This window comes from Chroicocephalus ridibundus, chromosome 1, assembly GCF_963924245.1.
Source record: "Chroicocephalus ridibundus chromosome 1, bChrRid1.1, whole genome shotgun sequence".
In the NCBI taxonomy this organism is placed as follows: Eukaryota; Metazoa; Chordata; class Aves; order Charadriiformes; family Laridae; genus Chroicocephalus; species Chroicocephalus ridibundus.
This window is the reverse complement of record NC_086284.1, coordinates 77,603,096-77,724,991: the sequence shown is the minus strand read 5'-3', so window position 1 is coordinate 77,724,991 and position 121,896 is coordinate 77,603,096. Positions and strand designations below refer to the sequence as shown.

The 121,896-nt window shown below is 41.5% G+C and overlaps 5 protein-coding genes across 18 annotated transcripts; 2 read left to right on the top strand and 3 right to left on the bottom strand.

Moving 5' to 3' along the window:
- The first annotated feature begins 536 nt into the window (after positions 1-536).
- On the top strand, positions 537-28,471 carry ASMTL (acetylserotonin O-methyltransferase like). 2 transcript variants are annotated; one of them, XM_063340703.1, is made up of 13 exons: positions 537-943; positions 2,505-2,636; positions 4,039-4,086; positions 4,241-4,305; positions 6,355-6,416; positions 8,533-8,641; positions 11,145-11,571; positions 14,827-14,989; positions 16,394-16,578; positions 18,542-18,671; positions 19,777-19,920; positions 20,421-20,543; positions 25,639-28,471. In XM_063340703.1, exons 1-13 carry the CDS (start codon positions 851-853, stop codon positions 25,851-25,853), a joined length of 1,896 nt encoding a protein of 631 aa, XP_063196773.1. In that variant the 5' UTR covers positions 537-850; the 3' UTR covers positions 25,854-28,471. The 2 variants fall into 2 exon arrangements, with proteins under 2 accessions (XP_063196773.1, XP_063196763.1); XM_063340693.1 differs by lacking the exon at positions 25,639-28,471 and adding an exon at positions 21,528-22,119.
- A 1,894-nt stretch (positions 28,472-30,365) lies between these two features.
- On the top strand, positions 30,366-34,242 carry SLC25A6 (solute carrier family 25 member 6). The gene is made up of 4 exons (XM_063340682.1): positions 30,366-30,544; positions 31,687-32,173; positions 32,946-33,086; positions 33,586-34,242. Exons 1-4 carry the CDS (start codon positions 30,434-30,436, stop codon positions 33,741-33,743), a joined length of 897 nt encoding a protein of 298 aa, XP_063196752.1. The 5' UTR covers positions 30,366-30,433; the 3' UTR covers positions 33,744-34,242.
- A 1,588-nt stretch (positions 34,243-35,830) lies between these two features.
- On the bottom strand, positions 35,831-63,581 carry LOC134518199 (granulocyte-macrophage colony-stimulating factor receptor subunit alpha-like). Of its 8 annotated transcripts, none has more exons than XR_010071896.1 (13): positions 62,535-62,718; positions 52,653-52,770; positions 52,346-52,482; positions 51,193-51,313; positions 49,493-49,622; positions 49,222-49,400; positions 47,910-48,049; positions 45,176-45,214; positions 44,247-44,376; positions 43,539-43,632; positions 41,727-41,808; positions 38,276-38,371; positions 35,831-37,050 (listed from the first exon to the last, which is right to left on the bottom strand). XR_010071896.1 is itself a non-coding variant. In XM_063340605.1 (13 exons), exons 3-13 carry the CDS (start codon positions 52,738-52,740, stop codon positions 36,982-36,984), a joined length of 1,209 nt encoding a protein of 402 aa, XP_063196675.1. In that variant the 5' UTR covers positions 52,741-52,770; positions 62,535-62,691; positions 63,496-63,581; the 3' UTR covers positions 35,831-36,981. The 8 variants fall into 8 exon arrangements, 7 of the variants coding, with proteins under 7 accessions (XP_063196675.1, XP_063196690.1, XP_063196699.1 ...); XM_063340605.1 differs by lacking the exon at positions 38,276-38,371 and adding an exon at positions 63,496-63,581 and having other exon boundaries at positions 62,535-62,691; XM_063340620.1 differs by lacking the exon at positions 38,276-38,371 and having other exon boundaries at positions 35,831-37,046.
- An 8,161-nt stretch (positions 63,582-71,742) lies between these two features.
- LOC134518192 (granulocyte-macrophage colony-stimulating factor receptor subunit alpha-like) lies at positions 71,743-87,442 on the bottom strand. Its single transcript, XM_063340592.1, is given in 14 exon segments — positions 71,743-72,130; positions 73,321-73,402; positions 74,264-74,360; positions 74,773-74,902; positions 75,926-75,964; positions 79,405-79,544; positions 80,916-81,094; positions 81,187-81,316; positions 82,623-82,723; positions 82,725-82,744; positions 86,180-86,313; positions 86,488-86,578; positions 86,914-86,965; positions 87,376-87,442. Coding segments are annotated over 12 exon segments (1,209 nt in total). The 5' UTR covers positions 86,573-86,578; positions 86,914-86,965; positions 87,376-87,442; the 3' UTR covers positions 71,743-72,058.
- Positions 87,443-94,461: 7,019 nt separating this feature from the next.
- On the bottom strand, positions 94,462-106,709 carry LOC134518169 (granulocyte-macrophage colony-stimulating factor receptor subunit alpha-like). Of its 6 annotated transcripts, none has more exons than XM_063340538.1 (11): positions 106,572-106,709; positions 105,328-105,371; positions 103,903-104,156; positions 101,366-101,495; positions 101,098-101,273; positions 100,269-100,408; positions 98,559-98,597; positions 97,517-97,655; positions 96,861-96,948; positions 96,212-96,293; positions 94,463-94,890 (listed from the first exon to the last, which is right to left on the bottom strand). In XM_063340538.1, exons 4-11 carry the CDS (start codon positions 101,491-101,493, stop codon positions 94,822-94,824), a joined length of 861 nt encoding a protein of 286 aa, XP_063196608.1. In that variant the 5' UTR covers positions 101,494-101,495; positions 103,903-104,156; positions 105,328-105,371; positions 106,572-106,709; the 3' UTR covers positions 94,463-94,821. The 6 variants fall into 6 exon arrangements, with proteins under 6 accessions (XP_063196642.1, XP_063196649.1, XP_063196608.1 ...); XM_063340543.1 differs by having other exon boundaries at positions 103,937-104,156; XM_063340552.1 differs by having other exon boundaries at positions 101,366-101,496; positions 104,059-104,156.
- Positions 106,710-121,896: the final 15,187 nt, after the last annotated feature.

Sequence of the window (121,896 nt, the reverse complement as noted above, 5' to 3'; positions counted from 1 at the left end):
AATCACAGAATGGTTTGGGTTGGAAGGGACCTTAAAGATCATCTAGTTCCAACCCCCCTGCCTTGGGCAGGGACACCTCCCACTAGACCAGGCTGCTCAAAGCCCCATCCAGCCTGGCCTTGAACACCTCCAGGGATGGGGCATCCACAGCTTCTCTGGGCAACATCATTGGATGTATCTTTTTAATGCTAGAGTACATATTTCACTTTCCTACTAACCAGCTGAGAAAACACACAGCACCACGCCATTTGCAAGTTACTGGGAATAAATCCAAGCTTTGGTGCGTTAAACTTTTTCCTACTTGCTTAAAAGGCCAAATAGGGGATATCCCATCCGGTAAGACTCGCATCAAATCAGGTGATGCCAATGATTCCTCCTCACCGAAAACAGGAATGATATCACTTCTTTGCCAAATACTCAAATCATTCAAGTATTACGACAGTGGGAGGGGGAAAGACGATGGGGTGGGTCGTTAAAAGTGGCTCCTACGAGGCGACACCTGCCTCCAATGGCCACTCCTCGCCATTTCAGCCCGCCCTTAGGCGGTGCACAGCTAATGGCCGCTAAACCCACTACGTCCCACGGAGTCACCCTGCCCTGCGGCTCCCCAGCCGCCTTCCTCACACGGCGCCGCCATTACCGGCGCACACCCCCTCCCTGCGAGCCGCGGCCGGCTTAACGCCCACCCTCCTCCCCCGCCCTGGAGGGAGACCCGCGGGGCCCTGGCGGCCTCGCTGGGACGGTCCCGGCCCGGCTCCGCCCCGCCGCCGTATAAGGCCGCGGCACCGCCACCCCCTGCTCCAGGCCCGATCTGCGCGCAGCCGGAGGTCGAGGCGCGGTGGCCGCTGCCATGGTCTTGAACCCGGTGCTGGGAAAGCTGGTCAGCAAGAGGGTGGTGCTGGCGAGCGCCTCGCCGCGCCGGCAGGAGATCCTCACCAACGTGGTGAGTGAGGGGCTGATGGCGGGCGGGCCGCTCGCCTCCCGCGGCCAGGGGAGTAGGCCGGAGCCCCTCCAGGCGCTGCGGGGGGCGCGGGCAGCGGCCGCTTGGCGCCGGGTCGGAACTGCGGGGCCGCCGCCGCCCGTCAGCTCCCGGGGGCTGGTGCCACAGGGCGGGCACAAGCCCGAGCTCGGCCTCCCCCCGCAGCTGGGGGTATTAGTGTGTCTGGGGGGCGATGGCGGCGGCACAGGTGCCGGGCTTCCCCGCCACCGGGACAGCGGCCTGCGGGGCCCGGCGTGGCGGAGCTGCCGAGGCGGCTGCCGTCGCCGTGCTGCTCCCCGGGCTGCACGCCGGCTTATAGATGAGTATTGTTATTATTTTCGATCCTAATTTTTCCTGGTCACGTTTTCTCTGTCAGCAAGTACGCGTGCCTCAGTTTTGTGTACCATCAAATCAATAGCAGAGCGAGGGGATTAAAGTGTTCTGCTGGCAGGGAGGTGGGGTCATCAGGCAAATAAAAGACTTGCTCAGGCTGAAAAATGCCAGCGCTATTACTTCTGCCGTGTCATACAAAAGTTTGAAAGGTCTTAAAGTGGATTGAAGTAATTAAAAATGTACTTTCATTGCCCTAACTTTAGATGCTCAATACCGAAACTTCTGAAAATTTGACTTAGGCTTCTGAAACACACGAAAACTTCATGGGATTATAAAGTAGTGCTCTCTTCTTCTTTCTGCATAGCACATTTGGGGCACAAGGGAAGCCCTAACCCGTCATTAATACCGTCCAGCCCCTGTGGAGGAACACATCAGCCTCACAGGGCGGCTTTTGAATGGCACTTGAGTATTACAACGCATCTAACTTAGTTTGCTTAGTGCAATCATTCCTCATGGGAGAAGTTGAACTTAAATGGGAAAAAGTATATTTGCAAAAGATGGAGGTGTGGAGAAGCACCAAGGTTCAAGCATGCATTAAGTTATTAGAAACATAATGTGCCTGCTGGGTGTAGTAAATTTACAGGTACAACCTGGCGGCAAGAAGTAGGAAGAATAGGGGTTTTTGACAAAACACTACAGAAACTGGCTGTTCTTCTTTTCTGTTTATCACATGTATAATGACACATAAAGTATGGGTGGTAAAGCTCCTGTAAGAATGTGTACTGCTGGTGCACAAGTAAAGCGCTATGGGTGAATGCAATAAAACAAAAAAAAGTAGTAAAATGGTCTGTTCTATGAAGTGTGTAAGTTTTATACTGCTAGATTTTTATAGGAGAAGAATGGTGAAATTTCTAATGTGATTAGATTCTAATAAATAATAAGGGTAAAACTGAGTAAGCACACCAGTTTAAAAGTTCTTTCTGATGGCGTTTTTTGTTTTGGACTGCTTGCAAAAGATATATATACACCCAAACACTGTAAAAGAAGTACTTTTTTTCCCCCCTGTGTGTTTGGGAGGGAAGGGTGTTAAAATGGAAAGTGCAAAAATCACGTTTGTCACTTGCTTAATATGTCTTGGGAGCAGCCTTTAATAACAAGATGCGATTGACTGCATTGCTTTCCTTTGTTACAGGGCCTGCGGTTCGAGGTGGTTCCATCCTGGTTTAAGGAGACACTTGAAAAGTCGTCTTTTGCAGCCCCTTACGAGTATGCTGTGGAAACAGCAAAACAGAAAGCTCTTGAAGTAGCAAACAGAATGCATGTAGTAAGTTACCAGGTGTTTTCAGCAATGAGAATTTTGTCTTTAAGTGGTGCATGTTACTGTGACTTAATTTGCACATACTTCTTAGGTGGTCTCCGAGTGCATTTTCCCCACTAAAGCGAAATGGCAGTTTTCTCTCACTTGTGAAAGAGAGCTTCCTGAAATTAACTCACCTAATCAAAAGAAGGTCTCATGCCTGCAGTTTGGGCTTTCCACAAACAGAAGTTGGCCAGCATCTCTTGTCAGCAGCACACCGACTCTCGCTTGGGATACGTACTTGGTAGTTCCTTCCAGCTGCCAGGTGTGTGGCTGAATCTTATCCTGACACAGGATCATGCCTCTTCACTCCAGGTGTTTGTTGACTGTGGAGGCAGACGCTACGAAAAAAACACACTGATGTGCATCCAGGGCTCTGCTGTAGCTTTCATTGAACAGTAGTTCACCTGAACAGTTGACAAGAAATACTCAGAATTTGCGAGTGTAAAGGTGCTGGAGGAAAGCAGAAAAAGAAGACAAATTCTGCTTTAAAGCATTCTGGACAAAGAAAGTCTAGCTGTAAGTCTAGCTGATTAGATCCCACAAAATGTACCATAATAATTTCTTAATAATGCAGCTCTGAAAGAGAGGAGTATGTTTGTTGAACCTATACTGATGGCAGAAAAGGAATGTTGAACGCTTTAAACCAACAGCGCTGCCAGATGTCACCATTCTTCAAAGCAAATATTGCATGATCTCCAATGTAAATCGTTATCCAGGTTTCTGTCAACTTCTTTTCAGAGAATGGTATGGCATTAGGAGAGTGGATTTTAAACTCCGCCTCAATAATGGACTTGCATTCGGCTTTCATTGCAAAACACTATGCTGGCGATAATGCTAGTTCAGTGGATTTCAAAATGGTTCTTCATAAAGATTCCTTGTAGCCTCTGCTTGGCTTTAAACTGTAATCTGTCCTGACCGCTGAGTTTTGATTTACTTGCATGTTATGAGGTACATAGTTATTATTTAACACAGCAAGACAGGAAACTTGTCTGTAACTGTGATAATTATATTTAAAAGTTTGTAGGGAGGTGATTCTTCTGTGGAAAGGCTGTTGATGTGCTTTAAAAATTATGTGCTTTAAATAGTAGAACTAATTCCAGACATCATTAAGAAAATTCCTGTATGAAGGCCAAACTTGTGACCTGAGAATGGTCTGCTCAAGCCTCCTGTTTTCCTTGCTTTTGTGGTGATATAAATGATTACTATTTTGTAAACAGTGCAAAAGGAGAAACAGTGTCTTGTTTTCAGGTCAGCGTAGAGCCCTACCTCTAAACCAGCAAACTTAAGTTTTCTTACCTGAAGTTTTAAAAAGTTTTATTCTTTCTACCTCTTTTGAGAAATACCTTCTTTCTTTATGCCTCTGCAGAAACACCTGAGAACACCTGATGTTGTCATAGGAGCAGACACTATTGTGGTAAGAAATCTTCTGTGGTTTATCATTGTTTTAATTTATGACAGGTATATGAGATACTTGTATCTTTAGGTTTAAAGTTTGAAAGCTGTCTTTAAACAACATCTGACCTCAGTTTCTGACAAGTAAGAAAAATCACTCTGTCTTTCTGTTTTAGACTGTGGATGAGGAGATCCTGGAGAAACCCGTTGATAAGCAAGATGCGTATAGGATGCTGTCAAGGTCTGTAATTTTAAGTAAGAGTCCAAATACATACATGAAGCTGTTTTAAAAAGAGCTGTACAGATGTCTTAGATCTGTATGAAGAAGTCAGTGGACACGAATTTTTCAATCATTTTTAGATAGTGTAAGCCTGTTCTGCCACTGAAAGAGTTAGACCTGCTTTTATGGTACCTGGAGCTGCTTGCTCTTGCCCCTTCACTTTAGGAAGCTGATCAGGAACATGATGAACCATTTTGTTTTCACTTGGATTAGTTTTCAGAATCGCTTATCAGGAAACTGTATGTATGCTTCAGCTGGTACAGGAAGGGGAGCTATGGAGAGAAATCATGATGGGAAAGAGGACAGAATCATCACAGAAGTGGTTTGAGGCTTGACATTTAATGGAAAAATACTGCATGTACAAGAAAGTACATGGTGATATGTACTCATGGACAATTGCTTTAAATTCTGTAGTTTAACTGAGGAAGGAAAATCTGTTTCCATCAGTTTTCTCCATGGATGTTGGGCTGGTGTTTTTTGAGGCTTCTGCTCTTTTCCTAAAGGATACTTTTCCCTGCAAGCTTAATGTTATGTTGTAGCACTCAGTATTTTTTTTAAAGAAACACCAACTAAATAACTGTAGTCACCTCCTTTCTGAGGTATGAGGTGCAATGAATCCACTAGTCGCGCTTCTGTTTTGTGGGGGGACTACAGAAAAGGTGCACTGCTTGTTTCACCACTTTGCATCTCCTGAAGAGAATACAAGTCGCTTGGTAGTTCATGGAGGTTTGTTCTGTAAGTCTATTTTAAATTTTTTTTTTTTTTTCATTGATGACTTATGCTGAATTTTTGATTCTTTGTGGCATGTTACTAACTTAACAGTAGCAAAAAAAAAAAAAAGTGACAGCAGCATATGTTATTAGTAGGAGATTCCCAAAGGAGTCTGTCTGGCAAGAGATTTCTCACAACTGTTTTTGCTTGAAATCAGGCCAAGTTTGTTTAGTTCAAAAATCATTTCTTTGTGGGTTTTGGCTTTTTTTTTTTTTTTACAGAGTTTAGTCTGATTCTAAGACATGCAAATGTTTTGGGTTTGGTTTTTTTTTTATAAGTTCAGTCTCTTAATCGTGGATATGAAATGCACTTAAAATGTAGGTTTTTATAGCTCCTCTTAATTTTGCTCTATATGAACAGCAGAAAATGCTGACAAGATATATATTTGCATATATCCAAAGTATCAGATTAAAATTTACACATAATTAATTTAAAAATGAATCAGTGAGTGAGATCTCGAGCGGGATAGTAAGAGTGCGAGATACTTCTGATCACGTTAAATTATAGCCTGGCTAATCCCTAGGAGACTATTGCTTAATTAGTCTTTTCAAAGATTCGAGTTCTCGTGCTATTTATTATGCTTCCATTGTGTACACATTAGACTAATAAAGGCCTCAAAATCAGTTGGCCACAGTGTGTCGCTCTGGAGCCACTAGAAGAGCGAGCCACCTGGGTCTGGGGCAGGAGTGCCTGTAGGCGCTCCTCCTCTGCACTCTGCATCTGTTACTCCGGCTTGCCGTGGCATCCCTGGGGACCGCTCTGCTGAGTACATCATCATGGGGACCACCATGAGTACATCAGCTCTAGTTGCCTATCACTTGTTTAGTCTCAGTTGCATCACCTAGCTGTTTATTTCCAGCTATATGCCTGTAATAGCAATCTTTATGCCGATTGGCTTTTTCTTATGCATTTGAAATAGTCACTTTTCCCTGATGTACAGTAAATAAGCTAATACCATGGACTACTTTTGCAAATTGTGGACATCAGTACAAGTGAGATGTTGGAGACTTGAAATGACTGAATCTCTTGATAGTGTGTTTTTGTTTTGCCAATGTCTTTTCACCTATATTGAAATAAAAAAATAAAATGTATTTATTTAGGATACATGTCAGAGCCGTCAAGTGATGTATTAATATAATGGTCTGTTTCTCAAGCTGTAGTAACATAACACGTAGAACATTTTTGCACATGACAGATTTCTTAAAACTGTTGCTTAATGCATATTTTTTCCCCTGACAGGCTGAGTGGCAAAGAGCACAGTGTGTTCACAGGAGTGGCTATTGTACATTGCCACAGTAAAGGTACATATGCCATTTTATTAAAACTCAGTATTTTTGTTAAAACTCAATATTTTCATTAAAAATTATTCTCATAAGGACTTGTACAAGTGAAAAAACAGGAAGGTAATTTTTCATGTACAGTCTGAATTGGCTTCATACTCAAGATGAGAATTACCTTATCAATATATAAATTAAATACTCCCCACAAAAGCCAGCTTTCTTACTGTATTCAGCTTTCACACAGGAAGGAGGATGACAATATACAATAGGCTTTAGAAATACTTTCTCTGAAAGCTATGAGACTAATTAAAAGACCAGTGTAAATTGTGGGAGTATTTCAATTTCATTTAGAGTTAAGGCAGTACAAACTGTAGGACTGAGCAGAATCTGATCCATATTAACTTTATTCCTGTATTCTGTTTACACTAGCTGATGAATACAAGCGGTTGCTGTATCTGTAGTTACTTCATTTTACAGTAAATAAGGGAAGTTTTAGAGCCCGTTTTTAGGGGATGAGTAAAGTAATGCCTTAATGCCTCAGACTGTTAATGAACTGTAGGAAGCAATATGTCAGTGTTCTTTATCAGATACTTTATATAGTAAGCACGTGGTTTTTATGAGAACTGTACCATTGTGAGGAGTGTGGGACTTCCTCTCATAACTGTGCCAAGATTCTTTTAGTGGAACTTTGGCAAGAATAATTTCTCTGAAACTTCACTGAACATAGTCCTTCTGTAGACAAATTATTTACAGCTTCTAATCTTTACTGGAATGATTGTTCTTAACTCTTGTAACAGAAATCAAGTCAGTACGCTTACTAATACGCTAGTACAGTCGAAAGAGAGCTGCAGCAAAAGAAATGTGTTATCAGGGGTTACGTGTGAGCAATCCAGCAAGAATAATAATGCCTTTCATTGTTTACTCTAGGAAGAAAGTAAAAATGTACACAACTGCAGTACTGATGCTATGACAGCACATCTCATTTGAAGTTTACAAATTTAAGCCGTGTTATATTCAGATGACTAAAAATACCATACGTCTGCATGTTCCCCAAGTGATGGAATCAATGAAAGAGTTTTCTAGAACACATTTTTAGCTTTAGATCTTAAGTGCAGTGCTGTTGTTAAGTACTGAATATATGTTACAAATGGAATTTTCATCTTGGACTGATTTGTTTCTTATCAGTACTGAGAGATGTGGTAATCTGTCTTTATATGCAACAACGTTTTTATTTCATCTGGGTCATTAGATGTTTTTTCAACATGAACACCATCAGTAGTTGGTTAGTATTCTTCTCTTGATCTGTACTGTGGATCTTTCTTACTCCTTCTCAAGAATCTCCACTGCTATCAAACCAGAGGTAACAGAAGACATTTACCTTGATATTTATTTTTTTTTTAATAGGAAAGATTAAAGAGAACTAATAATCTGTAATGTGCACATTCATTTGTGCAAGGCTGTTTCCTTTTGAACATGCTTTGGAAAAGCCTCCATCTGTAGTGATACCAGATTGACAGTGTACCACATGCAACAGGGTCTGCACCCAGGTGTGCAGTACTTGATTGCACTTCTGGCTTTCAACTACTTCTAGATACAGAAGTCTGAAATAATCTTGTTATTTCTTGAGAGATGATATGAAAATAATGCTGATGGTTACCAATGGGACTGCTGAATGCCTGAGTCTGCAGTACAGATGCAGCTGCACGTTTGCATTCAAGCATTTGTAATAGCTATGTGTTTAACTATGGGGTGGCATTAAGAGTTCTTTGACAACAGTCATAAAGTTAGAAGGGCGTTTGTAGCCCTTTTTGTACTCGGCACTGGATGTGTATGCTAGCAGTCCATAAATAGCTCTGCATAAGCATTGTTAATTTAACATTGCATGCCACACAGGCAGGGCAACCTGTTAGCCCCAGGACAGGACTGCAGAGGTTGAAAATGCAAGCTTTTACTTTTTTGGGGAAGTTATGAGTCCACTGTGCCTAAAGAGCATTATTAGTCATTTCATACATCTGTGTAGTATCTTTAATTCTTCCCAAGCAAAACCACCAAATGAATACAAACTGAAATAAAACTGAGATGTTATGTTCTCTAAACTACAGTTTCTGTTTCTAATAAGACTTCTTCCTTTCTGTAGATAATCAGCTAGAGACAGAAGTCACTGATTTCTATGAAGAGACTAAAGTAAAATTTTCTGACCTGTCTGAAGAGCTCTTATGGGAGTACATTCATAGTGGGGAGCCAATGTAAGTAACACCCTGAAGTTATCACACAGTACTTGAGAATAGGCCTTAAGGTATGTTATTAGCCATCAGCATAAAACATTTTGTCCTGTGTTCTGTGAAATTTTGCAATAAATGATAGCATGAGTGATGCAACGTGGGTATTCTGTTCCTGCTCAGAACTAACATTCCTCCAGGGAAAGTGAGCTACCTTTTTAGTACTTGTAACAAATTTGAAAAGTGAAGACTGTTGATTGAGTACTCTGGATTAAAACGAGCAGTCATGCAATATACAACTACCTCCCTGTTAACAGAGGCCTTCAGGGAGCTTTGGATACCTGAGACAGTGGCTTGTTCTCATTATAAAACAGGTGAATAGAGTGAGTACTGGATAATCAGGGTATTGGAGAACTTTACTGAAAGAAGCTAGAACTTTGTTTATTTAGTTTATCAAAATCACACTGTTCTGATGCAAGAAATGCCAACTCAGTTTTCACTTACTCTTGCGGCCAGTTTATATGTGTTCTTATGCCATAGTTGTCCCTTAGCTCATGTGTTTCCTTCACCCTTGCAATATACTACTTACAGACAACATCGATTCCACAGAACAAATAGGATGAGAACATAATGCCTAACTACTCCTAAGATGAAGTTGATTAAGTTGTTCAAAAACAAACCAAAACAAACAGTACTTATTTGGAGACAACAAGGGAATGTTTGTGACTTTATGGAACTTGCCTTTCCTTCATATTTGCTGAAGCTTAGTGAAGGCAAATCAGGCCATAGTTAGCACTGTGGACTGCCTAGCTGGTGATCTGAGGTGAACTTTTGTCTCTTGACTCCAGTTCTGACTGTGTAAGAATATCAGTCGTGGTGTTTTTTACGCTCGTTTGTGCTATAAAACAGTACAATCATGTTTTACTGGGAAAGAGGAACCAGCGTAGACTTTGGACTTATTTAAGTGCTTATGTGTAAATAAGGCATACTTTCTGAACATGTAAGGTTCCCAGCTTATTAAAGAGACTGAAGCTAAATTGGATTATGCAGAGAAGAATCTTCTAACAAGAATACCTTTTGTTAACAGAAATTCCTAGTTAGGTTTTTGGAACATGGTCTTTAGTATGCAGATGATCAGGAAGTTTTAGTTCCAAAGAGAAATGACCATGGATTTTTAGGAGGAGTGTCACATTGAAAAATATTTTGGGATATTCTGATTATTTCCTCTGGAATAAACGATCTGGCAGTGCTGTGCTGCAGCAACATGGCTCATGAGCAGCACTGGGAAATTCTGTTCATTCTGCTAAACAAGATGTGTGACAGCAAGGGTTTCTTGAGGACCAAAGGTTCAGAGATTGTATTTCATCAGTCTCTGGAGCAGAAGACAGTCAGTTCTCATTCACGTAGTCAAGATGATAGGAAGCATTTGCTCTGGCCTTGGGAAGGAACTACTAAATATAGCGTCCAATAAATTTTGCAAAACAGTAAGGAGAAGTCTCTCATAGGGGTCTTTTGGTTGGTTTTTTTGGTCCCCTCCTTCATGGACACCTGTACTGGTTACACATTTATGAGCATGTAGGTTTTTCTAAACACTATTGCAGTTCAAGTGACCATTTGTTTGATTTTTTTAATGGCTATTTAATTTTGTGAAATCATAAAAAGACTTAATGACTACATGAAAAATTAAAAGAAAATTTTACTCTTTTGTGCTGTTGAAGATTGGATTGAGTTCTTTTTATCCAAGGACAAAATTGGCGTATATGATTTTAAAAGTCAGTCACTGGTGACAACAGGGACTAATTCTGAAAGTATACAGCTGACTTAAAGTATGAATAAGGGAGGAGGGAAAAGCACTATCTCAAGGTAGACTGTGATGAGGCTATAAAAACCCCTCAAAAATTTTGGCTGCAGAAAGATGGCCTTTCACTTTCTGTTTTATTCCTGTTAAAATGCAATATTAAAGGAAAAGCCCCGTTCCCTAGTTTATAGCAATTCAAAAATCCCGTTTGCTGGGATACTGATTCCTTTGTTTTTCTTAGGAGACTAGCAGAAAGGGAATCCAGAAAAAAAGTTCTAAAAATGTAAAAGGCTGCTTCTGATCGAATCGAAGATGAAAAATCTGCAATCTTCTTTGTGTAGTAACCTTCTTTCACGAGTAGTTTGTGTAATTCCATACTATCTGAAGTTAATACATCTGAGACTGACTGACCTTTGGTTTCAAAGCTTGCTGACTTGGACTTTCAGATTTGGTGTTATCATGTAGTACGCATACTTCTAACTGCCTTGTTCCTTAAATGTGAACAGTAAAATGTCATGGTAATACTAGTAATTTGGCCCAGGAATGTACTTTCACAGAAAGTAACCTTGGAACTCTAAATTTGTCTTTAGGTGTAATTATGCAAATTTCACTGTGTGGAATGGAAATGCATACAGGCAGAAAAACTGCAGTAGACCAGCAGTGCTGGTGAATTATTTGTGTTCTGTGCTATCTTTACTCTTAATATGTTGGTTTTGCTTTCTCTCTTCCCAGGGACAAGGCTGGTGGATATGGAATCCAGGCCCTCGGTGGAATGTTAGTTGAGTACGTCCACGGAGACTTTTTGAATGTGGTGGGATTTCCTCTGAATCACTTCTGCAAAAAGCTAGCAGAATTGTACTATCCGCCCCCTAAACATAATGTACAACATAAAAAGTATGACTCTATCCCTTCAGTGGACACTTTTGAGAACCTAAGTGATGGAGAAAGTGAATCTTCAAATTTCACAGAGTGCAAAGGTGCTACTAAGTTGGACAGCAGTGGGATGTGTTCCTCAGGAGCCATGTACAAGTCTGAAAACAGTTCCAGGGTCAGAACTGGTTTTATAGTACCTTTGGAAAATCAGAATGGAGTGTCGAAAAGTGCAGCAAAAGTTCCATCTAAAATTCTAGACCTGATGGATGGTTTTAGAGCTTCAAAGGTAAGGGGAAAAAGTGAAATTACTCATTACATTGCTAACTGATATGATTGTTTCATTGGACTTCAATATATAGCAGGTAATGTGGAATACTTGAGATGGAGTAAGAACGTATTAATAATTAAAATAAAAGGACCACTGAAGTACCAGAGAATCTAACATAGCTGAAATTTCTGGTGCAGTGCAAACACTGGGGTTTTTGTTATTTGCTTTTATCTGTTCTACGAAATTTCAGTTACCCATTTGATAAACGTTTGTGTATCTTGAGAGGGAAAAAGGTCCTCAGAAATTTTTTGTCCCTGCATCATTGACCTTGGGTATGAATGGTGCAATTGTGCTTCCAGGATGTTTGGAAAGAGTACCTACCCTCTTGCCTCCCATATGTCCCTTTTGTCGTCTTGTCTGATTAAATGCAGTTTATACAAGATCATGATTTATCTTCCATTGGCTACATCAATGATTCAGGCTCTCTTGTAATTGGGAGGCTTCAGAATAACAGTAACTTCAGAAGTGGAACATTTACTCCACAAGTAAAGTGGAATGTTACAGGGAAATTTCAAAATGCTTTTAAGAAATTTCTCACTAATTATTGATAATTTTTTTAAATTTTTTTACTGATTAGAAGAGCACGATCAAGCAGGGAGTTACCTTTGTATGCTCTGCAAAGAAAGCATTTAATATGGTTAAATTATCTGACTTAAAACTGTGACAAGAATTGTATATACTATGTTTTCATTTCTAGCTGTTAATGCTTAGTGTTAGGATTCTGTGGAAGATCTTCATTTTTTTTATTCCCTTTTAAGGAGATTTTTTTTTTATATACCCTGTCTCATGTTCCAGGTATGTTTAGCTGATAATCTCCATGCAGTATCTGATGGAGACATAGCAGCTTACGAACAGAAGGTCACATGCTCTGTGTAGCAGCCAAGTGTGATGAAAACTGAGTAGCTGGACGTTTTAAGGGCTGCCAAGTATTCTACTCAAAACTACAGCATAGTGAAGAAGGTGAAGGAGAAACGAACACCAGTCATTCTAATAGATCACTGATCTCTATCAAGTCATTTATGTTTTAGGAAGAGGTGAAAAAACTGCTAAAGGGACAGTGAAATGACAAACCTGGAGCTAAAGATATAACAAATTTGAGGGGGGATGGAGAGAAACACGCAATACAATGGACAATGGTTTTGCTGAAAGAACAGAAAGTTGTACTCGGATCTGAAGGAAAACCATAGTGTGGTGACTGTAGATCTGTGGGCGTGCTGCTTGCAGGCATGCAAAGCAGTATCGAGAGATTTGGCATAAAGCAGCCTTGAGACTGCTGCGTTTGTGAACTTCCTTGTGTATCCAGAGGGAGCGAGTTTTGATGTATGTGAATGAGTGAGATGATGCTTAGCATTTCTTCAGTTTAAGTAAAAAAGGAGAATCATCAGCATTTTGTTGCATATTATGTACACTGTTTACAGTAACGGGATGCCAAATTTGTTTTTGTGGTGAGAAAGACAGTGGAGGCTGTAAATAGAAGCAGAAGCTTTCCTTTCCCAGTAAACTAGCGTAAAGTCATGGATGAAGTGCTGAATTTCATGTTGAACTAGTGGGGAAACTTTTTTCTCAGGGCTTGGATCTTTGTAAAATTAATTACCAGTTGCAATGAATGCTTCCTGTGATCTGACAAAACTCCTCTTCTCTCCACTTGTAGAATAGGGACAAAAGCACAAAAGCATTTAGTTTCACAAAAGCTCTCAAGTTCTATTTCATGGTGATCCCCGAGTGTTATTTCAAGGACTTCATAAAGCACAGTGAAATCTCCTGCAGGTGAAGATAGTGATGCGTAGCTTACTCTGAACAGCTGCTGTTGCAGAACAAGAGGGGTCAGGGTTAGTTAAATCATACTTTCTCAAACTTAATGTGTTCTTTAATTTGCATAGTTTGATCCATACTCGGCCTTTGAGGTTTTTTCTTCTTCGATATTTTTCTGGTTTGGTTTGGTTTTGTTCTCCCCCTCCTTGAACTGAGAATTACGGAATGCTAGAAAGAGTGACTTGGATCAGCCAAGCTTTTGACCCTGTCTTCTCACCTTCTTTTTCCTGTTCGTACAGTTTTCAGGTGTCCAAAGATTATGCAGGTCCTGGAAGCCAAACGGTTGTAGACTAGATGCAGTTGGTTCAGTATTGTGAAAGCCTGGATTATAATAAATTCCAGCTATACGTTCCTGTTAGAATAACAGAGGAAACTGTAAAAAGAGAATGAAGATGATAAAATATATAGACAGTAGCAGACCTTCCTCAAAGTTAATCTCTCTTTCTCCATTTGATTTCTATTAAACAGAATGTCAATGCATTTTTCTCCTTGACTGCCTTTGATTTTTAGACGAGAGTATTTCAGTTGAAAGGGATCTACAATGATCATCTAGTCCAAGTACCCGAGTTGCCTGCAGTTGCAAAGAAATGGATTATGTGATTGCTGTGTGTACTTCCGCTCTTATGCTCTACATAAATTCCTTGGGTTTAGGTGTCTTAACTGAAACTGGAGAATTGTAAATTAATTTCAAATGGAGAGTTATATATCATCCTATATCATTAACTTTCCTCTCTGATTTGGTTAACATATCTCTACAAGTTTAGTTAAGTTTTTCAAGTTATGCAGCTGTGTTGCCCATGGGTTTTTCTTCACCATCAGGCACTAGCTGTTCTCTCTTCCTCATTCCATGTGTACCTGTCCTGTTACGGTGTGTATGTAATATAGTTGTGTTCTGAAGTTTTATTCTTTTTTTTTTTTTCTTAAGTTTTATTAAACAAAGACCAATATTATAGCAACTGAAGCTGTTACACTGCCTTAGTGGAGCTTTCCAGTTCCTTATGTTTTGGGTAAATCAAATTTAATTTGATCTTTTGGCATAGGTTCAGATGCTCAAGAATGTGTCACCTTATGGAACAAGCTTATAGATGGAGATACGCTAAATATCTGAATAAAGAGGTGGTCTTCATAGAAAATCTGTAGCCTGCGTTCCAAAATACTTTGAGTTCCTATGTCTCCCAAACACCTCTGTTCAAAATTCTGTTACTTGGCTAAGATAATGAAACCCTCTGAGATGGAAGGAAATGTATCATAGCAAATTTTAGGAGTTTTGTTAAACTGTGTTGCACTTGTTAAAGAACAGCAGTTGTGTAGAATAATTCTAGACAAAAGGTATTGTTCTTTTGTTTCTTGATTGCTGTTTTTTAAAGCACAGTGTGCTAACAGTTTTTTTCCTACATGTAGGCTCTGTTTGTAGCCTCTAAGCTCAAGGTGTTTGATCATCTGAAAGATAAAGGTCCACTGAAGGCTGTGGATATTGCAAATGAGGTTGGAACCTCTGTGTGTGGAACAGAAAGACTCCTTGATGCATGTGCTGCTCTTGGATTACTGGAGAAAACACCACAAGGTGACTAATTTCTCCTCATTTCCAACTGCATATAGTACTGAAAGGCATGCAGGACTGGAAGAGATGCTTTGAAGGTCACAGGGTCTGACTTGATATCGTGGGTAACTTGGATTTGGGGAAAGGGGAATGGATTGTTCTTTCTTAGCTTTCATTATTAGTAGCTGGCATTGTTTCTTTTGGAGGCAGGCTTTACCTAATGAACATATTTGTGTCGTCTTTGAGGAATCCTTAGATTGTTTTTGCTCTTTGGACATAGTACTGAGCAAATTTCTATGAAAAAGTTACATGGGCAGTCCCAGGGAGCAGCATAATAGTTCAGAAGGGAGACCTTATCGCGCTCTACAAATACCTGAAAGGAACTTGTAGCGACGTGGGGGTTGGTCTCTTCCCCCAAGTAGCAAGGGATAGGATGGGAGGAAATGGCCTCAAGTTGTGCCAGGAGAGGTTTAGATTGGATATTAGGAAAAATTTCTTCACTGAAAGGGTTGTCAAACATTGGAACAGGCTGCCCAGGGAAGTGGTTGAGTCACCATCCCTGGAGGTATTTAAACAATGGGCTTAGGGACATGGTTTAGTGGTGGACTTGATAGTGTTAGGTTAATGGTTGAACTCAATGATATTAAAGGCCCTTTCCAACCTAAGTGATTCTATGAATCTATCTAAAATAAGGACCAAATTCCATTCCCTGCTGCAGCAATGCAGAGTCACAATCTTCATCAGAGAATTAGGGCTTTAACGAGGAGAGCTCTGGAATGCATCCCTCTTCATGGAGGACAGCTTAAATTTTAGTGCCCCTAACTGGAACAGTACTTGAAGTTGTATGTAGGTGAGAGAGTCAGTATTAGGATTAACTTTTTCAGTGTGCACTATGTAGTTAGAAGTTTCCATACACATCATTTAGATAGTAATACTTGAAGCGGTCAAGTGCCAAGAAAAGGAAATAAAGGAGGCTTTCAACTCTGTTAGAGGACAGGACCAAGGAGAAAGCCCTAAAGGCAAAACACACTTGAGAAAGCTTGAATTTAAGCGAAGGAGAAGCCATAATCTAAAGAAAAATGCAGTTAATAATGAAGAACTTCTAATACTCTCCCTTGAATATTGGGTGTATAACTGAGGTACATCTAATTAATAACTGAGGTTTACAGTAAAAAATAAAAAATTCTGTATACTATCTGTATCCTCCAGCATCTAAATTCTTTTTATAAACAAAGTACCTGCTCCTTTAAGAACGAGAAGACCTTTAGACTGATTTCACAGAAATCTTTGCACAAAAAATAATATGATCCTAAGATCAGGGTTTGCTAGTTATTTAATGGCTACACAAGAAAACATGACTTCAGATTTTAAATGACAGTTGTAAAGTACTGGAACAAAAGCTGGTTGCAATTGTTTTCTTCCCACAAGGTTACAGTAATACAGATTCAGCAAATACCTACCTGACCTCAGATGGCGAATACTCACTTCACGGCTACATTATCCACTCTAATGACCACCTTTGGCCTCTCTTCACAAACTTGGAGTCTGCTGTCAAAGAAGGCAACAGGCAGAACCATCGAGCCTTTGGAAAGAAAGCAGAGGATTTATTTAAGGTAATGTAAACTCTTACTAGTATCAAAACTCGCTGTGAGGAGTCCAGAACTGATCTAGAGGCAAATGGAGACTGATTTGTCTAAGAAAGTTGGTCAGTCTCAGCAATTGTCGAAATGCGCTGCAACTTGCTAGTCTTAGATTTCTGTTCCCTTCAACTTTAGTCTCTAAAGTGCTGGAGCAATCACCAAATAGACTGTGAAATCTGAGTGCTGACAAAAATTCTCTGGATAAAATGTTGTCCGTCTGGCTAACACACTCTTGTTTAATTTACACTTATGCGGCCTTTTTATAACACCAGGTAGTACCTTATCACAAATGCACTCCTTCCATATTGGGTGCCAGTCACTTGGTGCTGGTGTGCCTCCAGTTCAATCTGTGCCAACTGTACTCAAAGCTGCTTTCAAAGTTGCTTTGTGCTGATACAGTGGAGAAGGGATCCAGTCTCTTTTATGAAGGTTTGTAGTTTTGTGTATGCTTCAAGCTGGTATATATTGCTGATAAGAACTGTAATCCTTTCTTCCATCTGTTTCTATCTCTGTAGTATTCCTTTTCCAACACTAGCCCAGGTGGATGTGTTCAGACTGGAGAATCTCTTCGGGTTATAAGTAGCCTATCTCATCAATGATGGGGGCATAAGTATTTGTGCCTGCTTAAGGAGAGGGATAGTAGAGTGAGCAGGAGAGTATGTCAGGTTTTAACCTCTGACATCAGTGCTGGCTTTAAGAGTACTTCAAACTACATCCTGCGGTTCTTAATTTGTACTTAACTTCTAGATGCTGATGAAGCCAGTCTCCTAAAGGAAGTGTCTACATCCCTCAGGTACAGTTGATGCAAAGACGTAAGGGGTTTTGGAGACTTGAGAAGGTCCTGTTAGCCTTAATGTTAGTACCTACATTACTGGTGGAACAGAACCTCCTTTAGGAAGCCTCCAAAGGCTTCCTTTGTAAGTTTAGATACTTTGCTTTAGGATAGCTGCTGCAGTAGATGCTTAAACTTATGTGCGTAGTAAGTGTTTTAATGTAGGTGAACTGGATCTCATGCTTTGTTAAACATCTGGATTACCAACTTGAGTTTGCTCAGGTGATGTTTGTAGAAACAGTCACTACCAGTTCAGGCCTGGGCTCCATATGTGCACAGGATAGTATGTCCAGGCAGCATATATGGGCTGTCTATGGCACTATGCATACCCTGGCCTGGAGGTACTTCCACTTCATGGTAGCTGGAAAGCTAGATATAACTGATGAAATCTGTATGAAAGTGAGATATAAAGGGATTCATGCTTATGTCTCATTTCAAAGGTAAAGGCATGAGGGTTGTGGTACTGAGTGCTTGTTTCTCATCTAATTAAAAAACCTAGTATGAGCTTTAATTTTTCTGGTTTAAGTTATGGTCCAGTCTAGTTATTTTCCCATCATGGGAGAATAAATGTCAGAATTAAAAGAAAGCAATTTGTGAGTATATCAAGAAGAAGAAGAAGGAACGCTTTAGGAGACTGAAAGAAAAAACTCAGTCTGTCCTTTCAGACAGCTTAAAGTCTGGAGACATTTTGCTGTGAAGCAAATGTGTTAGTAAATGTATATCAAAGGCACAGTATTTCTTTTAAAAGCACTTTTCAGATTATCCCTTCTTCCTGCTATGCTGCCCCAGCTTCAGGGGGCAGAAGTATTGAATTTAACATCCCTTGGGACATCGCCAAGACCAGGTTCAAACCAGCCAAGTGTATGTCCTTTGAGACGCACTGCGTTGTCTGTATGATCGGAATTTTTGAGAGGATGCACAAATCTGCTTATCACTGCAACAAAACAGCAAAGGATTTGGAGCAACTAGGCAATGGCACTTTCAACTGATCTTTTAATTTTAGACTTCTAATGTTAATGGTGCGTACCTACTGCCTTGGTTGGACATAGTTTTAGTTAAGTAATGAAAATAAAGTTCACTTACTGTGCTTTTTTCACTTCTTAGGACTATTATCACAGCCAGGAGGTGAAGCAACGTTTTATGGCTGCCATGCACAGCATTGCCCACCTGACAGCAAGAGACGTGGCTACAGCATTCGATCTTTCGCAGTTTAAGTCTGCCTGTGATTTAGGAGGTATTGCCTGTAATTGAACTGGTTTACATATTAAAGTGAAAAGCTTGATTTCAGTTCCATATTTTATTACTTTAAAATCATGTTGTTTTGGGTTTTTTTTACTAGAACTGCAGTAATACTGTCTACTGGTGTTCTTCTGGTATTGTAATGTCAGAATAAAAAGACTGAGTGCAGTTAACTGACAGCAGTGTTACTTAAATGTTATTTGAGTAGTTTCAAGTAAGTGAATGTCACAATTAGTTACATACTGCCACATAGCTCAGCACAGAAAACAAGATGGTTTGTGGTTCATCTGATAGAATATTGGGCTGAGAGCTCCATTTTCAACTGTGCTGTTGCTGTCCTTTGGCATGTCCAAGATTTTTCAAAAGTAATGAAGGATTTCTTTCTGAATCCTTCTAAATGGGGGTGTCAAACTTTAAACACTGCACTGCTAGAACAAAAAGGTTGGATTCTTCTAGAATGGGTTTAAGTGTTTTGTGTGTTTTAATTATTGATATCTAAGATGAAAAGCAAAACTGTGAAGACCAATGGTACACTTGAAGAAACTCTTCTTGTTAGTGTCCTTTTTTACTCCATGCTAGGAGTTGCACAGAGGGAGTGTTATTACTTAGGGAAAGATCCACTGAAGGAATAATACTTAGTGCCTGGGGAGGCGGACAGCATGTCAGAGGAATTAACGCGGTACTGGTGCAACCTTTGCCATTTGCGCAGAGACTGTGCAAGACATTACCATCCCTGTCCTTCACCATGCTGGAGAGTGTTTGTGAAACTTCAGATATCAGTGCTTTGTGAATGGTAAATAGTTCCAGTGCTCTTCATCCACAAATTACAAGTCTTGCCCTTAATGTTCTTCTGACGCCCAAAAAAACTGAAGTACTGGTATCAAAGGTCATATTAGCAATTCTGTGATGGTAAGGAATAATGCCTGCGTTCCCCAAGCTTTAAAGCATTGCTGTATCCAACAGGAAGCGCCATTGCCCATGTTAATTGTGGAGCTGATTCGAGGTCTCTATCTTAATGTTATATACAGCCTTGTCTTTAAAAATGTCTGCAAATGCTGTGAGAAAAGACTTGATTTGACTTTTTTTAAAACTTTCAACAGGTTGCACTGGAGCTCTGGCTCATGAGTTAGTACAAATATACCCAAATCTCAAGGTCACAGTATTTGACCTTCCAGAAGTCATTGCAAACACCTCTTGCTTTCAGCCTTCAGGACAACACATGGCTCCAGTGACATTTGTATCAGGTAAATGTAACACATGATCTTTTGTCTTATTTCCTCTATCCTGGAGCACAGAGCAGGCTCTTCTGCTGCAGAAAATGGTGTGCTGTCCTGCTTCAGCCCCAAACGTGTGTCTTAGGACAAGGTAACGTAGGCTTACCCACGCTAAATGGGGACACTGCACTTCTCAAGCCCGCAGGGATAAAACCAAACTGGCTATTATTGGAGAATATGGATAAATAAGTATGAATTAGTCATTTTTGGGTACCACATGGGAGTAGAGGCTGCATGTCCTCTTCTCGGGCTTTTCTTATCTAGGCATTATATGTTACAGAACTCTTACCTGTGATCTGCTCTTCTCTTTAACTACACTTTCCTTATCTGTAAATCAGTGCATCCCTGTACCTGTTCATTCTTGTTTCTTTCTGCTGAAGCTCCTAGCTCCTCCACAATATTTTCATTTCATTTTGTAGGAATGTACCCTGTGGTTTCTGTAGGAATGTACTAACTCTGCTTTCCAACAGGTGACTTCTTCAAGGATAATCTTCCAGAAGCAGATCTTTATATCCTTTCACGTGTTCTTCATGACTGGCCTGATGAAAAGGTACATGTGCTGTTAAGCAAGATATCAGCTGTTAGCAAACCAGGTAAGCTTTTTCATCTTGTGGGTTTAAAGGTGCATGTTAATGCATAAACATAATGCGTAATCATAAGAAGCTCATATTTAAAAAAAGAGTATTTTTCTGCTAGAAGCCTTTGCTTGAATGTCTCTGCTTGCATTATGGTAATATGTACTAAGAAAAAAAGGAAACAAAGCTGCTAATAAAACTGTGTAAAATAAGCCCTTAGTATAGTTGCAGACTTCACATAAAACTATGTCATCTCCCCCATCTCTGCCATGCCCAGTCTTTCTTACTAAGCCCTGTATCATCAAATACCTAAGCATGTGCTTATTTCTGTACATACAAGTCATCTACCTAAAGTTCCTTCAACATTAATCAAGGAGCAGCAGTTTGTTTTGCTATCTCAGTACTGCCCAGAGTATGATAAACTGGAGTTCAGCACTACTTTATGCACAGATTTCTTGAGAAATATGTAGCCTCTTCTGCTTTCTCCTACGTTCGGACAGTATAAAAAAATCAAAGGGGAAGACAAAATGCTAAAATCAACTGATTCCTTAATCCAACAGGATTAACGGTTGCTATGGAGTTTGTTTCATAGGAGAGCATTCAAAAATGGGTCTAGGCCATAAAGCCTAATCCTGTTTATAAATTATGGAAGAAAATTGTGGGTGACTCTTAATCTTGTTATGTGAAGGTTGGGGTATGACAGATGCTTAGAAGAGTTGCTTGGTTCAAACGGAAACAAGACTGAGTTTAAGAGCATAGTCAGGAAGTGATCCGAACTTCGCTGAAGTGGAGACAGTGCTCTATAAACTCCCCCTTCCTTTTAGTGATTAATGGTTGCTTCCAGGAAGAGATTACTGAAGGTAAATTTCCACCTCTGATTTCCACTGAAGACCATTAAAACACTAGTCTGAGGCACCCCTATAACTGTCTCTGAACAAAACACTAAAAGCTTGAAGCTAGAAATACTTTACTGAACCACTTCTGGTTGTTTTGGAAATGCAGGAAGTGCCTTGCTAGTGGCAGAAATTGTGCTTGACGAACAGAAGACGCACCCTCCTAGAGCTGTACTACAGTCCCTCAGTATGACTGAAGGCAAGCAGAGAAGTGGCTCAGAATATAAACAGCTACTGGAGAAATACGGATTCACAAATGTACAAATTAAGATCACAGGAAACTTTCTAGATGCTGTTTTGGGCTTCAAGAAGAATCTGTCATCATAGTGTGCCCAGAAGCAAACTGGGATGCTGAGTTTTTACACTTATGCAATTTACCTATCATCAACCAGGATGTCAGTTTAGGGTCATTTTGACCCTTTATCTGAACATAGTTGTTAAAGGCCTTGTATAAAAGTTGGACTGCAGCTTCTGCAGGACTAAGTTGTATGCATTTAAAAAGCTTCTGGGGCAGGCTGAAACTCTGGTGTATTAAAAACCTTTATGTCCAGTTCTTCTGGCTAGTTTGCAGACTGTATTAAGCTTAGACTTGACATAGCTGTATAGCATGGCAAGATAAAACTACAAGCTTTTATGAACCACATTAATACCGTATTTTTCTTGGACCTTAAAATTAAAGAGAATTCTCTCCCTGCAGTGTATTCAGTGGTTACCGCTCATTTCTATCAGAAATGAAAAAATAAAAATGAATACTGCACCACCTGTATGAATTTGGGGATGGTAGATCTCTCTCTCACTTTTCTGTGGGGCTTTACTCAAAAACACCTCAAGAAAACCCTTTTTTAAGCACTTTTTCCGCAGGCAAAAGTGAAAATGGGACAAAGGTCAAACATGTTCCTACAGCAGCTATAATGTCACAGAGAAACTTCAGCAGCCTCTGACCTCCAGCCACAGTATGTGCCCACACAGGCTGCACCTGAGAGCTGTTCCTATCAGTACCGGGTCTTTCGGAATATGATTAAATGGCCATATATGCTTTCTGTCTCATTACTTGAGATGAGTTTTAGGATTTATGTATAAATTCTCTTATGAAAATTAAAAGTAGAAGTTTCTTCATGTTCCTGTCTTTAATTGGAGAAGTACATACTGTATCCCATCTCTTCAAGTAATTTGTGACTGATGTCACCTCTCCTAATGTTTCTTTTTCCCTGATACCTCCTTGATATTTATTTTTTCTATTTAAAGTGTACTTCGTAGGGGAAGTCTTCCTGGAGATTAAAGTTGCACTTTCAAACTGGCTTTCTTCTCTATCAGTTGTGAATTTCTTGCTTGTCACACTTCTACAGCAATAATCCCAATAAGGCAGTGCAAAGGAGGCTGTCCCTATGCAGAATCACTAACCTCAGCAAATTAAAGAGAGTTGATAAGCAAGGGTCAAGAGTTGCATCTGCCTGGTAGACTCTGTCTTATGTGACTTAATCAGAAGTTACTTTGCTCTTTGAGCACTGACTAAAGTAAAAGTGCCACATTGATTCAATTCACCATCAGAAACGTGCTTACTACAGAGCATTTCAGCTATACAGAACCCCACACTGGGGTTTTTAATTCTTAGCAGAAGCTTTTTATGAATTAAAATTTGACTGATCGCGTCTGTACAGACATTTAAAGAGACAAGGCAAAATATTAAAACAACTGAATAAAGTTAAAATAAGTTTCTTTTCTGTATTGACATGAAGCTTGCCATTATGCTTAACAGATTTGTATTTTGAGAGAGGCTCATTCCAGCAATTGGATGTTTCTCATCTCAGAGTTATTCATAAAGTCCATAATGCTGTTCTTTACGATGCTGTAAGCTGTTTGAGTCAGAAAATATTTTAATCCTAAAGTTGGCACACCTGTAACTGTCATAGACTTTAAAACTGTGCCTCTAAGTACTATGTATCTGACTGTAACATTTGAATACAATGTGCTTGGCTACCGCATAACCTCAGTGTACTCTGTGATTAAAGCACAACACTCCATACACACTAAGCATTAGTCCCTTGGGCATGGTGTCTGTGGTAATGCACCGCAGCTTTGCAGTCTTGGTATAATTAAGCATTAGAGCAGGTTGCCCAGAGAGATTGTGGAATCTCTGTCCTTGGAGGTTTCAAGACCTGAGAACAAAGCCCTGAAGGAGCTGAGCTGACCATAGAGCTGCCCTGCTTCGAGCGGGAGGTTGGACTAGAGATCTGTGGTCTGTTTCAGCCTAAGCTGTTGTATAATCATTTGACATCGCCCCGTCACCTGAGAAATTATGAAGTTGTTTTCTTTCATTAGTGTTCAAATTAAGTTTTTAAGTTGCTGTGGAGAAAGCTGGTATCTTTTGCTGGGTGGTAGAAGGGGTGGATTTAACAGTGTTACACTGAAAAAACTTCCTAAGCAACAGACGTAACTGAGGAAAATTTGGGCCTGTTCACTAATCAAGATGTGAAGAGTGAGGAGGCTAAGTTTTAAAATCCAAATGAACTTCTGCCAATAAAGCCTGTAGGTTTTGTGCTCCCTGGGAAGCAATATTCATCTATGCCTTCTTGAGGATGCTGTCTTTTAACCACATTCTGCCTTAACAACAGTTTAGAGGAAATGTGACGCACAAAAAACAATTTTTTGAGATGGAGAATTGTGGGGGTGTCTGGATGTCCCAAATAACTTATTGTGGCAAATTATAATGACTGTTCTATTTGTGTCCTCTTTTTAGAATGTGTGAAATTTGGACACTGTCTTCCAAAGCTGTAATCTAATGGTGACTTAGAAATTATAGTCCTGCATTACTCTAGCTAGCAACGATTGCTGTGTAACCAGGAACAGCGATTCCCCGGTCCCTCTGTTCAAGGCAAAGGACAATCACACGGGAAGGGCCGGGGGGGGGGCTTCATCCCCCTGACTTTTGACACCTAAATATTAGGGATTCAAATCATCTAGTCACCTTGAGCTCTATAATCAGAAAAACAGGCATTTTCAGAGGATGATTCGTCTCACCTATCTGTGAAAAGAAATTTACTGGTTTTCCTAATAACAGTGCTTATACATTTAATAGTGGATAGAGTGTATTTAGGAGGGCTAGCTGAAATACAGCTATCTCATCTATGGATGACTGAATTAGGGGAGCAGAATCCTGCTGGAGAGAGAATGTAGGTTGAGGCTCACCTCAGATCTGCTTGGCTAAACTTTTTTCTTTGTGAAGCAAATTTGTGTCATTGGTTCATCATGGGGCAAGTGGCTTGAACTTGCATTTAGTGAGGTAGCTGATCATACGAAGAAGAAACAGGGAATTTATTAGTAAATCAGAAGGACTTTCATGATTCTTGATGGTTAACACCAAGGTCTCAGCAATTTTATCCACAGATCTCAGTCTTTTCTCTAAGGAACTGCAATGTTACGTTTAATTTACTTTTTGTCAATAGTTAAATGTCTTAGGTGAATGGGTAGGAATGGCTCTGAGGAGATTGGCTTAAGGGTCAGAAAGATACAAATGTTATACAGCACTTAGTAATACTAAAATCACTGTAAAATGGTGCTATTTTGAGCTGAGTTGGTGGCCTCCTACCCCCGCTGTGCCAAGAGAAACCACCACATAAGATGCAAGGGCAAAAGACAATGAGTAAAACAATCCTCGTTTTGTCAGCAGCCCACTCGTGTCTTCCCTTTCCCTTCACGGGTCTGAAGACAGAGGAGTAAGCAGGATCATTGAAGTTCTGCTTGCATCCCTAAGTCAGTGCCACCACAAAGACCTCAGTTTCTACATAAATAATGTGCAACACTGACGACTTCTCTGCTTCTGTAATGCTCGCCATCCACCATTTAGTCTGCTTGGCACTTTTTGATACGAATGTGAAGCAGCAATATATCCCAAAGAGATGTAACTACTCTTCCTGTCTTACTGTTTCGCATAAACCTCATGCCAAGTCTACAGAAGTCATCCCTTCTTCCCCTGAAAACAGAGACGTGGCTTGACTTGCGAGTGTTTCATCCCTCCATAGCATGGAAGGGAATTTCCTGGGTTTTGTGAGAGGAGCGGGTTATGCATTTAATAGTGGATTAGTCACTTAATAGAAGAGCAAATCCATAAATCATAAATGGAATCACCTGTGTCTTGTAGTTTACACCCTTATATATGGTAGCAGAAATTCTCTTGCGTGATAATGGATTAGTACTGTTGCATGCATTTGTTTTTAAATTAGGCTGTGGGATTTTGCTGGCTGAAATGGTGCTGGATGATGAGAAGAAGATCAGGAGTACAGCTCTGCTGCAGTCTTTGAACATGCTTGTGCAGACAGAGGGAAAGGAGAGAAGTGGCTCTGAATATCGACGCTTACTGGAACAACATGGGTTCACAAATGTCAAAATCAGATTGACAGGAAATTTGCTGGATGTCGTTCTCTGTGTTAAGACCTAGAAAAAAATGGATTTAGTAGTAAAATCTGGATGTCTCTAGTCATGTTTGATGTTTTGTAATTATGCAAATACATTCTCAGTTTCCCATAAATACCATAAACAAGAATTGTTATATCAGCTTTCTGAAGTTACTTTCATAAAAAGGGGGAGAGATTGATTGCATTTATTTTGAACTTGAGTAAAATGATGCCAGTGTTACCGTGGCTGCACAACACCTGTAGTACCCTCAGAAACAAGTCTCCAACCACAAATGGTGTCAGCAGCCCTATGGCAGTATTCACCTGGCTGAGAAATCACAGTTTCTTTGTACTTGGTGCAAATAGAATAATCCCATTTCTAGACCAGCACACATTGCTTTGCCACTTTTCCAGGAGTATCATTTCAATACTCCGTCACCATCCATTTTAATATCATTTTATGTTACACTCTCTACTGTACATAAAGAAACATTGCCTAATGGAGTCTGGAAACTGCTACTGCAATGGTGCAGTCAAGATTGGAAACAGAACTGGAGCAGCAGCTTCTCAGGAGAGTGAAGACAGACTCCTCTGCCTTCTGCGAGGCTTCTGGAAAAAGGCAGTTGTATAAAAGCACAAGTTTTATCTGTGATTATAATTGGAGAGGAAATGTGGGGGCACAATATTTGGTTGAAGAACATCATCCTCCTCTTCCTTTTTATCCTTGTTTTATTTGTGAACTCTTACGAAAGTGAATAGCAGAATATGAGATTAGATAAAGAACAGAAAAGAAAAAAAGTGCAGAAACGGAAAGCATGGTGCTAAAGAGAAAAGGATTTCCCTCAGTCAGATGAATCTGAGATCCAAATGTGAACGGGACAGGACAACTATTGACTGAACAGTTTCCTGTCACAAAAGTTAACATACGATTTACCTTCCTTTTTCAAACTGACAATAATTCACGGTCACAGAGTATGAAGTTCTTTTTTAACTGATAGAAAATTTTATGGGGAAAAAAATCCCAGCCTTGCACACATTGTGTTGTGCTATGAGAGCATTAACATTCAGTTACAAGCTTTTTTTAAAGGAAACTACCACACCAAGCTGTGTGTGCCGTGTGCCTGCCTGAGAATATGCACTACAGCCTTTCATTAATTACATCCAAAATTGGTGCTGACACACTGTATGTGCCTAACCCTGTGTGGGGATTAGGGAAAGAGTCACTTCATGGAATCACAGAATAGTTTGGGTTGGAAGGGACCTTTAAAGGTCATCTGGTCCAACATCCCCGCAATGAGCAGGGACATCTGCAACTAGATCAGGTTGCTCAGAGCCCCATCCAACCTGACCTGGAATGTTTCCAGGGATGGGGCATCTACCACCTCTCTGGGCATCCTCTTCCGGTGTTTCACCACCCTCATTGTAAAAAAATGTCTTCCTTATATCTGGTCTAAATCTTCATTCTTTTAGTTTAAAGCCATTACCCCTTGTCCTATCACAACAGGCCCTGCTAAAAAATTTGTCCCCATCTTTCTTATAAGCCCCCCTTAAGTACTGAAAGGCCGCTATAAGGTCTCACCGGAGCCTTCTCTTCTCCAGGCTGAACAACCCCAACTCTCTCAGCCTGTCCTCATAGCAGAGGTGCTCCAACCCTTTGATCATCTTCATGGCCCTCCTCTGGACCTGCTCCAACTGGTCCATGTTGTTCTTACATTGGGGGCCCGAGAGCTGGGGTCTCACCAGAACAGAGGAGCAGAATCACCTCCCTCAACCTGCTGGACACACTTCTTTTGATGCAGCCCAGCATATGTTGGGCCTTACGGGCTGCAAGTGCACATTTTCAGTTCATGTCCAGCTTTTCATCCACCAGTACCCCCAAGTCCTTCTCAGCAGGGCTGCTCTCAGTCCCTTCATCCCGCAGCCTGTATTGATACCGGGGGTTGCCCCAACCCAGGTGCAGGACCCTGCACTTGGCCTTGTTGAAACTCATGAGGTTCACACAGCCCCACTTGTTGAGCTTGTCCAGGTCCCTCTGGATGGTATCCCGTCCTTCAGGCGCGTTGACCTCACCACTCAGCTTGGTGTCATCTACAAACTTGCTGAGAGTGCACTTGATCCCACTATGTCATTGATGAAGATATTAAACAGTACTGGTGCCAGTATGGACCCTTGAGGGACACCAGTTGTCACCGATCTTCATCTGGACATTGAATTAGTAACCACTACCCTCTGGATGTGACCATCCAACTTCACTATATCTATGTTATCATTTATAATATAAAATAGCACACAATTTACTTCATACCTTTTGATGTGCAAAAAAAGGCATAGTGACGTATAATACATAGTCTATTACACTACAGCAGAGACAAAGGCTATGCCTGACACATCCTGTTCTCACAACATCCTCTCTGAGACAAACACTCTCATTGTGAAATCCTGCGAAGTACACACGTGTAAGCAGTGGTTTCGGACAGCTCAGCTACTGCAACTTTGTGGTTCACCAGTCAGCTATTTAAAAAAAATGTTTGGCTTTATTTATTTTTGTAGGAAATATCCATTAAAAGTGAAAGCAATAACAAAAGGTGTGTGTGAACTAATGCCCTCCAGCTAGAACAATTTCAAGACTTACTTTTAGAATAGGTATAATTTCAGACAGAAGTTTGGCCATTAGGTGTAAAATTTCACTTTCAGCATAAAATAAAATTAGCAGAAATTACTGACAGAGACCAGACCTGTCTTTTTAGGGGCAGATAGGCCCTGCCCTGATAACCTGCTCAGGCAACCTGCAGAAGAGCTTTTCACAGCATCTAACATGGGTACCACACAAGAAGCTGGGACCACACTTCCCCATTGTTCCTCTAGGAAATCGCAGTTCTTTGGCACTTCATTGTCTCAGATCAGTTCAGTGACTGATGGAAAAGCCCGGTGATGTGATACTTGGCACTGCCATGGTGAGGAGGAGCAGGTGCGAACAGAACATGGAAACAAGGAGATGCCTTCGATCACCATTACCCTGAGGGTGGCAAGTATGGAGTAAAACCTACTGGCACCCAATGCCCCAAATCGGCTCCCCTCCACCTAATGGCTGCTGCTGCGGCCCAGGGCCCCATCCTACATGGGCTTCCAACAGTCACCACCAAATGATCATCCTAGTTTGCTTGGTTAGAATCATAGAATAGTTTGGGTTGGAAAAGACCTTTAAGATTGTCAAGTCCAGCTGTTAGCCTAGCACTGCCAAGTTACCACTGAACCATGTTCCTAAGCGCCACATCTACATGTCTTTTAAATACCTCCAGGGATTGTGACTCAACCACTTGCCTGGGCAGCCTGTTTCAGTACTTGATAACCCTTTTGATGTAGAAATTTTTCCTAATATCCAATCTAAACCTCCCCTGGCACAACTTGAGGCCATTTCCTCTCGTTTTATTGCTTGTTACTTGGGAGACTGACCCCAATCTCACTACAGCCTCCTTTCAGGTAGTTGTCGAGAGCGGTAAGGTCTCTCCTCAGCCTCCTTTTCTCCAGGGTAAAGGAGACCCCAGCTCCCTCAGCCGCTCCTCATAAGAGCGGTGGTCCAGACCCCTCACCAGCCTCGTTGCCCTTCTCTGGTCACGCTCCAGCGCCTCAATGTCTTGGAGTGAGGGGCCCAAAAATGAACACAGTATTCAAGGTGCAGCTTCACCAGTGCCAAGTACAGGGGGATGATCACTTCCCTAGTCCTGCAGGCCACACTATTCCTGATACAGGCCAGGATGCTGTTGGCCTTCTTGGCCACCTGGGCACACTGTCAACCAACACCCCCAGGTCCTTTTCCACCAAGCAGCTTTCCAGCCACCTTTCCACAAGCCTGTAGCGCTGCATGGGGTTGTTGTGAACCAAGTGCAGGACCTGGCACTTGGCCTTGTTGAATGTTATACTATTGGCCTCAGCCCCTCCATCCAGCCTGCCCAGATCGCTCTGTAGAGCCTTGAAGGAGATCAACACTCCCACCCAACTTGGCGCTGTCTGCAAACTTAACCAGGGTGCGCTCGATCCCCTCATCCAGATCATCGATGTTAAACAGAACCAAGCCCTAATACACGGCCCTGGGGAACACCACTTGTTACTGGCCATAAACCAGCTGCCCCACTCCCTGACCGGGCGGGCTCACAAACCTGTACCCCAAATCCGGTGCTCGGATTATAGCGACCGTTATTCTGTGAGCAACGGCCATCCGCAGGCCGTGCCGCGGCCCGGGACCGGGCCGCGGCACGGCCTGCGGATGGCCGTTGCTCACCCAGCGCCTTCGCACAGGCCGGGCGGGGGCGGAGGCGAGGCCTCTCGCCCTTCACCGAGGCCAGCCGGTGCCGGCGGCGGGCGGGCAGAGGTTACCGGCCGGCCCGAGCCGCCCTGGGCGACGCGGCGCTGCGCCACTGGCGCCGCAGGGGCGGTGAAGGGAGGGGGGGCGGGGGGAAGGGGCGGGACCATCCCTGAGGCGGTGGCCCGCCTCCTCAGGCGGCGCGACCAATGGGACGTCGGGAGGCGTGGCCGGCGGCGCCCGCCATTTAGCCGCTGCGCGGCGCCGGTCCCGCCCTTTCGGCCTGAGCGGCAGCGGCGTTTCTTCCCCCGGTGGCGGCTCAACATGGCGGACCAGGCCATCTCCTTCCTCAAGGACTTTCTGGCGGGCGGCGTCGCCGCCGCCATCAGCAAGACGGCGGTGGCGCCCATCGAGCGGGTCAAGCTTTTGCTACAGGTCAGCGGCGCGGCGGTGACCGGGCAGCCCGTCACCTTCCCCCCGCTTTCTCCACCCCCCCCCCCCTCCACCGCCGCCGGCGCCCACCGAGGCCCGGCTTGGGCGGGAGAGAAGGACGGAAGGAGTGCGGGCAGGCGCTGCCCCGCAGAACAAAGGGCGCGGGCGAGGCGGCGGCCCGCTGGGGGGAGGGGGGATGGTCACGTGGGCGGCGGCGGCGGGGAAGCCGGTTCCGCTATGCGGGGACGGGGTGGGGGGGAGGGGGGCGGCTCCCGGTGTCACTTCCTGCCGCCCCGCTCCGGGCGGGCCGTAGCGCGCCGCCATCTTGGTGACCTTCACGTGACGGCGCGGCCGCAGCAGCCCATTGGGCCGGCGGCGGGGCGGGGCCGGGTAGGGCGCCGGCGGCGGGCGCGCGGCGGCCTGGCGTGACCTGCCCCCCCTCCCGCCTCCCCACCGTGGGGCGGGGCGGGGCGTGGGGGGCGCCCCAAGGTGACTCGAGTGACCTTGGCCGGGGACGGCGGGCCCAGGCCTGGCGGCCGCCTCGCCGCTCCCCACCACCCGCCCCGGCTGGAAGTCCTCTGGGCGTGATGCGGATGGGTCAGGCCGCCCGCCCGCAGGCCCCGGCGCCGCTGTCAGCGAGAGCTGTCGGGAGGCCTGGCCTGCGCGTACTTGTGTTCGCCCTTCCTCCTCACGGGTGGCCCTTATGATTCTGGCAAGTCCTGAGCTGCGAAGAAGCTAGGAATCAGTGTTACCCCTTATTCCTGGTTCTTAGGATTGTAGAAGACCCACCTGTATCCATGGTTCTTCCTTCACATTCACTCTCTTCTTTTGTGTGCGTGTAAAACCTACGCCTTTAATTCTTGAGAATTTAGTCAATCCCTGAATTCTTGGGTCTTCACCAAAATACCAATAAATGCACGGCTCTTCTAGTCTTGAGAGTCAGACTGACCCGGGAGCTTTTGCTCGGAAGTTTGCTATTAGAGCTGCTTTATCATGACTCAGAGGGGCTTAACCTTCATGGACAACCGTCATGAAGCATTCAGGCCTAACAGCTCTTTGTTTTATAGTAGAAGCAGACTTCAGCCCAGCTGTACTGCAGGCCTGCCAAGGCATACAGTCAAAATACGTATTTTTTTTATTTGCAGGTACAACATGCAAGTAAACAAATTGCCGCTGATAAGCAGTACAAGGGTATCATCGATTGTGTAGTGCGTATTCCAAAGGAACAAGGGGTGCTGTCTTTCTGGCGAGGAAACTTGGCAAACGTCATCAGATACTTCCCAACTCAAGCTCTCAACTTCGCCTTCAAGGATAAGTATAAGCAGGTGTTCTTGGGAGGTGTAGACAAGCACACTCAATTCTGGAGGTATTTTGCTGGTAACCTGGCTTCTGGTGGTGCAGCTGGAGCCACTTCCCTCTGCTTTGTCTACCCCTTGGATTTTGCAAGAACCCGTTTGGCTGCTGATGTCGGAAAAGCTGGTGCAGACAGAGAATTCTCTGGTCTAGGGGACTGTCTAGTCAAAATTACCAAGTCTGATGGTCTGCGTGGCTTGTATCAAGGGTTCAATGTCTCTGTCCAAGGCATCATCATCTATAGAGCTGCCTACTTTGGGATCTATGATACAGCAAAAGGTAAAATTTCAGAAAGGATCTGATAAACTGATTTTCAGAATTGTATTGTCTCTTTATGTATGTTCTTGGATGTTACTTTGTCTGTAATAACTATAGCTTATGTGATGGTGGAGGTGGAAGCGGGTATTGGTGCCAACTGCAGTGGCACTGCAGTGTTCAAGGCAAAACTCAGGCATATATTGGTGGCAGCAGGCTACCGCAAATACTCCTGGTTTTGTACGTGTCTTTAATGGAGCTTTTCCTAACGCTGGCAAAGAATGTTGGTAACCATACACAATTAAAAGTTCTTTTGTTCAGTGCATTACTGTGGTTATATTAAACCAATTCAAGTGTGTTTAGCAGAATGGGTTTGAGCAGTGCTTTTACAAAGCACTTGTTTGTTAAGCTTGACATTTGGGCATAGAGGTTGTTGACACTAGTTTATAGTTTAATATAATGCACAGGGACAATGACTTATTTTAGTGACACTGTTTCTGAAAAGAGTAGACAATAGTTAGATATCTTCTCATTCCGGTCTGAAAAACATCCTCGTGCCTAAACGTTACCTGTTTTGATTACAACAGGTAATCAAAGAGAGGAAGAAAAAAATCCTGTGAATTCCCTTGACTTTTTTTAATACTGCTTCAGCATGTTTAAATTTTATCAATTGTATTGGTGTAACTTCAAAGTATGGCTTTGTAATGTTTCATCTAGTAAGGTAGCTGTTACGTAATGAGTGAACTGGAGGAGGATGTACAAGATAAAAAGCTAATTACTTTTTGTTTTATTGCAGGCATGCTCCCAGATCCCAGAAATACTCATATTGTTATCAGTTGGATGATTGCCCAGACGGTGACTGCTGTGGCTGGTGTGGTCTCCTATCCTTTTGATACAGTGCGGCGTAGAATGATGATGCAGTCAGGACGCAAAGGAGGTGGGCTGTTAATATGTGCAGTTCTTTAAATAGCATTAACAAGATGGGGTACTTTTTTCCTAATAGTCATCCCTCAGCACTTACAGTTCCTTGTTCCATAAATCTGATTTAAGTTTTATTACGTTTAAAATATATGAGGAAATGCAGTAGGGTCATAACTTGTGGTGTTTGTCAGGAATTATGCTGAGGACTTTTCTTTATAGAGTATGAAATGAGCAAATGGACTGCCTGTTTGCAATGACAAATTAAACGAAGGCAGTTAGGGGACAGTATAGTTGCCAAAAAGAACACGTAACATTTTTATTATCTGACTTAGCTTTTAATAACTAGACAAGCAGATAGGAAGCTTTTCTATTGCCTGAACTAGTATTTTGTTACAGTCTTAAAATGTAGTTGGGGACATTGCAAAGCAGCTAGAAGAGTGAAACAGGGTAGTTGTTAAAAACTCCTTGGATACAATTATAGGAGTTAAAAATGACTTTTTGCTCTTTTTCTACAGCTGATATCATGTACTCTGGAACAATTGACTGCTGGCGGAAGATTGCAAGGGATGAGGGAGGAAAGGCCTTCTTCAAGGGTGCATGGTCTAATGTTCTCAGAGGAATGGGGGGTGCTTTTGTGCTTGTGCTGTACGATGAATTCAAGAAAGTCATTTAAGCAGCCTAACTAGAGTTGGAAATCAAGTTGAGCAGATCATGTAGAATAACTACCATTATGGACCATTGACCTTCAAGAAATTCCTGTGAGTCTTATTTATCGGAGCCAGATGATACTTGTAGATGGGGCTAGAAACTGACATAGAGGACTGATCCATTTCTCAGTAACATGCATGAAGACACTGAATCTGGCAATTCAGTGTGGCAATTATTTTTTTTTTTTTTCCCCCCAGCAATGAGGAGTGAGTGGCGTTGGTTCTGGGTCCAAAGTGGCTGGGTCCAATTTAGGCAGAAAAAATTGTTTGCCTGTGGATCAGTCCCCAGTTTCAAGTCCTATCTTCTAGGACCATAAAATTGTATTTGAAAGTACTTGCTAACAAATCATGTTCTTTTCCACTTGTACTGAAGCACTATGTACCATTTTGCACAGCTGAACATCTAGCAATTTTGTTCTTAAATTGGGGCATTCTGCTGTAAAAACAATAAACATACTTACTCTGTCTGTGTTGAAATTATTACATAAAAGCTTTGGGAAAGCCTCTTTCGTTTGAAAACTTGTTTCAGATAATGGTTCCTCTGATACACTTACACTGCACTCTGTAACAGAAAAAGCTTGATTTTTTTTTTTTTTTAAGAAATAATTGAATGTGAGAACTTTGGGGGGGAAGCATGGGTTATATTAATAGAAACCACTCCCATTCTTTGTGCCTGATAGTGTATGATGGGCTGCTGCAAGTGGCTTTTTGCATGATTCTTAGAAATTGATTTGCAACTTTTTGTATAATTTAAAATGGGGGGGTTTCTGTTGTAGTGCTAGGAGAACCCAAAGTCCCAAGGACAGTCAAAAAGTAAAACTCTTGCCCTTGGTAAAACAGCTTAAAATGAAATTTTATTTTTTTTTTAAGTCAATATAGAAAGCGACATGGCATTCATGCAAAAACCCAGGAACCTAGTAAATGCCTTCAACTTCTGAGTAACCTATGTATTGTATTGTTGCTGCTGTTTGGAAATGCTGATTATGCCACTCGAGATACTGTTTGGCCTGCTCTGTAGCAGTGGTCAGTACCTCTGTGCAAGGCGAATTTAATCTGAAACGAGGCTCGTTCTACAAGGTGAAGTTGACGGGGGGTGTGGGAGGGAATATGTATGCTTCCGCGTAGCTGTAAAATATAGATGAAGGTAGCTCAGCCTTCAACATTAACTGATTGATGTCTAGTTCTGGGATCGCTGAAAGACCAAAATCGGGTTGAATAATTCCTCATACTGCTCTTTGAGATAATGTAATACCTATGTGCTGTTCTTCATGTGTATATAATCCTACTTTTGTACTTTGTAATCTGCAAAGGCATGGTAGGGGGACCAGTAAAGGAAGCCAGGATGTTCATCTTCCACTCGTGTTTTTAAGAACTCTCCCTATATCTTGAGAAAGAAACAGTGTGTCAGTGTTTGAGTCATTGAAGGCTGACTGAGCTGTCTTGATTTCTTTTGTGTGCCTTCTGAGGTTGCTGTTCAAGATGAAGTATTTAAATTAACTACGTGGCTTTGGCTGCTTATTACCTTCCTCTCAATTTACCTTTTCCCTTCACTGTGGCAGAAGCACTGCTTTCCACGTCCGTATGTGAATGTAAGTACATGACACAGCTGCTTTGTACACAGGCTAACAGCAAACTTTTATGTACCTACTGCAAGTGGTTTTATCCTGTTCGGTAATGGTCGCTCTCTTGTGGTGTGAGCAGGTCATTTGGTGTTGACCTTGCCAATCAGCCTGCTGTTTCAGTTGTAATTATATCGATTTTGCAGGGCAGGGGAAGAGTTTTTGTCTAGATAAATACATTGCTTAGGTTTATTTTCTGTATCAGTGGCTTGAAAGGTAGAGATAATGGTAGAACACCTCACATGACCTCACTGTGAGTGTATCGTGGCTCTAGCTTGGAGAGGAAGAACCAAACATGACAATTACTTGAGCAGCCCCTGAAAGGGGGGGATGTTTATCACCCCGTCTACCCCCTTCCCCTCCAGAACTAGATTTTAACCAGAAGAAATAGGAAAATAAATCAATGCAAGTGTAGGTGTTTTTTTAAGTGAAACTGCAGTTTACCTATGCTGTGTGTTCAGCATGTACTACTTGTTGTTCATTTTTATTTTTTTTTTTAATATGTGGCTTCCCTTAGTCATGCAGCAGCAATTTTCAATGTATGATTATGCAGCGTGGGAACATAAGAGGCGAACAATAAATGAGACTTTTAAAAAAAGCATTTGTTTTCTGCCTTATTGAAACAGTTACTCATTGAAACGCATTTATTTTAAAAAATATTTTTAACAGGATAAGATCTGGAATTTGTATAAGAAAATGCCGGCATCTAAAGCCTATATTATTTTTAAGAGGCATTGGAAATAGGGCTTGCACACTTCAAAAGGAATAAATAAAATACATTGGTGTGAGGAAATCTTTCCATTTAAAAACCAGTTATTAAATCAGGTTACATACAGGTTTAATTTCAATTCTCACAACTGTTACACTGCATTTTTTTAAGAGTTAAATAATACCTGTGTGAGTTAAGTCCATATTGCTATTGCAGGTGTTTGCATTTGCATTGGAAGTACCGAGCTCCTGAAACGGCTGACTGGCAGCCCAGCAATAAGGGTTACTTTTGGCGAGTGGCATTTTATTTCCCATTTTCTGTGTTGCATAAAGTTTATTGAATATGCAGTGACAGTTTGGTATTGCTGGTTGCAAGGCTGAAGGGCAATTTTAAACGCACTTCAAATAGCTAGTGTCTGCTTCAGAAAATACTTGGGGTATACAAAAATGGTTAGGGAAAGTTAACTACTGTGGCATTCCTGCGCAGTCCTATAGGAAATCATCACATTCAGCTGGAAGAAGCACCACAGCAACAACAACAGGAAATAGTAAGTTTCTTCCGTGTTGTGGATGAGAAGCCTTGCCTCACACTGCAAAGAAAATCTCAGCAAGGTTTAAGCCCGTCTTCGCAGCAGGTGTTTGCAGAAAAGCTTAGCTGCCAGGCGTTGTGGTTTTGAACAAAGGGAAAAGAACAGCTTTTTACCAGGTTTTCTCCACTTCTTTCGCCTGCTCCATTTTAGGTGGTTTTTCATGTGACAGATAGTTTTATAGGTGGTGGTATTCGATTCAAGTCTGTGCTTTGAAGTACTCCTTAGTTGTCAAGATCCGTGATTTTCTTTCATGTTGGGGAATCCAAGTGTGTTTTCTTCTGGGAAAGTTAGACCATCTCTTCAACTATAGTTATTTCCTCCGTATGGCTCTTTTTTGGTAGATTTACGTATTCTGTCTAAAGAGGAAAAAAAAATTCTGTAAGATGCAATGAGCCGCAGGATCACTTGCTCAGAGAACATTTCTAAATCTTTGATACACCAGTACCAAACGCACCTTGTTTTGCTATTTTAATACACAAGAAATGCTTGCAAAGCAGGAGAAAACAGTTTTAAGGACAGTTAAGCATTGTTTGACTTTTAACATGTACAGTCAGTGCTAGCTATTTATCAGCTGAAGGAAAAAGAAATAAAAGTTAGCTTAAATGCTGGACAACCTTGACTGCGATGATAGAATAAATTTATTCAGTGAGCATTGCCTGAGTTTTCCACATGCAGGAATTAACTAGACTTATAGAGAAAACGTTTTAGTTCCTATCGTATGGTTTTATGTGGACCTCGAGTTCTCTGAGACTGGCAGTTATTGGGTCAGGCCATAGAACGGATACAGGACTTGGGGCTTAAAATGTTGAGGGGAGATAAATTTAGTTGTCTTTTCTAAAAAAAAAAAATAAGTAGGAGGGACAGTACTGGAAAAAGAGAAAAAAAAATGAAGAAAAAAAAATAAAAGCAAGGAAAAAAAGAAGCAAGCTTGCTGTCATATAAAGGGTAGGGTATGTTACGGAACATCAAACCAGGATGTCTGGGTGGGGAATTTTGTGTAGGAAATCTGCAGGATGGGTAAGCGCTGCAGGGCTCCATGGCCATGGAGTTTTTATGCTACTTGGTCATTTTCTGAGGAAAGCAATGCATCTGCACACACAGTATGTCTTGCAAGTTCATGGAATGTATTTTAATTCAGGAAAAAGAGGGGAAAAAAAAAAAGTATTAAAAATGTAATCCAGGGTGAGGAAAGCATCTGGGGTGAGAATGACCAACAAGTAAAGGAGGATGAGTGAAATAAAATGGGTTAGAGGAATGCAAGGTGTCTGAGGAACTGAGTGAATTGATCGGTGGGATCTTACAGCAAATGGGAAAACTGGCAGCTCTTTAACACGAGTGTTAAGGATACAAGTGCAAACTCGGTGCAGAAAGGTTAAGGTTGCAAATCATGAAGTTTTTCAGTGATCTCAGGGAAAGCTGCATTGTGAAACAGGACAAATGATGAGAAAATGTGAAAGGTCGTTGAGTAAGTAGGGACCAAATAAGGAAATGCAAGCTTTAAAAAGTGTGATTAAAGGACGTTACAGGTTCAAAATACAGCTCCTAAATATATTGGCACTAAATGCTAGGAAGTGAGAGTACCGGTATCAATGGAGAAGGAGAGCTCTCCTGAGAACCTATTTGTTGTGCTTTATTTTCTGCTTTGAAGAATTACAGCACTCCACCAGCGTTAGATACCTGAGAGTGGGGGGAGAAGACATAAAATAAAACCAGGCTTTAAGACTAGATTAAATTAGGCAAAGAAGAGTCTAGAAACTGTTGTGACGCGTCGGAGACTTACGAATTACCTTCATGGTGCCTGTTGGCAGGTGTGAGGCAACCCCAGCCGAGGGCTTCATGTGAACTCTGATAATGGCTCCTGATAAGTTCCTGCCTGCGTGGAAGTGCCTGTACCACTGTTTACAAAACCACATCCCCAAAGGCTTCTGGGTCGCCGTGGAGACATTGGGAGTAATTCTGGCAGTGTGTGCACAGGAATTGGGAAGCTCCTCAACTTTAGTAAAAGCAAGCAATCCGGAGGGTCTGCGATTTTTTGAAGGACTGCTTCCTACTTTGCTAGCAATTACTATATAATAAGGTGATAGACTATGGACTGCTGCTCTGTAGCCTTAGCTCTGGCAGCCTGATATGAAGTGAGATAGCAGGTATTTATGACTTAATGCGTATCTGAGTTACATTGCTACCTGCCTTCTGTTAAAGCCAAAGATGGTAGGACCAAAGCCAAATAGATTAGGACCATGTTCTGGTATATAGATGCCAAAACTGGAGAGTTTTAGAAAGAATCCTCAAAGCTATTACTGTTAAAGGGTTGAAAGAAAATTTCTGAGGACTTTTGACAGCCTCTTTGAAAAGGGTGGTTGGTGTTGTCCACTGAAACATTGTAGGCACTAAACAACTAGCCTGATTTATTGATTTAAGTACGTCTTTGCTCTAGCCAGCTGATAGGAAACATTCACTGACCATTTTAATGGTAAGAAGATGACTAGGGAAGGTGTGGGCCCCCTCAGAAAGAAAACTGGAGAACTGGCGACAAATGATATGGAGAAGACTGAGGTTCTCAACGACTTCTTTTCCTCAGTCTTCACTGGCAAGGGCTCCAGCCACACTCCTAGAGTCACAGAAGATAATGGCAGGGGTTGGAAAGAACTGCCCGTTGTAAGTGAAGAAAAGGTTTGTGACCATCTGATGAACCTGAAAGTGCACAAGTCCACGGGACCCGATGGGATACACCCATGGGTACTGAAGGAACTGGCGGATGAGGTTGCTAAACCGCTCTCTATTATATCTCTCTATTATATTCCAAAAGTCATGGCAGTCTGGTGAGGTCCTCACTGATGGGAAAAGGGAAACATAATCCCCATTTTCAAAAAGGGAAAGAAGGAGGAACCAGGGAACTATAGGCCAGTCAGTCTCACCTCTGTGCCTGGTAAGATTATGGAGCAGATCCTCCTGCAGGCACTACTGAGGCAGAAGAATAATGAAGAGGTGATTAGGTACAATCAACATGGCTTCACCAAGGGCAAATCGTGCCTGACAAACCTGGTGGCCTTCTATGAGAAGGTCACAACATCAGTAGACAAGGGGAGAGCAACTGACGTCATTTACCTGGACCTGAGCGAAGCCTTTGACACTGTCCCTCATGACATCCTGGTCTCCAAGCTGATAAAATATGGGTTTGATGGACTGACAATTCAGTGGATAAAGAACTGGCTTGATGGCTGCACCCAAAGAGAGGCTGTCAATGGGTCCATGTCCAAGTGGAGGCCAGTGACGAGTGGAGTCCCTCAAGGATCAGTACCGGGACCGGTCTTGTTTAACATCTTTGTCGGCGACATGGACAGTGGCATTGAGTGCACCCTCAGCAAGTTTGCTGACGACACCAAGCTGTGTGGGGCGGCTGACACGCTGGAGGGAAGGAATGCCATTCAGAGGGACCTTGACAGGCTGGAGAGGTGGGCCCATGCCAACCTCATGAAGTTCAACAAGACCAAGTGCAAGATCCTCCCTCTGGGTCAGGGCAACCCCAAGCACCGATATAGGCTGGGCAGTGACTGGCTTGAGAGCAGCCCTGAAGAAAAGGACTTGGGGGTGCTGGTGGACGAGAGGCTCAACATGAGCCGTCAGTGTGCACTAGCGGCACAGAAAGCCAATCGTATCCTGGGCTGCATCAGGAGAAGCGCGGCCAGCAGGTCGAGGGAGGTGATTCTCCCCCTCTGCTCCACTCTCGTGAGACCCCACCTGGAGTACTGCGTCCAATTCTGGAGCCCCTACTACAAGAAAGATATGGACGTGCTGGAACGTGTCCAGAGGAGGGCTGCGAGGATGATCAGAGGGCTGGAGCACCTCTCCTATGAGGACAGACTGAGAGAGTTGGGGTTGTTCAGTCTGGAGAAAAGAAGGCTCCGAGGAGACCTTATAGTGGCCTACCAGTATCTTAAGGGGGCCTACAAGAAAGCTGGTGAGGGACTTTTTAGGATGTTGGGTAATGGTAGGACTAGAGGGAATGGATTCAAACTAGAGATGGGTCAATTCAGACTGGACGTTAGGAAGAAGTTCTTCACCATGAGGGTGGTGAGACACTGGAACAGGTTGCCCAGAGAGGTGGTGGAAGCCCCATCCCTGGAGGTGTTCAAGGCCAGGCTGGATGGGGCTCTGAGTAACCTGATCTAGTGGGAGCAGGGCTCATGGCAGGGGGGTTGGAACTAGATGATCTTTAAGGTCCCTTCCGACCCTAACAATTCTGTGATTCTATGATTCTATAAGAGAAACAAGAAAGGTTTGCAGCCTGGTTGTCGTGACATGTGAAGAAAGACGGGAAGAATTAGGTGCTGTTGACAGAGTGCAAATATGTAAGATGTAAACAGTAAAGGAATACGGATAAGATGTGATGGATTTTAAGTGCAGTAAAACAGGATCTTGAAAAAGCTTTCTAAAAGGAAGAATGATTGAACATTAGAATAAACTGCACAGGGATGCCGCAGAATATTGATCGAACACAATTTGCACAAAACATCAAAATTGTCATAACTAATGCTATGCTGAAGCAAAGAGGAAGGCTAGTTAAGCTGTTGAGATTTTCCAGCCCTGTTTCCCATGATTCAGTGCAACAGATTTGTTCATTTTGTTGTGGTTTGTTTTTTTTTTTAGTAGGGGTATAGCCAGACTTATAAAATATATACTCACATTGTCTTATGATCATTGATATTTGAGAGTGCTAATGGCAAATGCTTTCTTACCTAGGTTATTTTCAAAGTGTGAACAGCAAGCTATCAAAACTGGCACACACAGAAATTGCCGGTCTCAGTAAAACTGATAACTTGGGTCTTAAAATATGACGGCAAACATATACAGGAAAATCACTAGTCTCAGCATCGGCATGGAGCATTTCTAGTTTCGAAACAGCATACTTTGCATGGGAGCAAATTATTTTTTAAAGGATCAAATTTAATGCTCATCTTTAAATGCCAATTATTCTAGTCTTTGGCCTATCATGTCTTATAGTTATCAAATTTGAATTGAAAAGAAAGCATACCTGGGTATCTTCACCATTTGACGCATTGAACTTGTCTCTTGGTTGTGGAATGGGTGAAAATATGTTCTTGAAACTGCAATATCTTTGGATAGAAAATGGGATTGTGAAGAAATTAAAAATACTGGTAATATAACTTACACAAACTTTTTGTGTTATACCTTAAGGACATTTTTTACTTTCAAGATTGAATAGCTGTTGTTCTAAAAATCACTATGTGAGAAGTAAAGTATTTTGAGTGTACCCTGGTGGGTAACTATTGTTATACTTATCACTTGGGTAACTAAAATTTATTTTGTGACGAGAGTCACAGTAAATATTTTATTAAACGATGACTTTCAGTAAATCACATGACAGGTGGATTGAGAACTGGCTGAATGGCAGAGCTCAGAAGGTTGTGATCAGCGGCGCAGGGTCTAGTTGGAGGCCTGTAGCTAGAGATGTTCCCCAGGGATCAGTACTGCGTCCAGTCTTGTTCAACATATTCATCAATGACCTGAGGGGGCAGAGCGTACCCTCAGCAAGTTTGCTGATGACACAAAACTGGGAGGGGTGGCTGACACACCGGAAGGCTGTGCTGCCATTCATGGGGACCTGGACAGGCTCGAGAGTTGGGTGGAGAGGAATTTAATGAAGTTCAACAAGGGTAAGTGTAGGGTGCTGCACCTGGGAAGGAATAACCCCATGCACCAGTACAGGTTGGGGGCTGACCTCCTGGAGAACATCTCTGTGGAAAGAGACCTGGGAGTCCTGGTGGATGACAAGTTTACCATGAGTCAGCAGTGTGCCCTTGTGGCCAAGAAGGCCAATGGTCTCCTAGGGTGCATCAAGAAGAGTGTGGCCAGCAGATCGAGGGTGGTCATCCTCCCCCTCTACTCTGCCCTGGTGAGGTCACATCTGGAGTACTGTGTCCAATTCTGGGCTCCCCAGTTCAAGAAGGACAAGGAACTACTAGAGAGAGTCCAGCAGAGGGCTACGAAGACCATCACGGGACTGGAACCTCTCTCTTATGAGGAAAGACTGAGCCACCTGGGTCTGTTTAGCCTGGAGAAGAGAAGACTGAGAGGGGATCTCATCAATGCTTATAAATACCTAAAGAGTGGGTGTCAAGAGGATGGGGCCAGACTCTTCTCAGTGGTGCTCGGCAACAGGACCAGGGTTAATGGACACAGACGGCAACACAGGAAATTCCATCTCAACGTGAGGAAGAACTTTTTTACTTTGAGGGTGGCAGAGCACTGGAACAGGCTGCCCAGAGAGGTGGTGGAGTCTCCTTCTCTGGAGATGTTCAAAACCCGCCCGGATGCATTCCTGTCTAGCCTGCTCCAGGTGAACCTGCTTTGGCAGGGGGCTTGGGCTACATGATCTCTGAAGGTTCCTTCCAACACTTACCATTCTGTGATAACTTTCTTACACCACTAAGTGAGAAGTTTTATCAAAATAATGACACATTCATTTGTCCTCATTTCCTCTTGTCAGGTACTGTATGAAGCCAATGACTTCAGAGCGATGTGGATGTTAAATGCTTAAAGGTAAGAATAGAGGTTTCTGGCATTTTTTTTTATTTTGTTTTTGGGTTTTTTTCAGGATCTGGTGGAATCTATCACTTACTAACTTTAACATTCTTTCCCCCTCTTTCACTTGATGTGATCTTGCATGTCAAAGTGGCATCCACAACAATACTGGTAATCATACTTCATGGTACTGATAATCAGATTATTTAAGTTTGTAGGTAAGAAGGTAGAAGATAGGAGGAATGTGTTTCATAGAAATAATACTATACCAATAGTTTCTACATCAATAGGGTTAATTTACCTTTTGAAAAGACAATATGGGAGCAGCGTCACTGAGATTGTTCCAAGTGCTATCAGAAATAAAATCACGAAAATAAAGTAATCTTTCCCTTGACCTGAAACATCCAAGAGAGGGAAATATCTTAGCATGCCAAAAAGCTGCCTTTGTGTCTGTTGGTAATGAATGCAAATTTCACACCATTTTTCAAATAATCTGAAGGACTTCAACTTGACTTCTTACAGTACTTTGTCAAAACGTTCAGGAACGCTTGACACATTTTGAACCACTTTGAACATTTAAAACGTACAGAATTTAAAAAAAAAAGAAAAAAAATCCAGAAAAGGAGAAGGAGAGACAGTGTCTCAGAATGAAAAATAGAGCAAAAGTGGTGGAACTGTAAAAAGATGCGGAAGGAAGAGGATAATATTCATGGCAGAAGCTTAAAGAGCTGAAAGGCACTCTGCGCTGGGTCTGTGTCAACATGTTCCTGTAGCCCTGGCATCTGAGAAACTGCTGCCTCCACAATCCCAACTAGTCAAAGGCAGGTATCAGCCTCTGTTGCCATAGTACTCAAGCATCCCCTCCACAGTAATATTTTCTGCCCGGTTCCTTTCATGTCGTTGGGTAAGAATTAAGATTTTCTTCCCGTCTGTGAGTGTGAGGGAGAAAGGGAGGCAAACGTGGTAATACTAAAAAGAAAAAAATTAAAATAATATTTCACAGTCTTACCAAACTCGATGGGTTCACTCCATTCCCCCCAGTCTGAGCTCAAGAGACAGTTTCTTCCACGTGCTCTGATTTTCAGAATGTACTTCTTTTTCTTATTGTAATTTTCGAATTTGTATGTGTTGTTCCTTACCTAAAATCAAAGCAATCAGTGCATTTCACCCTATAGGCAAATATTAATAAAATTTGGTGTTTAATTTCCTGATACATTTTCTTTCTATAAAAACCTAATTTGTATGATTTTTAGGTATATACCAGTTAAAAGTTCTTCTCCCCAAATTTAAACCAGTGATAAATTAGTTCATCCTGCCACGAAATCTTTCTGTTTTTTGAACTTTAAAGTTAGATTTTGAAGTTTATTTGGTCTTTAATCTATTTTATTATGCTTTAAGGACACTTTTTTCCCTGTCCCTGTTTATGGATCCTGAAAAAACTAGGACAGAAAGCTGAAACTGGAGAAGTACCCTGTAAATTCACCTTGCAACCCTTACAGGGTTTAATCATGCAAATATTTTCTGGGTGGTGTCTGTCTTTGCTAAACAGATGTAACATTTTTGGGACAACCCAATAACAGATATGTGTCATCTGGCCTCATGATACTTTATACAAAGTCTGGAAACATTTAGAGAATGTTTCCAATTTTTATTAAGCAAAATGTCGCATTTGTCTTGAGCAAAATCTATTCGTATGATAAATGGAAAGTATGACATTTTGTGAAATGCACGGTAAATTCTGTCTTGTGTAAGCTAGCCCATCCAAAAGAGATGTATTAAGTTTAGACATAAAGATACCACAGGAACATATTTTCATGAATTCTCATTGCTATATTGATACAAAAAACTATAGTTCTAGAAGCAACTATATTTTATATAATGGTATTTATATGCTTAAGTGGGCAAAAGCACCAATTTGTATAGGACAAGAATACTTACTCTTACAGGAGGATCCTTATTCTCTTTTTTGGGGTCATCCTGAAAAACAAAGATGAATCTTCATTTTTATTTTCTTGTCAAATAGTCAAATATTTCTCCCTCTTTAGTTCTTATTTTCTTGCTTATAAAGATAACAAGTAATTTTAAACTGAAATATCAGTTGGATATTCTGCTCCAGTAATGTCCCAGAATACAGCACTTTATGCAGATTTTTGGCTTCCTCCATTTCATTTTAGAAAAGGAAGGAAACACAAATTACTTGTCAGTGGTGGTGAGAAGCTGTATTTGCCTCCAAGGACATATTTACACTGTGCATTTTATACATCTGAGTGATCCATACTCAGGGGGTTTCCCAAAAATACTGTGAAGAGTTACTTACTCATCCCATACCATCAAAATTTAATTAACTAGAATCAAGCATTGACCTGGAACAAAGAACCTGAAAATGGATAAGTTCAAAAATGAGTGATCAAAATCAATAGCAGTCATTTTAGCAAGGATCCCAGAAAACACTGAAAAGCTGAGGTCCTGGAAACATCTATCACATGTAATGTCAGAAGGATAGCTGGCATTATGGAAAAATCCGAAAGCAGTTATTGGAAGGAATGTCTCATTTCAGAAAATACACCCACTGTCTATGTTGCGTTATAAAATAGACTAGTATTTCCTCATCACTCATTGTCGGCTGAGCTCTTTCAACTTAGGACATGATGGAAGTCATCAGCCTGTGCTGTGAAAGGGGAGGGTGCAAATGAGTTGCTTAAACAGTGCCATTTAGCTGCTCTGGGGTACCCTGCCTTCCTCTGACAGCTCCTTCCGAAAGGTGTGAGTTATATCTGCCATCTCCATGTAGGTACCTCTGGTACCTCCAGTACCTTTAGCATCTTTAGGGGCATGAGGCAGCTACTGCTCAGCTGCATGGAGCCCCAGATGTGCATTCACTGTTACGGAACATCGGTGCTCCTTTGTGGACGCCTACAATAAGGTGTCTCAGTTTGTGAGATGAATTTCACACCCAAATGAGGGAATCTGCTGAACCCCACCCATTCTGACTGCAGCATCAGAAAGACAAGGTAACATATATTTCTTTAAAAGAAATGTTTTTGATAATGTTGCTGTAGTCATATGTTGTAAGCTATATCTTTATGTAAAAAAGTCTAAGTATTTCACGCAAGATCTTACTGTGAAATTATACCAGCCGGCTGGAAAGCTATGTGTACTGCAATTGCTCCTTGAAACAGCTACCAAGATAGACACCATTAATGCATGCAAGATACAAAATCCAGACAATCCAAACAGCAAGCAACCTACAGGCCTTGTTTTGAATGAACTAACAAGTGTTAATGATGTATTGCTTTATTGCAGTTGTATATTTATGTTTAGCCCTTAGTTGAGCTTTCCTGTAACGTTCTTGTGTTACAAATGCCTGAGGAACTGCCGCTACGATAAGCTTCTGAGTTGTGGCTGGGAAAGGGGATGGGTAGGGAGCCCTAATTTGTCACAGCGCAGATGTTATCCACATGTGGAAATCACATAATGGTGAAACAGGTATCCCAGGGATGGGGAGGAAGAGTGCTTTTTCTTGTCAAACTCACGGGCTCAAATAATTTTGCTGCCCTTTCTCCTTAGGGGTGTTAAAATCAGGTCCTTTCGGCACTGAGATTTCTGAAGGAGGATGTGATACCTCAGCCTCCCTGCTCCATCGTTCTTGGTGTAAACTAGACATACCTCAGCTATGGTAAAGTGACACACTCTCGTCCTGCACTTTTCCCTGTGATCACTATGGTAAATTGGTAGTGCTCTGCCTATAATGTAGGAGAAACCCTGGCTCACTTTTGGTACTTTCGTGTTTACATCTGAGGTAGCCATCTTAGGTTCCTCTCTTATAGCCAATGGAGAGAAAGAAGGACTCTAAAGACATGATTTTTTCTGTCCTCTACCTTGGAAGGAGATGGGTAACACCACATCTGACTGCAGAGAGAATAGAGGATAACTCACTGAAAAGCAGCAGCACCCATTGCGGACGAATACCCCGGGCCTGTGTGAACTTTCTGCTGAGTTGCTGGTATCTAATTTTTCAGAGGTGCGTTTTCTATTTCAGCACTGGTTCAAAACAGAGATTTTGGCAGATACTGTGTAGACAGGCGGGTTGGGTTGGCTCAACCAGGGGAAGAAGGACAGCATCTAAGGCCAGGCTGCCAAAGGGCAACAGACAGCAGGAGAGCTGATGGAGGAGAAGTTGTAGAGGCCAGAGCCAGGGGGGTGTGAAACAGTCCCATGTGCTGAAATTGAGGGGCAGCTGTGAGCTTTCCAGCATCTGCAAAATGCTTGAAGCTGAGGTGCCCAGTGAAGCGAGGTGAGCATGAGGGGCCCTGGCCTGGGCTGGAGGCTGCCAGCAAGGCAGCGCCCTCGGTGCAGATCGCAGGCTGCCTTCACCTGGTCATCTCCTGTGAGACGTGCTCATGCAGGAAAGCATCCCAGGTGCTCTCCCAGTCTTTGGCCCGAGAACCCTCATAACATTTCCCTGCTCTCCTCTGCTTTTCTGCTTTGCACCTCTGATCAGCTTAAAATCAGGTCATGAGCAGTGGGGATGTGAGACCAGCAGAACTGGAGCAGGAGGACACGACAGCTTATGAGAGAGAAGTCAATACATAAAGGAAACAGAAGTTTGCACATTATAGATATGCATGCACATAGGTACGACGCCAAATACAAACCAAGAAGTTGTTTTTACCTTATTTTGTATCCTAATTTCATACTCAAAACACTTCGTCTTTTTCCGATGACTTGTAAGAGGTTGTTGCCATGTAATTATGCAGCCTGATGAATCTCTAATACAATTGACAGTGACATTTAATGGAGGAGTGAGTATTTCTGGAAAGAAATTAAATAATCAATGGAGACATGGTCAGTAATCAACTACAAGTCATATGTTCATACCAAAATAAATGTGAAGTTGGGGCAACTGATGTACAGCTGTGTGCCACGGATGCTAACAAATGTTACCTGATAAACAGCAGTAAAATACAGTAGGGAATATCTCACTTCAGTTTTTGGACCCCTGAAGTAACTGAAAGTCATGCAAAAAAAAGTCAAGTAAAAGTCATGTAAAAAAAGTATTTTGTGTAATTCAGTAGTACAATCAGCAGAGTGCCATTTTATTCTATGTCTAAATTTCACACTGCCTGTGCAAGTCTCCACAGGAAAACAGATGGATCTTTTTGTGCGTGTGGTAGTATTCAGGTAGAAGATTAAGCCATCTGAATCTGAGTGCCTACAGTGTAGTTGACGAGGTGTGACCTAAGCGTCTCACCACTATGGCCAGCGGAGACCTCATCGGTAGTGCCCATGATGTCTGCAAGGCCGTTTGGCGCAGCGTGGAGCAGGTGTGCTCGGCTGAATGGCTCTGGGCTGTACAACCTGCATCTGCTGTAGGCAGGAGTCAGTCTCGCGCTGTGCATTGCGGACCACGCAGGACACCAGGAGGACCTTGGTCTCGCACAGGTCCTGGGACACATCTGCAAGCCTTGTGGAAGCCTCCGGTGTCTGAGGGTGTCTCAAATGGCACACTCATAATGCAAGTTTTTAGGCAACTGAATCCTGTCCCAGATCTCTATCGGATCTATTGTTACCTAGCTCTCACATAGGTAACGCATAAATAACGCGGTCTTAATTTGCAAGTTGAACCTTCCCTTTGTTTTTAGGATCTTTACCTTTTGTGGCTCTCAGGTGTGAAATTATGGGATGGAGAAATGAGCCCATCAGAAAAGGGGCCCTGAAAGTCTAACCGTTGCTTTTCATCATTTGGATTCCATAGATATGTTTACCCCACTTCTTCAAGCTGTTATTTCAAGCTGCTTCTGCCTTTGCTTTTTTTAGTTAATTTTTTAGAACTACATTCTGTCAGCTATCAGGAGCAAAGTCTGTCTTGCACTGCAGGATCCTGTGATGGCTAGAAACTTTGTTTTATTCTTCTTTTCAGAGAAAAATTCCCAAATTCCATATTTTATAAAACAGTGATAAAATAAAAATGTTCATTTACTTACCAATTTCATACAGTTTAATGTACTCATCGTAGAACTGAATCAGGGACTCATTGCTAGACCCGTTCACCAGGAAGTAAGCATCTACTGCAGTCTGTATTGTCACATTTTGGAATCTACATCCCGTGTTTCTGCCGTTTTCATCTTTAATGTAAAGCTTGCATTCCATTGCATCATCATATCTGTATATAGCAAGGTATGTAAGTTAAACGCGGGCAGTGTGATGTATCACATGAGAATGCAGACTTCCCTAGACTCAAGCAGACCTACTTACCTCGAGTACTGCCAGTAGAGAAAATATTGGGTATCTTCTGGAGCATTCCTGCCTGCCTGCCATGTGCAGTTCATGAGGGAAACGTTATAAATCACACAGGAGAAATTTTCAATGGCCGAGCCGTTCATGCCTGCAAACACAGGAATATCCGTGGTGAGGAAAAATTGTGTGGCTGCTCCAAGCTGGAGTACCATGGGATGTGCTTACATATGTTAGACATCTGAAACTCCAGCTGATCATTGCTTGGGTTATGCATGACAACTGAGAGAAAGCTGGACTCACCCTAATTTGACTGCCTCTGAACTGTGAAACCTGGGAGTGTAAAGGAAGGCACATTGCCTTTTAACACCATCCTTGGTGCTACACAGAGAAGTATTACTCCTTTTTAAATTAATGCTCAGGAATCCACTCCTGAACTGCTCACGCACACAGAGAGTGTTTAAAAAGCTGGGGCTTTTAAAAATAAGGTGGGACCCTCTGATCAAATAACCTCCTAGCTAGAGCTTTCCACCCTGATGTGGGCAACAGAGACTTGATCTCTTCCTCTTCTGGAGCACATTGAATCATAGAATGGTTTGGAAGGGACCTTAAAAATCCACTAGTTCCAACCCCCCTGCCAAGGGCAGGGACACCTCCCACTAGACCTGGTTACTCAAATCTTGAAGTGAGAACCTTGTTTCTTCGGAAGCTCCCTTGTGGTTGGGCTGTGCAGGCATGCAGCCTGCTTCCCTCTTCAGCCACTTTTCTACCTCTTCCTGTGGTGTACCCCAACTTCTGCGAAAGTGCGGAGGCTTCCTCTGCTACTTCTTCCAGCCCCTTCCAGCAGCCATTATTGAGGGCACCCTTGTGGAAGCAGGGGCCAACCCCTTGGGAACTGCACGCCACCAAAAGGAACAAGTGGTTTTAAGAGTCAGCGTGTCCTGGTTTCTATTTTGAGTGTCACCGTGAGAGTGTTTCCTCTGTCAAGTCCCCAGGAAGAGATGAGTGGGGAGTACTTTCTCTGCTCAGATATGAGAAAACTGCTAGTGTCGCCACCTCTGTCAAATCTGCAGGAGCACTGGTGACTGGGCAATTTTAGGAAGAACTCTGAGTTCAGAAGGCAGGGAAAAACGGGCCGTGACAACTTCTGGTTTGGGATTACGAACCCCTGCCTAAACCCCACTTGGATTAACTCCCACACAGGGCAGGTTCGGAACATTTTTGTAAACTGTTGCCTCAGATTAGGAGATTGCTACACTCAGTTTGCCCCTAGCTGCTTATCACCATCATTTCCTTCTCCTCCTCCCATTTGATGGGTTTCGCTGATCCCCAGACTGTGCCGTTAGCTAGCACTCTGTGGTCTGGCTCCTGACAAACTCACCAACAGCCCAGCAGAAAAGCATTTAATAAAGAAACGGGCACCAACATCTTAATTTGTAACAGCCAGAACACTTATTTGAATCCACCCTTAAATTTAGTGTCATCTTGGAGCCCTAGTATGAAAGAGAATAATGCAATTATTGATACATTTGTAGTAATACATCTCTTGCAGAATTGTGGAAACATTCATTTCAGAGCAAATAATTTTAGCGGATCTGCAAAAAATAATTTTTAATAGAAAATACAGCAGTTACCTATATGTAAGGAATTGTTTTCTAAGGCAATATTTACCTTGAAAAGATTGCAAATGTAGAAACCCTCACCCAGACCACAGACATTACCTCCAGGGATAAAGGTGCAGCTTTCTGAGATGTTTGTGTTTGGCACTTCAATGGTAAAGAATACCCCTTTGTGCAGAGCAATGTATTGTTCCACCGGAAACCTGCATGGTGAACTATTCACCTGAAAAAGAACATGTTGATGTTTTATTTCTCTGTTTTTCCTCTACTTGTGTTAGATGATGCCGGCTATGGAAGTGCAACTCAGAAACTCAATTTGTAGGGCCAAAATCTTGTGTGTGTATGTCTGTGGTTTAGGTTCAAGAGCTAACTCTCTCCTTTACCACTTGAGGGTGAAGTGGAGCGGAGCTGAGTGATCAAAAGCATAACTACACAAAACGCGTTGCAGCTCAGGAGTTGGATGGTGCAACAACAGTGCATAACTATTAGAGAAGGCTAATAATACCCCACTGGCGTAACAGAAGATGGTTAATAAACGAGGGAACCACTATGGAATTTAATCAAAGGATTCAGCAAAATAAAAGTCCTTGTCTGACCTCCCCAGGGGTCAGAAAGTTGTCTATGGCATTATACTTACAATCTTCAATAAAGATGTGATGTGTTTTTGTAATATGTATTTCTCATTAAGGTATCTGCTTTGCTAGGCTAAATAAGCCATCTCTATCTCTCTTTCTGTCAAAATTCCTACTTTTCTTTTGGATAATGTGGGCTTATAATGTAACCTGTGCTACAAGCATGATCCAATTAACTGGGAAACAAGTGAAGAACTTGAGATAATGAAAATCCATGGCAGTGTTTGGGGAATTCCCTTTGTACTTGAAGGGTCTCTCGCTCTGCCTCTCTAAATTCTCTACAAGTCCACTTAGACTCACAACCACTTTTTTTCAGCAGCTACATCCCTATTCATGATTGAACATAGCTACAGTTCAATCTATCACCTCCTTTCCACTTTGATGCCAGAACTTCATTTCTGTGGTATGCACAGGATGCTCCCCCTGTAGCAAATGCACCCTGGCATTGGTGACAATTTTGCACAGCCCTTGGCAGATCAAGCTGTAGACTGCAAACAATGACTAATCAGATTTTACCTGCAACTGATTAATTTTTTCAAAGTGAGAGAGACTGATAAAAGGTGATAAAAGGCAAAAAAAAAAAAAAAGGCACAATTATTTATCTCAATGAATAGCAAGATTACCTTTTTTGGTACAGAATTCCTGTTCTTGTCCATGATGGTACATTCGTATGTAGAGAAATTCTTGCTGCTCTCCCAGGATAGTTCCATTTTTCTCCAGTTCATTTTCACATTTGTAATAGGTGATTCTTGTGCTTCTGCTGAAAGTTTTACAGAATAAGTTCAGTAAGGATATGCTATTGTTTTGTTGAATGCAGAGGATAGCATCTGTCAGGCTTAAGATGACAATTGCCAAATTAGTTGCAAATATCTCCAATAAATGAAGAATTAAGCCCCGTTTTTCAGATTATATCTGCAAAAACATACTTACACCCCGTACACTGGAGGTCAGCATGCAAGGGATGAAATAGTGTCACATACCACCAAGTCACGCAAATGAGTACAAGAGTATTAAACATCTTTTCTTCTCTTCAATGAGACAATGAAACCTTCGGGGGGGGAGGGGGAAAGAAAAAAGAAAAGTGATGCCAAAGTGTACTTTTGTTTCTGCAAAGCTTCAGGTTTTTTTCATGGGAAGAGACAAAGATGCTGTCTAATTCACCCCTAGCAAATAGCCAAGCGCAGGATGAGCTTCAGGACATCTGGCAGGCACCTCTTTGAAAGAACTGAGTAGGCTCACTATTGCCCACTACAACAAAGCTGTTTGAGATAGAGAGGCCACAGACTCTCGTTACGATACATACACCCACCATATTCGATGCAGAGACCATGACCTGAGAACGTGATTCTCAAGTCTTCATGTACAGTCCACTGAAAAAAGATCTACATAATTACAAACAGTGTACACTTTCATTCTTGGTATTTCTGGTCCTCTGCACCTACAACTTTCTGTCTGTAAGTTGTTAGCATTTTCTAGAACTTACTTCTGTCTTTGTGTGTTTTTCAGTCCAATTTCCTGAAATGAGATAGTATATGCTAATGCTCCTTTTCAATGAGGAATTATAGAAAAGACAGGATATTTTTCAGTGTTTCTTTCCCCTTTTGACGTGCCTCCATTTTGTCTTGATAATGAAGCAGACCTATTAGCATACCTGCAGATGGCCTGTGTGGATGAATTTTGCTGTTAAGACGTCTAAAAGTATCTACAAGTAAGTATTTACATAAGCACAAATTGTTTAAGCACCTGTTATAGTCAATGGAGATTTGGTTGAATTCCATTCATGGCTTCTGGTATGCATAAATAATTTCTCCCTACTTGTTTTAAATCCTTTGGTTATTGCTATATAGTGTTCTTATTAACCATTTTAGTATCTTCCTATTTTTTTTATATTTGGTTTTCTGTTTCCCTCTGCTGAGTTTCTTTGATTTGGAAGTCTTTTTCCCAAAGGCATTTTTTAAGCAGCAACCAAATCTTACACCTGGTCAGATTTCTTTGCCTACTTTCTTCTTTTCTTGTCTCTCACGGAGTGTGTGGATATTGTTTCTGGTGAAGCAGCGTATAGACCACGTGAAGGAGGCTATGCTTTCCCCTTCCAGGCTGTGTGAGTGTCAGAGAGGGCTGGCACTGCTGCCTGGTTCAACAAGGTAGTTCTTGGCTGTGCTTTCACGTCTTGTCCTTCTTTAGCTTAAGAAACACTTGGTTCCGGCTGGGCTGGAGTTAACTTTCCCCAGAGCAGCCTGGATATAGTGCTGTGCTTTGTATTGTAGCTAGAGCAGTGTTGATAACACACCGACATTTTGGCTATTGCTGAACAGTGCTCGCACAGCATCGAGGCTGTCTCACCAATCTCTCACCCAAAGGTCGGTAGGCTGAGGATGAGCATACCCGGAGCAGCTGACCCAAACTGACCAAGGGGATGGGGCCAGGCTCTTTTCCGTGGTGCCCAGCGACAGGACAAGAGGTAAGGGGCACAAACTTGAGCATAGGAAGTTCCACCTAAACATGAGAAGGAACTTCTTTACCCTGAGGTTGGCAGAGCACTGGAACAGGCTGCCCAGAGAGGTGGTGGAGTCTCCAACTCTGGAGACATTCCAAACCCACCTGGACATGTTCCTGTGCAGCCTGCTCTAGATGACCCTGCTCTGGCAGGGGGGTTGGAGTAGACGATATCCAGAGGTCCCTTCCAACCCTATGGTTCTATGGTTCTATGGATGCTCCAGACCATATGAGGTCATGCTCAGCAATGAAAGCTGAATGTAATAAATGCTAGGACCTCAAGAGAACTTTGAGACATGCAGAAAGATTACAGCTGCCAGCCAGAGGAGTGTATTGCTGCTTGGCTGCCCCAGTGCTGGGATAGCAGGCCAACAGAACCCATCTGGATTTCTGGAGTGACAGAGGTATCCCAATAGTAGTCTGTACTTGAGCCTGAGGTGAGCTTAGCAGGGTCAAGTGGCAAAAGCACGCTACTCTTACCAGCCCCTGTGTATCCTTGGCATAGACTACCTCAGGAGAAGGTACTTCAAGGACCCAAAAGGGTACAGATGGGCTTTTGGTGTCACCACCATGAATACAGAGAAGATTAAACTGCTGTCTAACTCATATGGTTTCTTGGGCGATCCCTCTTTCGTGGGCTTCCTGCAGATTGAAGAAAAGCACGTGCCACTTGCTACCATGATGGTCCATCTGTGGCACTATCACACCAGCCAAGACTCCCTGGTTCTCATCTATGAGCTGATTCATCAATTGGAGAACCAAGGAGTGATCAACAAGACTCACTCACCCTTTAATAGACCCATACAGCCACTGCAAAAGTGATGGAGGGTAGAGGTTAACATTGGCCTATTATGGCCTGAACGAAGACATGCCACCACTGAGTGCTGTCATACCAGACATGTTGGAACTCCAATATGAACTGGAGTTAAAGGCAGCCAAATGGTATGCTACAATTGATATTGCCAATGCTTTTTCCTCTGTCCTTCTGGCAGCAGAGTGCAGGCCACAGTTTCCTTTCACATGGAGGAGTGTCCAATACACCTGAAATCAACTGCCCCAGGAGTGGAAGCACAGCCGTACCATTTGTCATGGACTGATCCAAACTGCACTGGAACAGGGCGATGCCCCATAGCATCTGTAATACACCAACAACATTGCTGCATGGAGCAACAAAGCAGAAGAAGTGTTTGAGAAGGGAAAAAGAATAATGCAGATCCTTCTGAAAGCTGGTTTTGCCATAAAAAGAAGCAAGGTCAAAGGACCTGCACAGGAGATCCAGTTCTTGGTAGCAAAATGACAGGGTGAACGTTGTCACATCCCTATGAATGTGATCGATAAGATAGCAGCTATGACCCCATCTAGTAACAAGAAAGAAACACAAGCTTTCCTAGGCCTTGTGGGATTCTGGAGAATGCATATTCCAGGTTATAGTCAGCTTGTGACACCTCTCTGTTGAGTGACCTGAAAGAAGAACTATTTTGAGTGGGGCTCTTTACAATAGTGAGCCTTTGAGCAGATCAATCAGGAGATAGCTTGTGTGGCAGTTATTGGGCCAGTCTGTATAGGACCTGCTGTGCAAAATGTGCTCTAGACTGCAGCCAGGAAGCATGCTGTCACCTGGAGCCTCTGGTAGAAAACACCAGGTGAAACTCAAGGTTGACCTTTAGGGTTTTGGAGCTAGGGGCATCAGGGATTGGAAGTCCAGTACACCCTGACTGAAAAAGAGGTACTAGCAGAATATGAGGGGGTTTGAGCTGCTTCAGAAGTTGTTGGTACAGAAGTGCAGCTCTTCTTTGTGCTGCAATTGCCTGTACTACACTGTACATTTAAAAGAAACATCCCCTCCACACATCACTCATCCGATGCAACATGGAGTAAGTGGCTAGTGTTGATCATGCAATGGGCTCAAACGGAGAACCCCAACCACCCAAGAATCCTGGAACCCCAACCACCCAAGAATCCTGGAAGAGATCATGGATTGTCCAGAAGGTAGAGATTTTGAAGCATTGCCTGAGGAGGTGACTCATGCCCAAGAGGCACCACCATATAATTTATCAGAAGATGAAAGGCATTATGCTCTGTTTACCAATGGATGTTATCATATTGTGGGAAACCATCGGAAGTGGAAAGCTGCTGTGGGGAGTCCTACACAAGAAGTCATTGAAGGAGAAGTTAAGTCAAGTCAGTTTGCAAAAGTGAAAGCCATCCAACTGGGCCTGGAGACTGCTAAACAAGAAAAGTGGCTAGTACTCTATCTCTATACTGACTCATGGATGGTGGCAAATGCCCTGTGGGGGTGGCTACAGGAGTGGAAGCAGACTAGTTGGCAATGCAGAGGTAAACCCATCTGGGCTGCTGCATTGTGGCAAGACTTTGCTGCCTGTGTACAAAATATCGTTCTAAAGGTATGTCATGTAGATGCTCATATGCCCAAGAATCAGGCCACTAAGAACATCAAAACAAGGAACAGGTAGACAAGGCTGCCAAAATTGAAGTGGCTCAGGCGGATGTGGACTGGGAGCATAACAGTGAGCTATTTGTAACTTGATGGCACAATGAAGCATTGGGACATCTAGGAAGAATTGCAACACACAGATGGGCTTGTGATCAAGGGGTAGACCTGACCATGGTGACCGCCATGCAGGTCACTCATGAATGTGAAAAATTTGCCACAATCAAGTGAGCCATGTGAGTAAAGTCTCCATGGGACAGAGGGTGGTGGCTGCGTTTTTGATATGGTGAGACCTGGCAAATTGGCTATGTTGGGTTACTGCCATGAACCTGCCAAGGCAAGTGTTACTTACTTCCACCATGGTGGAAGCAACTACCCAGGTGGCTAGAAACATACTGCTGCATGACATACTCGTGGCTCTAAACCATGCCACTGCCCAGAACACCATCTTGGGCCTCGAAAGACAAGTCTTATGGCAACATGGTACCCCAGAAAGAATCGACTCAGACAAAGGGCCTAATTTCCAAAATAATCTCATAGACTCCTTGGCCAAGAAACTCAGCATTGATTGAGTGTACCACATCTCTTATCACCCACAAGCCTCTGGAAAAATTGGGTCATATAATGGGCTGTTAAAGACTATGCTGAGAATATTGGGCACAAAGGCATGGGAGCACCTGGATTTAAATTTATTAGAAGCCACTAGATGATCTGCTAATGGTTCTGGTCCTGCCCAAACAAAGTCCCTGCATACTGTGGGGGGAGATGAGGTCCCCGGAGTACACATAGGAAAGTTTCTGGGGAAGGCAGTGTCTATTCTTCCTCCTTGGGAAAAGTTAAGCCCATTTGTGAGATTGTCCTTTCTTAAGGACCTGGGTGTACTTGGTGGGTAATTCAGAAGCGGGGGGAGATCTAGCATGTACCTCAAGGAGATTTAACCTTGGGGAAACATAATCCATGATGTGAATTGTATGCTGTAGAAGGTAACGTAGCAGGAACTAACTGAAATGACAAAGACTGAGCTTCGCAAGGAACCAGTCAGTGCAGCGATGACCCAAACCAAGCTGGTGTTGGTCCCCAACAATCAAACGTGTTGCTTTCTCTATCCTGAGCAATGACCTTGACAGATGGGCCATAGTCATAGCGTGTTCTTGTAGACATTTTGGGGAGTGACAGAGGCCCATGGAATAGGGAAATAATATCTAGCTATTTGCTGAGGGACAGGGGATATTAATTAATGAGAATATATAAATCTGTATTATGGATATAGAGATGCTTTAAGTGAGTAGTGTAAGTTGTAAGTGTTAGTAAGGGGAGATTTCAGTAATGAGAAACAGATACAGTGGGATAGTCAGAAGACATGTGAGTGTTTCAAAGTATGTGGGACCTGAGCATGACACAAATGGTATGGAATAAGTGGTGGAGATTGCGTTGGGTCCTTCTGGGATGGAGTTAACTTTCCCCAGAGCAGCTCATATGGTGCTGTGCTTTGTAGTTTGCTGTGCTTAGAACAGTGTTGATAACACACTGGCGTTTTGGCTGTTGCTAAGCAGGAGCACAGCATGAAGGCTGTCTCTCCCACCCCACTCCACCCATCCCACGAAGGCCAGTAGTCTGGGGGTGGGCAAGAGGCTGGGAGGGGACAGAGCTGGGAGACCTGACTCAAGCTGACCATAGCGTATGATGCTGTGCTCAGCAATAAAAGCTGGGAGAAAGGAGGAGGGGGTGGGAGGAGACATTTATTATTAAGGCATTTGTCTTCCAAAGCAACTGCCATGCATACTGAGGTCCTCCTTCCCAGGGAGTGGCTGATTATCACCTGCTGATGGGAAGTAGAGAACAAAGAAGAGGGGGAGTGATAGAGTGGCTTGGTGGGCATCCGGTGACCAAACAAGGTCAAACTACCACTGTATTTTTTTTCCTGTTTGCTATCACAAATGGCTCTCCACTTTTCAAACTAGACTGACTCCCTCTGTTCTTGGAGGTTTACATACCTGACCTCAGAACAGTCTAATTTAAATTACCAAGGAAGTGTGAGCACCTGCAAAGGGTGATTCCACATTCATTCATGTGGTGTGGAGGTTGGAGCAGAGCTAGTCCAACACCAGCATCAGCTCTTGTCAAGCATATCTGTATCTTAGGTACCATTTTCCTTTTGTCAGAGGAGGTTAAAACTCTTTGGAAGAGACTTCTGTATTCCCAGCATTTGTTTTTCTGTTTTTTTTTGGTTTGTTTGCTTGTTTATTTTTTCCTACATGAAGAAGCAACACTGGTTAATATGTTTTGTTGTTTTATGTTTTGTTTGGTTTTGGTTTTGTTCTTTTTTTTTAGTATTTGCTAGTGTAACCTCCCAGTAGTAATTTTCTTGATTCCAGGTATTTCTAAGGTTAATTCTAAGACTGTGAGGAAAATTCTTACAAGCTCAGCAAAAATAGAAACGTGGAATTGTCTGTACTTCTGTAGTAATTTTTACGGTCATTTGTGCTGATTCCAGACTGACTCTATTTGTGCTGAAAGCAAAACCCAGACAGACCCTCTAAGTAATCTGGACTGTTGAATATTTCCAGGGGGCACCTCGCATTTCATGGAAATTGGCTTGATTTGACCCATCCATCAAAGTCTCCAGGAATTAAGTCAGGACAGGACACCATGTTGGGGTTGCAAAACAGACAAACCCTTTAGCGTCATTCTTCTCTGCTTATCTCTTGCAACATCAATCTCTTTTTTTGAAATCATCATTCTACAGTAAGGATGTGGCCACAGCTGCTGGGAAGTGATACTGCAGAATCTTAAGTACAAACAGTATGGAGGACTGACCATGAAATGTTATGTGAGATATTGGTCTCAACAGTTATTTCAGCTTTCCCATGCTCAGTGATCTCTCCAGTGATGCTAGGAACCTCGAGACCTCTTGTCCTTCTAGTCTGCCCTTTTCGTGTAACCATATTTTTCTCCATTTTGTGCCATCTGTTCAGTCACTCAACCGTTTCTTCTTCCTTTCCTCATCCTACGTTCCTTTTTAGGCATTTATTTTCTTATTATATGGCAACTGTCTGCTCACCTTTCCTTTATAGTCTTTGTTTTATTCTTCTTCTTGTCAACTCCTCTGTCTGCTCTCATGACTCTTCTGCTTTCAAAATCTCCCTCAGGTTTCCTACACGTGACAGCAGCCCCATGCTGCAAGCACTCTCCATGTTTTCTCATAGGAATGCTTGTCTGGAGCACTGCCAAAGGAGTCATCTGCAGCCCTGCCTGCTTAGAGGAGTGCTTGCTTGGCATCAGTGCCTCTAGGCTCTGGGCGTGTCACTGGACTTGCAGTGGTAATAGCAGGGCCTGTAAGTGTTCATTTTCCTCATAAGAAATGACCGTTTCCATTGACCACAGCACTAAGGGGGTTTGCTTCTCAAAGGATTTGTGTTTCACAGTTGACTGAGTTTTAAAACAAATTACACAAGAAAGGATTAGCGTTGGCTTAATCATAGAATCATAGAATGGTTTGGGTTAGAAGGGACCTTAAAGATCATCTAGTTCCAAACCCCTTCCCATGGGCAGGGACACCTTCCATGAGACCAGGTTGCTCAAAGCCCCATCCAGCCTGGCCTTAAATACTTCCAGGGATGGCTTTTCTCTGGTCTGCACGCACAATAAGAGACATAGGACCTGTGGTGAGCCCTAAGCCACTTGCCTGACCCATACCTACCTTCTGCCCAGTAGCCAAGCGAATGGCTCCAGCACCACATCTGTAGGAGCTTTGCGCCTCTAGGACTTCCACCCACTCCCAGACTGCTCTTTTGCAGGCAGGTGTGGTAAAACTCCCTCTGCTCTGAATTGACATCTCAGTATTGAAGGTGTCAGAAGAAACACACATTTATGTCGAACTGTTTGGGAGTGTTATTTGGAAGATCAGATCAGAAGAAACATCTATATTCTTGTGTAAGTGGTGTTTCCTTGTATTTCATTAATGTAAGAGACAATATAGAATCTATTAGGCTGAAACCTCCCATCCTTAACCCTATGCTTATTTCAGCTTTGCTTCTTTCCTTTTTCTTTCCTGGTCAGTCTCACAGGTGTCTTGACCTCTCAGTGTGTGTCTACCCTGCTACCTAGGGGAAGGCCACAGACAGGACTCAAGCACCTGGTTTCCACACGCCTCAATTCTTGATTCACTCCCTAGCTCTCTTCAACACAGGTTTGCTATAAACCTAATCTGTCCGCCTAAGCTATGTGAATATGAGCCAGCCAGTGATACTTGGCCTTGGAGCTTTCTTTTATTTAGAGGTATGTGCATAGCCCGTATGTTTAATTTTTTCACTAGCAAAATCTTACCAAGGAAAACATTGCTAAACTTATTGCCTAATGTTACCAGATGCATGATGTGTCTTACTCAGCAGCAGTGACCATGTCCCTGGCAAGTTGGATGCTAGCAAACATGAGTCTGTTTGGTCTTTTGTAGCAAGGCATGGTCAAACTCAATCTGATCTAGAATGATCTCAGTATCAATGTGTCAGAAAGAAAATACAGTCACATTTAAAAGCTGTGGTATGCCTACAGTAGTTTTTATGGAAAGCATCCATTAAATACTAACTTAAGCACTTTCAATTCTTACTGTCATAGTCTCTACAGCCTGTTGTAGTTGCTCTTAGGCTGTGAGTGCAGGATGCTACCAGAAAATGTCACCTGAGACCAAGGTTCCTTGGTTCTAATTGCCAGCTTTGCCAGGGACTTCATTTTCTTGAGCGGCTTTGGGAAAGTTACTCCTGCCCATGACACACTTCCAGGAATGAAAATTTGAATTTTACTCATAGGGTGTTGCGAAGATAAGCTGATACTTATACATTGTAGACAAACTGATGCTTATACATTGAGGACATATGGAGGGTGCCAAACACTTGCTAAGCATACCAGGAGGCACAGAAATAGGAATAAAAGCCTTACAATTCATACCAGGCAATGAAATATTCCTCTCAAATTGCTGCCTAAATGCAACTTTCACAGAATCAGTTCAGTCTTTAGATCAAGATTTTGATTTCTGTAGATGATACAAAACTGGGAGAAGTAGTTGATGTACTACTATTTCACTTCAGAGGGACATGGACAGGCTGGAGAAATGGGCTAACAAGAATCTCAGGAAACTCAGCAAATGGAAGTGCCAAGTCCTGCACCTGTGGAGGAGCTACCTCCGGCACCAGCACAGGCTGAGGATGACCTGCTGGAAAGCAGCTTTGCAGAAAAGGCAATGGGCAAAACCTGAAATAATGGAAATTAAATTTAGACACGAGAAAACACTTTTTACTGTGAGGGTAGTCAACCACTGGAATAGGTTTTCCAAAGAGGTTGTGCAGTCTCCAACGTTGGAGATGCTCAAACCTGCCTGGAGAAAGCCCGGAGCAACCTGCTGTAGCTGACCCTGCTCTGAGAAATGGGTGGGACAGGGCAATCTCCAGATATGCCTTCCAGCCTCAACCATCTCAAGATTCTGTGATTTACTTTTTTGCAAGAAATAGAAATCCACATATTTCTATTTCAGATTAATTTATAGAAAGGGTACAGAAAATAACATTTCTCTCAGTTATTGCAAAATAAATGTCAGACAACAAATGCCAAATAGCGCAACAGGCATTACTGAAATTTCGCAGTCTTCCTTGAATCTTGCAGAAAGCTTTATACACAGATTTATATTTCTAATCAAATAGGCTAAAGCATCACCAAAATTTTGCTTAGACTTTCTTAGGCAGGAAGCTAACCCAGATTTTGTATGTGCACTAGTATAACTACACCTAACTTAATCCTTGGCAAACATTTGTATTCTGCACAAAATCTTCTGTGGCACAAGAAGAAACAATAGACAACATAGAGAGACATACCTCCTGTTGAAAAAGCCCTCCTCCTTTATCTTGTTTGGACTTTGGATCGCAGCAGCAAGGCCACTTGAACCTGTAGCTGTGGTCTTTCAGGCGTCAATAAGTGTTCTGCTCTGCATGTTAACTTTTTTCACTGCATGCCAGTACGAAGTAGCAAATGCTGCAAGTCAGAAAGTGACTCAGTTTATCATCTGCCTTACTGCTTTCAAGCTTCCTTAAATTTCCTAATTTGCAGATGTTAATGATGTCACACAAACTGATCGTGCAACTACCTCTTCCTTCCTGTTATGTTGGATGAACTAAGCATTAATAGCCACAATACTCACAGAAATACCTCTCCTAAAAACAAACACGTTTTCATAAATAACATATTCTGCAATTAACAGCAGTGTTGTATAATTAACCCATGTTTAAAGCACTTACAACATGGACACTTTATTCTGTCAGGAGCTGACTGGCTGTATACATCATTTACGACCTCTGCACCAGCCCAGGTTCTCCTTTGAGGAAGATCAATCCTTAGCACACTTTTGCAAGCAGCCAAGAAAATTCTGTCTTGCGTATTTGTAGGCAGAGTGGCAAGGAAAAGATCAGATGCAAATTTCTGAACTTTATCACTGCCCAGTTTTAGGTTGGTTTTGTTTGGTTCATCTTAGGCTACAATATCATGGGTTAGGTGCAAAATCATCTTAATTTTCAAATTTAAAGAAGAATATCCAAAACATTTGCCGGCTTCAGTAATATCAAGTTCAGAAAAGACTTTGCAGTCATATACATATGAGACTCTAAGGCACAATGTTTGCTTTAACTTCCACTGGCTTTAGATGTGGCTCTGGGTCATGCTGTCAGCCACTTCCCAGTTTGTTTTACGAGATGTCTGACAAGCAATCTTCATGCAATAGATTGTTTTTATTTTTGCTGTTCTCAAACACTTTTAGCAAGATTGATTTGAATTATGCCTTACCTTCCAGTCCCAACGCAGGCACAATAGCAGGAAGGTGAAGAATTCCCTAGACTTCTTAGGAGTGAGACAGGATCCTTAGTAGTTGGTCTGTTAGAGGAAGAACTATTTTTAAATCTGCTTTCCTTGAACATATTTTTTTGTTGTTGTTGCTTGTGTATGTGCTCAGATCCACCAATAGCAAATTGCTTCACAGACATTTCAAATTTTAAATGTCTTCCTTTTCAGTCAGAATTGCTCAGTCTTGCCCACCTTTACCCAGTGATTCCCACCAGAGGGCATGTTAATGATATTTTCTATTTTAAAACCTTGAGGTTATGGATGAAAAAAACTATAGATATGTTAAGTGAGTAATACCGAAGGCAGATTGCATGTGAGGCAGCGGCTCAGCTGCAGAATTTGGTCTCTAGAACCACATACCCAGCATTCACTCAGTCCTTGACAGCTTTTTCGGTACCTTGGGAACAGGACTGGCATGTTTCGGGTCTTCTATTCACTAAAGGATTTAATTTGCTTATTTTAGGTAGGCTAAAAAGAACACAGTTAGTACACGTGTTAGTGTCGTATGAAAATGCCCATTCAACAAATATACTCTACTTGGGTACCACCAGCCACCTCAGTGACCACTACTACCTTGTGTAAGTTTTCTATAGCACCATCCTCTCATGCCACACATATTTGTGATGCAAAGTGTGTGTCTACACCTGATTAGTTTTGATGAAGGGATTTGCATTCTCTTGTGGTGGCATGCTTGGTCAGGTTTTGGGTAACCTGAGGGTGATCTTACAGTGTCATCTGACCAGTACCTTCAGGCTGCCCAAGCAGTGGCTGAATTAGTTTTAATGATCCATTTTAAACTCTAGTCTGGAGTAATTCATCAGGGCTCTGTGTGCACCAATGGGTGCAGCCACCCTTTCCCTCTTCTCCAGGTCTGGCTGCCTGTTCTCCCTCATGGGGTGGTGTGGGATGGGCCTTGGTCTGGGAGGGCACAGTCCTGCTGGCACCGTGGCTGCCCTCAAGTCCCGGACAAGACCAGGACTCTGACTGGCTCGGGGACCAGATTCCTTCAGGACATATGAAATCTTCTGTGTCCTACCTCAACAGGCCCCGCCTTCTCCTAGGAACAGTCATGTCAACAGCTTGTGAACACAGTCTACAGCCTTGTGTTTATGATAAGCCAGCAGCCAGCAATGATTTTGGTTTTGTTTAATGTGCTTTTCTGTTGTTCATTCTAGTTCAGTATTGGCAACGTGAACAGCTGAGACGCCCCCAAGAGTAGTCAGGGGAGGGCAGAGACCTCTCCAGTTCTCCTAAGACAACCCCTTCCAGCATGAGAGTTCTTGGTCCACAGGTGTAGCGTGGTCTGCTGGGATCTCTTCCAGGTCCTGTTCTACGCTGTCCCTGTAGATGTTGCTACCGAATGCATGAACAGCTTGTCATAAATGAAAGACAGAAAATTCACTCTACATGGTCAGAAAAATCTGTTAATAATAATGTCTCAGGTAGTATTAACACTTGCAGGGTTAGGAGGCGCTCCAAGAAAAACTCCAGGCTAATAAAAGCTTCAGAAATGTCACCATACTTTCATAAGAAAGGAGTCAATGGAACAACTGTGTTCATATCCTTCAAGAAGTTGCCAAATGTATGAAGTTCTTTTCTAACAGACTAATAAGAGCTGTGAAAATCACAGAGTTCTAGGAAATGCACAGCACAATTTTTCAAAATGTTATTTTTGAAAAAGTTATTTTAAATTAATGTTATATTTTTTTCCTTTTCCTCTTCTGGAAATGTAAATTCAAGTGAGTAGTAGATGATTTCAAGGTTCCTTTTGGACTATTCCTTCAGTGTGGTTGTGTCCAGACAGGACCAGCAGATGGCAGCCCTCATCCTCACCAAATCAGCTGGTCACCCCAATTTGGTGTCATCTGCAAACATGATGACAATGCACTCGATCACTTCCTCCAGGCCATTGATAAAGACGTTAAACTGGATAGGTCCCAGGACAAACCCCTGTGGTACCTGACTTGTCACAGGCATTTACCCTTGGTAAAATCATACTTATTGTTCCCAGTGACCTTCTCCTCCTTAATGTGCCCAGAAATGTGCTCCAAGAGGACTCACACCATAAGTTTCCCAGGCTGATAGGCCTGCAGTTCTCTGGGTTGAACTTTTGGCCTTTTTTCAAACATGGATGCAATACCTTTCCTGAATAAGTTGAAGTATGTTATGCCTTCCCAGGAGAAAACAGGAAACAAATAAGGAGTTTATTTAGCATCTATTTAACAAGACCATAATGCCATCCCTTGAGTGTCTTGATACTGTCTTTATTATATATTCCTATTCCCTTCCCTACAGAGAGCCAATACTCATAGGTATGTTTTGGTGGATTAGAGCCAAAGTATGCTTCACTCTGGCAATTTTGCCCAAGAGGAAAGACATCATGAAAGGTTGAATAAACCAGTGTAGTTTAATACAATCTCATTACTCTTTTAGCGGGTGATTGTGAGCACTTCAACTCTTGCCACTGCTGTGTACTAAAGGAAATACAAAGACGGTTTGCACATGTGTCCAGCATGAACTCAGCCTCATTAAGAAATTGGCCTTGTTGTTCTGATCTGCTGCAAAAAGCTTCCCAGGCGAGTCTGACCGAAAGGCAATCATTAACTTTGTCAAAGGCAGTAGGTGTGCCAGGAGCTGTTTGCGCACAGCTACAGTAGAAGTTGGACAGTGTGGGGGATTGCCCCTGGCTGCACTGGTAACTGGAAGGCACCCCAGTGCTGGAATATGTCCAGGAACAAATGTTCCCAGCACTGATTTGGCCAGAATTTGCAAGAGATGTCCTCAGCAACTCCTGGACATAGTACAGAAGTTAACTCAGGTCAAGGCTAATGTCTATAGACAGTTTGCATGTGTCCACCTTATTTAGGGGATTAATAAAATATATCTGGGTTCTTGCATGCCAGTTGGCCTCAGTGCAAGAGAGTAGTCCTGGGAGTATTTAATCCAATAATCAAATGTCCGGTATCATTATAAAACTAGTCTAATAGTAATATTCAAGTTCCTACTATAGAAATTTAAGCCTTTGAATCTCAAAGTGAAAAGCAATTTTACACCAAAGTATAAACCTGATGTGTCAGTGATTCCTCCCCCAATCATGGAAAACATTGGGAGACCCCCAAAATCTGAATCTCAGAGACCAAAAGGAGCAGCAAGATATGAGAGTTATCAAAATTAGTGGGGCTACTCAGACAATAAACTTCCTTTTCTTGTGAAAGAAAGTGCTCAAAGGCTAATTCTGTTAAAGGGGTAAATTACAGAACATTTTCCCTTTGAGTCTTAAGGCCGCCTTAGGAGCCATGGTGAGCTTTCAGCATTACATCTTCAGGTAGGAACAAGGGCATGGTCTACTGCCCAACCATGCAAACTAGGGAGTCAGGTGATAAGACTGTTTTAGTATAACTCCAGATCAAGGCTGAGCCTTGTATGGAATTAGATATTAACCAAAGGTGGAAGTTCTGTCTGTGCTCTCCTATTACCTGCTCAGATTCTGACTTCCTTGCTGGAATATATTTCTTTTCCAAAGAAAGGAGCCCAGAAACCAAATTATACCACTAAAATATAGTTTGTTGTTGTGCTCCTGATCTCTGTCAAGGGTATCAGGAGACACCCCAGGAGCTGAGGGTATTTGCCTCTTGTCTTCTGTGCTGACCTCATGGTCTCTATCGACTACTTAGCTCTTACAAGGGCTTAAGTTGTCTAAGAAATTAGATTTTTGTCAAGTACTGATAATACTGTTATTCTGTAGAAACATTACCTAATATTCTTTGATTCTACAAAGCCTTCACCTGCGGCACCAGTATGGCTGTATGTGATAAAGGCATGGCTATGCCCACCCTGGTATCTTCCCACACAGTTAAACCAAACATTGAAATGTATTCTTTGGGTCCCTTTCATAATACAAACAGATCAAATAGTAGAGTTTTTTGCCTCTTTAAAAAGAAAAATCTCCTTGGTCCTGGCTTAGCATAGTAAGAGGGCGAGGGAGCCTGTACAAAATAAGATGACATTTGTCAACTAGTTGGAGCCCTATCCACAGAAGGAATACAGGAAAATGTGTGAATTTTGACAAGACAAATACAAGAGCACAATAAGTCAGTCAGTTTTTTATGGAACAACCCATAAAAGGAATAAAAAAAATCTAATAATAAGTCATTTCACAAAAAAGGAATCTCATCAGAAACCATTGAGCAAATAGATGATAAAGGTATATTAAAAGATTTGTGAAAGGAAGTACGGTGACAGCAGAAAGTATCACTGAGTATTTGTTACTATAGATGCCCTCAAGGATGTTGTCATGGTGGGACTTTTCTTCAAGATCATGCTCAAAATGAAGTGCCAGTCAAAGGGGTTAGAGGAAAAAATCAGCATCACATTGTTAGACCGGGAGGAAAGTCTAAGCTGCCATGAGATAAGAGGAGGATTCTCCCATGGGTAAATAGTTACAAGTAGTTTGGGATATAGAAACCAAAGATGACTGTGAGGAAGTTCAATAACCTGATAATAGTGAGTTACTGGCAGATGAAATGTCAGTTTCATGTATAATGTACAAAAAGATAAAGTTTCACACATGCTGAAAAAAAATAATCTTAACATGCTGAAGTGCTGCATTGGCTGATACCTTTACGCCCCTGTATATTGCTGTTGCTACACGATAAATTTCCAAAGATTTTTCTGTCTTGTGTAAAAATGCTTGACTTGGGGGGCTGCATCATCTGAGCATGACAGAACTCCACCTGTCCTCTGGAACAGGGAAGACACCACAAGCAGGACAGAATCTCTCCTGAAACCGCTTATGTTGGTAAATTGCATGAGCAGTTCAGTGTAGGGATCCAGCAAAGCAAGAGTGTAAAGAAGCCTAGCAACCTAGCACTGGAAAGAGTAACCACTTGTGAGTTAATGAAAGTGTTAGCAGAACCTGGCCCAGTGTTATTAGGAAGAGAGGAGAACATTAAGGGCTGAAATGATAACGGTTTTGTAAGGCTTACTTAGAGATACTGGCTGCAATGGTCAGCTAAATCTAGTATTTAGCAGCCAAATCTCTCAAGCCTGCCACGTTTAGATACTACTGCTCTAACCAGAGAAGACAGGCAGTCGGGCTTTTACAGTACTCCACAAGCACAGCAAGACTAAAGCAGGGCCTCTCCTGTAGAACACAATCTCAAATTTGAAATATGGCAAAGTAAACCCTAGGTGTCCTAGGCTTCTGAGAAAATGGCCTAACAGAGCCTGCATCAAGAACAATATCCCAGAAGACACCCCTATTCACATCTCTTTAGAAATGATTTCCTTATGTTTGTTTATCACTTATCTGAAAAGGCTAGTCCTTTCAAAAATGCTCCATCCACACAGATGAATTTATGGCAAGGTAAAGTCACATCAGACACCCGCGGCCAACAACAGAAATAGAAATATTTTTTGGCAAAAAGCTTATATGTTTTCCGGGAATGAACATGTAAGAACAGAGGTTGGCAATACACTTCCCATAGAAAATGGAAGAGGAAAAAGCAGTTAGTCCAAATGTAATGCACCAACCCTCCGAGATGAACCATTGCTCAGTGCACAAGCATCTACGCTTTCTCAAACAGAAATGTAAGTCTGTGCTTGTCTCAAAGTCTCAGCATTAGGCATAGCACTTTCCGGAGAATACATGTAGTTGTTGTTCCGTGCAGATACGATGCTTCTTTGTAAGTCTGAGAACCCTCCAATGTCCAGAAGGATCTAGGCCTGTTTTCTCCAGCTGTATCTCACCTCATACTGGGAACTTTAAATGTCATTGGAAATTTCTGAACCCTAAAATGGACAAAAGTTCTCACCAGCCTAGTCCCTTTCCCTTCTGATAATGATCTGCATAATTCTGAAATTGCTTGATCTGCAGAATTGTTGGATCAGAAGGTGACAAACACGTTCCTACTTCTGTATAAAACAAGCATATTATCAAAATGGGTTATGTTCCTCCACAATAGGAAGACCTAAACACCCCCCTTTTGCTACCACACCTCGGTTCTTTCTCCTTTGAATAAGAATCACAATTGATCATGCTTTCTGACTGCAAAGACTAGTACTCCTTTGGGATTCATGAGAGACAAAGGGCCCTTCCAGTCACTGAAACAGAAAATGAAGAACTGGCTCTAAAGGACATTATTCCTTTTTGTATCACCTCAGAGAGACCACCTAAACACATGAGTTACCTGAGCTCCTAAATCCAAATTTTCCAATACTGGATTTTCTTATCGTTCCCAAGCCCTAAGCCTAAGGAGATATATATATATATATATATATATATATATATATATATATATAAAAAATTTATTTATTATATTCTTTTGTATATATATATAAAAATAAAATAATATATATAATATATAATATAAAATAATATATATTAGCTTATATTATACATATATACATAAATAATATATATAGAAAAATTTTATATATGTATGTGTGTATATATATATATTAGGTGGAGGATGCATCAGGAAAGGAAAAAGAAGTGCTGTCTCAAACTGACAGCTCAGCACTGAACAGAAACAAGATCCTTCTGACTCAAGCCCTATTCCCAAGTGGAAGAGGCATGTTTTATGCAGGAGTTCTCTAGGCAACTGTACCAGTACATAGCTCTCCCAGTTACTTTAAGCGTACCAGTGTGTACCATTATTTTCAACAGGGACTTAGAAAGGCTGACCAGCTTTGACAAGAGCCATTTAGAGAAATATTTAGAGAAATATTTATATTGGAATGTATCCCTGAAGGTCATTGAGTCCAACCTCCCACTTAAAGCAGAGCCAACTTCAATGTCAGATCCAGCTGCTTGTCCAGTTGCATTTTGAATATATCCTAGGCTGGAGATTTCACAGCCTCTCTAAGCACCCGCTCCAGAGACCGTCCAACCACTCTCACCTGTGAATCATCCTCTTTCCTTATATCAAATTGGACTTTCTCTTGCTGCAACTTGTGGCTGTTCCCTCTCACTCTCACGCTGTGCAACTCCCAGACAAGTCTGTTCTGTCTTCTTTACACGTAGTGGAAGACATGGTAGATCCCCTTAGCTTCTGTTCTCCAGGTTGAAAAATCCCAGTTCCTTCAGGCCCCCATAATCCTCTTGGTGTCTCGCTGCTGAACTTACACAGTTTGTCAATGACTTTCTTGTACTAGGAGGCTGAAATCTGGACACGGAACTGCATGTGCAGACTCATGAGTGCTGAGTTGATGGAATAATCACCGCGCTTGACCTGCTGGGTACATGCCTGCCAGTATAGCCCAGTATGTGGATAGTTTTCATTACCACAAGGAAGCACCACCAGGACCTCAGAGCCTTTTCTGAAGACCTGCCAGTCAGTCATTCTCTAGGATACATGCAGTTAATTTTTCCCAGGTGCTTGTCTTTGCATTTGCTTCAGGAGGTTCCTATCAACCCCTTTCTTCAGCTTGTCAAGAGCCCTCTGGATAGTAGGCCTACCCTCCAGTATATCAGGCAGTGTCCCCTGCTGCCATCCACAGTCTTACTAAGGCTGCATTTCATCCCATTGTCCAAGTTACTGTTAGTACTAAACACTATGAGTTTCAGCGTTGATCCTTGAGAAGCGTTGCTCATAACCAGTCACTGCATTCAACAACAGCCTGGGCTATTTTCCCAATACCTTGCCCTAACCCTATGGCTCTGAAAAATTGTTGTCCAGCTGCGTAGCAAAGGCCTCTGTTTGAACAAAAGGACACAGAGATTAACTGAGTCATACACTCAATATTTGAAAACACTAAGAAGTCAAAGAGTAATAAAGTAAAAGTACTAAAAAGGCAAGTAAGCAGTAAGAACATTAAGAGCTAGATACCTACAGAAGTAAATTCTGGGCTGATATCAAGTTAATGGTGGCTGATCTCTCAACTTGTAACGCAGTTAAACTCTAGGATTAGTTCGGGTTTTAGACATAGTCCTGTCTTTTGAGATTCCTGTTGATTATAGGCCGCCACTCAATGTGTCAGCCTGTCTTCAGTCCTGTTCTCAATTTTCTAGTTGCTCATGTGTACTGAGGAAAACTCAAGATCTGAGGAAACTTCAAGTATGAATAGGCCGTTCTTGACAGTAGAACAAAGTCATTCAGGCACCAGGAATTTTTTAAAAAATTTTTATTCATCTCAATAAATAAATTCTTATTCTTTTTTTTATGTGAGACAAACACATTCTATCTCCTTAAACAAATTAAAATGTAACTTTTGTTTTGTAACATTGTAATTTCTTGACTGAAATATTTCAGTCATAGTCACAAAACGCAAGATATCCCATAAAGACAAATTACCCAAACAGTTAAAGTTAACCATAATTAAAAGCAAATACAATGGCATTTATAAAAATTACTTGTCAAGTATCATTCTTTCTCGGCTGCACTACTGTTTTTGCCAAGAAAAGGAAGAAAGTGAAGAAAAACTATATTTTATTCCAGACTTTCCACAGGAATATACAGTTGCCTGAGCTAAGAAATGCACTTTCAAATTCCTCAGTTTTTCTTGGTTATTTCACTATGTCAACAACTAATATCTCTTCATTTTCAGATGTTAGTGATTGAAGTTTGCTCTCCATCAGCTGAAATGAAAATAAAAGATTCCATTAGTTTTATGCATAAAGTTAGGTTAGCATCTACTTGCTTAACCCACAATTCTGAGATTATTTCAATTTTTGTTGCATGTTTTATAGAAATATTTCACTTCTTTGTTTGTAGCTGATAAACTTTCCTTAGCTAGGCATAACAGTGAAATTTCAGCAGCTTTGTAATGCCGACACATGATTTTTGACTGTCTTGGAAGTGGACAGGGAGAATGTGTGTTTTTCTCCAGTGCACCATGCAGATTACCACATATCATCTCACATGAATTAATGCAAAAGGATTATCTTTGCCAAGGTGTGAAAGTAGATGAGTACACGTTGGCCTGAAGTTTAGCTGATTGAACAGACCATGAGAAAGTACTGGACATAACATGATGAACTGCTGGGCAATGAAAGGACACAAGTGAGCTGCTGGTCGGTATGCTGGTCTGGGGAAATGCTGTGTGTGACCACTGCAGTCTGTCCTGCTACCTTACAAAACCCTGTTTTGAACTGTTTTCTGTGTCACCTTGCTTTCTATCCTGTATGTCTAATGTGCTAGAGAACTTAATTGATGCCGGACTAGTGTGTGAGTAGGAGAGACCTGCACCAGGAGAGATCTGCACCGGGAGAGACCCAAGGTGAGAGCTGGCGACCTGGTAGGGGGACAGAGGGTTTGGACACAGAGACCAGATGTGAGGAGCTTGTGAATTTGTGGTTATTGTGGATGAAGAGAGTGAGGGTGTATGCATGTCTCACTGGCAAACTTCATCCCTGCTCAGCTGGAGAGGAGCAGGAGGACTGGGATGCCTGCGACCCTCTTTATGTGACTGCTGGTGGTGTTGACGTGGTGCTGCTAAAGGCACCTGTGCTGGTTTTTGTGGCTGGCTGCATTAGTGTCCTCTGTGTGTCCCATTGTGCATGAGCGTGCCTTGTGCCCTTGCTGCTGCCTGGACCAGGGGTATCAGCCTCTGCGCCTGTGAGACTGGAACAGAAGAAACCCCCCAATTCTGGAAGAGCACTGCATTTAACTTCCCTTAACAAACTTGCCTCCTGATTTGCTCTTGTAATTCCTCAAAATATGGCAAAGAGTTGTTCTCTGTGTTAAGTTCCTTATCATTTAAAAAATAGCTGCAGTAGAGTCTTGTATGTATTTCACACATTTAATATAAAATAGAAAGAGAACATACCTCTGCATTTGTATCAGGCAGTCCATGAAATGCATTTTTTGGCTCTGGGATTTCTGGAAATGCTGCTTTCCAACAGCCGGTTCTGGAGATCAAAAGGGATGGAATAGAAAAGTAAAATTAAGTAACTGTCATGTGTAAAAATCCTTGAAACAGCTTTTATCTTCCTCTTCCAGGATAGAAGAGAAATGAAAAACATACGTCACCTCAGCGCAGAATGAACGCATATCAGAAAAACTCTAAGGATTTGGATGGTAATAGTTTCATTTTTGGTTAAAGATTCGCTAGTGGTTATTTTCTTCTTTGAAAGGAAAAGGAATTTGTGTTGCTCTTTAAGTCACTACAAACAGTGAAAAGTGGGTATAAAAATTTTAACCAAGTTGGAAGAACAGTATCTTCTCTGAATTACTATATATTTCCATACAAAGTGCATGATACAGCAGAATATCCTTTTTCTTTCTGTTTCCCTTATGTGATTTATTTCAAGAAGCAAGCTGCTTAGGTTATGTGCTTTCAGATTCATTGCTTGCTAGGACAATTCTAGTGAAAGCTGCAAAATCTTTACTGGTAAGTACAATCAACCTCTGTGTTTGCAATAAATTCAGCAGTTCAAGAAACCAGAAAACTTATTGTGTAGACATTCTACCTTACAAATACTCAGAGCAGCTGTGCTGTTAATATAAGTAATTGCATATAATTTCTCTCTGTGCCGTGTTGACAGGAGATGCCCTGGAAAAAGTTGTGTGGATCGGTTGGAGAGGGACTTTGGGCATCACCATTATAGTACCTGCATCAGGATTAATCAGTACCTGCACTTGGATTAATTCTTATACAATGTGAGTGAAAAAGTTGTATCTATACTACAGAGACACCTCTACCTTATTTAAGAACTGCAGATGTTTCACATACCCACAAAAGATAAAATAAATGCATAAATTAAGTTTACCTTTTGTAGAACAAAATTGCAATGATTGCCACTACGAGTGTCGCAATTGCTACCACAAGTAAAATCCATACTGAAGAAGAAATGATTTCTTCACTTCCTGAAAGAGCCGTAAAGTATTATTGTTAATAAAGAGGAATAGATGTACAACTGTGTCAAACATCTGCTCTGGTGACTGACTGGTGAATGTCAGTCTGAAAGGTTTCACTTGATATAAAAATAAACTCTTTAATTTAGGGCCTTAGCAGTAACACCTGTTGGGAAGGATTGACTTTGAGCCCCAGGTATGCACTTCAGTTGCAAATGCGTAACTTCTTATGTCGATTTGTAACGTCAAACTGTTAAGAGATGTATTAATTCTCTTCCTCCTCTTCTTCTCAGTAGCATGAAGGGAAACAAAAAGTTTGCCAAGCCTTTATATATCTGTGTGTCAGTAGATGCATAGCAATGTATGAGGTAGACAGGACATCGCTGGGGGAAGAGTAGCCCAAGGCAAGGATTTTTGTTCTTACCAAACTCTACGGGTGGGCTCCAGTCCCCCCAGGCTGAGCTCACGAGGCAGGCACCACCAGCTGTTCTCATTTTCAAGAGGTACTTCTTTCTCGTATTGGATCTTTCAAATATGTGACTATTCCCCCCTTCCTAAAAAACAAAGCAAAACCAAATTGTTTTTCTTTGTTGCATGTCTAGGTGTTGATAATACGCAAGTGCCATTTACCAGTGAAACTTTTACAAGGCTAGGAGAGCATTGGTTGTTAAAGCAGATTGCTGTTACAAAACAAAACATAAAAATATGTGTGTTTATTATGTTTATAATATGTACGCATCCATGTATCTCCTTTAAAAAATAACCTGTCACTCAGCAAACTTTTTATGTCTAGAAGCTTTTTGTCTTTTAAACTATATCCTGTAATTTCTTACAATATAGTCTGATCTATTGATAATTTCCCTTGGCCCATTGACAGAGGTAGAAAAGTATTTTGAATTGTCTCATTTCAATACTGCTAGAATTTAGTGATTTGAGGAATAAACTGTCTGCACGAACCTCACCTTCTTCGGTTTTTGCATTATGACTTTTCAGGAAAAGCATAACTTCCCAGCCAAACCTGTGAAACAAGTAGAAGACTGCAATACTTAGTGTTACTACAATTAACTGAACTGTGCTTACTCTCGGATACTTTCAGCATAGAGATGGGGTGTGCAAGCTGCATTGATTAGAGTGAGGTGCAGCATACCTGGAGGACGGCCTCCATCCCAAAGGATCCCAAAGGATCCCAAAGGCCTTCTGTGGTCTTTGTTTTTCACAAAGAAAATTAAATTCCTAGGAGATGTTTTCTCTATGTCTCTTTTCTCTGCTGTCACTGATGCGTAACTTCAAATTCTGATCCAAATATTTGAGGGGGGGAGAAGAAACAATATAATGTAAAATTGAAGGTTTTTCAAAATACTTAAAGAATAGTAATAAAGTTCTGCCCTTGAATGTTTAGTAAATGACATATGTCATGATGAATTCGCAGTTTGACACATAAAATTTATAAATAAGGATCCCATGAAGCGTAAGACATTGAACGCATACGGATTTAAAGGTATTTGCATACTATTTACTTTTCACAAATGACTACAAAACTAACATGTATTGCTGATTGATAGAATAAACAAACTTACTTGTATAGAAGTATATTTGATTTTTCCCTCAGGGTTATCCTGTAAATTGAGAAAAAACGTTTTATTTTTATGATTACTTGTTTTGTGTTTAGACAATAAGTCATTTTTATCTACTGTCCCATTTTTCTGCATTACTCTTTCTTATCTACTTGACAGTTTGTTCAGAAGAATGTAATTTATCTAAGATTTAGTATTTAATATATACTTAATCTACAATGCCAAGTTTATATAGTTACTAATTCTTCTATGGAAAAGTATTTATTTTCCTTACCACCAGAGTTGAGAAATAAATTTTCTTTCAGATTGGTGATTAAATTGAAACACAAGCAAGCCAGACCTGAATGAAAACTGTAACTTTATTCTTACACAAAAAAACAAGAAAGATAAAAATCTGTGAAGTACACTTTTTAGTTTACATCTAGTGTTCATATTTTACAATAAATGTCACTATATTTAATTGCAAATACTATGTAAATCTTGCCCTCTTTTCCCTCAGATGAAAATATTCAGGACTGTCATGGATTCACAGATATTTTAGGCTGCCCTCCAACTACATAGTTGGTAGACAGAATAAAATTCACTCATCTCTTCTGAACAGCCATAGTGACTTCCATGTAATGTAGTGAGCACATACAACTAATGACTGCAGACTATATCACCTCTATTAGCCTGACAGTTATGTATTTTTAAATTATTTTGCACTCTGTATTACTCCATTTTAAAACAAAATGAAATTAATCCAAACTTGTTTCATCAAACAACTGCATACATTGTCAAGTGGCATCTGAATGTGAGCTTGGAAGGCAGGACAGCTTCTAGAATCTAACGAACTAGCTTAAGCACAGGGATTAATCTAGTGCAGCAATATAGTCTACTTTTTTTTTGTGCTTATACTAAAGTAATATATCAGAAATGAAAAAAATGAGGTCATGGAAGATTTCAGAAAGTGGAGTTCCAGAAGGACAGCTGGTCTTTTACAAATTTTGGAAGAACACATGTATTAAAGGGCACTGTATTTAAAAAAAAAGAAGAAAATGTGTATGATAGTTAAAAGAGACTCCCTCCTGCAGGGGATGGTGGCACCAATCTACTGACCTGACCTGATGGAGGTCTGTTGCTTGCTAGGGGTCGGGATTCAGGATGCTGCAGAAGGACTGCTAGGCTTGTCTGGCCATTGAATTATTACCCCTTCCTGCTCTTCTGTGTGAGCACCAATGATACGGCCCGGGGTAACCTGGATGGTTTCAAGGGTGACTGCAGAACACTGAGGGGATGGTGAAGGGCAGGAAGCCCAGAAGGTATCTCCTCAGTCCTTCCAGTGTGAGTGAAAGGCGTGAGCAGAATTTAACTCATGATCAGGTCAATACCTGAATGAGTGGCTGGTGTCACAGGTGGGGCTGTGGCTTCTGCAACCTTAGTACCCTTTTTGAAAAATGAGTGCTACTGAGCAAGTGTGGGACGCATCTCACCAAGTGGGGTGAGAGTGTCCTTGCAAAGAGGCTTGCTGAACTGGTCTTTGTGTTTTATGTAAAGGAGCGCTCTCAATACATACAGCTCTGTCTTGGCACAAATGATGAGCCAATAAGAAAGCTTGTGAGTAGGCATCAGAGGACAGACCAACACAGGTCACAATATAGTAGGTGTTCGTTCTAGATCTGCTGGTCAAGAAAAGGAAGAAGATGAGACCCTCGTCAGGCAGCTTGAGAAAGCCTCACAGCCACAGGCCTTGGTACTTAAGGGAAATAGCCCTGGAGGGCAAAGTTTCTGGTTGATCTACAAGGACAGACTCCTCAGAGCACAGGAACGGTCCATTCTGGTGTGCAGAAAATCGAGTAAGTGTGCCAGGTGAGCATGGCAGGGCATGAAGCTTGAGTCTGAGCTCAGAGACAAAAAGGAAGTGTGCAGAAGGTAGAATGCTGAAGGATTTGGGAGGAATACAAAGACATTATCCGCACATGCAGGGGTTGACACTAGTGAGGGAGGTGAACACAAGAAAGGTTTTTATGAGTGCACTGGCAGCAAAAAGGCGATTAAGGAGAATGCAGGTCTGTTTCTCAGTTGGGGGAATCTAGTGACAAGGGGCATGGGAAAGGCTGAGGTATTTGGTGCCTTTTTAGCTCAGTTTTCACTGGTAAGGTTTGCATTCAGGTTTTCTTGATATCCTGATCTATAAAGCCTTAGCTTAAAACATCGCTGGAGAAGAATTCAAGATTCTCAGTAAATTCAGTTTATTGGTATCATACATGAAAAAATGTGATTGAAATTATGTTGAACAACAGAGTTATCCTTTTTTGTTTGCTCCCAATGCAAATAATTTCCAATTGTGAACAGAAAGTTTAAAGGCTAACTGTAATGCAATACGAGTTGGTCATAGTGTATTAGTAGAACAATAAAAGTTTATACCTGGCAGTGGTAAACCAATAAATTTTGCAGTACAGTAATTGCTGGACCTTGACATAATCAGTAATGTGAAAACTGCTAATAATCATTTAAAAAGTGATAGGCAATTCAGACTACGTGTGAATTGAACATTCTTTATAAACTGAATATTAGGCTTATTAAAAGACTTTAAGAAGTATGTATTGTGCCAGCAATGCACTTTTATTCCAACATCACACAGAGTTTTCTATAAGCTTTCTTTTCTGCTAAGGCCAAGGGAGTTGGAGAAGTAATGGAGTTTTGTAGCAGTTAGCTGGTCTTGCGAGAAAAGTCACCTATGAAATAACAAACCCAATCCAGACTAAGAAATTCCAGATAACAGAAAAGTAGGGACGACCTTCCGTCAGCCACTAAGTGGCCAAATCTGGTTGTAGCACAGGCAGGTTTTTCCTTTGTAGTCACTATCTGCCACCCTGTGGTCATTTGACGCAATTCTGCCACAATTAGAGTACTTTAGGTCGGCTGTTGGAGGGGAAGACAGCAAATTCACTCGTTCCTGTTGCAGCAAAAATACTTGTAAAGCCAAAGTCTGAATTTGACTTTCAGTAGCTTAAATGATTCCCTCAGTAACCTGTGCTTATCCACACTGTCTGTCTGCTTTCTCTAACACTTTTTTTCTGATACTCATGCTCGTTAAGTGGATGCTGATCTCTGCCCTTTCACAGAGATGCAGTCATCAGTGAAGGACTCCAATCCAGGAGAGCTCCAACAGGTCTTAGTGAAAGAAATGCCCTTTCTGAGTTTTGTCACAGCCAAAGCTGTGATATGTTCAAGTCTTGATCAACCATGCTCCTCCTCCACACAGTCACAGTCAACCAGTGTATCTATCTCCAGCAATATCTCACACGGGGGAACAGGGATAAAAAAAATGGGGCAGTATGGCATAAGGGGGTGCCTGGAAGGCACAACCAGAAAGGAATATGCTGCTGTGCATGAGGGATACACCATACAAGAGGGATTGATTTTCTTTCTGTCCATGTATATTGGTAAATGCAAACATATGTATTACTGTTAAATACAGGTGAAGAAATTCCTCTTACCTTATACTTTATGATGATTTCATATTTAAAACACTTGTCTTTGTTAGAATGACTTATTTGGGGTCGTTGCCATTGAATTATGCAATCATTTTTAATTTCATCACAGTTGACAGTGATATTTGATGGAGGCATGAGCTTTTCTGAAATGATATAACCAAGAATTCAAATAATTAAAATCACTTGGTCCCTTTTTTTCTTTGATAAAAGAGAGTGCAAGTGCAAGTAACATCTCTAAGAAGAACCATACTCATTAGTATCCATTTTTCTTAGGAACTCCGTTAGAAATAATTGAAAGACCAAAGTTCTTTAAATCCTGCCCCTAGGATCAGAAAAAACAAGGACTAAGCCTGGGAGCATGACTTAGGAGCATACAAAGATACAAACACTCTCCATTTACTCTTTTAGATGAGTAAGATAGAGTTCTGTCTTCTTTTTGCAAGGATGTTTTTTACTGCAGAAGAAAAAACTGATGTCAAATCTAATGTAAGAAATGCAAAGGTCATTTCTTTCTTCAAGCCTCCTCACAGGATGCCTCTGTAACATGAAGTTGCTGCGTGCTTGATGTTGTGAACTATTCAGTTTATTCCTCCCTTGCGAGAAATTAGCCATACAAATTTAAGAAAGACACTTCAGTTTTAAGAATCTAGCCAACTTCTTCACACATTTCCCCTCAATTCACAGGTGTCAGCAAAAATATGAGGACCTTTATATTTTGGTCATGGCCAAGGACTTGATTACTTGATTGTAACAGCAAAAGACAGCCATTCATGACAGAAAGGCTGATAAAAGGCTGGTAGAGGAAACCTTCGTTTCAGCTACGTTGCTACTTTGCAACAATATTTAGAGACAGGCCTGGTCTATTTGTGATGGGCTGTTTGGTCAAAGAACAGTCTTGTTTCATCTGCCATGAATGATATTACAGCTCAATTCCTTCTCTTTATAGAATGAAGCCATTGTCCATTTTTTGGAGGCAATAGCCAAAACTTTGCCAAAAAGGCTTTGGCACAGTAAAAGTAATTGCAGAGGATGCTTCCAAATTAAAGCACCACATGTGAAAGAGCATACGAAAACCTGGAGTATTGTGTACACTTATAATATTCTCTCATCAAGCTTATGGTGTTGGTGTATGCCATTCCCACTGGGAATGAGAAGGAGAAATCAGTGCACAGATAAACTTCTGAAAAGCCTCCGCTGTTGAAAGTTCTTTGGCCATCATTGAAAGGACAGCAGCGGGAAGTAAAATCTTTTCAGTCCTCTGAACCTTGTTGGAGAAAGACCTAAAACCAGTAAGGGTAGACTGATGAAGAATTTGGGGTAGGCTGCAGCTGTGGAGCGTCTTGCTTATTTTCCCTTATTGCTTTTTTGCTTGAGGAATAACTTTTCTTGAAGAAACGAGAGTGTCTTACTTTTGACTCTAGGGGAGACAGAAGACTTGGTTCCTTCTCAGGGAAAAATGCTCTACTACCCTCATGCAATAGTGAAAACATAGCAAAAAGAAATTATTTACTTACCAATTTTGTACAGTTTAATGTACTTATTGTAGAACTGAATCAGGGACTCATTGCTAGACCCGTTCACCAGGAAGTAAGCATCTACTGCAGTCTGTATTGTCACATTTTGGAATCTACATCCCGTGTTTCTGCCATTTTCATCTTTAATGTAAAGCTCGCATTCCATTGCGTCATCATATCTGTATATAGCAAGGTATGTAAGTTAAACGTGGGCAGTGTGATGTATCACATGAGAATGCAGACTTCCCTAGACTCAAGCAGACCTACTTACCTCGAGTACTGCCAGTGGAGAAAATATTGGGTATCTTCTGGAGCATTCCTGCCTGCCTGCCATGTGCAGTTCATGAGGGAAACGTTATAAATCACACAGGAGAAATTTTCAATGGCCGAGCCGTTCATGCCTGCAAACACAGGAATATCCGTGGTGAGGAAAAATTGTGTGGCTGCTCCAAGCTGGAGGATCATGGCACATGCTTGGATATATTAGACACCTTCAACTCCTGCTGGTTATTGCTTGGGTTAGGAATGACTTGCTTCATTTTAGGTATAACACTGAAAGATATTTGCACTGACAAATTCAATGAAGAATTTGTCATGGATAAATCCTCCAAAGATATGACCATAGTTGTGTCTGATAGACTAAGTCTCAGGGGAGTCTACACTGTGCTAGAACAGGCTGATACCTAAAGTGGATACCTCTATGCTTTGAATCATTCTTATTCAAAAGGAGACAGTGGTGCCACGATGTCACAAACTGAAACATTTCCCTGTCATCCTTCAGTACCCTGCTGTAGCATTTTTATTTGAAGGATGATCTTCAGCACCCTGTCAAATGAGTGAAGAGCATGAGAAGCTTCCCTGTGGACTCCAGAGAGGGAGAGAAACCCAAGTGCAGAGCTGTGAAGTTTTTCAAGACTTCAGGGAGGTGTAGATGCAAACTTCTGAGGTGCTTCTGCTCTGCAGTGATGCCTTCTTGCACCGGGAATTAACACGAGGAATATTTTCCTGATCACAAACTTATCAATTTACTCTTTAACACCCTTCCCCAACAGAACTGAATAAGGAGACTAAACATACCTTTCAAAAGGAAGGATTAGTTATCCATCCTTTTATAAGAAATCAGCAAATACTTTGAGCTTGATGAGGCAGGAAGTAATGCCATTTGGTATATGCCAACTTCATGTTGCTTAAATGAACAGATCGTGTACCTCATTTTCTCAGCAGTCTCATGTATATTACCCCTCTCATACAAAGAGGAGTAAATTCTGTCAGACCTTTCATTTTTGTGGATGGGACACTGCAAAATTTTGGGCATTGCACCATGAGTTACACTGTGACAAAATTCAAGATTTCACAGATTTCTTAAGGAAGAATTTCAGAACTACAGCCACAAACCTGTTTCACTTGGATTTTTAATAGTATTTTAAAGACATTCAACTGCAGTCAATAAAATATTAACACAAACAATTAAAAGAGAATTAGTAATTAAAAGGATGGCATCAAGAAGGTGGCAACTGAAGGCTAAAAAATTGCTGATCTAGTTATAGGAAACTTTTTTGGTTTTCACAGAAACAGTCATAAGGCTGTGAACAAGAACCTGATCATCATACAGGAAACATATAAATTAAGGAATGAAGAGTTTCAGTTTTTCTTTTACCCCCAGTCCACTGGAAGTAGCAAATTATTCCCCGAAGTCTAGCGTATTACCTTGAGGTACATATCTGCATATGCTTGCGTATGTGCCATTCATGTTCACTGCTGTAACAGAAAAGCTTGCTCCATTGTGCAGAGGAGGTGCTACATTTCCAAATGCACTTCATATTCTCTGCCTGAAAAATGTCACGCAGAAGTTTCACTTTTTAGTTTTTCATCTATTGGTTTACATGGTGCTACTCCTTGTAGAAAGGGCTTAAGCTTGTGCATGATTTGTGACAGTGGGACCACTACAATAGTGAAGTAGGTACTGATGTCTTCCCAGGCTCGAGCATTTTCTTCCCAGAAGCTTTGGGTAATGAACCTGTATCAGTGCAAGGTGAAGAGTTCAGGGCTTCCCTCCAGAAAAGCTCATGGCAGTGTTTGTTAGGAATATCACTCCCTCCCCTCCTTCTACCCATAGTCCACAATAGTCCACCAAATCAGTTGAACCACCTCAAAATACAGCATATGTGCTTTCATAACAATCAACAGATTCTTATCTGGCTGTAATGTGCTTTATACTCCTTTGAAAGACAAAGGGAGATACCCCATAAATGACTGCCTGGGCAAGGAGCTGGCTTGAGGTTCACCCCCACTAACATTAGCTTTCTAAAAACTGGCACCGAATTTGGTCAAGTCATATAGGTGTCTTGTCTATGCAGCGGTGAAGGAAGATACAGACAGTGGCATATAAGATGCATGGGATGCATTGCCTTCCGGTATGGGGTGTACCGCTCTAGCAGCTCCTGTCAGATCTTAGAAGACTATAATTTCCATGCTTAGATAGTTGAAATGAAGGTGACATGAATCTACTGAAATCTGGGATTACTGTTACAGGTGGTATAACTGCATGAAGTATCAAAGGAGTTGCCAAACGTCAGAATTTTCTAGAAACTGCCTATAGAAACATTAATGTTCACCATAGATGTGGTATACATCTTGCTTGACACAGTAGTGTTGTGTAAAATGCTCCTTCTCTATTCATGCAAAATAGATTGTCAAAACCAATACCTTTCTGTTACAGTTCCTTTTGCTGAAACAATGTTATTTTGGAGATTACCTACCCAATCAGATGCACAAGGAATATTGGCCAAATGGATGGAGACAGTTTTGGGCTGTAGAGGAAGAGAATTTAGCTAAGGCAGGAGTGATACATGTACAGGGAAAAGAATAATCCCAAGAGGACAACTTCATGACTTGCTTTGAAGTACGTGTGCAGCTTGTAGAGGCCAGTGAAAGAGGAAACTGTTTTGCTTAACAAACATCGTAGTTGCAAAATAGGAAATGCTTAGCTTACTGTCTTCTCTGCATAAGCACTGAAAACCAACTAAATCTGAAGCTGAAGTTGCCTTTTCATAAAGTCGTGGCACTTCTCAAGTAGTCCATTTACACAAGATCTGAGTTCTATGTTTCCTGTCTGTTATCAAAAGTTTGGATCTGAATTGGAGCTGAAGTATGGATCTGATCTGGAGCTGAATTTGGCAAGGAATGGGAAAATAATTATAAGGCCTTCTACAGATACATTGGACAGAAAAGAAAGATTAAAGAAAGTGTATCACCTCTGATAAATAAGACAGGAGAATTAGTGACAACTGACATGGAGAAGGCTGAGGTACTCAACAAATTTTTGCCTCAGTGTTCACTGTCAACCACCCTTTCCACTTCTCTCAAGTCCTTGAATCTCAAGGCCTCTCATCTCCCTCCCATCATAAGAGATGACCAGGTTTGAGACCTCCTGAAGAACCTGACCACACATAAGTCCGTGGGACCCAACGAGATGCATCCTAGGGTGCTGAGGAATTGACTGATATAGTTGCCAAGCCACTCTCCATTATATTTAAAAAGTCATAGCAGTCAGGTGAAGTGCCTAGTTACTGCAGAAAAGTGAATATCACCCCCTTTTTTAGAAAGGGTCATAAGAAGGATCTGGAACTACTGACCAGTCAGCCTCACCTCCATGCCTGGTAGAGCAACAGTTTTCATCTACCTGGATTTCTGTAGCACCTTTGGTATGGTCCCCCACAACATTCTTGCCTCTAAAATGGAGAGATGTATGCTTGATAGATGGGCTGTTAGACAATAAGAAATTGGCTGGCTGGGTACTTCCAAAGAATTATAGTAGTCAATGGCTCAATGTCCAGTTGGAACCTGTAACAAGTGGTGTCCCTCAAGGGTCCATACTGGGACAAATATGATTTAATATCTTCATTAATGACATAGAGAGTGGAACTGAGTGACAATGACACCAAGCTGAGTGGTGCAGTTTATTCACTAGAGGGAAGGGATGCCATCCAGAGAGACCTTGATAGGCTTGAGGGGTGGGTCCATTTGAACCTCATGAAGCTCAACAAGGCCAGGTACAAGGTCCTGCATCTGGGTCAGGGCAATCCCCAATATCAAAACAGACTAGGGGATGAAGACATTGAAAGCAGCCCTGCAGAGAAGGACTTAAGGATGCTGGTGGCTGAAAAATACAACATTATCTGACAACATGCACTCACAACCCAGAAAGCCAACTGTATCGTGAGTGCATCAAAAGAAGCGTTGCCAGCTCTACTCTGCTCTTGTGAGACCTTACCTGGAGTACTGCATCCAGCTCGGGGGTCCCCAGTGCAGGAAAGACATGGACCTGTTAGAGTGGGTCCAGAGGTGGGCCAGAAGAATGATCAGAGGGCTGGAACACCTGTCCTCTGAAGAAAGGCTGAGATAGTTGGGGGTTGTTCATCTTGGAGAAGAGCGGGCTCTGACGAGACCTTTTTGTGGCCTTTCAATACATAAAAGGGACTTATAAGAAAGATGGAGAGAGACTTTTTACCAGGACCTGTAGTGACAGAACAAGGGGCAATGGTTTTAAACTGAAAGATGGTAGGTTTATACAGGATTTCAGGAAGAATTTTTTTTTATGATGATGGTGGTAGGACACTGGACCAGGTTGCTCAGAGAAGTTGTGGATACCCTGTCATTGGAAATGTTCAAGGTCAGGTGTGATGGGTCTTTGAGCACTGTGATCTAGTGAAAGATGACCCTATTCATGGCAGGGGCATTAGACTACATGATCTTTAGAAGTTCCCTTCCACCTCAAACTGTTCTATGATTGTATGAACCTGCTTGGCCCTCAGGAGTCACTCCAGAAATATTGTGTCTTCACAGGCTTCTGTGTCACACCAATCATCCCTGAGCAAGCACATCGCTGCATCTCCAATGTCCCTGAAAGCTTATGTATCTAATTCAGTTTGTCCTTTGTAGTTAAAAATTCTCATCTGCACAGCAATGAGACGCCTCTTACTGAAGTTCCTCTGAAAGCAGGAAAAGAGACAACCTTACAGTTCAGTCCCATCAAGGCCCTGATTCCACAAGATTCCTCTGAAGGCAAGAATTTCACAATAGTGGGCAGAGAGGACAGATATGCCTCAGTACTAAGACAGGTCTCAACAAAATCTAGAAAGGACTGCTAAAACAGAGACTATGTTGTTCTCACCAAGGGTACTTTTTTCAATTACTTAAGGATAAAAGAAAAAGAAGGAAGTGTAATGATTTATCTCTGATAAAAATTTATATAGCAAATTTACCATTATAGTCTCAGTAAAATCTCCTGCAGTCACTAAACACCAGTCCTCAGTGAAATTCATGCTGTTCATCCAACTCAGTTCCATTTTCCACTGAATCAGCATCAAATTTCTAATAGGTGAGTCTGGCACCTCTGCTGCAAGTGTTGCATAATAGGATCAGTAAGTTGCAGGACTGATTCCCAGATTTTCAGGTGCAGAAGTTATTACCGAGCACATCTAAGACAGAAAGCAACTTAAGCACAACTACCCATAATGAGAAACACATTACACTTCATCAGAGGATCATCCCATGGAAGTGTTCTACTCACAGTCTGTGCAGTGCCAGCCAACACACAACTGGGTGATCAGCAGCATCCACTGGGTCAGGAAGATGAACGCAAGAGGAGCAATCATCTCTTCCTTTTTGGAGACAGAGAACAGGGAAACTTGATCAAGGTGAAAGATGTCAGCGTGAACCACTCTCCTCTGAACTTTTCTAATCTGATGTGCTCGTATGCCTGCTTCTACACCATCTGATCATCTCAGTTCTGGTGGGAGGAAAGATTAGATAGACTTCTCAAGCAGTTAGAGAAATGTTCAAATAAACACTAACAAAGTTAAAAAGTTCTTCATTTCTGTAACAAAAAAAATTGTGTGATGATTCATAAGGCTGGTGATCTTGAGAGCACTGTATAGAAGTTACATACATCCATCTGATGACTGGTATCTTAAGGTCTAAAGATCTATCTATTTACCTGCTATATACGAAGGTTAGGATGAATAGACGTCAAGCAGGTGGGTAAACAGCTGCAAACAAAAAATATCAAAATGGGTCACAGCAATAGCAATCAGCTTGAGTTACCCAATGGTGAATATGATAAGTTTGGTGAGGGCGTTAGTTCATGTACTTTCAAGGATTTTTTTGAGTATATGTTTAAAAGCGGATCTAGGAGCAGTGTCTAACTTCTACAAATTCAGTACCAAACCCAGTAAGAAAATTAGAATTGTGTCTAGGACCTTTCTTAGCAAGCAGTAAAAATTATTTGCAAAAATAAATTTTATTTATTTGCAAAAAACTTCATTCAACTTAGCTCATGTATTCCTCTGACAGCTTTTTAGATTTTGCCTGGGACATCAGCCCTCCAGCCCTGGACTTCCTAGAGTCTCAATGAATAACCCAGCACACAAAATAGTCGGAAAGACAAAGATGGACCTACCTTCTATTTCAAAATGTCTTTATCTTGTTTATCTTTCTGTCATAGTCTTCAGACTCAAAGAAGATGGGAAGACTCGTATCTTAAATATAAAATATTTAAATGGTATAAATAGGGTTGTCTCCCTTGCTGCTTGTGTTTTGAGGAACTGTAATATCATCGGAAATGTTGCAAGATATGATGGTCCTCACTTCCCTCCTGTTTCTTGCCAAATTCATGTAATTGCACAACTCAGTTTCATATAACATGAACAAGCAGTTAGCTGGCTAAACTTTCCTTTCTGTTGTACTGGTTCTTGGTAATCATACAATCATAGAATCACAGAATTGTCTGGGTTGGAAGGGACCTTAAAGACCACCGAGTTCCAACCCCCTGCCACGGCCAGGGACACCTGCCACTAGACCAGGTTGCTCTAAGAATCCAGACTGGCCTTGAATCCAGCAAGTGCATAAGAATCTTTTCTTTTACAGGTATTTCTCTCTAGCTCTATATAATAATGAGTAGCATCTCTCAATACAAACCATGTCTGGGGGCTGGGGGCAGTAGGGGCTCCCCATGGTGGGTGACGGCAGGGCCTGGCAGCCAGGGCCCATCCCACCCCCTTATGGGTGCAGGGCAGCTGAAGCCACCAGGGCTGGGCCATCGGGCACCTCCCTGGGGTTGGGCCGAGGCCAGGCTGGGTTGTAGTCCCATGGGTGGCCCAGTTCAGAGGGCCCATGTCCAGGCAGGGCAGGGCAGGGCTGTGGGGAGCTGTAGACTGGCCCTGCTGCAGCATCACTGGGGCAGGAACTGATGGACACGGGGGGCTGACATGGGGTCCTGTGTGCCGGGCAGGGTGGGAGAGTCCCACAGGGCTGGGCAGGGATTGTCTTTGGAACACTCAGGGAGATGACAACACAAATTGTAAAAGATCCTTAAGCCTGTGGAAAAAGACGATTTCAAAACTTGAATGTGAAGTCTTCAAATAAGATATATCACTATAAAAAGTTGTGATTTGGGTTTGTTCTCAGTCCATTTCTCCAAGTGTCAAAAAAATTAAACCACAAGACACTGCAAAAACAGACAAAAAATTGCAAGTAGTAAGCATCTAACTACAAAAAGCCACTCCAGGGCCTGCTGCTGAGCATTTGATCCCTTCTCAGGTCACAGCTGTGCATCTTCTAAAGGTGAGAGTTATTATAAACAGTATAAACCATCAAAAGTTCCTTCATACCCTGAAAGGCTTTGCTTCACGGAAGACAATGTAATTTGCTTAATATGGAGATCTATAATCCATGTAAAGTAATCTTCACATATTGAAATTGAAACATCACTAGAAAATATGACATTTTTCAAACAGAAAGATATGTCAACATTTTTGTTTTAAAAACAGGCAGATCTGTTCTTCTGGAGTTAAAAACTTGTAGGAGAGAGAGCTGTCCATGTGCTTCTGTACCAGTCCCATTTCTTGTCTGCTATATTTGGGAAGAGTCACCTGCTGCCCAGCACCCTTCCAGAATGCTCCAGGATTCGCCTTTAGCAAAATCTCAAGGCCATTCCTATCCTATTTATTGACATATGGAGTGATACAACCATAACAGCCGTAGTTAACATATCAGCTATTCACACATAACTAAGATATAGCGATTTCCAACAGAGAAAGCCAAAGACAGTGCAGTGCTGATTGCCTCTGGGGACAAAGAGGGCCTACTTTCTAGACACCCAGAAATGCCTAGGCTCATGAGTATTTCTGCTTCCTCGATTCCTGCTGGAGTGTGAGACTGAGGACTGATGAACTGTAAGTGTGCTGTCATTTGCCAGGTTCATTATTTTATGTTGCTTGTAAACATGAATGATGCTGAGCTGTCACCGAGACCAGCCAACGTCCCAAAGTGGATATCTGACCTCCTTGCTCCTCTGCAACTCATGCAGTATAAAGGGAAGAGGTGTAGCACAGCAAATCTACTCATCATATAAGGAACTTTTTGACTGCAGAAGTATTTTATACAAAAATAAAAACTGAAGTTCATCTTCTGCTCACATGCCATACTAGAAGCATAAAGCAAGGCCTGAACTGAAAAGCAATATAAGTGACACCCTATGGTTATATTCATGCATTTGATCATGTCTGTCAGTAACTCAATATTGATTGAGAAGATGAACAACTCACCTTGAGCATCCAGAGCTTAAAAAAGCTCCACTCATCCCTAGAAACAATAATCATGACAGAATTAATAGAGCTTGGCCTGGTCTTTTGTGATTTCAGAGGAAAAGGTCTAAGGCGATGGTGCCTTTATAAGGATCAATTCATGGGAGTTCACTTCCTTCATATGTCAGGAGAGAACAGAAATGTAACAAAGGTTTTCTGAAGCATAATTATGAAGCAAACAGTGGAACAAGGAACAAAAAAGAATAGTGGATATTCTACCAGAAAGTAGATTTAGTCATGGAAGAAGCTCTTTTTGTTAAGAATCACTATTACTATCTCTATCACATTAAAGGTGTCAACAGACAAAGCAAATGAAAGCCTAGACTTCAGGTCTGGGACCATGATAGTCATTCAGAGGAAAGAGTAATCCATTGTCAGAAGTTTCACTGCACTCCCAGATTAAAGAAATTCCATACTTATCCATGTAGGCATTTTTTTTAACACTTACTGTGCTGTAAAGTTGGAAGAGAGGACTTCTGATCACAAAGAATGAAAAAACCACACACTTTAGTGTGTCCTCATCTTTGGAAGAAAAGCACTCGATTTTGCTGTGGTAACAGACAGTATTTCATAGAGAATGGAGGGGGGAGAGTTCCCAGGGTGATAAAATCAGAGCCATAGGAAATGTCACAGAGAATCAAATGGCGTTCTGGAAAATGAAGGAAGACAGAGTTTCTCTCCATCTGCCTTTCTCTGTCCTTTCCCACAGACTTTCACCTCCCTTCGTCTCTGTCCTTCAATAGGTCAGTTCCCAGAGCTCTAAGCAGTCTCCCACCCACTCCATCAGCAGACATATCCAAACCAGGAGCTCTTCTCACCCTGTGGCACCTCACACTGCAGGAGCGGAGAAGGGAGGGAGTTGAGGTGATCCATGCAGCACCGAGATTGGACTGGGGAGGAGGAAGGCTAGGATCAATTGCACCGAAGTTGCATTTCCTGATCCTGCACCACTTTAGGGATGGTGTTTAAGGGCAGCTGTTACTGTGAGGGGGGGTGTAGCTGCACACTCCTATGGAGATTTCTTGGCAGAAGCAGTTGGACCACAAGGTTGTGCCCACTGACGGCTGTGGCTGGATTTCTGGGCAGCATCTGTATCTGAGACACCCTTTCATCACACTGTTTAACATTGATGCAATGGGGCGCTGACTGCCCTGGGCAACTGTGTGTTTTTTTCTGTGCCTAAATCTGGTACTGGCAAGTGTCATCAACTCCCAACCTTTGAGTCATCCCAGTTACGCATCTTGCAATGGGTAGACAGAGATAAACACATCTGTCCAGTGCTGGGTTCTCTTTCTCCAGTTGAACTCCCACTGGACCCCATGCAAAGCCCTGTGCTCCCACTCTGGAGATCTCCTGAGCCTGTGGAGCAGGCAGCAGAGGAGCAGCGTGGTCTTTGGCACTCCCTCAGATTATACACCTCCGTAAAAAAATGAGGAAGTCTGGGTTTGGAGATTTCAAGGTTTAGGTATTTTTTTGTTTTTCAACTGGAATATACTGCAGCAGAACAATCCAAACAGCCCACAAGGACAGTGATGTTACCACAAAGAAACTCTCCTACACAGGGGATTTCCTTGGTGTCTGTATTTAGAAGTCTTGCCCTGAGGCTTTCAAAAATGCAAACAAATCAACAAAAAATTAAAAATCCCAAGCAAAGCTGGTGCTGATGATGGTGCTACCATAGTCTTTTATCTTTTAGAGGCCAGAAAACTAGTGTTGAATGGCCTTGCTAGGAGCTGGAAGAGAAACGAGAAGAAGAAAAAGAGAAAAAAGAGGAGAAAGAAGAGAAAGCTGGGCAGAGACACTAGGTCTATTTTCCAACTTCTGGCTCTACAAGGACTGGAGTCATTGCAGGAACGTGATTAAAACCAACCTTGCTCTAAAGTCCCCAAAACTTGAAGAATAATTTATTGTTCCAACACACAATAACTGCCCAGGTATTTTCCTATACTGGTGTCTTACAGCTTTTGTGTAGACCACAAAAATACAAATGGGAGACAAGGTCTTCTCTTTGGTCCTTGCAGCAAGAACTTCCTAGTTTTTAACAAATGTCTTTCTCCACAGAACAGAGGAAGAGCCATAGGAGATGAGAATACAGGAATTCTGTCTGTGTGAACATCCAAACCACTTGGTTAGAAGGTTTTTATACCCTGACCATCCTTTCCCAGTGAGTGTTATATTGGACCTTTGAACAGGGACGGGAAAGGGACACCTTCACTCCACTCCTACTCCCACCTCCACTACCACAGGATTTCTGGAATTCTCATCAGGGTGCTAGTAGTGGATTCCAGTTTTCTGAATGCAGCCTTGGCAGCTTTTGTAATAAATGCAGTGGGGGCCACGATCAATTGTGAGTGAAGCAGGATGGAGAGGATCCAGTAGACCCTAACTGTTTCATTCCTCTTTGAAGTAAGCTCTGGCTTTAGTTGACCAATTTTGATGAAGGTGCTCTTACTTTTTGGCAGTTACAACTTAAACAGAAGACTGCTTCTCTGGTTGTGTTTTAAAAAGCTATTAAAAACAAATTGTTAATGAAAGATTATTTAGAAACACGGAATCATAGGAAAAATTGGTTTCAAATGTGGCTTCTTGGAGGTCATCTGTTCTACTGGAATTTTATCGCCCTGAGAGAACTTTATCTACCATGAGGGAATTTCAACCATCTGAGATGACTTTAACCGTCCTGAGACCTCCTGGAAGGACAAAATGTCAGGGTACAAGCAAGCCAAGAGAATTATAGAGATCACCAGGAACAATATTTTGATACAGATGCTGGACAAGACAACTACAGGAGGTACTCAGCTGATCTGCAAGTCATCAAAGAGGAACTGATCATGGATGTGACAGTCATTGATGGTCTTGACTGCAAGTATCATGATGTGGTAGACTTTAAGCTTCTGGAGGAAGAAGGCAAATAGGATACTATAAATGTTGGGTGTCATGAGAGCAGACTACAGCTTGCTCGGGGCAGGACAGGATCTGAGATCCAGCGCTCTGCCCATCTCTCAGCCCTTAACTGAGAGACTGGCAGTACTTCAGAGAGACTTACTATGGATGTGCTGAAGTCTCCTGCCAGCAGCTTGGGTTTAGCCTTCAGCACATCCTTCCTGTTCTTTCCTGTGTCTTGGGTACTATGACACAGACAAGAGCTCATCCCTTGCAGTCCCAAGTAACCTCTCTAAACAGCTCATGACAAGTTCCACCTTAGCCCTGGCACACAATCCAGTATGCCAGAGGTGTCCTTGCATACCTCACAGATCCAGGTCTTTCTGCCCTCTGCCACCACTTGCTTCCTCCTGACCTTCCTCTGCTGTAGGACCTCACTTGGTGTCTGTCTGCTGGAGCTCAGTTCACAGTATGGGACAGCTCAAGGCATCAAGTTCCTCTGGCCAGGGCTCTGCTCTGGACAGAAGTGGAACTCCCATAGGAAGCTCTGGTTTGGTGAGGACAACTAACTCCGCCATACAGAGGTTTTTCACCTGGCACACTCTTTTCTTAACCTCGGCAGCATCTCTTCTGTTTTGCAGGGATTCAATTTACTAGAATGTGGATACCACTCAAGACATTACCCTGTGCTAGAGTCTGTCCTATGAGTGTGGATTTTTTTTTTGGTTTGTGGGTTTTTTGTTTGGTTGGTTTTTTGGTTTGGGTTTGTTTTTTGTTTTTGTTTGTTTGTTTGTTTTTGTTTTGTTGTTGTTGTTTTGGTTTGGTTTGGCTTGGGTTTTTTGTTTTGTTTTGTTTTTCCTGTCAGAAATGCAGAAAGACAGATTAAACCAATTTCAGAAGAAGTCATTTTAGCAGCCTAAGGTAAAGCTTTAGAAAAGCCAGTCAGGAACAGAATTGCTTAGTTGGCATGGGTGATCTTTAGTGATTATTCTGTAGAGACACTCTCCAAGTAATGCTGATATGAGGAAAAAAACAGATAATTTGTAACGGCGGTATTAGTGAACCTGGTTGTTGTAACCATGTAGCCCTGTAATATGATATTGCCATTTCTGGTAACAGGCTATAAGCTTTGTAATGAGTTTGCAAGGCCTCGGTGTTGAAGTTTGTCAGATTTGCTTTGCCTGAACTTTTCTTGACCTGCTTGTAGTTTTGTTTGACCAGATGTCCATGGCTAATTTGTTTTACCTTTGTTTACCTTTGTATGGTACCACCAAAGATTTACAATTCTAACACACTGACGCAGTGTAGGTCCGTGTGACAGAGACCTTTAGAAGCGGAGACACAAGGATATCATGTGGAGGAGTAAAGGCATGGGGCTGGATAAGGGGTGGGACACAGGCATGGCACAGGGGACCTCATGGCTCTAAATGTCCTCTAACTCCTGGTTTTCCCAATCTAAGTAATCCATCTGCAGAAGCGCAATGTGTGGTTAGCCTCCAAGTTGGTGGTTTTCTCTCATATCTCCTTACTAATTGAAGGATTCATGATGTGCTGCTTCTCTTTTGCCCAGGTGTTACAAAACCACACAACCAGCCTGTACCATTTGCAGCTAGCAAGTGGCAGGCTTCAAAAGTTAAATTTCCAACATTTCCCACCCACCCCCCCCCACATACACACAGTTATCTGCTACCTGTTAGCGGTCACATTTTAAGTTTTTTTTTTTCATCTAACGCAGATACGAAGTGATGAAATGGGGGAGCAAATTTTTGGTTTTGTAAATGGCTGTGAGCAACACCTAGGGCATGCTGTGCTGAAGGATGTAGCAACATAGTTTGAAAGCAACAAATAGACGTATGAGAAAATGTCTCCTGATCACTTTGACAATATTGATTTTGTATGAATAAATAATCATATTTAAGAGGTTTAATCTTGGCCAGTTGTCAGTGGTTTTTCATACAGATGACAAATTTTTATTCCTGATCACGATCTCAATATAGCTGTACTTTTTCCAGGGCACTGGACCACTGGAGGTCCTGTATAAAACCCTGAAGTTTAGCTGTTCTTATTTCATTCTTTAGCATGGTGTTGAAAAGCAGTATAATAACTTCCAAAGCACTACTGAAATATTTTTGCTGAAGCATTGCAAGAATACTCATCATAAGAAGAAACAAAAATAGCCCAAACAAGTCAAATTATTTATGGAAAATGCAATCAAATACAAAGAGGCTTTTAAAGATAGACTCTTGGGGAATCGTCTCTATAGGCAACATTATTTTCTTTGCTTGCAAGAGGGAGAGAATAAGAAAAACCTGTAAATTACTGTCAACAAGATATATATGTTTGAAAAGATTCAAGTTGTTCCTTTCAGTTGGATGCCATTACATCATTTCTTCAATAATTGTTATTTCTTCAGTTTCATGCTTCATAAACAGATTCTTATATTCTGTCTATTAAAGGAAGAATAAAACATTTCATCAGTTTTTCATGCATGAGATTATCCACGAGTTTACCATTTATGAATCCTGTTATTCAAAGAGTTGTTATTTATTATATAGAAGCTGTAGTGGGACTCTGTCAATAAGAGGACTGCAGTAGACAGGTCTAGGTGTTCACTCCACGACAAGCTCCCCAAAGAGGAACAAAAGACTTGTCAACTCAAAAGCCAGATGACTCATCTTTTTAAACATAGGAGAGTTAACATGATGAAGGAACAGAAAGTAAAAGATTTTATAAAGGCTCACCAGTGATTCAGTGTGTCCTTGCAGACAGGCAAGTGCTTCCAGACCTGGCTGTAGCTAACTTCAAGACTTTCAGCAAATCATAGAGTCATAGAATGGTTTGGGTTGGAAGGGATCTTAAAGATCACCTAGTTCCAGCCCCGCTGCCATGGGCAGGGACACCTCTCACTAGACCAGGCTGCTCAATTCCTATGCAGCCTGGCCTTGAACACCTCCAGGGGTGGGGCATCCACAGCTTCTCTGGGCAACCTGTTCCAGTGCCTCACCACCCTCACAGTAAAGAATTTCTTCCTAATGTCTAATCTAAATCTCCCCTCTTACAGTTTGAAACCTTTACCCCTCGTCCTATCGCTACACTCCCTGATAAAGAGTCCCTCCTCTTCCTTTCTGTAGGCCCCCTTTAGGTACTGGAAGGCTGCTAAAAATTGCAACAAACTTTGTGACATTCTCTCTAGATGGACAGTTCCACTCTGTTACTTGCAACATCTGTCTGTCTGTTCCTTCTTCTTCTCATGAGTCGCTTCATGTCTCTGCATAAGCCAGAACCTCTCAGCTCCCTTCTATACTTTCTTGCATACCGTACCCTAGAAACTTTCCCTCCTTCAGCATCATTGCCAAATACTAACATGGATCTCAACATCTGCTATGGCACAACTATTTTGGCCAGCAAACTATTCTTTGCTCCTTCTCTCCCAATAGCTGGCCAACAATCTGATTCTGCATTATTATTGGGCTGAGAAGCTCAGGCTTAACACTATTCTAGTGATAGCATATGGATTATAGGGAGAGCAGGGTTAAACTGTACATTTTCTCCAGTGCTCCAGGTAGGCAGATGACCAGTGTTTCAGAATGCAAAAGGAAACCCAAAAGAATTATTGCATATAGACCTTCTCTTTCAATACCAAGACCAAGAAAAAGAAAGGTAATTTATCCTTGTTTTTGTGCATCTTTCTGACACTTAGGTCATACCTTTGAGACTGCAATGGATCCTTATTTACAACAATTTCAGGCAAACGGGAAGAAAACATACCTGGAAATCTGTTGGAGACATCTCATTGAATGGGTCTTTTGGCTGTGGTACTGTAGAAGATGTTTTTTTCAAATAAATGCTTCTACAATGACAAAAAGGGCTGGTGAAGACAAGACTTAGTATGCAAACATGTGAACATGTACTATATAATAATGCTCCTGAGGTATTATTTTAACCCTCTAAGACAAAGTGAAAAAGTAACTAAAAATTACCTAGGGTGAATACAATGGTATCATTTCATTGTTTAGAATTTGGATTAGAATAATTTATTTTATGACTTATTAAAGAATAATAGGAAGTTGCTGGTTTAAGTATCTGAAAGGGAAATATCCTCAAAAGAAGGAAACAATTTCATGTACCACCCACCCACATTGCAGGGTCTGTTGGCAGGAAAGTGTCACTGATATAAGGCCTTGTCCCACTATTGGAAAGTTTTGTGTTATGATTGATCAAGTGGATAAGGAGGTTGGGAATCAGAAATATAGAGTCCACTTGAGCAACATCTAGCAGGTTATGATTCCTGCTACAGTTCCGTGTGGATTTTCCCCCTTCCTCCTTTCCTTTAAAAGGAGGCCAGAAATTTTCTGTTGGGGAAAGAGGTGTTATTTCAACTACAGAATAAAAATTTTGCATGAGAAATAAGGCTTACACTTTGCAGAGAAAAAATACGAGACTTGCTGCCAGCACTGCTATCAGAAACAACATATACGATGAAGTAGATATAAGTTGTTCTTTTCCTGAAAGACAAGCAATCATCAAAAGTGTTGATCAGTATCACAAAACAGGAATGACTGGTCACCTATGTGCAATCTGCTTTGTGTGATAGTGTCAAGCACCAGTATGAAGTGGCTGCTTCTTTAGCTTGGCACCTCATTGCCCTGTAACATGTGAAGGAACGGGATGGCTGACAGACGTGGACCGTCTGCAGTAACTCAAGACCGTACTAAGCATTTTGTGAGGAACTGAGACCTACAGAGTACTTCAAAATCCAATGTGCAGAGAGTACCAGGGGAAAAGAGAAGTTTACAAAGCCTGAAGCAGAAATGGAAGAAGGAAAAGGGCTGGCAACAGACTTCAAAAAGGTCTGCCTTATTCACTGCCTCCTTGCAAGAAGCACCCACTGTCACACCAGAATGCTTAGAGACCTCCCTTGTATTAAGAGATGTGCCAGTTCACTCCTTTTCATCCTAGCAAATTAATGAACAAATATCAATGTGTTTCCATCTGTAAGTATAAAGTAATAAATGAGGCAGACAAGTAATAACTGAGGGAAAACTAGGTCAAGGAAGTGATTTGCGTTCTTACCAAACTCTACGGGTGTGCTCCACTCTCCCCAGCTTGCGCTCACCAAACAGCCATTGTCAGTTGCTCTGATTTTGACGCTGTACCTTTTTTTTGCACTGAAGCTCCCAAATATGTAGGAGTTTCCTGTGATGCTTCTTTCCTAAATGCACAACAACTAGACTGAGAACTTATTATTCACTAGAGTTACAGATGTTAGGAATCTGTCAGGTTCATTTAACGATGCAAACAATTACAAAAGAAAATTTTACACATATTTCTGTGAACAGATTAGAATGAAATAACAAATAGAAAATTATCCCTTAATATATTAACTTGTTCCATCCTAGTTCCTTTTGTTTGAACATTTTTGTTATTGGTGAAGATGAAATTTGCAGTATGCTTCCCTGCTAAACAATGTGACGTTGGGAAAAAAAATAATCCATAGTTTATTTTCAGTCTGTAAATTATTTATTTTACTAGAAGGTAGTTCTTTAAAGACCTGGCATTCCCTTACTGTGGATGTTTTTAAAACTGAGGTAGAATTTAACAGCCAGATTATACAGAAGGGAAAATTTTGACATATATTGAAATCCTTCTCATAAGAATATTGAGCCTTCTTGAAAACTTGGTATTTTTTTTCTTCCTCTTTTATACTGGCTTAATCTTTCAGGTGCTGTTTTCTTGCCTTCTCCATCTCAACCCCTTCTAGAGACCATTAACAAAGAAAAAATTCACATTTTGTGTGTCTAAGTGTAATGTGGAATTATGTTCAATATTTCTACATATATATGAATTTGGTAGGAAGTACAAAGATTGTAAAATTGAAGATTTTGTGAATTTCATAGAAGTAATATAAAGTTCTACATATGCAGGTGTTTTTTGTACCATGTTTTATAATTAACAGTTTAAATCTTTGAGTTCAGAAAACTTGTCAATAAAGAACATATGTAGTATACTGAAACTGGTAGCGTGAAACCAAAACAATTTGGTTGCAGGATGCCCTGATATAGATGAAATTTCAACCCAACATAAACATTCAATTAATATGGCAATGAAGACTTACTGTTTTAGATGTGGTTTTGATGTTTTTCTCGGGATCAGCCTAGCAACAAAAAAAAAAAATAATTTTTATGATTGTTCTTTTTTTTACTATATAACAAAGGCTCCTGCCTGATGAATGTTTGATTTTCGGGGAAAAGAAAAAAAATATAAATCTATTTTAAAATTAATATTTTAAATGCTTTCTTTTAAAGACTTTGAGGTTAAGCCATTTTTCCACTGAAACGTTTTTCCTCGCCACTGGTGCTCTGAAGTACTGTTCCATTTAAATTTGATTGCAGAACTGAGTATCAAAGGACTAAACAAAAAAAGGCTTAGGTTGCCCACCAATTAAAATTGCATGTTTTACTTGTACAAAACAAAGTATCTAAAAAAATACTAGTAAACTTGGGAAATGTGTTTTTTTTTTTTCCATTAAAACTTGTCTGTGTAGCTTTTACATTCTTAAACTTTTAATTTAACTATATTATTACACCATTTTCTAAGTTTTTTTTACTGTTGAACCAAGAAACTCACTAATATTTCTGCAAAAATTTCAAACTTTGTTTTTGATGGATATAGTGCTACTTTCCATATTCATACAACTCTTCAAAATACTTGCAATTACTGAAATGTATAATATCAACCATTGTGGTGGATTGACCTTGGCTGGATGCCAGGTGCCCACCAAGTCTCTCTATCACTCCTCTCCTCAGCAGGATGGGATGAGGTGGAGGGGGGGAGACAGGGGAAGAAAATAAGATAGAAAAAACCCCTCTTGGGTCAAGACAAAGGCAGTTTAATAAAGCAAAAGCAAAGGCTGCATGGAAGCAAAGGAAAACAAAAGATTTATTCTCTGCTTCCCATCAGCAGGTGACGTCCAGCCACTTCCTGGGAAGCAGGGCTTGAGGATACATAGCGGTTGCTCCAGAAGACAAACTCCAGCAACCCTGCACTGGTGTCAGTGAATGGAGGCAATAGGAGAAGGAGGCAAAGTTGGATACACAAAGGGCGGGATGAATAGTAGGGGGGTCCAGATGGAGATTCCTAAGAGGTCTTGCAGAACATCCTAATTTACATGTGCACCTTTTTAATAAAGCATGTGTTACTTCTTTGGACCTAATTTAGTAATACGATAAACCTGACTGAGCGGTAACGATGACTACAAGAAGTAGGAGCAAATGCAAAGTGAGTTTGTGAAAGAAGTGATAAAAGGTGAATGATGGTATAGGAGACTGCAGACAGGAAAACCACAGAACAGAAGGTTCTGACCTAACTTCATCACAAAACAGCAGTAGGACTGAAAGACTACACGGGGACCCAAACTGCCTTACAGGGACACGTAAAATTGGTTGATCCAATTTAACAGTAGCTTTGGTTTTTTTGTGGTATATTTAGAGTTCATTTAATGTATCCTGTAACTGTTCATAATAAAGTCGTCAGATAATATGGTCTATCCCCCTACATGTGCTAGAACAACTATTCAACTTCAGTGTTGGGAGTCCTTTGCCCAATTTCTTAAAGGACCAGTTGTATAGTGCACTGAAAGCATCCCTCAATTTGCTGCTCCTATTTGTGAGTGACAGCAGTCCTCAGCTCATGCGCAAGAGGGGCACTGCATATCAAAAAGGAAAGATTAGTTAAGTAGGGAAAGAGAACAGGGTATTGGTTATATGGTAGTATGTGTGGAAATACAAGCATACGAAATACTATTAAGAGTCATAATTATTCTTACCTTGTTTTCTATGACAATTTCATATTTGAAACAACCATCTTTTTTCACATGACTTGTGCGAGGTGGTTGCCACTGAATTTCACAACCATGAGAAGCTTCTGTACAGTTCACAGTAACATTTGAAGGAGGGGTGAGTTTTTCTACAATAATATAATGAGGAATACTATTGATTAATAATCAGGTCTCTTCACTCTGCCTTTTCAAAATATAGGTAGGTGTTCAAGCAAACTCTCTAAAAAGATGTAATGCAGTTCTATCAGAATTATTATATTCACCCCATATTCTGAAGCAGGTAGGTAAAATTGAAAAACACAAACCATTTGTTAGATTTTACTGAATTCAGCATATAATCAGTGCAGGTGTGGTTTTTTTCATAGTGTTAATATTAAACAGACGTTTGGGTTTCTTTTATTAGCAACACTATTCCATTTAAAAAAATGAAATTTTTGCTCACAGTGTTAATTATTTCTTTTGTATTATGCGAATTAACAGAATGTTGAGATAATAAGACCAACATCTAGACAGTCCTGCTACAGCGTCCTTAGCTAGTTAATCCCAAAAGATGACACCTTTCTTTCAGAGAATAAATATTTGACTGAAATGTTCACAGTTCTATTACCCATGATTTCAGATTGTCTCTGCATTCATTTGGCTTTGTTCATTTTTGTCCTTTTGATTTATCAGCCATCAAGGCTGAGGAAAAGGGGAAAAAAAATAATCTGTTCTGAAAGCAGCATTTTAAAAATGTATGCTTTTTTTCCAGAGAAGAATTCTTCATTCCCTTAGCATAAAACTGGAAATAAAATTTAAAAAAAAAAAAAATCCTTACCAATTCTATACAGATTAATCGTCTTCATATATGACTGAATGCTTTGTCCACTTCTAGATCCATTTACCAGGAAATAAGCTTGCTTTCTTTCTATTGTCACATTTTGGAATCTACATCCCGTGTGCCTTCCACAATTATCTTTGATGTAATTCTGGCATCCTGTGAAATCTTCTTTCCTTTACATGACATATTTCATCAGTTAAATATTGGCAATGTCTTGTGTCAGACCAGAATCTAAAATTCCCTAGATTCAAGAAGACCTACTTACTTTGAGGTCTTCCAATACAGAAAATATTGGGTATCCTCTGAAGCAGACCTGCCCACATGCCAAGTGCAGTTCATGAAGGAAACATTAAAAATGACGCAGACAAAATTTTCAATGGCTGTCCCATTCATACCTGCAAACACATCAATAACATCCCATGTTCACTCTGTGGAAAGACTGTAAAACTGCTCAAATAATGGAGATGTCTGCAAGCTCATTTAGTAATTTTTAGCCACCTGATTAGTAAATCCAATTGCATATTGTTTGGGTCTTGCAGTTACACACTTACTTTAAGATAGGAATGATTTTGTGTTGAGCCACGAGGATTATCTACAATTGCTACAGATGCTGAAGATGTGACTAGGATTTAATCAACTCTTTAAATCGACTCAGGCACAGTGATGTAGTAGAAGCTAATAACAAAGACAGTCACTGTTGTGTCCTTTGTTTAGATCCCCTGTTTATCTAAGGTCCAGTCTACAGTGGAATATAAATTCTACAACCATAAGCAAAGCAAGTTCTCCTGTGTTTATCTTAAGTACTCTGATCTTTGGTTGACTTATAAAGGACTAAGGATTTAAAACAAGCTGTCCACCACTTTCTTCAGTGTAACACCTGGGTGATTACAACCTAACTTTGAGGCTGCTTCCAGAAGCTAGTCCCTGCAGAAGTGTCATGATTTGGAAGGCAGAATGGCATGTTTTTCAATCTTGAATTGAAAATGGTTGCTAATCTGTTCTGGCACTTTGGATTCAAAGATAGGGGGAATTTTGTTTGCAATGAACTTGATAGAAGCAGGTCTGAATATCCATTAGAGTAAAACCAAGAAAAAACTGAAGCAGAAGCTGATAGTTCACTTAAGTTAAAAGACTGTTCGGGCTGTGCATTCACATAAGGAATGAATTCCTTGTGTGTTTCTTCCGTATCAAAAGGTGAGATCTCCAACAGGAAATACTAATCATGCAGTACCTCTTCTTAACTACCGTCATCATGAATTGAAGGACTGGGTCACAGCTTTTCAAGACATTGAGCTTAAGCCCACCACATCTAGCCTAAAATTTCCCTATGTGTCTAACACAGGTTCCCAAACAAGTCTCAGAAGCCACGTTATGAGACCAACTGATGTCTCCTGTCCAAGCTTCACTGCAGTCCAAGTTGGAAACCTCTTTTTCCTTACGTTCCCACTAGCAGCTGATCATGTACCTGACAGAACTGATTTCAAAAGAAATGCTTTTATTGAGCAGACAAAAACTTCTGACATCGGTGGATACTTAGGGAGAAAAGCATAGGGAGAAGAGAAAGCCCCAAGCAGGCCTTTGCCTATACACTCTCTCATCTACCAGCAAGCAGTGCCCTACGGACTTGCAAAGTTGAAGGCTACCTCATAGATCACTGTGCGTAGCAGTCCAAGAAAGCCTGATCCCCCATTGATTCCCACAATTCCTTTTTGAATTCATTTAGTTTTTTGGCCTTTACTACTACTTTACTACATTTCTTGCCGATAGGATGAGCAATGGGAGAATTCAAAAAGTCTATTTTCCTTTCGCACCTTCAGCTGTAATTTGAGAAAAGGCGATTCTTCTCTAGAAGAGGAGGAGTCCAAACACATTCTTGTGCCTAATATTTGTTCATGGTTTGCTCCAGGCAGACACTGTGCTGTATGGAGCCTTTTGGGACTACTCTACCAAATGAAATTTCTTTCATTTGGGTGTTCTACAAGTGTAGGCACATAATAAAGGAGGCTGGGATCACAGTTTCCAGAGGGAAAGGCTGTCATCCAGGAGACCTGACCTAATATGATGTTGTGTAGCTTGGCTACAAATAGAGCTGGATGAATTAAAACCCATCCCTCAGAACGCCTCGGTGGAAGCGTTCACTTCATGCCCATCACATTGGGAGTCAGCATGAGCTAGAAAAAATATTGTCACGGACAGGGCCTTGCAAAGGAGTCCCAAAGGCCTAGCAACCTTCGGACTCTTACACATTGGAAATAAATAGGAATTGTTCAAGAGACAACAAAGTTGTCAGAGTTCTCCTGGATTTCTGGAAAGCTTCCTCTCTTCCAAGAGGAAGGTTTAAACTGTTTCAAGTGCTTGGTCCAGAAGCATTTCTTTCAACAACAGTGTTGGCCTAAGATACCCTGTCCTTCCGCGTCCTCCATGTCCCCTTCTTGATTCCATCCTGCCTCCCTGGCTGTGTTAGTACCATTCATTGTGAGGCCTCATAGTGAGTAGTTCTGAAGAAGTGATCATCACTAAAACTAATAATGCTCCTCCCACCCCAGAAGTTTTTTCTTCTTCTCATTTTTTCATCTGGCTTAGCATCCTTTACCACAAACAGTGGAACAAGCTCATCTGAGATGACAGTGTGGGTTAGCAACAAAGACCCAAAGGAGAGCTGTCTAAGCTATTTCTGCTGTTGCAAGAATTGTTGGCCCCTACTAGTCACTAGAAACATCTAAGCTCTCAGCATAGAGTTGCTTACATCCAACTTATGTGTAAGTTTATATATATATATATATGCATGCATATATAACAAACCACTCCTGAGAGTCCAGTGATTATGGTACTGTACTGAGGTGATGGAGAGCTTTGCTCGGTTCTCTGGTCTGCCACAGATTCACTTTATGACTGACGGTCAATCAAATCTGTACTTCATTTCCTCATTTACAAAAGAAACAGAGAAGTTTTCTTCCCATCAAGAAACTGTGAGGTAAATGCAGCAGTCTGAAGTACGATCACAGGTGCTGTGCAAGGGTCTTAGGGGGATGGGCATCATAAAGACTTTGGCAATACTGCAAATCAAAAGAAAAAAAGGTTATTCTGACTTCAAATCAAATCACAACCTGGTTCACGTGTGGCTCAACAAGCAGTTGAGTTGTCTGGAACATTGGAAATAAATAGGGTGAAAGGAACTCATAAATTGACATTGTGGTCAAGGAAAAAGAAAATTAAACCACATCCTTGGCCTCTTTAGCGATGGCCTCAGTTTTTTATATCCAAGAGAAGCATTATATTCAGATGTTCTTCAATTAGCTTAAGTTCTACAGCCAGAACATTACTCAACGTACAAAACAGCCATGATCAGCTGCACTGTGTTACCTTCTTACCAACACGAAACACATGCTGGGAAGATCGCTAAGGTATGTGTGGGTCACTCTATTTCCTCTGCTGAGGACTGTTTTCCCAGGTTTTGAGAGGATTTTTTTTTCATTTTTTCTTTATTCACCTTTCTGTGGATATGCCAAAAAACCCATAATCTAGCAGAGTAGACAAGTACGACTACTCTTCCTTAAAGGTTTACTTTTGAGCCTACTATATTCACATACAGTGTCAGTAACACAGTTTTACTTTTACTGTTTGCAACACCTGGAACGGATCCAAGTCTTCATGAGACATTTCTCCCATTATCTCCCGTTATTTCAATTGGACACTGAAATTTTTCTCTTTCCAGTTTATACTTGAGGACTAGCTAAATTTTTCTAGTGGTTTCTCTCTTAACCATTCCTCTTTTAATAACCCCATATTTGTCACTTCTTTATCATTATTTCCTTAATGGTAAGTCCTACCCTATAGGTAGGACCATACTCTCATGATGCTTTTCTGTGAGCTCTGATTCAGAGAACAGTTTAGTTTCTCTGTAGTGCACTCTTCCTTCTGACCTGCCTCCTATATTCTTTGATAATGATAATAAAATACATGTGCAAGTATACTAATATCCTCACGAGCATCCTTTGTTTCATACATAAATAACTTATTTCCCCGTATTTTAATATTTTTTAGCTATATTTGAAATCCTTCTTGAAATTCTTTATAGCTTTTCATGAAAGAGGTAATGTACTTGACTAAGACAGGTGTGATGACTGAGATTTCACACAACTGCCTAACAACCCACTGTTTTAAACACACACAGTGCTTTCTGTTATTTATTTATTTATTTGTTTTTCTTGAGTTGACGTAGATTACCTTCATCTCTTGGGCAGATGTTAGAAACTGTGTAGGAGTAGTAGCTGCAGAAAAATATCAGAGAAAAGAAGATTTGCCTCTGCAGTCCTTTGTGGTAATCAAGTTATTAACAAGGAAAAACAGGATCTCACCTCTGGGCCTTGAGCCCAAGAGAATTTTTACTTTTATTCAGTAGTTCTTGAATAGAAAATGCATAAACTGCTCTTAACTCTTGGACATAATGGACCAGACAATTTATAAGGGATTGTAAATAACATACTTGTTACTGGAAATGAATAAAAAGAAATTAAATTGCTTTAACCTATTAACCTAACTCTGAAGATATTGTCAGTTGTGGGGTGGAGTTTTTATTACTTAAAATACCTAAGCGCTGTATAGGTATCCTCACAGGGGAACCAATAATTCTACGGTGCCTTAATAGTGGCTGGAAAGAAACAGATACTTAAGACACAGTTTATTCACCCTAGTCTAGGACAAGATGAATGAAGACTTCACCATATTTATTTCCTGCCAGTCGCTGAAAAGATAGCCCAGGGTGACCAGCCCAGAGGGAACCCTCTAAGGCTTAGTTATCCACCACGGTCAGGTGCATCCAGGAGGAGTCATTCCTTTCCCCTCTTACATTGTCCACATGTAAGTACTAAATAGAAACGCTGCCACTGTTCTCACTGAAACAGCAAATTTATTTTTGAAAATGCCTTTTCCTCCTCTTTCTTACACCCATCCTACTATCACATGCTTCTTTAGAAAAACAGACCATTTAGAACAGTTTTCTTTAGAAAAAACAGTTGCAGTAGAAAAACAGTAGTATTTTCCCCAGAGGTGGTCCAAACTTTCTTTCACATCTCAAACGGTTCCTGTGCAAATTATTGAATAAAATCTTAAGGAAATATAAAGTATTTCTTTGTGAAGTTGTTTCATTTCTGCGCTGTAGTTTATAAACTTGCTATGAAAATTGGCTGCTGCTAGACTTAGAAAATTGGCTACAGCACAAGCCACTCTCAGAGCATGCTGAATGTTCATCTCAGACTGTAGCAAATTTCAGACTGTAGAAAAAATACACCATCAAAATTTTGGCTATGGCATTCATTGGACAAAAGCATGGATTTACAGGTTATGTCTATCCACCCCTCACAGTTATTTTAACAACATTAAAACTAACACAAATAGCAAAATGCAGTATTTCTTTGTCTAACTTCTTTGGAGTAAAAATAAACAACAGACGAAGACAAAAATAAACCTACCTCCTCCTTGAAAACCCAATTCCCTGGGGCTGTTACAGTAATTGGGCAGAAAAAGGATGGAAGCTGTGAAATTGCGTCGGTGGCATATTTTTGTGTGCTTTGACAATGTGATTCATTCTTCTTCTTCTATTCTTCTAAACCGCCCATGTAACGGGGTGTGAAAATCCCGCCTACGTCTTACTCATTTCCCTTACCCTGTAATACTGTAATGTAACGGGGAAAGGCACGGTCACAGGCATTGTTTTAGTACAGGGGGACAAAAAGGTCAGAATAGAAGGACACCCTCTTTATCACTTCATTCACATAATTTTCACTCATTTTTGTGACATATTTTTCACATAGGTGTTTGTATAGGGCACAGCCTGAAAGGCAGGTGAATGTATGAGTCTACTTTCTGGCTCTTGTATGGGTCAGGTAGCATTGTTTCAAGCCACTCCACTATTTTCTGCTTACGGCTTAGGGTTACCAGCCTGCACAGGAAAATAAGTTTGGTGCTCTGGACTTCGTAACAGCCATTCCCAGCTTTATACTAGCCAGCCTCATTTTCTGTAGATGGGTAACAAACCAATGTCACCAGGTTCCACAACTTTTCCACTCAATATGTACACATTTTTCTGGGCTGGATGAATTCAATACGCAGACCAGGAAACTTTTCTTCATGTGTGCAAATACCCTGAGTGTACCAAATCAACACTGTCCCTTGTCTGTGCTCTTGCCCTGGTCCCAGGAAGGTGTGCAGTCCCCCTTGCCCTCTGTCTGCAGAGTTTGAACATCCTCTTTCCAACTGCATTCAACAACGTGAGCACACACTGTGTGGCGCTAACACAGTGCAATATAGGTTGTGCGCTGCCCAGGCGCAGACATCCACAGCTGCCCATGTTAGCAGGCTCCAAAACGAGTAAGCCCAAGCCTTTTTTTTGCCATCTTGACTGTTTTTGCCACTCAAGAGCGTGCCTGGGTCCTGAAAGATGTTTGTCCAGCAAAGCAACTTTCTGTGAACTGAGAAACATAGCAACTGCCTTTTCACGTTTCCATAGTACAGTCTGATTACAGATCCCTCTCCTTCTCCCTTTCTCACCTTTAAATCATTTGAACAGGAAAATGAAGCAATTAAAGTAAACAACAGCATTTAAATCTGATTAGTTATAATATTCACTGAGTATACCAGTCTTACTATATGTGTCTGCTATATCTCACCAGAGGAGTGGTAAATCAGATCTGATTTGTCCTGCTTCTTCTTCATTCCCGTCAGCCTCTGTTTTTGTTGCTCTTCTGGGCAGAGGAGGAATCGTGGGCGTTCTTGAGAAGATGTTTCCTCTTCTTCGGGTCTCAATTCCTCAATTTTATTCATAGAGCCGACAACAGGACTCCAGCGTGTTCCCTGCTAAGATACTTCATTTCAGGAGCTGCAGAAGTAAGGGCTTTTGTTCTCTTTCTCACTTTCTGTTGTAGACATTTCTATACAATTGGAGTGAATTATGGCTTTGGGATAGATTTGTATCAGTGAACCTGAAACCTCATTTTCTGTAAGGTATGTAGAACCTTCCCAGCTAGACGACAATAGAGCTGTGTAGGTTGGAAGCTAAACAGCTGATTCACATATGCATCCATAAGTCGCACAGAATGAAACAGGTCTTCCATGAAAAGGATGTAAGTGTGTAATCACACTGACATCAAAGCTTTTCAGTATGGCAGGAAATACTAGTTGTTGTGTAGTGGACACAATCTTCAACCCTGTTACTTTTATTTTCTAGTTTAATAAATGAGAATTTCTCGGAACATTTAATATTGTTAAAGGGATGAAATGCCCAGGAAAACAACTCTAATAGTCCAGTGATTTCTTGGATTTTTTTGGTTATGTTTTCTTTGTCAGCAGTGACAGAGGAAGAACTTGTCCTTGTCTTTGGTTCAGACCTTATTTAGCTCCAAGATGTGGTACCTGCTGAATTTGCATGTGAGTTGCACTCACTAAGTCTTTCCTGAAGCAATATACGAATTGTTTGCAACTAAAACCCCAAAATAATGACCTAACCTCAGGAAATCAGTGAAACTGCCAAAACAGAAACAAAATGGCTTTCATGATAAGAGTTCTAGACAAGGTACAAACTGGCACATCTTTCAGAACAACTGGCAGGTCTTACTGAAAACAAGATCTTCAGCACTGTTTCTCTTTCACTGTTCTATACTGTAGAGAGAGGTAGCCATCAAGTTGTGAAATGTGCTTTTATATTATTAAGTTCAGGTAGAACAAAAGCTAATTGGTGATCTTGGGACTAGTGTGCATTCTCTGTTTGGCTACCAAGGAAATCTCATTACTTATGACATCTTACAATGACTAGAGAAAATTCAGTCAAATGAACTCTGCCTCTGTAGTACCTGTGGCAAGATGCCAAGTTGGCACCAGATGACGCTGTAACACTCTCATGACAATCCATCATGATGGTTACTCATGCTCTGTTTGCTGATGAGATAAAGAAAAAAACCCAAGCATCAAGTGGTAGTCTACTGCTGCAAGGCAAAGCACCAATTTTATTACCTTTCTCTTTCACCTTTCTCTTTCATATCAGCATTTCTCCATTCTGAGCGTGTATGTGGGAAGGGCCTGCTTTGGCAACTAAGTAGCCGGAATGGCTTCCCTCAAAACCTCTGCAAGGGCGCACAGAAAAACACACTCTTGATGGATGAATCTACTACAGGTATATTTTATGTTACTCATGTTTCTCCCACAAGCTGAGGAAAGGCTTAGGATACAGTCACCTGTGATTTACACCTTGAGCTCAGCACACAGAATTGGTTGTGCCTGTCTGCCTTTCAGAGAACTTTCTGTGAATGCTGTGCTATTTGTTTACTTCAGGGAAGAACTAGTTTTCAAGCTCTATTTAGGTTTGCAAGCCATTTCCAAACGAAATGGTGGAAATGTCTCCTTGGCAAGCTCTCAAGGAGAGCAAAAGTTTTAAAACGTGCACTTCCACTGCCCATTGAATTTGCTTATTCTTCCAAACCTTTCTGATGCTGCTTCTTGCCGAAGTCCCTTCGGCAAGAGAAACATATTGCTGAAGCCAGTGTGGGGCTGAAGCACACACATGCCAGAGCATGTGGAATGATAGTGGTACTGATCTGAGAAGAGCTATATTATGTGGCAGTTTATAGCTCTTAAAAGAATACTTGCACCAAGTGTGCCCACAAACAGCAGGTAAACAGGAGGAGTCCACAATTAAGCCAAAATTTTATTTTGACAAACTGCATTATGGCAATGTCTGGGAGGTTGAGAGATCTTGTGGATTATGGGCCAATGCATTTATTCAGTACAATTATTTTCTTCATAAAACTGGAAACGGGAGAGAAGAAAAACTTAGTTGATCTGATTGCTGATTTGTAGAGGAATTGCTAGAGGATAAAGATAGTCCTGAGACTATTGTGCCTACTCAGCTTCTGTAATTCTTGAAACTGGACCCTGGAGATTCTCAGAACAGAATTATTCTTGGAATCCTGAGTCCCAGCACTGGAGAAGCTGGGTCTTGTTACAGTAAATTAGGATACAGGAAACTGGGCTGGTATAAAAGCCTAGTCTCCAGGGAGGCCTTATAGCGGCCCTTCAGTACTTAAAGGGGGCTTACAGGAAAAATGGGAACAAACTTTTTAGCAGGGTCTGTTGTGACTGGACAAGGGGTAATGGCTTTAAACTAAAAGAGGGTAGATTTACACTTGATATAAGGAAGAAATTTTTTACAATGAGGGTGGTGAAACACTAGAAGAGGATGCCCAGAGAGGTGGTAGATGCCCCATCCCTGGAAACATTCCAGGTCAGGTTGGACGGGGCTCTGAGCAACCTGATCTGGTTGAAGATGTCCCTGCTCATTGCAGGGAGGGTGGACTAGATGACCTTTAAAGGTCCCTTCCAACACAAACTATTCTATGATTCGATGATGCTATAAAGGTCTTAATTTATTGTCACGTGAATTTCCTTAATTAGGAAATTTTTTCAGATATAGGTTGGAAAAATTAAAACCTTCAATATTTATACAGGGTAAACAATATGCTATCAATTTCAGTATAGGTAATTGAACTATAGGAAAACATGACTCAATAAAAATTCACATAATGACCAAGATCACTTCTGCAGAGGATTTGGGGTGGTACATAAGCATCCCAGTCTTGTCATTCAGAGTCTCATAATCAGTATTTGACCTAGACATGCATGTTTTCACCAAAGCAGTCAACTTAAAGATGAAGTTCCCCTTAGCTGCTGTGCAGTCTTAAGGATGATTTGGTTTGCTTAATTAAAGGGAGGGGAGTTGCATGCCAGAGTAGTCTAAAGGAATCCTTTACTAGACTGGCACTTTTTATCACAGACCTTTGGGGTCAATCTGGATTCTTCTTAAAACCGGTCTAATTGTACAACCTTTATATGACTAGCTTTGTAACCTTTAATTTAAAACATAAGAATTCAAAGATTTGCATTTAATCTTCATCATAGCTAATGCTAAGAAAGAACATCATTGTTATAGTCAACAAGAAGTTGATAATCAAAAGAGAATCTTTCATTTATTTTTATTTTTGTTTCTCTGGCTTCATCTGTTTTAAATTTATCACCTTTTATCAAAGGCAGCAGAAGCAGAAAGCAAGTGATTTTAGCAACTTGGATATGGTTTAGAACCAGTTTTTAATTTATTTATTTATTTATTAATTTATTTTTGTTTTAATTCCACCAACAAATACACAGGTCCATGTAGTAGAATTGCCTGAATCCGAAGTTGGCTTCAGGGCCAGTGACATTTTCTGTGCACTACGAACATTATTTTCACCTTTTTTCATGGCCAAGCTATGCTTCAAATTTTACAAGCAGAGTTTATGCCCTTCCAAGAAACAGGGATAAGAATCTATTGTCTGAATTTTGTTCAAATCTGAAAATACCACCAGGTCTCCTGAAACTGTTGAATTGGCTGGTTTTGTCCAAACCCTTTCTTTTCCTCTTTTTTGTGGCATACAGTCAAAGCTATTTGTTTTTCTAATGAATAAGACACTCTGAGACCGTGGCAAGGAGATTTGTTTAAACTTGTCCTGGTTTTGGCTGGGATGGAGCTGAGTTTCTTGCTGGCAGCTGGTGTAGTGCTGTGTTTTGGATTTGGGATGAGGGTGATGTTAACACACTAATGGTTTTGATTGTTGCAGAGCAGTCAAGCCCTTTTCTGCTCCTCACACCACCCCTTCAGCGAGTGGGCTGTCAGTGCACAAGAAGCTGTGAGGAGACACAGCCAGGACAGCTGACCTCAACTGACCAAAGAGATATTCCATGCCCTGTGATGTCATTCTCGGTATATAAAGCCGGGTGGGAGAAGGAAGGTGATGACATTTGGAGCTATGGTGTTTTGTTTTTCCAAGTAAACATTACGCATGATGGAGCCCTGCTTTCCTTGAGATGGCTGAACACCTGACTGTAAGTGAATGAAGTAGTGAATTAATTCCTTGGTTTGCTTTACTTATTAAACTATCTTTATCTGAATGCATGAGTTTTCTCACTTTTACTCTTCTGATTCTCTGCCCCATCCCACCAAGTAGTGAGCTGGCGGCTTAGTTGCCAGCTGGGCGTAAACTGCAACAAAACCTTTTACTACTTCTGTTTTGCTCTTTAGAAGAAAAGGGAAAATTGCAGGCAACCACATCTGATGATAGGCTGACCTCATGTGGTAAGGGAAGTGTAAGCAGAAGTTTGCTAGACATGAATTTGTCCATAACAGTGCAGCACCCCAGACACTTTGCATATCTCAGTAGAGGACTATCCAGTAGGTACACTATATAGTCCTGTCGTGGATATTACACTACTTCAAAGATGAAATATAGCTTAGCTCCTCACTGTGTGGCAGTGACTGGTCCCGATGTTTATCTTGATTTCAATTTACAAGAAGTATTTTTCCACCTTATTTCCTTTACTTTCATGATTTAACTTGCTTGTCTCTGATCCTAGGCTACCATCATGTGGTCACTTTGAGAATCTTCCCAAGTGACAGAAACAAAGACTAATCACTCAACCTGTAAAGCAGCAAGGTGCTGCCTGCATACAAGACGAAGGCCACATGTAGTTTTCAGAGGGCTTAATTTTCCTCCTTGATTGTACCCAGTCATCTTTTAGACACTCTGCCCTTCAGTTTGTGTCTGTTTTGTTCTGTTTAATTCTTCCCCTCCAAATACTGACAAAACATATCCTAATTTCAGAAGGAAAAGGTCCACATTTTTCTGTAAGCATTGGGCCACTACATGCATTAAATTCTAAGACACAGGTTTATCTATGCTGGGCATTTCTGCTCATGCATTCCAAACTCTGAATTTCAAATCATCTCTATGTAAATCGCTTCTGCAAGGCCTTTGATATGGTCCCTCACAACACTCCTGCATCTAGATTGCAGAGATATCAGTTTGAAGGACCGTTAGATGTCTATGGAATTGGCTGGATGGGTGCATCCAAAGACTTACAGTAGTTAATGGCTCAATGTAAAATATGATTGTAGTGAATATTCTCCAAAGCTCACGCTTCTGAGCTCTTATTTCAGACTATGAATCAAAGCAGACAAATATGGAAACACGTAATGCTATAGATTTTAAGCTGTCAGGGAAGGAACAGAGATACCCTTGTCAAACACAAACCTATACTGTGGAGCAAAACTTTGTATCAAATAAAGGCTCTTGTACTGGGATAATTTTTATTCATGTAGTAATAGAAATAGTATTTAGGAAGAAACTACATACCTAATATATTCATTGCAAAATGGACTTGGATTCTTTGTTGGAGCTCTTCATTAGGAAATAACCTGTTAGAATCTATCATAATTTGAAATCTAAATCCAGTCTCCCACAAAATGAAATGTTTGGTGATAACATTTCACCTTACTCTTTTACTTCATGTGCAACACATTGTTTAAAAAGTGGAAAAATGGAGATTTGATAAAGATTTTTAGCTACGAACATTACTCACTCCTAGTCTTCCCTTCCCTTCCCTTCCCTTCCCTTCCCTTCCCTTCCCTTCCCTTCCCTTCCCTTCCCTTCCCTTCCCTTCCCTTCCCTTCCCTTCCCTTCCCTTCCCTTCCCTTCCCTTCCCTTCCCTTCCCTTCCCTTCCCTTCCCTTCCCTTCCCTTCCCTTCCCTTCCCTTCCCTTCCCCTCCCCTCCCCTCCCCTCCCCTCCCCTCCTCTCCCCTGATACTTTCTGGGCAAAAATAAACAGGCTGAGGGGAATGTTGTTTTGTCAGCGTGTATTTCTTTTCATTGACAATAATGATAACTGAACCCGATTTGTGCAGATACAAATATATCCACTTAAAAGACATTTCTTCATTTCAGAATTCCTTTGCCTTTTAAGTTGCAATGGCAATCTACTAATTATTCCCAGAAAGCTGATATGCATCTGTCTCATCTGTCTGAAATTGCAGTAATGTAAGTACTTTAATTTCTTTCCCATGCACTCACTATAATACTCTGACTCACAGAGAATTGTCCTCAGGTTCTTCAGTCATTTCCAGTCTAGACTGGGCTGAGTATTGTGTGGCAAAATGTTAAAGAAGTAAATTAATGGTGCTCTTCCTCTGCCTTTCCACATTTCTTAGTAAACTTGGGCTTACCATATTCTAATTGTTACTTTCTAGTGAGGTTTTGCACTAGAGTACTGTTCTTTTTAGAAGTACCTCATTCATTAATCTGTTTAAGTTTGTGAGATATATTATCCAAGCTAGTTGCATTTCGGTGGTTTTATTTTCTTTATTTCAAGTCTTTTTGGCAACTATTTAGTCTCTATTTTTCAAGCTGGTGTCATTTTTCCTTTGAGATATTCAGAAAATATACAGTACTTTTTAAACCATGTGGTGCGGTCGACACGCTGGAGGGAAGCGGTGCCATCTAGAGGGACCTGGACAGGCTTGAGAGGTGGGCCCGTGTGGACCTCATGAAGTTCAACCAGGCCAAGTGCAAGATCCTGCACCTGGGTCATGGCAACCCCAGGTACAAATACAGGCTGGGCAGAGGATGGCTTAAGAGCAGCCCCGAGGAGAAGGACTTGGGGGTGCTGGTAGCTGAAAACTCAATATGAGCCGGAAATGCACACTTGCAGCCCAGAAAGCCAACCGCATCCCGGGCTGCATCAAAAGAATTATGGCCAGCGTGTTGAGGGAGGTGATTCTACCCCTCTACTTCGCTCTGGTGAGACCCCACACCGAGTACGGCATGCAGTTCTGGAGTCCTCAGCACAAGAAGGATATGGACCTGTTGGAACAGGTCTAGTGGAGGGCCACAAAGATGATGAGAGGGCTGGAGCACCTCTCCTATGAGGACAGGCTGAGAGAGTTGGGGTTGTTCAGCCTGGAGAAGAGAAGGCTCCGGGGAGACCTTATAGCAGCCTTCCAGTACCTGAAGGGGGTCTACAGGAGAGATGGGGAGGGAGTCTTCATCAGGGAGTGTAGCGATAGGACGAGGGGTAAAGGTTTCAAACTGAAGGAGAGGAGATTTAGATTGGATATCAGGAAGAAATTCTTTACTGTGAGGGTGGTGAGGCACTGGAACAGGTTGCCCAGAGAAGCTGTGGATGCCTCATCCCTGGAAATCTTCAAGGCCAGGCTGGATGGGGCTTTGAGCAGCCTGGTCTAGTGGGAGATGTCCCTGCCCATGGCAGCGGGGTTGGAACTGGATGATCTTTAAGGTCCCTTCTAACCTGAACCATTCTGTGATTCTATGATTGAATAGTTATTACTAACATTTCCACCCATATGGGGGTAGTCTCTCTGTTACAGCAACTCTGTTTTTAGCTGCAAAACAGCACACACTGAGCTGTTGACCCTGTGAGACTGCCCCAGCCTCTCTAATATGCACTTTTCTGAACCAGCAATGGGATACTATTTCAAAAAGACATAAATGGGTGCAGTGCAAGTAGTAAGTTCTTAAGGAGACCTTGTTTGTTTCTATGGCACTTCAATTCTGGGTGCTGTTAGGACCTCGTCTGTAACTTAGTGTATGAACATCTCTAATATGACACCTGATGATGGTTCTACGCTCAGCAGTGTCAGGATACCCGTAGTGCTCTTTGAGACATTTGCTTGGTGGCTGTCCTGTGCTTCAAACTCTGGCAATCCATTCTTACCACACAGCCTTTATTTTAGTGATAATGCTTACTTAGTTGAAATCACACAGAAAGACCAACTGAAAAAGCCTTGATAGTCTTCATCAAACCCAGACACCCTGAACATTTCTGGCAGCAGTCTCTACAGGAGGTGTGTCTGAATATAATACTTGTATAGCACAGTTGAAAGGGTGAGCAATGACCAAAGTCACAGAGCAAATGAAGAGAACAAATCCCCTCCAAAGATAAGGTTACAACCTTACAACAGTAATGTGTTCTGCATTATCATTACTAAATCCATACAGACTCCCATAATATCTACAATGTTAAACATTCCCAGACTACTTTTGAATAGAAAAGATCCCAGGCCTGGCTGCGGTCCATCTTCATCATATGACATGTCTTTCTCAGATTTAGCGGCCTTCTCTACTGGCCTGTTGATCACATTTTTTTCTTGATTTGGCTAATCTTTCTGTTCAAAGAGGACATGTCAAAAAAACAGGCATGTGGTCATAGGTCTGATCTAACAGGAGATGGTCAGCAGAAGGGCTGGCTTTGGTAGAAAAGCACCTCTTCAGCAATTTCTCCTTCAGGTATTGGTAACTCTAAGTGAGATAAAGTAAAAGTATGCATGCCAGCTGCAAACGTCATCTGCTTCTGCAGGACTATATGGTCTAAATCAGTTAAAAGTCATATTTTGTTGCAATACTGTGGTGTGTTAACTTTGGCTAACCACCGAACTTCCATCCAGTTGCTTGCTCACTCACCCTCCTTAGTTGGGCAGGGAGAAAATAGGAAAAAAACAGGAATGAGAGCTCATGGGTTGAGATAAGGACAGGGAGATTGCTTACCAGCTACCACTGTGAGCAGAACAGACTTGACTTGGGGAAAATTAACTTTCATTTATTGTCAGTTCAGACAGGTATGGGTAGTGAGAAACAAAAAAAAACATTAAAACACACCTGCCTTCCCCGACTCCTGCACAGGTTCCACCTCACTGCTGCACTTTACACTCCTTTGCCTCCCCGAGTGGTGCGTGGGGATTGGGACTTGGGGGCACTATGATCAATACATGAGTGGTTCATCTCCACTGCTCCTTCCTCCTATTGCTTGTTCTCTGCTCCAGTACAGCTCCTCCATGGGCTGCAATGAATCTCTGCTCCATGACAGAGCACCTCCAACCTTGGTGTTCCCTCTGCTTTTTCTCACTCTTTTTGCTCCCTCCTCCTCTCTCTATCTAGCTTTTCCCCCCCTTCCCCCACTTTCTTAAATATGTTTTCCCAGAGGAAAACATATTTCCCAGAGCCCTTCCCTTGGCTGCTGGGCTCAGCTGTGTCCTGCTGTGGGTCCTTTGGAGCTGGCTGGAATAGGATACAGGGCAGCCCCTGCTGTCTTCTCACAGGGGCCACCCCTGCAGTCCTGGACACACCTATCACCACATCTGGCCAGCTACACCAAATGCATGTTAAAATAGATTTCTAGTGCTTTGCTTTTTCTTCCTAAAATAAACAGAAGAGTGAATTAAAATTGAGCTCACGTAACCTCTGTACAGTCATTCTCACCAGAAAATAGTTACAGGTCAGAGCATGCAGGGACATTTCTTGCTCTTTAACTTAAATAGTATACTTATCAGAGATAATCACCCAGACAAGACAGGTTACTAGCAATTTCAGGAGAGGAAATATTGAACAGTCTTCATGTGATGTACCCAGAAGAGGCTTTGGTTTAAGTTTGAGGCTATTTTCCCAAAGCTGAGATCCTAATTCATATCTACAAGTCAGTTGTTATTAGAAAAGTCATTCCAAACCCACATCTCTAATGTTAACCATCTAAAAATCATATCCAAGTCTAATCCAGAGTCTCACCCCAGAGAGCGAGACTCTGAATTATCCAGGGGATAATTCATTTGCTCTGCCTTATGGGATGAGATTCAACTTGTAACAAGCACCTAAGTCATGACAAGTTCATTAATCCTTATTCTCTGTGACGGGAACCCAAGGTTATAAGCCCAAACTTAAGGATCTTTGACAGATACCTAAGTAATGTCAGATTAATTTTATCCTCCTGATGTAGAGATAGATCTTTTCACAGTGCTGTAAATGGCTTCTGCACTGATACTGGCACTGTTAGTTTCAGTGGTGGGGTTACCTACTACAAATTAGCTAGCTCTGTCATGTTTGTAAATCTTTATCTTCCTCCTAGGTTTTTCTAGCTATTGGAACACTTATGATGATTCTTTAGAAAGAAACCTTTGTTAACCTAAGGAACAACTGCTAAAAAGGAAGAAAAACATTTAGCCACATACAATTGCCAGATAAAACCAAATGGAAGTGGTTTAAATTAATGTGACTCAGCCTAATGCAGGGTGCAGCCTAACAGAGTGATGACAACCCTGACTCAGCCGGGCAAACTTTGAGTCCTCTTGTGTCAAAAGAGCTGGTACTGCTTGCATGATCAAGTACACTAGTAAAGGTTGTAAAAGGAAGTAGTGCCTGGGACTGAAAAGGGATCTGACTGATTTATTAGTTAGCTGATCTGGTTGCACACAGGGAGGTGAGCAAGCTGATCTGCGGGATAAGGGCAAGTAGCATTGGACTGAGTGCAGGAGAGGATCTGGAAATGTTTGGCAAGCTTGATCCCTAGTGGAAGCTACAGCTTTGAGAAATTGCCTCAGAATGAGAAGCAAGTCTCATTGGGACTCTCCAGTGTGCTAAATGGGGAATTACCTAAGCTTCGCAGTTGGAAATGACACCATAGAGGGCTGCGTCCTTTCATCTTCTCCATCATAAAGGTGTGTGTCCTTCTTGTGGGACTGAAGAAGTGAATCATGGACAGACTGCAACAGCTGTGAACCTCTCCAAAAGGTAGGTCCTAACATAATTTCTTTTTTAAACTTCAGACAAGGTTTATCCCCTTCTCTCAAATTCTTCGCAGAGGTGGAAACTCTCCTCTGTGAAGGAAGTCAGGGCTGTGCTACAGCAGCCCTTCTTTGACTGACGCATTTTAACCCAGTTTCTCCTCCACCTTCTTCATTTTCTATCCAGTAACCCTCAAGCAAAAAATGTATTATTTAGTCAGAAAAATCAAGTACCCTTCACCAGGAAACTGCAAAAACCCCTTGAACTCTAAAATTATTTTCAGGCAAAGTTGTGAATTTCAGAAGGCTCTTCTTAACAAAACTTCCTAAAATTTAGAATAAATCACATTTGCCAAATGTCTAACATTTTAAGATTTTATCAAAATCTTTACAGATTTTTTTTAGCCAATGACAAATAACAGTGCCTGTAGATAAGTCAGTCTTTTGGGGTGAGAATAGAGTTGCTTCAAAGAGCACATGTAATGGTTGCTCCAAACAGAGCTATGGCAATGCTTCAGAAGTGTCGTGATGAACAGACCCAGCTCACTGTCTTTCAGTGTGATTTCTTGCTCAGTGCGTTCTCACTGATAGCAGACTGAGAGACCACAAGAACGCAATGGAAGAATTTTTGTTGATGAGCTCCAGATTAGTAATAAGGAGATAGAAGGCTAAATAAGCACAATTATCAAGGTTGACCAATATTTAAGAGTGCTGACCAGAGAGCCGAGAAACATATCTTTCTCTAATACAGAATGAATTTTTAAAACTCTCTGTAGGTGAAGCAGCCAATGAGAATGATTTTGTTAGACGGTTCAATTGTAAAGAGGTTGACATGTTTTGGAACTGAGATTAGCAGAAGCTGTTTCACAAACAAGTCATTTATTTACTTGCACTTGGCAGTTGGATAGACATTTTCCCGCTGCCTGTCTCTAGTGCATTTTATATCATCAGACTGTTTGGCAATGAGTCAATTTTCTTTCAATTGAGTGGTAAATGCTGCTTTTCACTATTGTGATCTTAAGCAACTAGAGTTTAGTAGGGGAGGAGTGTCACAAGAGTGAGAAAGTTCTTCCAAAAATGATGGCTGTAGCAGGCAGATAGACACTTTTCCCCTCCAGATTTGACTGTAAAGGACACAAATATGCTTGTCTTCACTGAGTACATCATCTGCACATCTATGTTGTCTTTCTTGGCTTGGCAAAGAATGCCCCATGGTAGCACTAGAAGACTCCTTATCAAATACTGCTTTATGAATCGAAATAATCAGATGGAGGATGCAGAAGGCAGCACTTTACAAAATCTTCAGTAATCTAGATAGGAAGCAGTCTTTTAATAATGATTTGTGAATCAATAGAAGCTTTGCCAGAGACAATCCTAGTTCTTAAATGTCAGAAGAATGAAAATTAAGACTTGAAGTTTAAAGATGTTATAAGGCTAAGGATTGTTTTTGAGCACCTGAAATGTTTTCTGCATACCAACTGGGAAGGAAAATAGAATGAACCATTCTGAAGGACATTCTTAAATGAATTGTATAGAAGCAGCATGGAGAGAAACTAATGATGCTCCACTAAAGACATGGGAGAAAAAAAGGGATTTATTCAGAGTCCATTGCTTTTTTCAATTTGCCAGTTTTCAAAGGTTTTATCCAAACAGGGGGAGCAAGGATTGCGTTTGTAACAATTTTAGGGGTCTGAAATTCAATTGCAATGAGCAGAGATCTACTCAATGCAGCTTACAGTTTGATTTATCAGATTTCCTGTACAGGTCTACCTGAAGGTGAGATGAGTCTTGTCCTCACCCAACCCCTCCTCTCTCTCTGTGGTTCACTCATTACTTTAGCTAGATCTCCATTAGATGTGATGGATATCTGGACAACTAACTTCTTGTAGATGACAGTTTGCAGGTGTTCGAATCCTAGTCCTAAACTGTAGGATTAATACAATCCCCAGACTTTTGACTGAGGAAAAAAAAGAGCATATGTATCTTAACGTATTCCCCATCTGCCTCCTCCCAGCAGTGTCTGCTCCCTCATTCGTTCTCTGTCCATGCACTATGCACTCCAGGTAGCTGCTAAAATCCTGCAGGAATGGAGTACAGGTCTAGTGGGAAGATAGTCTAGACTGATGCAGTGGGTTAGTAGCTCAGTTTCATCCTGTTAACTGGGAATGCGGAGTGATAAACAGAATTAAAGAAGGAGGCATTGAGGTCTCTGCCTCTTTGAGATATATGGTGATATACGTGGATCTTAGTAGTTTCAATACAGAAATGGGCACATCACACACCTGTGATGATGCAGAGTTGCTGTTTGAGGCACAACAGCCATCAAATGATTCAAATGGACTCTAAGAGCTAAGCATAAATAAAGGTTCACATGACAACATGCGTTGTTAGTCTCTACACACAGAGACTACACAGTGTACAAGTTTGTAGCTGATAAAATATGTATGTTAAGTATTCTGTTGTCAATGTTGAATATCTGATCAGGAATATTTGCATAAATTAGCAATCAGATGCCAATATATATGTTCTTAAATGTCTAAGAATTTTCTCTGTGTTAGGCTATATTTTACTAGTTCCCTTGAAAGAAGGGTAATGGTTATGAAACATAGCTTATCTTTTATAACACAGCAGGCTCTCTTCCTAGAAATATTCAGGATGCATATCTCTTGTTTTCACACTAAAAGATAAGCCATTATTTCAAGCCTTACCCTCTTAGGCTGCTTGTCATCACAATTGTGATTCATCACTGATCTCACCATCACCCCAGGGGAATTTGTATGCATAATGAGATATCAGCTCCTGACCAGTGTTCTGAATTTTTCTAGGTATTGACAAAGTTTAAAATGGAAATTTTAGATTAGTAAAAATTCCTAGCTATTTCATCTATTTCCGGTGTGATTTGGATAATTTGTACAATCTCTCCCTGCCTCAGTTCCTCATTCGGAAAAGTTTAGGGCTCTATTTTATCCCCATCTTTTCCTCACCTTTCCCTCCCCCATAGCAGTAGTGCATATCCTACAGTAGGTGTTAAATGGGTCTGATTTAGTCTATTGGATTTTTAATCGCAATATTATCAGCACTCTCTTTTTAATTCAAACTTGATTCCTCCTGATTAGCTGAGAACAAGCATGTCTATACAGTATTGTGTACCTTTATAGGGCTCATTCTCACTCCTGATGCAAAGTCAGCGTACCCTACAGTGTACCCCAAACCTGCACATTGCTGCCTCATAAATCTCTGCATGTAGGATTTGACTGCAATTGATATTAACCTCTACAGTTGTAGACAAACAGAGAAACCAGAACAGAGGTGTTGTATCAGAAGTTTCCTTTTACTGTCAACAATGTCAATTTTCTGTAGCTGGTAATTTT

Excerpts from the sequence above, each read along its gene's own strand:
- ASMTL (XM_063340693.1), top strand. The coding sequence starts at position 851 with ATGGTCTTGAACCCGGTGCTGGGAAAGCTGGTCAGCAAGAGGGTGGTG. Across the intron at positions 2,637-4,038 it reads TAGCAAACAGAATGCATGTA|AAACACCTGAGAACACCTGA; the intron begins GTAAGTTACCAG and ends ATGCCTCTGCAG. Across the intron at positions 8,642-11,144 it reads ATTCATAGTGGGGAGCCAAT|GGACAAGGCTGGTGGATATG; the intron begins GTAAGTAACACC and ends CTCTCTTCCCAG.
- SLC25A6 (XM_063340682.1), top strand. The coding sequence starts at position 30,434 with ATGGCGGACCAGGCCATCTCCTTCCTCAAGGACTTTCTGGCGGGCGGC. Across the intron at positions 30,545-31,686 it reads GGGTCAAGCTTTTGCTACAG|GTACAACATGCAAGTAAACA; the intron begins GTCAGCGGCGCG and ends TTTTATTTGCAG. Across the intron at positions 33,087-33,585 it reads GCAGTCAGGACGCAAAGGAG|CTGATATCATGTACTCTGGA; the intron begins GTGGGCTGTTAA and ends CTTTTTCTACAG.
- LOC134518199 (XM_063340605.1), bottom strand. The coding sequence starts at position 52,740 with ATGTTTAATACTCTTGTACTCATTTGCGTGACTTGGTGGTATGTGACA. Across the intron at positions 51,314-52,345 it reads GGAATTCTGTACCAAAAAAG|GTGAATAGTTCACCATGCAG; the intron begins GTAATCTTGCTA and ends GTTCTTTTTCAG. Across the intron at positions 49,401-49,492 it reads CTCTACTGGCAGTACTCGAG|ATATGATGATGCAATGGAAT; the intron begins GTAAGTAGGTCT and ends TGCTATATACAG.
- LOC134518169 (XM_063340572.1), bottom strand. The coding sequence starts at position 101,493 with ATGAATGGGACAGCCATTGAAAATTTTGTCTGCGTCATTTTTAATGTT. Across the intron at positions 100,409-101,097 it reads GATTAATCTGTATAGAATTG|AAAAACTCACCCCTCCTTCA; the intron begins GTAAGGATTTTT and ends ATATTATTGTAG. Across the intron at positions 94,891-96,211 it reads TGTCTCCAACAGATTTCCAG|ACAGAATATAAGAATCTGTT; the intron begins GTATGTTTTCTT and ends TTCCTTTAATAG.